A 144,179-nucleotide genomic window follows, 5' to 3' on the forward strand; every position below is an offset into this window, starting at 1 on the left:
GGCAGAGGGCGACGAAGGGAGAAGAATAACCAGGCTGCGAGAAGAGAGGGAACACAGGAGCAGCCGGCTTCCGAGTCAGCATTAAGGGTGCTCGTCTGACCTGCACCTTACAGACCACTAAACTTCCCCCTGCCAAAGCCACCCCAAGCCCAGCATTTGAACACAACGGAGCTGCAGCCACAGCTCTGGTCAAGCAGAGCCCTGGCTCCCGCTTCCCTTGAGAGCAGGGATTTGAAACGCAGGACAAGCGCCCCAGTGGGTTTGCTCAGTGGCCAACGGAAAGCTGGCGTGATCCTGGCAGCATGGAGGGAAGGGATGAGGCCCAAATAGGCCAGAGGCCGAGTGACTCCCTGCCGCCAGAGATGGTCCCTCCAGAGCCGGGTTTGGGCTGCTGCTGGGCAGTAAACGAAAGACTTCCCTCCAGGGCTTTCGGGAGTAAAGGTCTCTTCAATCCCAGAGCACGTCTCAGCCATGGGGGGAGCTGGGCAAATAACCGATGTCTGTTGACTGGAAATTAAAAAAAATAATTAAAATAATTCACTGTAGGTCAAACTGAAAACAAATCTTAGAATTTTTCAGCAAATGGAAAAGAAAAAAAGTTTCAGGTGGAACAAAAATGTTTCATTTGACTCAAAATGACACGTGTGTTTGATTTCCAGCATTGAACAATTTTTGATTTTTTAAAATGAAAGGAAGTTGTGAAACCAAAAGTCAAAATGTTTCATTTCAGAACTGTCGGAACAAAAACTTTCCAGCTGTTGGGATTTTATTTTAACCAAAACAATCCAGCAAAACCAACACAAATTAGCAAAAAAACCTTTCAGCGTCATGGGACCTGGATTTTTGCCAAAAATAGGAGGAAGCCAGGCTGGGATTTCCTAAAGTCCATGACATCCGTTGTATTTAAACTGGCCCTACATGTGTTACATCCTCCCACTTAGTACAGGGTGCTGACTTACGTCCCTCTTTTGAGGTTTTTACTTTTTTTTTTTTTTTTTTTAAAGCCCTTTGTATTTGGGATTCAAAAGCCCATGCAAAGCGTTTTGCAGAGGTAGACGAGAGCTACAATTCTGCTGTAGCTCCTGCCATGGAAGGAGGCAGCTGAATTGACACCGAACGTCTCCGTTTCCTTGCCCGGGAAGGTGGCGGGGGCTGCTGGTGTTTCTCTGGCAGTGTCCTCGTTGAAATGCCCTTGCAGCTGGCACAGAAGTGACTGGGGCGCGGCATGACGGATTCGCATCTTCCTTTCAGCTCCCCTTTCCCCACTGATTTTCTTCTAGTCCCTCGGCCACTCGCTCATGGCTGCTACGCAGCTCCCTGCCCCCAGCCAGGGCAGCCTGCTCCAGCCACTAGGACAGAGGTGTCCCTGAGCTGATTGACTCTCAGCCACTCAAAAATTCGAGCCCCGACTTGCACTCCCAGCCTTAGGGTTCAGGCCTTCCTCCATTTTCCATAGGCTCCCGGGCCTGCCACACAATCAGTGCTTTCCTGTGCCAATAATCCCGGGCATAACCAGACCCTTTCATAAACCTTCCTGGTGCTTTTCATTCGAGCTCCCGCCAGCACCCAGGCCGGCTGCAGGCAAGTGAGGAGGAAACTCACCCCGCTGAAGCTGCATCCCAGGCCCGCTATGGACCGAGCCCAGGAGACGTTGCCAACCCCCTGGCATCAGTGCCAAGGTGCTACAGCAAGACCGTGACGTCAGCTTGGCCAGCTGAGAGGCCTCGAACAAGGGACACAAACTAGCAGGGCTGAGGACCAGGTAGATTCTGAGGATCTTGCTGCCGGAGGGGGAGTCTCTGTAATGAGCCGCTTTCCCTCACCGCGTGGCACGGCTGTTGGGGGGAGAGGAACGTGGCGGAGGCGGCAGGAGAAGAGGGAGCCCCAGGCAGAAGCCGGCTCTTGCCAAGGGAAAGGGCAGCCGAGGAGATGACGTGGCTCCCGGCTACGCGCAGGAAATGCTGCTGCTGCATCAGCCACAGCCCCTGGACGGCTTCTCGTGGGCTTTTAGGGCTCGTCTGCACTAGACACGCTACAGCCGCCCAGCGCTGGCCCAAGGGGTCTCCCCGTCCGCCCCTGCAGAGGCAGCCGTGGGTCTATAGCGGGGTTCGGGCGGCATAACGCCGTCTCTCAGCCCCGGCTGACGTAGCTAGGGCAGCCCGGGCTCTGGGACAGGCCTCTTGGGCAGCCGGGGGTCGGCGGCAGCACGCGGCCCTGCCCCCAGGCACTCCTGTATTATTGTCTGGGTCGCTCCATCCCCCCCCCCCGCGGTGTTCAACAGATGGGAACCGCCCCCCCCCAGCGCTCCCCCCTTGGGGCCTTCAACAGATGGGAACCGCCCCCCCCCCCAACATTTCCCTCCCTCCCCGGGGTGTTCAACAGAGAGAAACCGGCCCCCCCCCAGCGCTTCCCTCCCCCCGGGGTGTTCGACAGATGGGAACCGCCCCCACCCCCAGCGCTCCCCCCCCGGGCATTCGACAGATGGGAACCGCCCCACCCCAGCGCTCCTCCCGGGTGTTCGACAGATGGGAACCGCCCCACCCCCAGCGCTCCCAGGGCATTCGACAGATGGGAACCGCCCCCACCCCCGCGCTCCCCCCCAGGGCATTCGACAGATGGGACTCGCTCCCCGAGGTGTTTGACATGAACCCCACCCTCCTCCCCAGGGCATTCAACAGTTGAGAACCAGGCCCCAGGCGCTTCCCACCCCAGTGAGTTTGACAGACAGAAACCGGGCCCTCCCCCAGGGCGTTCGACAGACAGAAACTGGGCCCCCATGGCGCTCCTCCCCCTCGGGGCATTCGACAGACGGGAATCACCCCCACCGGTGCTTCTCCCCCCTGGGGCGTTCGACAGTCAGGAACCGGACCCCACCCGGGGCATTCAGCAGACAGGAACCAGGCCCCCCTGGCACTTCCCCTCCCAGTTAGTCTGGTAGCAAATACGGCCACTAGAGCCCTGCGGGGAGGAGGGGAACGACGGGGCCAGGGGAGCTGCCTGCACGAGCTGGCCTGCTTTCCAGGCACTGCTGGCTCATTACGACGCCCTTCCTAGGGGCTTTTTAAACGTGAATTTAGTGTCCCGCGGGTTTAACAGGGCCTGGGGTTTAAAGCGCACTGGAGACTAGCGGAAGGACTGGAAGGCAGAGCTGCTGGGGCCCAAGGCACAGGGAGAAGGGAAACCAGCCTGCTACGCTGTGAGGACCACCAAAGGGCAGGCTGCCAAGCGCAGGACGGAGGTTTCCTATCAGTCACCGAGGGCAAGAAGCTGGGATTGAAATGGCCACAGTCTTGGCAAAGTTAGACGCCAAACCCGGGGGAGCAGATGTCAGCCCGGTGTTCAGAGTGCACAGCGACGGGGCACAGGGTGGGAACCTGAGTGGAACAGCAGCTGGCCTGCTCCGGGTGGGTCTTCTCCGTGGGAGGGGGGCCGTTCTCTGTCAGGGAGAGGAGAGAAGTCCTAGGAAAAGGACAATCCCCTTTGGCGCAGGAAGGCTGCTCTGTCCCTGCAGCCCATACAATGGGGTCAGTTACATAGGCAGATGGCTCAGGCCCAGGGAGGCCAATGATCGTTTCTGGCTGCTGGGTGCAGGCCCAGGGCAGATCAGGGTGTTCTTAAACTTGCCTCCTTTTAATGGTTTATTCCCCTCCCCCCAAACAATCCCCAAACTACGGCCCCACTGAGATTCAGTGGCACCTTCCCCGGAGAGCCAGGAGTCACACAGAGGAGCCTGCTTCTGGGCAGTAGCTTTAGCCTGAGCCTCCAAGCAGGGGCATGTTCAGCGGGCAGGAACGGCAGCCAGGGGACTGGCACAGTTTGAGCTGATTCCTGATCCCCTCTGGCTCTTGTTGGTTTTGAAATCCAGCTGCCCGTGCAGCGAGCTAGGGCAGGCAGACGCGCTGGTCTCAGAAAACGGACTCCCTGGAAGGTTAAGGTGGGATTGCTGACTGCATGGGCCTTGGTCCTTCGCTGCACTGCGAGCTGGATGTGCAGGTCTCACCTGCAGGAGACATTCCTGCACTAGCTTGCTCAGAGCTGTCATGCTAACAGCAGAGCGGAGCAGCAGGAGGGGCTGGGTGCCTGAGCTGCTACACACATGCTCAGGGCGGCTGGCCCCTCCTGCTGCCACGGCTACGCTCGTTTTAAGAAGCTGGCTCAACGATGGCCACCGTGGGGCTGGCTCCTGGAGCCAGGAAGAACACACCAAGCTCGAAGTCCAGAGGTACCTTTGGGCAGAGCCGAGGGCTTTGAGATGTGACTTGGCTGGTCGAAGGAAGCAGTTTCTGGGGGTTAGATGGATGAGCTGGCAAACGCTAGCACTTGAAGCGACAGTCATAAGGAAGCACTGGACACATCGTTCAGGTGCTAGGTGATCGTGGGTGGCCTTTGGGCTCATTGGAGACAGCTAGCTAGGGTGCCGGCCAGCACCCAATAGGAGACTTTCCTCCTAGTGGGACTGACTGGTACTAATGCACTTCTCTGACGAAGTGGGTATTCACCCACGAAAGCTCATGCTCCAGTACGTCTGTTAGTCTAGAAGGTGCCACAGGACTCTCTGCTGCTTTTTACTTCTCTCCTAGAGCGCTGAGCAGCAAAGGAAGCCTTGGGCCCAGCGGCTGGTCTGGCACTTGGGGGCCGTACAGGAATGCATGCCAGTGACCAGCGGTGCCGCTGGGGTGCATTCGCAGCCGTGAGTGGAAGCTGGCCCGTTGCACTGGCTGGCCCAGTTGCCTGAGGGTGGATGTCATGCCCATGAATTACAACCTTTGCTCTTTTAAGGAACTTCCATTTTAAACGCTGACATCAGCGCCGCCGGCAGATTCACCACGGCATGCAACAGCTGCCCACATTCACTGGGGGCACCTTGGCTGACTCCAGCTAATCCAGCACTAAGAGGGGCAGCCACCGCCAGCAAATAGGGTGAAAACCCACCGCTGCCAGGAGGCTACGTTGCTTTTCCAAGGTTGCCCAGCTGCCTCCATCCCGAGCTCTCGCCCACAAGGACAGCAGTGCAAGGCAAGGTTCTCACACTGTTCCATGCACCACGGGGGCTCTGCAGAGAGACTCTGCAATGCACAGAATGAGCTACGGAGGAAGGGGGTGGAGACGGGCTGCCCAGTGGGTTTTTTCTTTTACGATGTCATCTGCTGACAGAAAAAGCAGGAGCAGCAGGGCCACCGCCACTAACAGCACAGAGCATCACCTATTTCCTGCACACCTTGCACATCTTAAAACCCCTGAGGATCTCGGTGGCTTTTCTCCTCCCACCCCCCGACATCACCGCCAATGCCCCAGCCCTGCCTTGAGGAACTGACATTTGGAAAGTCCTGCTTACACTGTTGCAGTCTTCATAGCAAAGCCCTGTGAAAGTCATCTGTCCCCCGCCAGCTCTAGCTTCAGTGCATGTGAGCGCATAAAGGCTGGGAATACACTAATCCCGGAAAGGAGACGAGTCACAGCTGGTTAGTGTTTTGAACGACACAAATAAGGTTTAGTGCATTAAAGGACCAGTACACAGTATTAATATTTAATTCACTCTAAGCAGCTCATCTCCCAATTAAGCACACAGCAGCCGAAGCCGTACTCCCTAAACACGGACGAAAAAGGCAGTTTACCACCAGCTGCTTCTGCTGACATTTGATTGTTCAAACAAGCCACAGTAAAAACAAAACCGAAACAGTGGAATATGAGTATTTAATAAGATCCGACCTACCCAGGCTAGCACTTGGGATAAAGAAGGGATTTTAATAAGGCCTCTTTATGATCCAATTAATGGATTCATATTCCCCACCTAAGCGATGCCATTTGAACGTTGGCAGTAATGGGCTTTGCGGAAGCAAATCCTTTTAGATGCTTCATGTGCATTGGGCACAAACTGCTGAAAATGCCTCCCTTCATGCCCCGAGGTCCTGACTAATTTTGTACATTACAGGGCACCACGTAAATGTCATTTTGATTCCGGAGGCAGGAGGCAGCGAAAGGCATTTCAGCAGTTGGAGACGCTGCTGCTGAGTGTGAACATCTCGCTGCGCCTGACAGCACAATGGGGAACTGCAGGGGCACGGTCGGACATACAACCCTACAGTCTCGAAATTAGATACCACAAACTATTCATCACTGATCCTTCGTAGGCAAGAGGGGGCACCACTGAGCTATCCCCCCCCCCCCCCCGCCTGGTGGTATGTTCCTGCCGAGGGCTCAGTGCTTGGCCTTTGCACTAGCCCCAGGGACTCGGAAGCGGCATTGGTGAAGGTTCGTACAAGCATGGGCCGGATCCACAGCCCCGTCCTACTGACATCAATGGCGATACTCCAGGGGACAGCAGCTGAGGATCCAGTCTGTACAAGTTCAAGTTCGGGGGAATGGATGGCTCAAGGAGCCAGTCATGGGATGAGGAGACGACCCTCTCTAGTTCCCTGGTTCCATCCCAGAGCTCTCCAGTCCCTGCCCAAGGCCTTCAGCACCTTCCTGCCTCCTTTTGCAGCGGGCGACAGGATCATTTTGGCAGGGAAGTGACCAGCCTGCCACAGGTTCAGGTCGAGCCTCCAGCTCAGGCCTGGACTGTGTGGTGAAGAGGGGGAGCACGCACCATCGCCGCCCATTCGGGGTTCAGCGCATCACCCCAGGGCAGTCCGCAGCCTCTCAGACTGGCTAGGTGAGAGCACGGCCCGTTCCCACAAGGCCTGCAATGCCAAGTGGGGTTTGGAGAAACAGAGTAGCAGTTCCGTTTTAATTTACTGGAAACAAAAGCACTTATTGCTCTGGCTGGTTTCCAGCCATGCTAATCCTCTACAGTTGGGTGGCTCTGGCGCTTGGAAACAATGGCCCCAGGCTTCCTGTGCTGCCAACTCCTGACGTTCCGGCTGCTTCTCTAGGACAGCCTGGTGCGCGCTCTCAGGCCCCCTACGGTGCACAAAAAGTTCATTTTTTAAATTATTTTTTCTAAGTGCCTGTAATTGCCTTTGATGTTTAGAACCATGATTCAGGATTAGATGGAAGAACCAAAGTAGGGAGGAGTCACCCCTGGACAGAGCACAGTCCTGGGCCATCACACACACTAAGCCTCTCCCGTCCACTCTGCTCTGCTCCCCTTTAGAGCAGAGAAATTCTAACCGCAACATGGGAAATTCTTCCACCTCATCATTTAATTTTGTAAGATTACAGAAGTTGCCTCAATAGGAGCAAAGCCCAGATGCCAGCCAAAGGTGGGTTTTCTCCCCTCTGTGTGTTGATTATTCTCCCCGCTTCGGCTCCTACATGTAGGGGCAGCCAAGGGGCTCCGCAGGCTGCCCCCACCCCAAGCACCGGCTCTGCAGCTCCCATTGGCCGGGAACCATGGCCAATGGGAGCTGCCGGGGCAGCACGCGGAGCTGCCTGACTGGCGCTGCACCTCCACATAGGAGCCTGAGGGGGCACATGCTGAGTGCCACCCAGCGCCTGAACCCCTGACCTCCTCCCGTGCCCCAACCCACTGCCCCAGCCCTGATCCCCCTCCTGCCCTCCAAAACCCCTTGGTCCCAACCTGGAGCACCCTCCTGCACCCCAAACCTCTCATCCCCAGCCCCACCCTAGAGCCCCCTCCCAGACTCTGAACCCCTCATCCTCAGCCCAGAGCCCCTTCCCCCACACCGCAACCCCCTGCCCCAGCCTGGAGTCGCCTCCCATATTGTGAACCCCTCTGCTCCACCCCCACCCCCCCATCCCGGGCCCCACCCCAGAACTCGCACCTCCCGCTGGAGCCCTCATCCCCACCCCCTGCCCAGAGCCCCTTCCTGCACCCTGAACTCATTTCTGGCCCCACCCCAGAGCCCTCACCTCCTCCCCCAATTTCATGAGCATTCATGACCCGCCATACAATTTTCATACTCAGATGTGGCCCTTAGGCCAAAAAGTTTGCCCACCCCTGCTCTAGGTCAACCTGTATCACCACCACCCTGCCTTCCTGTAGTACATGGTTTTAAGCAAGATTGTAGCGTGACAAAAGGCAGGCTGTGGTCTTCACAGTGACCATTGTGAGTCACTTACTGCTAACTCCTCTCTAGGGTTACAGAATCCTAGGAAACGCAGGGCTGGAAGGGACCGTAAGAAGTCATCAAGTCCAGCCCCCCGAGCTGAGGCAGGACCAAGTTAACCTAGACCAGCCCTGACAGATGTTTGTTCAACCTGTTCTTAAACTCCAAGGATGGGAATTCCACAACCTCCCTTGGTAGCGTATTCCAGAGCTTAACTATCCTTACAGATAGAAAGCGTTTCTTAATATCAAACCTAAATCTCCCTGGCTGCAGATTACATTTTAAAGAATGCTATATTTAAAAAGCATTGTACTGTCCTAAAGACTCATTATTTGTAGCACCGTTCACGCTTCACCATAGCAAAAACTGACCTTGTTTAACACACTAAAATGCTGAGCACTTGTGTCATTTAAATAGCTTCTTCCATTTTTGGAAGAGGATTAGTAAGTGATAGACGAGAACTATTTAACATTCAGGAAATGTAATGCACACGTGCGAGTTATCAATCATTGTAGGCAGATGGTAAATGTATCTCCTTTCACCACAAATTGAGCAGCAAACATTCAAATTCATCACCAAGACAACATATTTAAATTCACTTCTATTTTCAGTTCAGACATTCTCAACAAATTGCTAAGTAATGAAAATCAATACTTTCGTCCAAATAGTTGAGGGAAGATGCTGGAAAGTCTGCATCATTGTAGCAGAGGCATGTTCTAGCTATTTGAATTGTATAAAGTTGTTAAAAAGATGCATTAACTCACAGTTTACATACTTATGTAGGTCAAAATGTTCTTTGCAGCTAAAAATCATCTAACTTTTCACCTCCAACGGTGCTAATAGTGACTGAGGCCACAGGAGTGACTAGCAAGGTATTTCCAAATTTGCTATCCCTGGGTGTTAAGCAGGAAGTTTCCCTTCAAGTCATGGAATCATAGAATATCAGGGTTGGAAGGGATCTCAGGAGGTATCTACTCCAACCCCCTGCTCACAGCAGGACCAATCTCCAGACAGATTTTTGCCCCAGATCCTTAAGTGGCCCCCTCAAGGATTGAACTCACAACCCTGGGTTTAGCAGGCCAATGCTCAAACCACTGAGCTACCCTCCCCAACAACAGAAAAAGCCTAGCAGAATAAAATTCAAGGGTCCCCCAATTCATTTTTTGTTGCAATTTCAATTGCAGTAAGTTAAACTTTAGTAGCCTAAACAAAAAAGCAGGTTTAACTTTTATACCTAAAAGTAAGGCAGACGTATTTACGCAAGACGTATTTAGCTAAAGCTATAGATAAAAATGAGACTGGGAACACTCTTGTATAGATTACTGCAAATGCAGACCATCCATTTGCTCCATTAGTTTATTGTCCAATGATTATCAGTTCAAATTTAGTATGAGAATTAAATATATTTAGGTTCTGGGGCCCTTTAGTGGAAATAACTGACAGTATCAAGCTTATTTGGGAGGCTGGGGATCAGAGGTCTGAGTGGAAGTCACCTCAAAGATTAAAAGAAGCCCCAACAAGCAAGCTAGGAAGAAGCAGAAAGAGCCTGCTCCACCTTCACCATAGAGGGTCGTTGCTTTGAGGACTATCCTGAAAGGGGACATTTATCAAACCATTAGGAAGATTGCTAACCAGATAATGGGTTTGTTTTTACTTATGTGCAATCAAGCGATTATTTTTTATCATGTAGGTGATTCATATGCCAATTAAAAGTTAACACCCAAAACCATGTCTTAAGATAAAAAATTTTATTTTACAATTTTATAAAGCAGCTTTACATTAAGCACAAATGTTGATCCATTTACTTTGTATATAAACATAATAGTACCTCTTTCCCTCTGCAAAAATCATGTCTTGCTGTATATAAAACTAACATGTGCACATTGTGCTTAAACTGCAAAGTCTATACAAGCTTTACAAAGGACTACCCTTTAGAAGGGCATCCTGTAAACAATTTATTGCATATTTAACACATGGTGTGTACCCCCCATGTCAAATGTAGAAAAGAATAAAGTACAATTACAAAGTGAGTGAAAATAGCAGCTTTCAGTGAATGTCTCACACAATGGCCAAGAAAAACAGCACTGCCACACTTCTATAGTTGTGCTTGTGTCACTGGTTTGCATATACCCACGTGCACTGTGTTTCTGATGATATATGTACAATAATCCTAGCGAATGGGTTAAATAGACCTTAGCATCTAAGATCTTCTGTCAGTTTAAAAACAGAGGTACAAAAGGGATTATTATACAGTGAAAACAAATACATGAAATTACCGGCACTGGTGTCAATTAATGCTCTCCCAGAGCCCACTTCTTTTTTAAAACGAAGAGGAATCCATGCTTTAGGTTCCATAAACACTCCTGGCTGATTGCTTAATTTACATGCATATGCACTCCAACAACAAAAATGCAATGGAGATTGCTTTAAAAATAGAATGGTACATCAGTTTCTCAGCTGAAATGACTAACCTATGTTTCTTAACAAATCTGTCTGCTGCTGGATGGACTCCAATGTGAGGTATGAAACATGGAAAGATCAATGCCACTATTTGTTTTTAAACACTTTTCCTAATCACTAGGAAAAGGTGTTCACATTGTTAAGGCACTGATATTTGTCACAGAAGCAGTACCCAAACCTTCTCATTTGATTCTCCAAATCAAAATCAGTATAATGTTGAGGAAACACACCAGAAAGATGTCTCTTTCACTCTCAGATAGTGATCAGCTATCGGAGAAGTAGTTTGTTTTTTTTCTTTTTTGTAATTTGAGGAAAATCTCCTCTCTGAACACTTTGGTATTGATAAAGATTTTAGGGTTCAAAATAGTTCTGCTGTGACATCTACTTTTTGTTGGAATCAATACGATCATGTTATGTGTTTGCAAAGATCAAAAGAACTACAAACCTGTTTTGTACATTGGTGAGCAAAATAGAAAAGGCTTTTAAAGTCTTACTGTGATCTGCCACATCTCTCCTTTCAGTGGTTTGAATTTTTTTTGTCCCTAATACAAACATCTCTCCCCACTCACACTCTCCTTGGTATTTTTTTTAAACCACACAAACATTAGGAACGTACAACAGGACCAACAGAAAAAAAAAATCTGTTAACTAGCGGGTGTACTTTACCATGCTGGAATGTGTCTACAACTTAAAAGGTTTGGGATTCATAATCTGTACTGACCAAAATATTAGCAGATATTAGTGATGCACTACCATAAAAACACTGTTGGTCCAATGACATGAGTTGGTTTGTTTACTCTCTCCGAAGTACAAGGAGGCAAAACACGTTTAGAGGCCTACCAAATTCACAGATCATTTTAGTTAGTTTGACGGTCATAGGATTTTAAAAATAGTCAATTTCACATTTTCATACAATTACATCTGAAATTTTACAGTGTTGTAAGTGTGGGGGTCCTGACCCAAAAGAGGGCAGCAGGATTGCCACCCTCACTTCTGCGCTGCTGCTGGCTGGATGCCAAGCTCTAAAGCCAGCACCACTGCCACCAGCAGTGCAGAAGCAAAGGTTGCAAGGCATGGGTAGGTGGATTAACACATGTCCAGGTTTTTCCAGCAGCCTCGCCACCAGGATTGGGGGCGCTGACAGCTGGGGCCACAGCCTCTCTGCTTGGGTCAGGGGGCTGTCACAGCCAGCAGCTGCAGCACTTCCTGCAGGTGGGGAAGGTCACGGAGGTGGGTCTGACCCAGGATTGAGAGCGGCCCCTGCAGGTGAAGAGGAAGTCCTGTCCCTCCACACTCTGGGCTGGGACTAGCAGCTGGAGCCTCGCCCATGGTAGGAGGCTCCAGCTGGGGTGCCCCCAGCCCTGCCCTTCTCCTACAATAGCCAGATTTCATGGGGGAGATCAGATTTCACAGGCCACGATGCATTTTTCATGGCCATGAATCTGATAGGGCCCTACACATGTTGAAATGAAAGACTAATGGCTAGTGAAAAGACTTTATAGATATAAAAAGGACATTTCAGGTTAATTCTGAACAATAATGTATGTCACTGAATGCACGGGTTCAACACATTCAGTTATTGCACAAGTACTCTTCCTCACTTGTCAGAGCAACTGACAATATAAAAAATTAAGCCAATATTGTGGGTATAACTAAGTGTAGAGACCTAGATCTTAATTTTAACATTTAAAATGCTTGATCCACTTTTTAAAAAACAGTTTAAAAATTAAATCACTAGAAAAAAATCATATTGATACAGAAACCTCTCAAGTGTGGGTGAAAATACAGTACAAAACATCAGATTTCACAACAAGAGATTCCAACTACATGGGGGGGAATGTTGATTAGCAAGCCTCAAATATGATTGTAAATTCAAATGTCAATGGTATGCTTGCAGTTTTTGTGCAGTCAACTAATCCCACCTTGAGTTGTGCTTACATAACTTAACAAGCCTGAATGCTGGCTGTGTGTGTTTTCCACTTACACATCTTTTTAAAGAAACCATATGTTCAACATATTTCTCAATATATAGAATTTAAAACAAATTTTGTGTATTTCCCCCCCCCAAGAAAAAAATTTGTATTAGAGAAACACTTTTAAAGAGATACACTGTCGACTACCCAGGTTACAAGTAAATACACATTTACTGCATTACATCACATGATCTGTAATTCTGTTTCCAACATATATACAGATAATTCCATTTTAAAAGAGGCCACATACTAACTTTTCAGGCAAGTGCTGGACTTTAGAGACCTATATGGCTTCTGTAAATTATCTTTTTCCTACAAAAAGGAAAAAATAAGAAATCCCCCCCCCCCCAACTCAGGAGTACAAATGGATTTTGTTCAGTGCGAATAATTTCGCTATGGAACACTATGGGCAGGTAAACAATATAAAGTACCAGCTTTTATTCAGTCCTTTGACTGGACCCCTGCTTCAAACTCCACCTCCCAGACCAAAGTATTCTCACACTGGAATGCAATTACTTTCTGAAGATCAGTTTTGAGGACCACTTTGAAATAGTTCACAAAAAACTTAGTATGCAACCTTTTAAAATGTACCTTTGTTTAGCTTTAAGGAGTCCAATAATTCCTGTCAACAGCAGACAGCTGAAACGGGGTTTTGGTTGTGAGCTCTAGTTGTGCTTTGCCCTGCCACCTTTAAGGTAGCTCTTCCATCGCTTGACGAATTCTTTGAAAATTGGGGACTCGTCAATCGTGCTTAATAGCTGGAGTTGGTTTATGTGGGTGGTGTGGTAGTCCCACCGGGCCAAGTTGGGAGCAGAGCCTAGCATGAAATGACGGAGGTCGTAGATCGTTCCTGAGCCAGTATCATAGAGCGGCAGCATGGCTTTGAGGGACTCCATTCCTCGATCATAGAGAGACTTTGCCTCTTTCCCTAGCTTCTCACCTGCAGTTTCTTTTAAGTCATACAGTCCAATCAGAGAGTACATGAAACCGTTCAAAACAAATGAGCTAGGGGAGGTTGGGTACTCTTCATACCAGTCATGTTTGTTCATAAAGACAGCTTTCACTCCATGCTGCTCTGATGGGAGCCTGTAAGGTGCTGTTGCCTGTAAAGCTGAGTTGAGGAATGTGTGGTCTTTTGTTAACAGATAAGCCCTGACTAACGTTGAAATGGCCTGCCCTTGTGCCATGGCAGAGTACCAGCCAGGCTCTAAAGATTTAAACCCTTCCCCTAACTTCCGTGTCACCATAATTGGCCAGCCACCTTTTTCATCCTGGTTCCTCACTAGCCAATCACTCGCGGCAAAAAAAGCCGCCATGTGGGCAGTTGTCGATATAGTGATGTTATCAATGAAGCCTTTTCCCTTCGTGATCAACCGAATCACTTTCTTAGGCATTATTTTTGTCTGCTTCACAGCTTTTGTGTTGGAGAGACCAACTCCTTTCCTTAAGTCAGTCACCAGATCTCTAGTGACTGTGCTCCAACTGGTCCTAGGTCCAAGGCCATAGTAAATATCTCGGTCTTTAAAAGCGATCAGCTGAGTGTTCGAGACGTAGTGTATGGTGAAGAGCTGGTTCTTCTCAGTTGTTTCTAGAACCACAGATATGCTCCCATTTGTGATGAATTTGAGGTCAAAAGAAATAATAAAATCTCTTGAGTTCCCAACCTGCAGAGACGCCCCTTCAGAATTTTCTGGAAAAAACACAAAGCATAAACAAAAGAAAGCAGTTAGAGGTAAAAAATGATCTGACAGGATGTATATTAATAAAACATTTAAAAGGAAGTTACACCATACAATTAGGTTTGCCAGATAAAATCTGAAATAATTCAATGGCACTTAACCTAAAAATCTGTATTTCCATTGTGCGTGTCAGTTCATTACTGCTTATTACTAAATTAAGAACACAGCATCAATTAATGGGTCAAGGATGACTCTCTGTACCATAAGTGAAAATTTCCCTCCTCTAGCCTACATTAACACATCACTGGATTCTGTCTAGGAGAAGTGCCAAGGTATTGGCCAAATTGCTTCTTCAGGATCCTATGCTAGCTGACCGACACCCCGGATGTAATGCAGATGCCAAAATTGACTCTTCAGGCAAAGGACAACTGGCATAAGAGGAGACTAAGAGAGGGAGAGTTGAAAAGAGGTAGATGTGCTGCATCACTGAGAACCTGAAATATGTTTGGTAGTATTAAGCTATCCATAGTAGACAGCAATATGAGCTAACCAAGCAACACAATTCAAAAAATATAAACCCCTCTAGCTACAATAAATCTTATCCTAATCAGGTCTGGCATTCTAGTAACACAGTATGGGCAATTTGTTCCAGCTGGTTATGATTCAAAGAAAGAAAAGCAGAACAAAAAGTCACTTTATATTGTATGTCATATTTCAATAAAAATCCGATTTTGTATGTGCAAATTGGGTGGCTGGCACTAATTTGGCATTACATATTCTGGAACTTGTCACATAAAGCAGTTGACATGATTTGTGCCAACAGATTATTAACTGCCCACTTCTCTTCAATTCCCCAGTCAGAAAATTGTATACATAGTTACTGGAACTAGGTGCTGCTGCACCCCGGCTTGAAGTGGTTTCCATCGTATACAGGGTTTACAGTTTGGTTCAATGGCTCTCAGCCCCCCCACTATACAAACTGTTCCAGTACCCCTGCCTGTGTAACTAAAGTAAAAGGCAAAACATCCCACGGCAGATTCTACTGTCATCAGCTTAGATGTTTGCCAAGTTCCACCACAGGGCCCACCAGCTACCTGTGCAAATCTACTGAAGGCAATGGGTGTTGCGCAAGCATAACTGAGGCCCTCATTGGGCCTGCAGGACATCTGTTACTGGTGATGCACCAGAAGGAAAGCACCCAGCTTGATTTACAGAGATTCTACTGAGCTTATTAGGAAAGAACTCTTTCTAGCTGCAAACTGAAAATATTTGAAACGGAAATTGAGAGGAAAAAAACATGGAGCCCCAGCTATGCCATTTTTAGTCACACTTCAGACTAGAGCCACATTAAGCAAAACAGCTGGGAGAACTAAGAAAGAAACAGGTAGTTAGAGATCCATTGGGACTAAAATTAAAATCTATTAGCTGAGGTTTTGCCTGCTTGACTGTTGCAAGAGCAGGGAACTGATCAATTTAGTGGAAAAATGAACACAAAGAAACTTTACATTTTAATTTATTAACCTCTACAAGGGCAAAACTCAGTGCTGTCTTCTTTTTAAAAAACAAAACAATACGTCAACAATTAAATAAGGTTCCAAAGCAATACACCATAAGGAAACCTTGTTTCTTCACACATTAGCTTTTAAGTATAAGACCAAATCCCCCCAAAACTGTAGTAGATGATCAAACAGCTAATTAGTTTGTAAGACTGTACAGATCTTGTAGTTTTGAAAGCACAGAGGTATGATAAATGTTTAAAGACAGTCATTTTAAATTAATGTTTTTAATGGAATAAAATTCTCATGGGTGAAAGGTGATTGTTTCTTTGCTTGTGCTCCTTGATGTGTAAAATACCCCTTCAATATTTCTAGGAGCAACAACCGAGTTATGGCCCACATTCCCTCAAGAATACAAGGCTTTCCCCATCTACCAAACTAATCCATTATGCTTTGCATCAAGACTATCGTTTCACATGCTGCACTGTACGATCTCAGTGTTACCGTATCTCCTTTATGATTGAATTTTATGTTTTGGTTTGTTTTTGTTTTTTAAATAAAGCTTTATTTCCTTTGAGCTCTGAAGTTCAGCATCTGCCTTTGGAGTAGAGAAATAGCAGTGCCTTGTTACACTAGTGTTGTTCTTTGTGAATGACTAACTCAACCACCAAAATTCTGTAAAATAAATTAGTTCTTTAAAAAAAATGTTAAAATGTTGACTGTCCCCATCTATCATTTCTACTTATCCCTTTTGCTTTCTATCATACAAAACGCTATAGGAAGAGAGGCAAAAAGTTAAGAACTAAATAAAAACCCAAAAAACTAAAGGTTGCCCATAACTTGTACTGCATTAAGCACCTATAAATCTTTTACTTAAGGCCATCTAAGATGAGTGGATTCATACTGTGGCCTTCAAGGTCTGAAGATTACTCTGCCATCAATAAAGGATGAGAGGAGAATACATAAAAGATCTTATAACCTTTCCTCTCCTTATATTTATCTACTACAAAGACACAAGAGTGTTCTGACAACTTTTTCCTTAGAGACCCAGGCCTAAGGTGCTGACTAAAATTACTTCATTGTCTTTTTAAGTAATGGACTCATTAATTCTAATGGGTATTGATTAGGGAGAAAAATACATTCAGTCCTTACTAATGAGGCTGTCTTAGTACAAGGAGAAAATGTTGCATAAAATAATGCATTTTGTTGTACCGATGATTTGTTTTGTTAAGTATGAAACAGAATATGACAACTCAAGAGGAAGTAAAGGTATATTTTAGAACACTGAGTGGAGATACATAGTGACTGGGAAAACTCAGAGGAGCTGGGTACGAACAAAGGCTATAGCCGCCAAGCAAACAGTGCAGCTGGGAAGGTAACCTTTCGCTCCCCACCTAGGCTAGTTGTAGCTGCGTGTCACTCAGAGCAGCCTGAAGGCTATTTGACGTTACCTCGGCCACCCATGACCCCCAAGGGACTGACATGTAGCTGAGGCTCTCAGAGCACAGGGAAACCCTTATTCTAGCTTTTTCCCTTTCATATTCCCTTACACTAGCAGCAGGAAGCCACTACACCACTGGAGGGTCCTCCTATGCTGAGATGACCCTCCAATTATCAGCTACTTTGGAGTTCTAGGGTCAGATTCTACCAGCTTTATGTGCTTTATGGCACATAAAGCAATTGTGCTAGATCCCTTAGGATCTGGGCCAAGGTAAGAATACCTGAACACCTTGGGCCCGATTCCAGAGCCATCCTGGGCACGAAAGCTCATGCACAATGAAACAGAGGGTAGGTTACAGAATTAGACGTTCTTGATTTCCTCCATTAAACAGTAGTACATCTTTCAGTTCAGGAGGGTTTTGAACATGTTGGTTATCTTAATGTACAAGATATGCTAAACTCACCTCATGGATTAACCCTTGCTGCATGAATCTGCAGTACTGTTACCGAGCAATTTAAAAAAACCTGAAGCCACATGTAGTCCAACTTTCCCTCTTTCCTTAGGCTTAGGACAGCCTGAATTGACAAATATTGTGACATTTGTATGCCAAGTTTCAGCACAACACAAACATTTACATTCTAATGAAAAATCTTTGAATACAGGGATTGATAATGGAAACACTGATGGGGTCCATGCAGTTATGCCTGTAAAGAGGATATTGCAGGAGCACCCTATCTGTAATTCGTTAGCACTAAGATTTTGGAATTTATTTTACTCTCATTTCCTATTCTACAGACTGGTTCCAAGGTTATTTGCTTCCTCCTATTCCTGTGATAGACATGGCAACTAAAGGCTACAGGATTTCATCTGGAGCTTTTCTGTTCTTTATCTGTGTGGTAAAATCTCTTCTATAATACAGCTTCTGTTCACTTTACAGTTAGTTACAAAGTCGAGAGATAAGATAGAAGGAAAATAAAAGACACACAAAGGAGAAGACAGGTTTTCAGGTGAGATTTCAAAGATGAAAAGTCAACAAGGTTATATACATATGTATTTAATAAAGGACTCCCGTGATAACATCTGCACAAAATTAACACAAATGGCTTATCTGTGATGTAGTTACAACAACACACCTGGAGCGACAAACTGTTTAACATTAGTGAACCTGGATTTATCAGTTACTGTCGAAACAGAACAGCCTTTTGGTACAGTCCAATCAACAGGTCTGCTGCTTTTGTCCTTGTCTTCAGCTGTTTCGTACACCTCTATGTGAGGTGGTTTCTCAGTCAGATTTTTACTATAATGACTTAGCCCATATTGTGCAATCTGGATTGGGTAGAAATAGCCTTGAGGTCCCCACTGTGTGGACATTGGCACACCTGTAATATAGGAAAAACATGAATATTTGTTAGAACATTTAAAATACAGTTTAGAATTCTGTCTCCCCTTCTCCCCCGCACAGTTTTACATAAATAAATACCATTTACCAGAAGTAACTTTCACCATTAGTTCTCAGGCACAGACAAAGAAACCCTGTTGAAAAAAGGTGAATTACTCTCCTTTTTACCAAGATCTGCAAATACTAAAAACTGATATCAAAACCAACCAGACGCAGAAGGCAAAGTGAAGTTCTCACCACGTTCTACAATACCTGGGCATTTACTTGCTTATTGCAATACCATACTTTAATACATAAACATTTTTATGGATTTTTCCTTCCACTCTGGAGACCATTAAATCCCTCTAATACCACATAAATCTCTGCAAATTAAATGTAAAATAACATTAGTATAATTTTACTAGCATTGTTTCATGGTGAACTTGCAATTTTACTCAATACACCTCTACCCCGAGATAACGCTGTCCTCGGGAGCCAAAAAATCTTACCGTGTTATAGGTGAAAACACGTTATATCGAACTTGCTTTGATCCGCTGGAGTGCGCAGTCCTGCCCACCCCCAGAGCACTGCTTTACCATGTTATATCCGAATTTGTGTTATATCGGGTTGCATTATACCAGGGTAGAGGTGTACTTGCAAATTTAAACTGTTACAGCTCCTGAACTATAAGGCTATTACAACAAATGGATATAAACTGGACATTAGGAAGTTTAGACTTGAAATTAGACGAAGGTTTCTAACCATTAGAGGAGTGAAATTCTGGAACAGCCTTCCAAGGGGAGAAGTGGGGGCAAAAGACATATCTGGCTTCAAAACTAAGCTTGATAAGTTTATGGAGGGGATGGTATGATGGAATAGCCTAATTTTGGCAACTAATTGATCTTTATTAGCAGGTAAATATGCCCAATGGTCTGTGATGAGATGTTAGATGGGGTGGGAGCTGCGTTACTACAGAGAATGATTTCCTGGGTGCTGGCTGGTGAGTCTTGCTCACATGCTCAGGCCATATTTGGGGTCGGGAAGGAATTTTCCTCCAGGGCAGATTGGCAGAGGCCCTGGAGGTTTTTCGCCTTCCTCTGCAGCATGGGGCATGGGTCACTTGCTGGAGGAGTCTCTGCACCTTGAGGTCTTTAAACCACGATTTGAGGACTTCAATAACTCAGACATAGATTAGGGGTTTGTTACAGGAGTGGGTGGATGAGATTCTGTGGCCTGCGTTGTGCAGGAAGTCAGACTAGATGATCATTAAGGTCAGAAGGGACCATTAAGTCTATGAGTCCATAAATACATCTTGAAATAATGTCTGTGTAATCAGATTTCCCCCACCCTGCTCTTTACAGAATTTACACATACTTTCTGGTCTAAACTTCTCTCCTTCAGGTTTAGCTCAACATATAAATAAAAAACATGGCAACCTAAACCTCTGACCCCTAAGTTAGGGTTTCTCTGCAAGGGCATCCTTGTCCCAGACCCTAGTTGCCTTTGAGGAGAAAGCCACTCTGCCCCCCCCCATATTTGAAGTGGAATTAAAAAGTCACATCTACCAAAATCAGTCAATAAGAATTAACTGGCACATCTGTGCAGGGCTCCAACATCTGTTAACAGCTGGACCCCCAGAGACCTGCTACAACCTGGTAATTTGTATAACTGAAGCTCACTGAGTGATGTAATGCTCTTGAAACCTCACTCATCAATACACATTTTCTAACATTCTCAGTCATGACCAGCCTCCATGATATGCTTAAAAACAGCCGCTGCCCCCCACCGCCTAACCCCCCCGTCATCTTCCTTCTGCCCAACGTACTCATTCATGTTCATTCAGTGAGGACACCCTCATTATCATAGCCATAACTGATGACAGACAACATGTCACATCACTGACTGAACAGGGGAGGCAAGAAGAGCCTTAGTATATGGAAAGAGGTTCTAATTTATATGCCAATAGCTGGATAAATGGTAATATGAAAGGAAATGCACACAGAGCATGAAGCACGGATAAAAAAAATTCAAAACTTGCTGGAGTTTAACAAACATGATTTACTGGTCTTCAAACTTAGTCTCAAAGCTGAATCTTAAAATGGAAAGCGTCTTAAAGCCCCTGCAGGAAACAAAAGATCCCAGCCCTTCAAACCTCTGAATGGCACAGAGTGAAGAAAATTCAAAGTGAAAATAAATCCGGTGGCATTTGCACCATTTTTGTCCCTTGGAAATGTTCAGCTTGGAAGCAAGCTATCCCTGGAACCTGGTGTAATGAAAAGATTAAACTAAATTAAAGAAGATACATGTTTCGAATAATAAGTGTTCCTGAAAGTAACTTGATGGACTACTTCTGCCTGAAGAGTAAAAGCATCAAGGGAAATATTTAAGTACTATGTATTATCTCAACTGCTGGAAGCTAGCTCGCTTATTAATACTGAGTGTTCTCAGTTAAGGGCGCATGTATTGGGATCATAAGATGAAATCTGCTGTAAAAGCTTTACTTGTAGCTGTTAATTTAAGAAGATGACATGATTAAATTTTCCAGGTCACAGGACACAAGGCAACATATTACCTTGTACAAAAGAGACAAGGTAAAATATAACACAAGCTCTCCTTCATCCCATCTGGTGACAATATAAGAACTACTCAATATAGACTGTCATCTCACATCATTCTATTAGTTTGCCTTTGAAACCTAAAACCTTTTCAAACGGTTTTACTTTGACATCCATCCTCTCCCCCACAGTCGTTATTTCTCCTCAAAAACTTGTCTGCCAGATGCTAGCAAGTCTATTTCCCTAACCACATTAGGGATCTTGGCACCGCATTGCACAACGACAGCTCTAAATGGCATAATGCAGAAAGCCAAATTTATAGGTAAATGACACTTGACACTTTGATTAAATTCATTCACAGAAATGTGTGGCTGAAATATACAGCAGCTAAACATATTCCAGATCGGCGTGGAGCCTACATATTTTGCAAGTTGAGATGCTGCAGAACTTGTCCTGCCTGGTTTTGTATTGCGGTTCACGTCGCTTTTCAGCCTAAAAGTCAGCAGTACTGCAAAGTGACCATCTGCAGTGATCTTCCAGATCCATTCTACATTTAACATCCAAGACTGACAGCACATCGAGCACCACGTATGCACAAAGAGGGGACTTTTTAATGAAAAAGACTATCGATTAGAAAGTCTGATGTAGATAACCAGACTTTCTAAATGATATTCTACATCAGACTTTCTAATCAATAGCATGTTTCATTAAAAAGTCCCCTCTTTGCGCATATGTGCTGCTTACGGGGTCTCTAATTTATTTGTAATTTTGGGAGAGTCAAGACTCAGCACATGCACTCTCAATTTTCACTCCAATCAGAGACGAATTAGAGTCAGGCATCTTAGGGCTGGCCTATGCTCAGAACTTACATCGGCATAGCTACGTCTCTCAGGGGTGCGCTACGCCATGGAGCTATGCCAGCCTAACCCCAGTGTAGACAGTGTGTGGTGAATGGAAGAATTCTTTCATTGACCTAGCCACCGCCTCTTGAGGAGGTGGATTACCTATGCCAATGGGAGAATCTCTCCTGTCAGCATAGGTGGTGTCTACACTGAAGCACCACAGCAGTACAGCTGCAACACTACAGCTGTGCCGCGATAGTGTTTGAAATATAGTCCTTAGGGGGAAAAAGTCGACATTCAGAGCTAGGCCACCTTGCAACCTAATTGAATCGGCATGTGTAGAATTAATAAAATACCTTTCTTGTAGGGCACAAGAACAGCTCCAGATGTCCCCCCTCTCTTTCCATCTCATTCCAAAGCAAGGTGGCAGTTTAAAAAACAGGAGGAGAGTACCACTGCATTGTGAGGTATTAGAGCTAAGATGTCATCTGGCAAATGCCCATCATTAAGATAAGGTGAATTTTTTAAAAGCAGCTACAGTGAATCCAAAATGGCAGTTATGGGACACAGGAAAAGAACACTAATTTAAAGAATTGAATTTAATAGTCTTGAAGGGATATTTTAACACCATGTCCACTAAAAATAATAGTTTTTAGAAATGTGTTTTGATAGGGCATCTTATATTTTTTTCAAAATATATTCCAGAGACTAAAATAATTTAATATATTGACCTAAAGATACAATAGTATTTGCTTGGTTGATACCTAAATTAGTGGGAATGTGATAATATAACCTGGAAGGATCATAATACATGGTATCATGATTAATTCGGACATGGTTCATTCATTCCTGTGCATCTTTTAAAACAAACGAATCTACTGATGTGCAGGGGTTTAGAAGTGACTTACGCTGGAATTTAGAGTGGATACTAGCATACAGTGAAACATCACAAATGACATTACAAATTACTGAATTTTTCAAACTAGTAAGTTAATTATTGTTAGGAAAAACTCAGGAATACATCACCACATTAATGCATTTGTCCATTTATTTCACAAGTGCAGTTTTAGTTATTTATAGTATGTGACAGTATGCCAGTAAGTTTTCTACAGTACGTTTTGTAAAAAGTAATTAATTCTTAGTTATGAGATCTCGCTGGAGTTTTCTGCTATTAAATCTTTCCTATGAAGTGGAATAAGAGCTGTTTGTGTACGAATTATCGATTGAGTGGCTCAGCAAATTAGAAAAGTTCTACTGTACTGTAATTTTATTCAGTCTTATGAGATAAAGCTTTAATGGCTTAAATGCCTTCCCATTCAACTCACCCCATTCTTCAAAATCTCTCCTGTAATTACACAGAAAAGCATGAACTCTCATAGTACAAATCTGAAAAAATACTCTTATCCTGTCTTCAGAAATCGCAGTGACTCTTACCTTATTGCATACAACCTGTGCAGGGCCAACCTAGATCTGGCGGAATCTAATCCTGCACTGTTTTCTGCTTGTACCCATTTATTGTTTTGCTCTAAAAATGTTCCAAAGCAGAAGCTTACATTATTGTGCTAGCTCAGAAATTTATAAACCCAAACACATGAAATTCATAATCTTGTTAAATACAACATAAAAAAGACAAAGTACAATAGACAGTTTAGCCATATGGTATTGCATGGCAGAGCTCTGCTGTATGGTTTGTCATCTCTCTCCATGGGTGCTAGTAAAGCCTAAGAGTACTTTCTAGCACTGCAGGTGTCTGCTGTAAACCAAAATTAGAGATGTCAGGACGACACTGGAGGAATAGTAAGGGACAGACTAGAATAAACTTGGATGTCACTCATGACTCACATCCCCATTCTTTCTTAGGGAGGCTGAGAAAATGAAAACAAACATCTTGAATATCAAATTAGGAGAGCCAATTTTCAGATGCATTTCATTCAACTGTCAAATACATTCCCCACCTACCTTCAACACCACTTATGCACTTCACTCTATCGCGAACTTCTACATTGTAGCCCTCAAAGGACATGAAGACTCCATCGGGATGGTAAGGTGCTCTCTGTGCATATACTTTGGAGTAGCTATGAGAGAACTCAAATCTGTCATAGCCATCATACTGAGCAATTTTCCCATAAACCTCAAAGTATTTCTCCACCCAACTGAAGGGCAGAAAGACCTCGTTGCCCTCTCTCCTCCCTTTAATTGTATGCTCATCATTGATCAGACAGTCAATTTCTTCATATTTAAGTCCCAAAACTTTGTTTCCATTGCTATTGAACCCTCCAACCACAGGGGGTGCTTTCTGTTGCTCTTGGGGGGATGCCTCCTCGCTCTGCTGTTTGGCTAGGTTGTTTACATAGTTGTTACTTTCAGATGCAGCTGTTCGTTTTTCCAATCCATCTACTCGGAAGCCATTGTTCAGGTTTCGGGGAAACTGAGTCGTTTTATCACTGGAGCATCTATTCCACAGCAGAACTGTGACCAGAGTGAAGAGAGCGCAGATGATGATCAAAGTCTTATAGTTGACCCGAGCTGCCAAGCAACGCATATTCACACCATACCTACAAAATAAAAGGAGATGTTCTCAAGTATAAACGTGGAACAGATTAAAACAGGGGAACTGACAGCTTTTGCTTTTACTTCATTCGACAGTGATAGAGCTGGTGACAGGGGAGTGCACCACCATGTGGAGGGGAGAGGGTGGAAGGGTGCCAGTCTGGATTCAACCTCACCCTGGCTCCGGTGGGAGGGGTGCAAGGAGGTGGGCAGTAACACCTTCTGTGATTCACTAGCAAGCTCTCTGTCCGACACATGGATTCTTTAACAACAGTATCCGGAGGGAGATGCGAGAAGCGCTCAGACAGAGGGAAGCGTGACCGAGGGCTTTCATGCAGCGGGGTTGTGCGCAGACATGACTGAATTAGGAGCACCATACAGTGGGGTATCCCCCAGGATCCCTCTAGGTCACCTCCATCCCAACAAACCAACTAGTAGCCCACATCACCAACTTTGGACTATAACAACAAAAAGGCATTTATCAACACAATTTTGTTGTGCAGCATGAGCAGGACATACCACAACTGGCAGTAAGCTTTAGAGCCACAGTATATTTTTTCAAGTAAAAAGTCATAAATCTAGCAATGAAATGTTCAGGAGCAGGCGACCAGAGCTGCAAAAGTGCACTAATCACAGTAATCCACTCCGCAGCACACACAGACAAGTCAAACCAAGTACAGCCACTACCCAGTGTGACATGATGAATCATTTCTGCTCCAACTCCAGAAAGAAGAGGGAGTCGGGATGGAAAGCTCAGACAGGCAACAGAAACAGTAATTGGTTAAACTCTATCTATAAACCATACATTTCTGACAAATGAAAAGACTGAGCTCTAAACTTGGATGTGCTTTGCTTTTGTTGAACTGAGATGCCACGGAAAGATTTTTTTTTAAATTGGTGTTTTTAAAGAACTCTTTGCGGTTTGGAGTTCTGTGACAGGCTGGCACATCTGTATTTGGAGAACAGTGAGTAAAATATTTAACTCAAGTCATTGCTGATCATTTTAAACTGCCTCATTTCAAAGATGAAATCTCAATCATTGCTCTCTTCAAACAGACACTTTTGAGATGTTAAAAAAGCACTTTAAGCGCTTAGACACCGATAAAAAATAGTGAGCTGATTTAAAAGAACAACTGGAAATATACAAAATTTGTTCTGGTGTGGACCTTGACATTCAAACCTAGATCAATTCTTTAAGCTTCAACTCTTCAAATACACTTTTTAAAGTTACAGTTTATTGCTGGAGCACGCAGGCAACTGGACTATGTAGTGCTAACTACTGCCCTGTTCAAAGCAGATCTCAGGCTGGGAAAGACGCCAGGGAGTTAGAGGCCTCTCTAAAGTAGGAACAGAACTGGGAAAATGCGAGAACATCCCAGGAGACTACGAACTCCAAACAGAAGTGTTTTGCACGAAGTTTCCACAGGGTTAATAAGAACATAAAAAATAAGTTGGAGAGGGCTTCTCTCATAGCAAAGGTCCCACTCCCCCTTACCAGTTTTCTTGCCAAAAATCCCCCGTCTCCTCTTCCTCACCCTACATTACAGTAGGTGAAAGATCATGTTGAAAGAACACAAAAGACAGACTGGGAAATATAGGAATAATGATAATAAATTTAAATTATAAAGCATACTGGCATGAAAAGCTAGTTTTACTCAAGGATGAAGCAAAAAACCTGAAAACACAGGAGCATTTAAAAAAAAAAAAATGCCACTGAATTACACAATGTGTTGCAGACTACTATGTTTTTAATGTTTGATACTTGGATTTCTCTTGACCAAGAAGCTTAATCAACAGCTTAATTCACATATATCCTTCAGGCCAACATCTTTTCTCTTTGAAACATCTCCTGAGTTGATGGCAAAGAGTGCCCAAAGGTTAAACATGTAACTACCTGATCTGATTTGTGAAGCACAGAGCTGAGCTTTTATTTAGCACTGTGCTTCAGGAGCGGCCCTTGTCTTGCCAAGACGCTTGGAAGAAATGCTTTTATAAAAATCTTAGGGCTACTTGCACACAGAATTCAATATGGAAGTGACACATCACTCCATAACTGAGAAGCATTCAGAAGTGATGGGGCAGAGGTGAGGACTGAAAAAGAGACAGCAGATCTGATCTGTGCCATTACACAAACCACCCACGGTAATAAATAATTATTATAATACAGGCTGAAGTACTACAGATTAAGATGAAGAAGTCAGGCCAAGAACAGTTACCACTGCAAGCATCTCACTGTATGCAACCATCTGCAACAGACTTTCCCCCCTTAGCTGATTGGTGTTCTAACGAAGTATCCACTCCCACCCAGAGATCAGCCTTCAGAAGGTGTCAGGATGACAACGTTAAGATTTCTTGTATCTAGTGGCACAAACAAATTAATGGTTTAATTGCAATTGAGGAATATGAAAAATGGCTTGTGGGTTCTTAAATTTATTTCTCAATTCAGAAAATGTTTGGCCCACAACATTTTAACAAATGCTGTAACTGTGCAAAGTTGTAGCACTATGTACTGCCTTTGGGCAGCTACAGAAAGAATCAAAAGGAATACCCAGCGAAACAAGTATGTTAGCTCTTAATATTCTTTGAGAAACAACTGAATAGGCAGAGCTGGTGGTTAAATTTCACATTGAAAATAACGGTCTCACACATACTCCGCTAAGGACTATTCACACAACTCTCTGAATCGACCTCAGATGACTACATGAAATGTTGCAGCAATGGCTGTAGTTTCTGCAGGCAGACAAATATGCATGAATGATACTGAACACCACGGAAGGTTCTTACCTCAGGTTGCCTTTTGAATCACCTCACTAATTTTATACTTCCATATTGTAAGCACCATCTGGCCATTTGAAACTGGACTTTAAAAGATAAGTGTCCTATTTTCCTGAAAGCCTAGTTTACTACAAGCTTTTAGAGAATATAAATTTGTATATAATTATATTTTTATGGAAATGCTAACATAAGAATAAATCTAATTTTCTGCATCAGCAGATAATTTTCAGTGATGATGCTTTCAGGATGACCTCAACAAGTATGCTTTGCTTCTTTTATACAGAGAGATAATTCACTTTTAAATGGAGAACAGTATTTCCTATACTTCACCCCTAGCCATAAAGCACACTTTACATTTAGTTAAGCCATCTGTATTGGGGGGGAGGAGAGGGGGGGGGAACAGCTCAATACATTTTTACGTGCTTATTACTGCAGATTTTAAACACACTATTAGATGTCATTTTATGGCAGTGAATAGAGCCCAGCTATCCCCCAGTTACAGAATATATTTCTTTTAATCTGTGTGTGTCCAGTGCATTGGGAGGCAGCATGTGTCTGCTGGTTGGAGCAGAGGATTTGGACTAAGCACAGCAAATTTCTGCTCAACTTTTTCCACCAACTTGAAGTGCGATCCTAGGCGAGCTCTGAGATCCTCAGATCCTCACTCTGCTTAATGGAGAAGATTCTTACTATTGTGACAGCACTGAGATCCTCCAGTGAAAAACAGAAGTGGGAAGTATTTAATTAAACCCAACATTTTTGTAAGATGACCAACAGCAAGCTGCAAGTAAACTCTGGGATGAGAGCAGACAAAAGCCAACCTCCAAACTTCAAAATACCTATCATTAAGAAGGAAATCATCTTCAGCCTGCTTTCTGGTTAGAATTCTCTGTGTATGCCAGAGTTAGTGTCATGAGCAAGACCTGTCATCCTATACCACCAATACTCTGAGTTGTTGCCTATGCAATATGGCCTCCCTTGACTTGGGTCACACAGATTGATGCCTACCATTCTTCTAAAATGACAGCTCAGACTGGCAGCAATGGCATGGCTAACCATCTTCTAGGTACCACTTGGAGATGAGATCCAAGTTGCGTTTGGCTCACACAGGGAAGAGAATGGTGTTTGCAGTCCAGGATTGTGAGCATATTTGATCACAGTGACAACTGTTCACCTCCATTCAGAAGCCTGTAAGTGGAGGATTAGGCGTTGCTGCAGTGTGGGGTTAAAAAGCACATGAAGCTTTGTGGGAAAGGATGCCTGGTGCCAGTATATTTTACTTTCACAATAAGCAATGTATTTTAACTAGAATAATTCAGAAAAAAAAGTGAAACATTTTGGAAGAACCATCATATTCAATTTCATTGTGCAATGAAGAGGGTCTGATCCAAAGCCCAATGAAACAAATGGAAGTCTTTCCATTAATATCAGTGGGCTTTGCAACACATACTAAGGAGAAAAGCATTCCTGATGCACTCAAGAAAGCCAGGAAAACGTTGGAACATTAATGTTGGAATTCAGCATTTTCTGTTTTGCTGTAGCCTAAGTTTAATACTACAAAAATATTTGTAATTAGCCCCCCAAACACCATGTTAAATAGGACGCCAAAAGAGCATTTAAAAACACATGCAATCTTTATGAACATTAGCTGAAGACACCACAAAACCAGAGGCATCCAGCACTCATGTTAAGAAACGGATCAAATATCTGCAACCAACAAGTCCCTTTCCTCCCTTGCTTTTCGCATTTCTGAATGCTCAGTCCTGACACACATTGCTAGCTCTCACTGTTAGGCCTGAATAAAGATGGCCCTGGGAAAAGTGTGATACGAAAGGGGAGTGCATTCTCAAGTTTACCAGCTGTTTTAACTCTGTCTTCCAGTGTCTGGTGCTTGGCAACTATGCTGATAAGAAAGTTGCTGGGGCATCACAACTTGCTTACATTATAAAAAGAAGACAGATGTTTGTTATTTTAGGTTTGTTACTAACCAAAGGGGTGGGATATGGGTTGTGTGAAGTGAATAATTTATAAGCTAAAGCTAAGCTGGGGGCTTTTTTTTTTTCGGATACGAGCTGTTCTTTACTGATACGTGCACTTGTCAATAAAGAACTTTTTATCGGACCTTGCTGGTGTTGCCTGTCTCACTGCGGTCAGACAACGAACTTCGCTGTTGGGGTTCGAGTCCCTGACATCACTTGGTGCAATCTATCCAGCAGCTTGTGCAGCCGAGTAAGGTCTGTTCACTAAGTCAAGTTTAAAACAGCCAGGTTTTTAAAAGAGCTACCAGCAAATTCTTATGGATAGGTCTACACATTTTTCTAGCAGTCAGTATATTTTCTGTATGTCATCCTTTTTCTCTATTATGAAAAATATTTAACATGTAAAGATAACTGTTTTTGAACTACTCATCAGCTCCTCCCCTAAAGTCACAATTCCGGTTTATGACAATTTCACAGCAACCACCTGTGAAACCAGAGATAGGATTTTGGGTACAGGACAAGCAAAAGGCGGAGAAATGTAGTTGTCAGACAAATGGCCAGAGTTACCAAGCACAAGAACACAAACATTCTCTGAACTTGTATAGTCATCTACACTTTGAGACATTCCTTAATCTTTAAAGCAACTGTACACACAAGATGTAAATGGATGCACCAATAACTGTACAAGTCTCAATGTAAAGCAGACCTACAAAGGATTGTTTTAAATTGACATTGTGCCTTTTGTTCTTCATTATGCTATATAAAGGAATACATTTTATTTCAGGATTTTTAAAAAAAAATAAGGTAGCAGATATGGGAGGGTTTGCTCTCTCTGTATATCAGGGAAATATCAGGGATATTATGTCTGGTCTTCCTGGATTTTGCTGGAGTATACTAGGAGAATCTCTGGATGTGTACTGAGAGTTCTCACACCATAATTGAAGGTACAGATTAGATGGTCTCTTTCATAAAGATTCAGCATCTCTTTCTCCGAAGTTTCCATTAGTATTAGAGTTCTAGGTATTAGCAAAATACAAGTATCTCTAAACAGCTTGACAAACACTCAACTGCTCAGCTTTTAAAAGTGTTACTACCTATGACTATTGAGACCTACAACTAATCTATGCACACATCTGATGTTATTGTGACTAATTCCCCCTCTCATTTGTCTTCGGATTAACAAGTACAATGGGGACTCTGATCCCCATCTTGAGGTCCTTAGGTGTTATCACAAGAGGAACAAAGTTACCTCTAAAGAATAAATTTCTAAAAATATAGTGAATCCAATTTACCTCTGCAAATTCAGTATATTCTTGTTGAAGCAAAAATGACTTCACAGAATCCTAATTAATATGCAAGGAAATACACAATATTTTATTGAGAAAATAACTAGTCAATTTCAAACACATTAATGGATATAACTTAGAACTTATTTTGACCACACAAATGAAGTGTCAACATTCTTTGTTTTGAATACAAAGAATAAAAAACTAGGCTAAAGAAAAACTAAAACTTCAACTATTCCTGCTACTACTGTTATATTAATTAAGTCTGCAAGCAAAGAAGTCTTGGTACTCTGTGCTATGAATTATAAATGAGGAGTCACTTTATACCTTGGGCTGAGAATGCTAGAATTTAATGCAGTGTTATTGTAACCGTGTTGGTCCCTGGAACTAGAGAGACAAGGTGGGTGAGGTAATATCTTATTCTTTAAGAGCTCTGTGTAAGCTTGAAAGCTTGTCTTTCCCCAACAGAAGTTGGTCCAATAAGAGACATTACCTCACCCTCCTTGTCTCTAATATCCTGGGATGAGCATGGCTACAACACTGCAAACAACTAATATGCAAGGACACCTTGCCCTGGAATCCCCTAAAGGGAAGCAGCTCATGGGTCCAGGCTGCTGTCAGGTCTCCCTGCACACTGGACACAAAAGACCTATTTATAAAGAGATCATGGCAAAGGAGGACGTAAAATGTTTCACAGCCTCTAACCATCAACTCCTCTGACTTTATCTACAGCAGTAAGCAAATCCAAAGCAAGCTTGATGGATGAAAAGGGCTCCAGCAGGAATCCTACACATATCTATAACAGCTTGTTTTGCAGATGCTCCTTTGTTCAAGCCTCTTCATCTCATTACCTGCAGATTAACATACAGGAACTAAGAGACATGTTTACTGGCTAAATCTTTTCTTGACTAGGTTACCCCAGGCCAGACCGGCACACCCCAGAACAGCAAACAGGCAACAATCAGAAGCAGCTAAACATGTGAGCCTCTAGTAAGTCTAGCTATCTGCTCTTCAAATCAGTTGAGAAACTGGAGGATTAAACATATTTCTAGATCAACCTTCGCAGAGCAATTTATTGACTAGCGATCAATCAAACGGACAGGTTAGCATCTCAACTAGGGAACAGTAGCGGAAGAAAGCAGGTAAGAAGATCTTTTCTGAAGTGGACGACACTAGTACAGATGGATTGGATTGCAGTAGCAATAACTAAACATTATCCAAAGGAAGGGAAAGCCAACAAGCGAGAGCAGAGTAAGCAGGAATAGATGTTTCCTGGAGAAAGGATCCACACAAAGAAAGGGAAAGCTCAAAACCAACTCCACAAGCTATGGACAATGGTCTTCTGGGTTAGCGGGCACCTAGGACAGGGCCCCAAAAGAGAATATTTTGCTGCAGAATGTGTGTAGGGAAGGGCAGGTGCCTGCCTTATACAGCTCCACTTGCGTGTGTGCAGCCGTGTCTCAGCCAAACAAGGGAGATTTGTAATCCAAATGTATTGATTCTAGCAAATGAAAAAGCACAGGATGTTTTGCTGACCAGCCATGAGAATATGGAAATGGTCCAGCAATAAGTGGACATCTGTGAGGAAGTCCCTTTGCATGTAGCTACAAGCATAGAATAAAAAAAAGTTACCTATCCTCCAGGAAAAAGCGACAGTGTGTCCTGTAGCACTTTACAGACTAACAGAAGTATTGGAGCATGAGCAGTCTGACAAAGTGGGTATTCACCCACGAAAGCTCATGCTCCAACACTTCTGTTGGTCTATAAGGTGCCACAGGGGACACTGTCGCTTTTTACAGATCCAGACAAACACGGCTACCCCTCTGATACTATCCTCCAGGGCGTTTTGGTACTTGGCAAATTTTTTCTGAACAATTTAAAGACCTGCCCTAGCTGGTCTCCCTGGGGAATGACATTAGGGAAGAACAAAAACCAATAGTGCTAGTTTGCAGTGACAACGGCCCAAAGGAAAATGGATGTCTGTGTATGGCTATCACAAACCTTCCCATAGAGGATGGGCCACCACAATGGTCTATTTGTCAGCACTGCTTGTCAGGTGACCCATCTTTGAATGCTGGAGTGAAATCCTGGCTCTGCTGAAGTCAGCATCAAAATGCCCATCAATTTCAATAGAGCCAGGATTTCACCTCCGTCTCTTGCTCTGAAGGTCAGCAGAGGCTGGGAGTGAGGGAATGTGCAAAGCTGCAAAGAAAAGGAGGGGTACCTTGTATAGCTAAATGGTAAGACCTCCAGATGATTAAGCAGGAGCAGCAGATAGGCTCAGAAAGGAGTCCTCAACTTGGATGGGCATATAGTATATCCAAGCAAAGGCCTTGAAGACAGGTGGAAAATAATTGTGGATCTGTATGTATTTCTCAGGACTTCAAGGGCACAGAAATCCTATGCTCTGGGAGCAGGAGAGAGATCTTTTACAAAACAGACTACTGGTGAAAGAATTAAAGACAGGATTCAGGGAGGAAACACTGGCACTCAGAAGAGAGTGACCCAAGTGAATCAATATTGGGGATTTATGATGGATCACCAAGATAGCGGTAATGAGGAAAAACAATCAGACTTCAAGCGGTTACTGCAGCTTGTAAATTTCAGAAGTCTGGAATGACCTGAGGGTAGGTATTGTCACAGCTTTGGCAAGCCGAGTTCTGATTTGGCACACAACTAACAATCCCATGAAAGAATGAGCAGTGCACAAAAACACTGACCCAGCTTTTGAACAGGCTGACCCAAATTGTTAGCATTTAAAAACTGAGATTGTGGATGGACTTTTTAGGGAACTATTGTTGCTCTGAATTAAAACAAAGAATCTTTTAAGCTCCAGTTTACAAAGGCAATTTTAACACTAATGAAGCATTAGGATGGGGAAAAAAGGTGTCAGGATAACTAATTAAGGTATAAACGTCATCAGAATGATGGATTTAGTTGAAAACTGAAAACTAACCTTTGGTTCCATTTTCAGGGAGCCAGGCCCAAGCCAATTATTGGCAAGGATTTTTAAATATATCATGTAAACCCCTCACCTCCTATTAGACTGTCTATTCATCATTCTGTCTCCTGGACTAAAGACAGGCTCCTGACAGCATGAGTCTATGTCAAAGGGTGTCTTTGTTCCAAGGCCTGACAGGATGTAACTGGGGAAAAGCTTGATATGGAGGAATTAGGCCATGTCTACATGACAGACTTCTGATAGCACACCTATGTCGGTCAGGATGTGAACAGGAGTGAGCCCTAACCCACATAATGTACTGGCAAAGTCCCTAATATAGACACAGTTATACCTGAAAAATTGTGCTTCTATGGGTAGAGTTTTTTTCTCAGGGGGGGGGGGGGAAGCAGAGGGGAGAGAGAGAAAAAAAAAGCTCTACCAGTAAAAGCATTACTTTGCTGGTATACATTTGTGTCCACACTAGGGCCAGGTCTACACTACAAAATTGTACTGGCATATCCATCAGGCATGTGAAAAAAAATCTCACCCTTAAGCAACATAGCTACGCCTGCAAAAATACCAAGGTAGATACAGCTTATCCTGGCAAGAGTTTGTTTGCTAGTATAGGTGGCTTACATATACAGGCCAAAGACGACCTTCTGCCAGAATAAGCGGTGCCTCCACAAGGAGGTTTTGCCAGCAGAGCTATACTGGCAAAGCTTTTATAGCATAGGCTAGCCCGAGGAGCTCTTTGTGGTACACTATACCAGTAAAGTGCCCCCTAGTGTAGACAGGGCCTTAAACTGGAGCCTTCAGATAGAGGAGAGGTGTTAGTACCAAGGAATTCCACAGAAGTGCCTAACCATGCTCACCTTATGCAAGCAAGCCGCTCAGCTGATTCCAAATCAGGCTACTTGCATGAACAGTGTCAGCAGGATGTGCCTGAGGATCAGTAAGTCAGAACAGACTAACCCAGAGGTCGGCAACCTTTCAGAAGTGCTGTGCCGAGTCTTCATTTATTCACTCTGATTTAAGGTTTCGCGTGCCAGTGATACATTTGAACGTTTTTAGAAGGTCTCTTTCTATAAGTCTATAATCTATAACTAAACTATTGTCATATGTAAAGTAAATAAGGTTTTTAAAATATTTAAGACGCTTCATTTAAAATTAAATTAAAATGCAGAGCCCCCCGGACCGGTGGCCAGGACCCAGGCAGCGTGAGTGCCGCTGAAAATCAGCTCAAGTGCCGCCTTCGGCACTCGTGCCATAGGTTGCCTACCCCTGGACTAACCCATTGTGCAGAAGGAAAAGAACTTTCAGGTAAGAAATTAGTCTATTTATGATAAAGGTCAGGGCTATAGTTATTGCCCATTCACTAAAGACAAATTATAATGCAACCATAACAAGCTCTCGTAGAGTAATGTTAGATGGCAGGAAAAGCATCCCAGAAAAGGGCTGTGTTACCATGTTAGACCTAGACTACTTATTGCCATGACTTTTCTCCAGAAGGTGTTTTAAACGCATGATATCAACAAGCTAGATGATGAGTTGCTTTTGACTGTTGAATAGAACAAAAAGGCTGCTTGGGCCCTTTCAGAAGTTCGGGGGAGGAGGGGGAGAGTAAGATGATGAATCCAGGTCCCCTCAGCACTAAAAAAATAAAATAAAAATGAAGCTGTCCATTATCAACCTTCACTATGCTACCTACAAACTATCAAACAGTTTGTAGGCAGGGCAACACACTCCTGTTTCATTAGTTCACACAAAACTGATAATTAGTCTTAGAAAGAGAAATAGAACAATAAAACTTACAAATTGATTTGGTAAATAGTCAGGACCAAACAGTTCAGGTCTACAGAAAAATCTTGCAATGCTACTCAGAGACAATTTTCTTCTACCTTCCTTACAAAACTTCACTATCCAGTAAATGCAGCAAAATAGGTCCTGCAATTTGCTGGCCAAAACCCTTAGTTTGCAATTCTGACATGCCTTCAAAACACAGAACCTGGTTATTTTGTAAATTCAGTGTGCCTTGAAATATGCTAAGAAGGGCAAGTTGTTTTTTCCCCCCTCAAGCTACTGTACTAGCTAGTTTGAAGTGCTAATGTAATTCTGACAACTTCACCTTACAAGCTGTTCCCAGTCATATTTGCCATTAAAGATGCAGGGTTCCTCGTTATCTGAAGAATTCTCACTTGAGAGGAGGATGCAGAGATGTAGAATTGAGGGGGAAGGCTTCACTGGTGGATAAAGAGCAGTGTCAGAACTTGCACTACTCTCCTTCATGGATTGTAGCGATAGCGAACAGTCTGCAGTTAAGAAAGTAAGGTATATTGTATAAGAAAAGGGAAATTAGAGAGACCAAGCTTATTAAACCCTACAAGAAAATGAATCAGCCAAAGGAGCTATATCTATTTTTTATTTAGCAAATATCCTTTTCACATTCTAGATAGCTGCTTTGCAAGATTTTGTACTGGGGGATTCTCTCTTCATCCAAACATGTGCCACTCCTACACAGAGCTACTGTAGCAGGTCTGTGTATAGTTACCCTGAGGAAGCCATCACCATAATGTTTACATAGCTACATAACTGGTCATTGACCTTCTGTAGGTCACTCCTGGGCAAGCATGGTCTAAATTAGGCAGCAATGGGGGGGGGCTAGATTTCACAGCATTCCAGTGCGGCATACTGGAGATTCCAGGGCAGCTTTCCGATAAAATACCTCCATTAAAAAAAAACGGACATGAAAATGAATACAGTCAGTACATAGTTCCTTGTGCTACTGAACACAATATTTAATTAATTGTATACTGACTTTACATTTTAAATGGGATGCAGACCTGTCAGCTGAAAATGCACAGTGACACTATAGAAAGCAGGGGTAAGCTGGAGGTTTTGGGAGCTGGGGAGAAGACAGCTGTGGCTTTGGATGCCTGGGAAAGGGTGGGAAGCAGTGTGCCATTGTGGGGTAAAGCACATTAACTGAATGTTTTAGGAGAAACACTCAGCAATGAAATGGTCAACAATGTTAATCTTTAAATCATCACTGGTGGTTTCCCAGTCAGCACCCCACTGAGATGAACATGGCAGTTCACACCTCTCTTATAGCTATCATTACTGCAGACAACATGCCATTCCCTGCCATGCAGTGAGTGTTTTTGAAGGTCTTCTTCAATGATATAGGCTAGATTTTTTTTTTTTAAATGAAAACTCAGGTTCTGGAGCACCCAACTCCCCAGCCGCAGAAAAGCAACACACACAGGATCCCAGCTATAAATCGCCTATTTTCCAAGAGCCGTATGCCACAAGCATCCAAATACAGGCTCATTCTTGCTTGCTCAGTCACAGCCAGGTGGTTTGTGGAAGAAGGAACTCATCATAGCAAGTTGAGTAGGAGATCTGATTTCCAGTAATCCCTTCATTTGGCTTTTTGATCCCAATTCCCCACCATCTCGTTTCAGAAGCTACGATTTTCTCCTAATGTTCTAAATAAATGGAAATATTAATACTGTTGCCCCTTCTTCCAATACTAATGTCCCACTTTGAACTCAATGCGTCTCATCCTCTGCCAAGAGGCAACAGATGTCTGGGGCTATGGTGGTCAGCTTTCCAGTGGAGGAAAAACCAGTGACAGGGAGTCTGGGTATACTGTAAATAAAGCACACACACTCTTACAAGTACACAACAGTCCGGGAACAGAGGCGGTCACAACAGTGTCCAGGCAAACCCTTCTTCCAGAAATCTCTGCCCACACACCAAAGCCTGGTTTCTCAGGAAGCAACTCTGCACTAAGACTGAGGCAGAGCACAAGCTCCCCCACTCACCGTATCTTCTCTCAAAGGATCCTTGCATAACCAAACTAATGATTACATAAGCATTTCTACCGAGAATAAAAACTTGTTTGTATGCCAAGAAATAGCTCTTAGAAGACGTGTAGCCTTGTTATGGCAGCTGTCACCAAGAAGCACTATTTTGTACCACTGTAGTCTGAACAGATATGAAACCTTCTCCCAGATCTGGCGTCCATCACATCTGCAATGATTGCATTGCCTACTTGATCTAAAAATCACCTCCTGCCTCACCCACCAAAGATTTCTTTGGCTGTATCCAGGCTAGGAAGTTTATCGGAAAAAATCCCACCAGTGCTGCCACAAATTCACCTGCAAGAGCAGGAGCCATAGTGTAGATAAGGTGATGGCAGCTTCCAGCATTTTACAATCACTTCATTTGCCCCTGCTTAGCATAGACATGTACTGCACTCCCAGGCCATCTGCTAACTACAGGCAATGGGCTATGTAGTGCTACAGTTCTTTTTCCTAACATTGTATAGATCAGTCTTGAATGGACTAAATTCAATGATTACATAAAGCAGGGATGGCCAACCTGTGGCTCTGGAGCCACATGCAGCTTTTCAGAAGTTAATATGCGGCTCCTTGTACGGCACCAACTCGGGGGCTGGAGCTACAGGTGCCAACTTTCTAATGCTCACTGTTCAATCTCTGCCTCTGCCACAGGCCCCCACTTCGTCCCTTCCCCCAAGGCTCTGTCCCTTCCCACCCCTTTCCCCGAGCCTGCCACACCCTTGCTCTTCTCTTCACCCCCCAGAGCCTCCTGCATTCTGCGTGAGGCACAGGGAGGGAGGGGAGGCGCTGATTGGTGGGGCGGCTGGCAGGTGGGGCCGGGGAGCTGCTGACATAATACTGTGGCTCTTTGGCAACGTACAATGGTAAATTCTGGCTCCTTCTCAGGTGTAGGTTGGCCACCCCCTGACAACCCTTTTTCAAATTATTAAATTCTAGCAGTCTTTCTGTATAGAAAGCAGAGAAACATTAGCAAGCATGAAGCACAAACTACATCTTCCAAACAGGCTGCATCAGTTGGTAATGCATTAGAGTATTCAGTTTAAAAAGTAATGTGTTTAAAACAGTCACAAATAAGTTGCCCACCGAGATTTTAAATTTCTCGGAATAGTTCAGTACACTGACCTTCTGTTTACTATGTATGAAGAAAGACTGTATTTTAACTTAAGACCGGGGATTTCTGCTGAGTAGTGATAAGCTACCTATTTACTTTGAAGCTTCTATACCAGGCTAAACTATTTAGTCAAGGGGAGGAAAAAAAAACCTGAATAGTAACAGCCAATCTTAGATATGCTAAATATGATAAAGAAAAACAAAAACCACATTCCAACAACAATTTAGCAACCAAATAAATCTGACAGACTAGAATTCCAACTGATATCCTGATCACAATAATGGAAAAAATAAAATATTGCTATAGGTACATAAGAGTGAAGAAAAAAGTTTGAAGCAGAAAGTGTATATTTAAGCTGTCATGCTCAATACTATAGAAACAGGTCAGTTTGTCTCAATTGTGGTCATTTTCCTTCATAGGAAAACAATTTAATAAAAACTCCATTGTACTTCTGTACCACTGATGTTTACTTACGCCTTGAAAGCCAGATTTTTTTCAGTATTTATAAAGCCTCGCTGACAGAAATTCTGCAATGCTCTCAAACATTAAGTCTGCCCTTCGAAAGCTAATTAAAGATAATTTGTTACTAGAATTGGTTTCATGAGTGTTTGCCAAATTCTGCTTCACAACATATTTATTCCCACAGCAGCAGATGATGCAACAAAACTAGAACTACAATTCTGAAATAGGCAGAACTGAGAAGTAGATGAGAATATGGCTGCATTTTAGTAAATATACACATTGGCAGGGACATTAAAATATCTAGTAGGAAGTAGGTATTAGTTGAACATTAATCTGTGAAAACTGGTTAGAGTACAAGCGCCTAATTTAATACATTAATTAAAATTAATCTCCATTTAATCTATATGCAGTAAGCATTTTAATATGTTTTGATCAAATAAAATCAGAAGAGAATTTGAACAATACATATGGTTTCCTTTTCTGCCGAGAAATTATAATACTGTACAAATACAAATGAATAGGCCTAATATAATTGAATCTAAATCACTATTCTACACTGGCTGACTCCAAGATAGATTTACTATTTAATTATGGCAGTTAGCAATATTCCATCTGTATACTATGTGAAAGGAAGATCTAAATTGTAAAGTAAAATGACAGCGTCCAGTAATATACCTTATCATTCTCTAACGTGACTACAGCCTAATATAATTTCCTTTATTGTTCAACAAATTCCATCTACTGCTTAGATTTAGAACAGAAGTCTATTTACATTACATTGCTGTGATGAGGAGTTGTTTTAAAAAAAGCATACTATAATTTTATATCACTGCATTTGTAATCATTACCCTAATTAAAACAGCGGCTTCCTTATTTAGTTTCAATGCCAGCCACACTCAGTATATTCATATTTTTATAAGATTTTGAGCACCATTCCTTTGGTGTAAAACTGCACAACTGATACCATTTTCATCTACACTTAGCTCCTGGCTAGACACAGATTTGGTGAGAACTGAAGGTTAGATCACCTTAGAAAAAACATTCACTCATTCCCTTGTGACCCTGTCCTCCTTCAGGGCCAAGCTCCCTTGTGTTTTTTCCAGTTCTGACAAAAAGCACATCTGTGCGCACATAAGCGCAGACAGCTAACATAGGCTGGCCTATCAAAAAGGCAATATATGCAAACTACCTTCCAAGTCAAATTGCAACATTTGTGCACTATGCCTATACATATATACTACAAATAAAGAGCAGCATACAGTACAGATATCTGTCTAGCCTTAGTCTGTAAAGGTAATCAGGAATGGTTTATCAATAATAAAGTTGATTCTGCCTTGATGCAGGGGAATGGACAAAGTAACAATTTTGTCAAATGAGGGTAGGGGGTTTCATTTTGTTTGGGTTTTTTGCATTTTTCCTTTCACATCAGATTATTCTTCAAATCACTGAAGTTTCATGGTAGATAACCAGTCTTTATAATTGCAAGAAAGCATTAGTTTTACATTACAGAATTTCATAAAACCTATCCAGATTTAATATATCACAAGTAATTCTGAATATTATTTTAAACCCTTTTGTAATAGAATTTTAGACATCTAAACCACAGTCTTTGCTAGACTGTTTTTATCTTTCTACACTTGACAAATGATAATATTACTGGGTTTCTCATGCAGCAGAAGCCAACTTATCTGTGCAGCAGTAATGTCACAGCAAGATACACAACCTCAGGAAGGCTTTTTAACAATAAAGAGCTAACACAGCAAACATAAGACCTTTTCAAGTGTTAGCTGTAGGGCGTTTGTCTCCCTCTCTCCTTTCTCAACCCCACTCATGTTGCACAGACTCTTGAAAGCATTCCCCACGAGATTATATTCATTTAAAAAAACTGCTCTAGGTCAAAGTTCAGTGGTGTCCTCCTAAATCTACACTGCCACTGAAACATTTAGGTTAGATGACAGAGCCTGAGACACCTACAGGAGTTCCATGGCCAACAGCCAGAATTCAGCTTATGTGCACAATTACCCCACTTGTGGGTGCATTTGTGCTAAATGGATGTACAAATCAGACATCCAGTTACATGCCTATTTTTAAAAGTCAGGCCTTCAGTTATCAAAGTAAGAATGCACAAGATGTCTTTGCTGCAGACAACAAGGTAGCTGTGATGGTCCCAGGATATTAGACAAACAAGGTGGGTGAGGTGATGTCTTTTATTGGACCAACTTCTGTTGGTGAGCGACAAGCTTTTGAGCTACACAGAGCTCTTCCTCATGTCTACAAAGCTCACCCACCTTGTTGTTAACTACTTACGCTAAACAACCAGTTCCAACTTGTATATAGCAGCGACACACTGTTTCCCAGACCTGAAAAAGAGCTCTGCGTAAGAGCGAAAGCTTGTCTCTCTCACCAACAGTATTTGGTCCAATAAAAGATATTACCTCACCTACCCTGTCTCTCCGATGCCTTAGTCATTCTACTGAATTAGAATTTAACATAAAGCTTTGTGACAACTCATTTAATTTTTTTTAAAAATTTGTACCATATTTATATGCCATACTGGGAAACACAGAGTTAGTAGAAATTGCTGACATGATTATGAGCTCATTTAGCATACAGTAATAAATCTACTTGCTCTCCAGATGGATTAGGCTATTAAAACACTTGTTAACGGCACACTTCAAAATCTAGCAACTTCTTACAAATGTATTACTATGCTTTTTAAGTATCAGAGGGGTCGCCGTGTTAGTCTGGATCTATAAAAGCAGCAAAGAATCCTGTGGCACCTTATAGACTAACAGACTTTTTGGAGCATGAGCATTCCACTTGAATCGGATGCAAGAGGGTATTCACTTGCATCCGACGAAGTGGGTATTCACCCACGAAAGCTCATGCTCCAAAACGTCTGTTATGCTTTTTAAGCTACTAAGTATTCATTGTTAACGTAAGAATGGCCATACTGGGTCAGACCAAAGATCCATCCAGCCCAGTATCCTGTCTTCTGACAGTGGCCAATGCCAGGTGCCCCAGAGGGACTGAAACTGGGGGGGGGCTCAGTGGTTTTTTTTTTTGGCTGGCTAAACCAACAGTGTGAGAGTTCAAATCTGGGGGCCACACTTAGGGATCTGGGGCAAAAATTGGTCCTGCTAGTGAAGGCAGGGGGCTGGACTAGATGACCTTTCAGGGTCCCTTCCAGCTCTAGGAGATTGGTATATCTCCAATTATTATAAACTAATAGGCAATGATCAAGTGATCTCTCTCCTGCCATCCATCTCCACCCTCCGACAAACAGAAGCTAGGGACACCATTCCTTACCCATCCTGGCTAATAGCCATTAATGGACTTAACCTCCATGAATTTATCTAGTTCTCTTTTAAACGCTGTTATAGTCCTAGCCTTCACAACCTCCTCAGGCAAGGAGTTCCACAGGTTGACTGTGCACTGTGTGAAGAACAACTTCCTTTCGTTTTAAACCTGCTGCCCATTAATTTCATTTGGTGGCCCCTAGTTCTTATATTATGGGAACAAGTAAATAACTTTTCCTTATCCACTTTCTCCACTTCACTCATGATTTTATAGACCTCCATCATATCCCCCCCTTAGTCTCCTCTTTTCCAAGCTGAAAAGTCTTAGCCTCTTTTAATCACTCCTCATATGGGACCCATTCCAAACCCCTAATCATTTTAGTTGCCCTTCTCTGAACTTTTTCTAATGCCAGTATCTCTTTTGAGATGAGACCACATCTGTATGCAGTATTCAAGATGTGGGCGTACCATGAATTTATATAAGGGCAATAAAATATTCCCCATCTTATTCTCTATCCCTTTTTTAATGATTCCTAGCACCCTGTTTCCTTTTTTGACTGCCTCTGCACACTGCGTGGACGTCTCCAGAGAACTATCCACGATGACTCCAAGATCTCTTTCCTGATTAGTTGTAGCTAAATTAGCCCCCATCATATTGTATGTATAGTGGGGATTATTTTTTCCAGTGTGCATTACTTTACATTTATCCACATTAAATTTCATTTGCCATTTTGTTGCCCAATCACTTAGTTTTGGGAGATCTTTTTGAAGTTCTTCACAGTCTGCTTTGGTCTTAACTATCTTGTGCAGTTTAGTATCATCTGTAAACTTTGCTATCTCACTGTTTACCCCATTCTCCAGATCATTTATGAATACGTTGAATAGGATTGGTCCTAGGACTGACCCTTGGGGAACATCACTAGTTACCCCTCTCCATTCTGAAAATTTACCATTTATTTCCTACCTTTTGTTCCCTGTCTTTTAACCAGTTCTCAATCTATAAAAGGATCTTCCCTCTTATCCCATGACAACTTAATTTACATAAGAGCCTTTGGTGAGGGACCTTGTAAAAGGCTTTCTGGAAATCTAAGTACACTATGTCCACTGGATCCCCCTTGTCCACATGTTTGTTGACCCCTTCAAAAGAACTCTATTAGATTAGTGAAACATGATTTCCCTTTACAGAAACCATGTTGACTTGCCCACCAAGTTATGTTCTTCTATGTGTCTGACAATTTTATTCTTTACTATTGTTTCAACTAATTTGCCCGGTACTGACGTTAGACTTACTGGTCTGTAATTGCCGGGATCATCTCTAGAGCCCTTTTTAAATATTGGCATTACATTAGCTATCTTCCAGGTAGAAGCTGATTTAAAGGACAGGTTACAAACCATAGTTAATAGTTCTGCAATTTCACATTTGAGTTCTTTCAGAACTCTTGGGTGAATGCCATCTGGTCCCAGTGACTTGTTACTGTTAAGTTTATCAATTAATTCCAAAACCTCCTCTAGTGACACTTCAATCTGTGACAATTCCTCAGATTTGTCACCTACAAAGGACAGCTCAGGTTTGGGAATCTCCCCAACATCCTCAGCCGTGAAGACTGAAGCAAAGAATTCATTTAGTTTCTCCGCAATGACTTTATCGCCTTTAAGCGCTCCTTTTGTATCTTGATCGTCCAGGGGCCCCACTGGTTGTTTAGCAGGCTTCCTGCTTCTGATGTAATTAAAAAACATTTTATTACCACCTTTGGAGTTTTTGGCTAGCTGTTCTTCAAACTCCTTTTTGGCTTTTCTTATTACATTTTTACACTTAGTTTGGCAGTGTTCATGCTCCTTTCTATTTACCTCACTAGGATTTGACTTCCACTTTTTAAAGTATGCTGTTTTATCTCGCACTGCTTCTTTTACATGGTTAAGCCAAGCCAAGCCACGGTGGCTCTTTTTTAGTTCTTTTACTGTGTTTTTTTTAATTTGGGGTATACATTTAAGTTGGGCCTCTATTCTGGTGTCTTTGAAAAGTGTCCATGCAGCTTGCAGGGATTTCACTCTAGTCACTGTACCTTTGTTATCACACAAATAGACGAAGCAGAAGCCTAAGCAAAGATGAAACAGTTTCATCACCCTCTTATTTTTATGCTTTAAAACTGTAATACACTAAATGCCAAAAGTCTTAAGCTAGCAATGTCTAATCATTGTAACTAGCCTCTCAGGGAAACAAAATCGTCCACCATATCTTGTAATATACTATTTCAGGTGTCAGGGTCCTTTCATTAGACAGGTAAAATTGCAAACAAATTCACATTCTTGTTTTTAAGAAGGGTTTTAATTTCTTTTGGTGTTGGTTGGCACATCATCTGTGTCACTGTACAGTAGTTATCTGCTCTGGACTTCCCTGGCTACTGCAGAGCTCTACTACACTCATCTGCTTGTGCATTCTGCTCAGAAGTCACTTTTTAAATAGCTCAAGCAGATACTTCTACCTTCTTAGCAGCACCCTCTGGACACTTATTCTAGCCCCATGAGGAAATGCCAGTCCATGGGGCCCAGAAGCCAGTTCTCAAAATAGACTGACTAGATGTATAGTGCCAAAACTTCCAGATGCAAACTTGGAAAAAGCAGGTTTTGCAGGACTATGTCCAACCATCCCTACAATATGTTTAGGAAATCAAATGGTACGTTCTAACATTCTCTCTCTGCTAGCAACTGAATTACTGAATTTAGTTTTCAGGATCTAGGAAGGATTTAAAATTATTTTCTAGTTTACTACTTCATCAATTACTTGTTAATTTAAAATCTGCTTTGTAGCAGAACTGGTGCCATGCCATTAAGCAAGAAGGCAGGGTTTGATGTGGGGTTCTATGCAGAGTATGGACCCCAGCATGGCACGGGGACCTGCTTTGCATGAGCCTCTTGCAGGACAGCACAGAGAAGAGGGAGGTATAGGTATCAAGGGATCCATCACACTGGATCATCCTGTCCCGTTCCAGGAGAACGAGAACAGCCCTGAGTCTACAGGAGGCATGAGAATGGAGTAGCCTCTCCAGAGCAACTTCTTCCAACAGACACCATTCCCCAGCACCCAGCCCACTTACTCAAGGCAGAGGAGTGGGTTTGCTGCTTTCTGCATTCAACAGCATGGCAAGTTCGAGATTTATATATTTTCCATTTCAAGAAAAGTTAAGACAGGAGCCCCATATTTGCACCGTCTCCTCTGTGCTACTGTTTCATAAGAACATACGGCTTCCTAGCTTCCCCAGGGTGAGACAAGCATGGATAAGAACCAATTTTAAAAAATCAGATTTATTTTAAGCTAAATGTTAAATTTGCTGTTGTGACCCAGAGATCACCCATTGAAATCAATAGGCAGCAGGTTTCAAACAGAACAAAATACTTCGTACAACACACAGCCAACCTGTGAGAACTCAATGCCACACTAGTGAAGCACCTGGCACTAAAGTTTGTTGAAGTGCTAACCCACCTTTTGACAGCAGTAACCTCTTCTGCAGGCACAAGAAAGAATATTTCCTTTATTTGGACTAATTAATTCAAAGTAAAAGAGTTGATTGGGAGTTGAAAAAAGCAGGAAATAATGAATACAAATAAGGAGGGAGAGGATAAGATCTAATAGTTTTAAAAGTTTGAAGGACAGCTTTAGTAACTGAGGAGACTCTCTCATTTTCAAGAGACGTAGGCAGGCAGGCAGGCACTTAAACTCCAGTCACTTTCACTACGGCATATTTGAAAATTTTTCCAGGCTGACTTGACATCAGTTTAATTCACTGACTACAGTTAATCCCTTTGTTCCTTTAATAAATCATTTGTAAATGTGAAACATGTCTTGATAATTTTATGTATCCAAAACATTTAAGGTTTTGTTTAATAAAAATAAATTGTATATGCTGCTTTGTCTAAATTCCAGCTACCATCCTAACGCAGCTTGATACAAATCATGAGCAAAAAAAGTTTATCTAGTAAATAAGCACGATATCATTCACCACTTGTTAACATACTAAACATGTACAATTAATAAGAACCTGAAAATATTAAGCTATGTAATTGCTTAAATAAATGTTTATAGTTACAATGTACCCTCTTAGGTAGCAAAGAGATCACTAAATGTGGTGTAAAGGCGCTATTTAATTTTAAATCAACATGCTTTAATGGTTATACCAACCAATGAGAACGCATCTTTCTTTAAAAAAAAATATGAAAGTACAAATGGAAAAGATTAAAATAGTTTATTTAAAATTGCCTTGATTTAAATCAATCCACCCTGGGTGAAACAAATTGCACCATCTCCTTTGGTAGCTAGGAAAAGACAAGATACACAACTACATAAGACTACTGGAAGTTTCAGAGATGCAAGAAAGGAGAAATAGCTTATCTGTAGATCTATAGGTAGCAGCCACTCTGCATTCCTCAAAACAAGACTGGGAGCTGACTGCAAACAATGACCAGTTTCACAATCGTCTCTCGTTATGTAAGGAAGTTACTAAAGATAGATGAGCACCTGATCCATGGACTCATAAGGAAGTGCAGGAGAGTCAGGGGTCTTGCCTTAGGTCAAATCCAGCAAGCATATCCTCCTCCAGCGACATGTACCCTGGCCCAAGCCCTGTAGTTATTCATTCTTGCTCCTTTCAGATGAAAAATCAGATGCACTGGCAGATGCATTCTTTACATTAAGATAGCACAACCGTTGCGTACTGGTGGTCAAATTGGTTGTCAGCTCACATCCCAAGTAAGTCTACAGGAAATTAGCAGCAGCAACTGAAGAAGAGCACTGAATAAGCTTGAAAGCTTGTCTCAACACCAACAGAAGTTGGTTCAATAGCAGGTATTACCTCACCCATCTTGTCTCTCTAATATCATGGAACAAACATGATTACAACCACACTGAAAACAGCAAAGTCTTTCAAGGCTAGTTACCAGGAGACTTCGGATGTTTGAATTATCATTAGATACGAAGGTCAAGTGTCTAAACCACCTCCTTCAGCCATTCCAAAGGATTTTAATGGTCTGCTGAGAATACTGCTGATTAGTTTGAAATTAAATTTCAGAAAGAATCAAATCACATGCTGCTATGAATGGTTAGTTACTTTAGGAAGCAAAAAGCTTTTACTTCGGTAAAAATGGCTTGCAATATTTGTTAGTTTGAGTGGTCTCACCTTTTATCCTTACAAACGTTGAGTCTTCATTGTGTCTACGCTGTGCCCTATGATTCTGCCACTTATTATGCAGTCTTTGCACAGGTCACATTTAATCATACATGCTGGCAACGGTTACAGATTATGTCAAGACCTATTTGTGAACTCCCTTTAACAGTGTGGGTAGAGGCTAGAGAAATCTGAAGTTGGTATAACTCCCTACCTTTCCCCCTTGTACAGGAAGGATGGAGTACGAGGGGAGGGATAGCTCAGTGGCTTGAGCATTGGCCTGCTAAACGCAGGGTTTTGAGTTCAATCCTTGAGGGGGCCATTTAGGGAACTGGGGTAAAAATCTGTCGGGGGACGGGTCCTGCTTTGAGCAGGGGGTTGGACTAGATCTCCTGAGGTCCCTTCCAACTCTGATATTCTATGATTCTTGAATTAATTCCTGCAAGTATACTATGGTAGGAGTGCTAGCAACGGACAGTTCAGCAGGGCACTATGGTTTCCATTTCTGGTTGCCCATAACGTCCCCTAATTTTAGCTTTTTGAGCTCAATGTTTCAAGAGTGATCTATGTCCACAGATTTATTTATTTATTTTAAGTTTGAGCAATCATCCATTTGGGAGCTCTATAATACAGTAATAACCAAGTCACCTGCCATTTCTCATACAATACAATTTATTCTACAACCATAGATACGTAACATCTCCTAGTGCTGCCCAGAGCTCTGCACATTGAGCTCAAATATTTATGTGACAGGTATACCATAAAACATCCTTACACAACGTACTGTTTATTAAACATAATACAATAATGGTGACAAGGTGTGGGCATATATAGGCCACTAACATTTTCAGCTATGTTACCCTTTGTAGCTGAATGACTCAGCCACAGATTTGGATCTAAAAGGCTGTGCTGGTGGCTGAAAAGCAAGTGTATCATATGTGGCTGCTCCTTAAATTACTAAAATATACACACCCTAGAGAGAAGTTACTGGTTAAGCCAAAGTCAAAGATACACTGGACCATTAGGACAAGGAAAATAGTGCACGTATATAAAAATGGAAAAACGTTATAAGTTATCAGATTATGGGCAAGATTGTACATATTCTATTATATTGGAGAAATAGTATGTGGTCATGTAATTAAATAACACATTGATGTCATAATGCATACGCACATGTGGCCAGAGTAGACTGGAGCATTCAACTTTGTCTTGGCAACGTCCATGTGCTCTTAGCAAAGCTATTGATAGAATGGAAACTTATTACCTTAGCCTGAACTTTTTGCTTGAGATCAAAAGTTTTGCAATGAGGATACCTTCCAAGCACTGATCCAACAAGTCCTGCTGCCACTTCACCAGCATCAGGGGGTTACATTCATCTGATGCAAGAAGTGTGTCCAATACACCAGGGATAAATTTAATTTTGATCACTCTACTGAAGAAGGCATAAACAGGACAATGCTGGTATAAAAAGGAAATTGCTTTGGCCAACACCCATTAGACATAAGGGTCTCACACTGTAAAAATATGAGATACATGACACCTTTGAAACACAGGGGGAGTTTTTATACACATGCTTCAATATATTGTCAGTTTAGTCTATTTGTTGGAGGTAATCCCCCTCAGTTTTACTTTCACCATTTCTGGATTATTAATTTAGCTCGCTATTTCTTGCAGTAAATCCAGGATACAGAGATACCATGGGCTACAATATCACAAAAACACAGATTTTTATCAATCAGCATTCATGGTGGAAAAGAAGTTTCCATTTTCCTTATTCTGTATCCATCTATCTCTGGGCTCAGGCTTCTCATTTCCCCAAGATAATAAAAAGAGTGCCAAGATGTGTGTTGATGAATACAGATCTTGTAGTATACACACAGAGTGCAACATTGCACACGGCTGTGTTACACTTCCACTGAAAGTTACCTTATTTGCAGCCTAAGTAATTTGAGACCTATATTTTCAAATTATACAAGTATATGTTTTCCTTCTTTTATTCTCTCATACAATACATAAAATAAGTCAAAGAAATATTGGAGTGTTTGTCTTAAGTCAATTTAAAATATCTAAAATAACTGGTTGATTATGCCTTTTTTATTGCTTAGCAAATTTTGGAGTTCTGTACAGATGGTGCTGCATGAAAGACCTATGGCTGACACTTAATCAGCAGCAGAATTATTAAACATTTCAGTGAATTTTTGCTGCTTCCAATTACATATCTTCAAAGAGAATGGTCTGCAGAACACTGAGAATATAAAATAGGAAAAGTTTATAAAAACTATTTTCCACTGAAGGATTTGCTCCTTTGATTGCTGCTACTTACCCCAATGTATGTATTTTTCCCCATAGCTCTCAATTATGAGATAAATCAACAATTGTCAATATTCCCTCTCTTCTCAGAGTACATAATACAAGATATGGGCAGTGACTGTGAACCTTATCACTGATAAATGTGAATTAAGCATGAACCTATGATTTCCCAGTAGGACTATTTTCAAAAGCAAACAGGAAGGTTACAAAACCAAATTAACTTGAGCTCAGCAGCAGACTTTATTCACCTCCCACTTTGACCTGGTGGCATGCTCAGCAAAGGGTAAAGATTCCTTTTTCTTGGCTTTAATATTCACACTGAACACATGTAACTGCAATTTGCTAGCGTCCTAGAGGACCAGCACAAATATTTTACTGAGTTAACAGTTAGCTCAAAGTGAAAAGTGTGCGTCACTTTGTGAAATCTTGCTTGCTAAGGCCTAGACTGGTATGTAAAAAAAGCATACACACCAGTAAACAGTGGCCAAGGTCTAGATAGTTGAACAGAGACAAAGTCCAAGAGCTAGAATGATAAGCATTTAACAATGGAATCTCCCACCTATGTTGTATCGGTCTATTTTGGGGAGGGATGCTGCATTTTTTCTCCCTTTAATTCCTGAAAACAAGCTCTGACTGGTACTCCATACTCGGTTTAACTTCACGGACAGATGCGTTTAGGACACATTCTCTTTTTATAGTTTTTCATATCCTGCAAGCTAGGGGATGCACCAAGCATTGGGTAGGAAACAGACTAAGATAACATTCAAATCCTCTTTTCTATTGAAAACTCACCACAAAGGCAGATCTTTTACACAAAAACAGAACAGAAACAGTTTATATACCATAGTTCACAATATGCCCCATGAAAGTGCATATGTAATACGGTACAAGATTGCACAGTATCCTCTTAGAGTTACTGCTTTTGTTCTTCAGAAAAAACTAATGAAAAGCTAGAAGACAGAACAAATTATAGATTATATAAAAATCTGCTGAAAGTCAGTTGATAGCAAAACAGTTTCAGACGCAGAGGGACGAAACTAGCTTCCTTACAATGAATTGGTTATAAAGGAAGCAGCTACTTAATGTCCAATAGACAGAGAACAGAATTATGACTTTAAGAAGCAGTCCAAAGAAAGGTCAAAAGGATTTCAACCTCTCTTCTTTATGACAATAGGAGCTATGGAATAAAGACAATTCCCCCATTATATGTGCTTTGAGCTCATTGTATCCTAAGTCTTAAGACTTTTGCAGTAAAGCTTTTTGACTTCGGGAGGAGAGACATAATTAACAATGAAAGGAATTTTGTGGGGGAAATATTCTGACCACTGTTAATGCTACATTCTTGTTATTTGCAAGATTACTTTCAGCTTTCAGCCAGCTGATCTGAGTTTAGAATTGCTGGGTTGGGATGTAACAGGCATTTGAATGTGGAACATATTACAGGGACGCTAGTTTTTAAATTCATTTTGGCTGCCAGGAATTTGAGTTGGTTGGCTAACATAAAACTTTTATATTATGCCAAACCATTCTGAGAAGGCTGTCTGCTTGAGGGTCAAGGATGTTAGCTCAAAATAAGAGGCAGGTCCTATGTAGGATATACATTGGGGTTACACATCTCCCATGAGCTGTCTGGAAGGACATTTTCTTTAGTGTCCAGATTCAGGCTTTAATAATTTGCTAATTAGATCAACCAGTAGTCTTCCCTGATCTTCGAGACTTTCTGCTACGCTGGTTTTGCTATTAAACTCTTTGTACAGTAGTTTTACATTTTTCTAATTTGAGTCTTTGCCATATCCATTTGCAGCTCTGTCGGGCACAGCCAAATGTTTCATATTTTACAAACCTTATATTATGACCCTATGAGAGGACTAAAATTGTCTTAGTTATGCAAATATTTGTGGGCTGCACTGTTTTCACCTATGCTTTACTGCAGTGGTTCTCAACCTTTCCAGACTACTGTACCCACTTTCAGGAGTCGGATTTGTCTTGTGTACCCCAAGTTTCACCTCACTTCAAAACTAATTGCTTACAAAAATCAGACAAAATACAAAAGTGTCACAGCACACTAGTACCGAAAAATTGCTTACATTCTCATTTTGTCTGTATGACATTTTAGTTTGTACTGACTTCACTAGTGCTTTTTATGTAGCCTGTTGTAAAACTAGGCAAATGTCTAGTGGAGTTGATGTACCCCTGGAAGACCTCTATGTACCCCCAGGGGTGGGTACATGTACCCCTGGCTGAGAACCACTGCTTTTACTGTATACACGTTCTACAGAACACAACCCATAATTTATGGAAAAATGGACAACCTCCCACCAAATCTAGATCTAAGCACGCACTTGCAGTAGTTGTATACAAGTCATTCATTCAGGAAGAGTGGTCTTGAATTGTACCAGCAACAAACATGCCAAGGAATTTGGAATGAGAGCACAGGCAAGTGGAAAAAACAAACAAAAAAAAATTGTACAGCCTCATGCCCATCCAGTCCTTCCCCACAAAACACTGGGCTCAATAAACACCAGCTATGCTGATTCTCGAGAACACATTCAAATGTGATATTCTAAAGGGAACTACAGGCAAATACCCATTCTGTCAGGTCGCTAATTATTAATATTTGCATTGTGGTAATGCCCAGCAGCCCCAGACAGGATTAGGGACCCTTCCAGCAAAGGTCTGTACGGACAGACAGGCAGGCAGGCAGACAACCCCAGCCATGCAGAGCTTAATATCCAAGATTAACTGCTATCACCAAATACTCCCTCAGACAAAGTTTTATTAGTCTCATATCCCTGCAGCCTTAGCAATTACTTAATGCCCAATGTCATTCCTTGGTCAACTATTAGGAGATTAGCATGTTTAAACCGTTTGTCCTTAGGAAACCTAAAATAATGGCATTACGGACTGCAGGTAAGGCACACCCTACTACAGGACTGACATTCCAGTCTAATGTGTCATCCACCAGAAAGACAGAAGGCTATTTTATTGGATACTCTCCATTATCTCTGCCTTATGGATCCTTCTATGGATGGAATTATGGAGTGTGTGGGAGGAGAGACCTATAAGGTGTTGGACTAATAGCTGCAAAGAATCCTGCGGCACCTTATAGACTAACAGACGTTTTGCAGCATGAGCTTTCGTGGGTGAATGCCCACTTCGTCGGATGCAAGACTAATAGCTATAATGCAGTAGCCTGGAAGGCTCTGCTCTTACGACTTACAAGCAGAAGGTATTTTACACACAGACATATAGCCACGTCTTTTAGTAGCCTGCATTGTTAAGGTTTAGGATTGCCTATTTCTTGACTCAGGAAAAAGGTATGAGTGATGGATTATATCTGTGTGTTTCATAATGATGCACTAAAGAAAAAAATAAAGACTTAAAAGTGAGCTGCCTCACTGGTGAAGCTAAGCTTATCTGCTTTAGACTTTTCAAATTATTACGAAGTGTTCCTATGACTAGGAAATAGTGATTACACCATAGTTAAAGGGGAGATGTTTTCTAGGTGGAATCTACTCAGTAGCGGAGATGATTTGAGGAAATAGTCTAATAGACAAAGCAAGATTTTCACAGTCAGCACTGTTGCACAGCTGAATTATTTTCAGCCTTTACAGAAGGGAAGTGCACTAGAGGGATCTGACACAGCTGTAATGTCATATGAGAAAACCTAGCTGCAATCACTGGTTATTTAGGACTGGCAGTGCAGTAAAAAGCCATCCTGTACCCTGCATTATCCTCTATTAAATTATAACCAATAGCCAGACTCTCTCTAGTAATGGCTGGAATGCTCCCATCCACGAATGGCCCAGTTCAAAGTATAAACACTGTAGAGACTGTTACAACCAGAAGGGTAAGGAGGATAGATCAGGGAGTGAACTCCTGAAGCTATTATGTTGCATTGATTTCTTAATGCAACTGTTTCTCTTACACAGACCTCATCCTACTGCAATCAGCTCCAGACTGTGAAACTTTACAGGGGCAAGTGTTAATTACTCAATAGTCTCAAATGTTGTTGCCACACAGAGCAGACAATAAAATAAAGCATGGCTGTAAAGCAGTCACTTCCATGAAATTCTACATTCTCTTCTCCAGATCACCTTTAACACAGTAGTTCTGTCTTTAAAATGGTGATGAGGTCTTGATCCCTTACACAGGTGACACCCCAACTCACTCAAAAAAGACAGAGGGGGAGGAACTGACTTTCTCAGTATACTCAGATTAAACAGCTTCCTTTGCAAAAAAACACACACACTCACTCAAGAGAAGGATAGCCTTAGTTTGTTCCCCAAACCCTTTTGAGGACCATCTCTCATTCTTCCCACCACCCTTTGTTTTCGCTTGTCTCTTGCCCCGATTTTTCCTGCAGGTTTCCGTATTCCCCCCCTTTGTTTCAATCCTCCATTAGATGCAAGGTCCTTATTTTCCGCTTCAGTGGGGCCATATTAGTGAAGTGCTTTAGTATAGCAGACATGATCTTCTGCTAACACAGAAGTAAAATAGGGCTTTTGCTGCACATAACTGCCTTGATCAGGATCACGTCCATTTTACTCGGTTGATAGGGAAGCACTAAAGAGAGAAGCAGCAGCACCAACAGGATCCTCCTACAGGGGAATTTCTTAAGTGCAGAGAATAGGAACCACATCCTCCATGCCAACACAGGATTTAGATCCCTCCGTGGTGAGCGTGGCGGACAGCTGTACTAACTTGAGTCTCACACAATCAAATTAAAATGCACGGTGAAACTGCCTCTATCTCTTTGGATCCTCAAGGAAAACACAAAGCCTAAAGCATGGCTCTGTTCAAAACACTCTTTGCTATTCTCCCAATGCAAACAGGTCCTAAAATCTAGTTTAGTCGGCTCCTGGAGAATCATCCCTGTGTAGAGGAATCCTTGGGCAGTGCAGCCGTATGCCTCTCCACTCCTGGTCAGCAGCACAGGGGGCATTGCTTGTGCTTCAGCATTGGCCCAGATGACATAATAGCATCTTGGTGCCTTTAGCCTGCTCCAGCTTAACTCAGGAGATCTGACTAGCTCACAGCCAGCCTCAGACTAGGGGAGCACAAAGCTAGCTCAATGCACCATTAGTATGTGTACGTTAGTATCCTCTAATCCTCACATGAAGCTCAGGGTCTGAGCCATAGAGTTGCCTCCAATTCCAGGATCCTGTAGCCATTTGGTGTTTTGAGAAAACCAGGACAATATTTATAAATCTGGAGACTAAAAATAGATAGACCACAGCAGACTGGAGAGAAATCTGTTGTGATCACGTATCTTTTTCACAGGGAAGACAAAATAGCCATTCTAAGCATGTTGCAAATTATTTTACACTCTGCTCCAAGAAAAAGGAATGAGCTAAAGTTATAGAACAGCAGAAGTAATGGAAGGAACAAAATATGAAGGAAGGAAATGCTTCACTATTAGTTCAGTACTCGTGATTAGCAAAAATATTTTTATTTTCTGGGATTAAAAGGGTTACAGGGACAACTGCCAGAATCTCTCTCTCATCTCTATCTAAATAGATACATAAAAGGTCTTATGATGTTCCTGTTATTTTTTTCTTTCTATCCAGTAGCCTCTATGACTAAAGGCTCCAAATATTTAGGGGAGTCAGGACACAGATAAGAATTAGCAGACAAGGTTCACAATCTACCTTAATCCAGAGGCTCCCTCTAAAATTTTTTGGTTTAGCTTCTCAAAAGAGATTAAGTGTTCTTATTGCTGAATTATACAAGGAAATATTTTAAAGCCCACTATAAAGAATTATATGTAGCATCCCCCCAAAAAGTGATAATTAAGCTTCATCCCCTATATGTCATATAGCCCACAAAGAAGAAAACTCTGACCCAGGTCTTTTTACTATCATTCAGGGAATAGCTCCCCCTCTGCTTTTCTGCATGGCATCAATCTTTGATAAAAAGTCAGATAGAGAAACCTTGTTTGTCCATCAATAAATTAACTAGAGCAAAGGAACAGCAGCAACCTTTTACTCAGTTTCATGAGAAAGAAATTGCAACAGAACAATCTTTGTACTGGCATGAGCAGTCTGATTTGTCTGGGTTTGCAACACTGTTTTTATTTCCTGCATGAAATGATTAGCTCCCATCCTGCAGTCTTTAAGGTGCAAATTCCAACAAGACTCACAATGGGATTTTTGTCTGAGGGACTGCAGGATTGAGCTTTGTGAGCTTGTGTTCAGTTGGGATCTGGGATTTTAGTAGCTTTCTTCAGTCCTAGTAACAGTCTAGATAAACATTCCTCAGCTACACAGTCAACAAACACAGGTCTGCACAGCTCAGAGGATGCTGTAGTCTGAGTACAACAATGGAATCTTTAGACTATTTTGCTACTCAAGCAGCTGCTATCAGTAAAGTCTCTTAATTTACTCCCCTACCAAAAGGTTTCTGAACCGCTAAACTCATGAATTTTTTGACAGACAAACTTGCACCTAAAGCCCACCAGGATTTTGCTTAGGCTTATCACAACCCTAACATCTGGTGCTCAAAGAACTGCAGAACTCAGCTTTACCCAATTTTGAAGCTTCCAGTGCTTTTTAATATGCTGTATCATTCCACTACATCATACTAAAAAAATAAGGAAAGAGAAATAATTACTGTTTCTCTCTTTGTGCCTTTCCAAACGGCTGAAAACCCTGTAGAACAGGAGGCTTCAGACAGACACTAAGCCTGATCCCATTCTCACTGAAGTTTAAGGGAGTTCTGACTTCACTGGAAACAGGATTAGGCCTCTGTCTGGGAGCTTCGTCCCCTTCCCAGGAGCTTCGTCCCCCGTCCGACATATTGGTTGCCTCCTTCACACAGCTACATATGACATAACTATCATCCAAGTTTCCAACTGATTCCAGGTCCTCCTCGCATCCCACTGGTCCAAGGGAATTGAGAGATTTATGGGACACACGTGTGGAAGGCAGCTAAGCCCAACTACAAGAAAATAAAGCTTGCCCAAAGAGTTCTCCAATTGTCTAAGGAAGATAAACGATCCTTATTGGGATCAGAAGGAACAAAAAGAACATTCTGCAAGGAACAGGTGGACAAGAGGACTGTGTTGCCTTCCTGGAGTCAAGAGACAAGACATCACTTAGATTGGATAAGCTTCTGAAGTCAGTGGGCAAGGATCCACTGGTGATGGTTCACATCAGCACTAATGCCAATGCATAACAGAGGACTTCAAGGAACTTGGAAGCATGCAGAAGAAGAGCGTTCAAATGAAACTGTCAGATCCTTCTTGTCCCACGAGTGATGGAAGTAGAGCCTGGAAGTGGCGAGGTAAGTGGCAGAGGGTTTTGGTTTTGTGGAACATTGGTTCATCTTCTATGGTTAGAGGAGGCTGTATAGTTGGGATGGCCTCCCACCTCTGTAGAAGGGGCAGTCTATCATAGTCAGTAGAGTGTTCAACTAATAAACGGGGAGAGTAAGAACAGGGAAGATAGGAGTATTCCTTTAGCACAAAATCAAGATTTTGATAATATATGCTGGAAGTCTCATGCTGCCAGTACTAAAACATCCTTGGAATTTCTGAACATTATACATGACAGTTCCTTAAATCAAAAAGTGTTGCATCCGACGCTGAGGAATTCTATATTAGACTTCATTTTGATGGATAAACAGGAACTGATCACAGAACAAATGGTACTTAGGTACAAGTGGTCATGACTAGATCACATTTATAATGCACAAACAGCATAAAAGTCCAAACCATTTATTTTTTGTGTGTGTAATTTATGTATGTATACACTTAATGTCAATCAATGCGAGATTACACGTTTGGTTGATAAAGTTAATAGTGCTGATGTAATATACTGAGATTTCTACAAGGTGTTTGACTTGGTACCATATGACATTTTGACTAAACACTAGGACAGAAAATTAACATGGCATATATTAAATGGATAAAAAACTGGCTAATTGATAGGTCTCAAAATGTAAATTGTAAATGAGGAATCATCGAATGGGAGCGTTTCTAGTGGGATCCCACAAGGAACGGTTCTTGGCCCTATGCTATTTAACATTTTTACTGGAAGAAAACAAAAGAGAGTCACTTGATCAAGTCAGCAGATGACAGACTGGAGGAGTGGTGAATAATGAAAATGACAGGTCACTGATACAAAGCAATCTGGACTGCTTGGTAAAATGGGTGCAAGCAAATGACATGCATCTTGAATTGTATGGAGGGCCAGTTAGGGGAGGCTATGCCTCCCCAAACAACCAGGCGTCGCCCAGTCCCCGCCCCCTATCCAATCCCCCCTGCTTTTCTCCCCCAACAGCACCCCACCCCTGGACTCCTGCCCTATCCAACCCCCCCATTCCCTGATGGCCCCCTCAGAACCCCTGCCCCATCAACCCCCTCCTCCCTGTCCCCTGACCATCCCCGGAACCTCCACCCAACTGCCCCCCACCATCCCATCCAAACCCCCTCTCTTTCCTGCCCCCCCAGGACCCCTGCCCCATGCAACCACCCCTTCTTCCTGTCTCATTACTGCCCCCACCACCCTATCCAATCACCCCTCTCCTTCCTGACTGCCCCCCAGGACCCCTACCCTCATTTAACTCCCGTTCCCTGCCCTCTGACTGCCCTGACCCCTATCCACACCCTGACCACCCACCCAAACTCCCCTGCCCTCTATCCAACTTCCCTGCTCCCTGCCCCCTTACCGCACTGCCTGGAGCACCAGTGGCTGGTGGCGCTACAGCCGCACTGCCCAGCTGAAGCCAGCCACGTCACCACACAGCTCATAGCACCAGGTCAGGCCACAGCTCTGCAGCTGCGCTGCCCCAGGAGCTCGCAGCCCCACCACCCAGAGCACTGCACCAGCAGCAGAGCGAGCTGAGGCTGCGGGGAGGGGGAACAGCAGGGGAGGGGCCGGGGGCTAGCCTCCCGGGCCAGGAGCTCAGGGGTCGGGCAGGAGGGTCCCACGGGCCATAGTTTGCCCACCTCTGATCTGGCATATACACATGTTCTTCAATCACACATTTTAAGATAGGTTGCCCACCCCTGGTTTAGACTCTATGGCACGCATGCTGATTTTCAGTGGCACTCACACTGCCTGGGTCCTGGCCACTGGTCCAGGGGGCTCTGCATTTTAATTTAATTTTAAATGAAGTTTCTTAAACATTTTAAAACCTTTATTTACTTTACATAAAACAATAGTTTAGTTATATATTATAGACTTATAGAAAGAGACCTTCTAAAAACATTAAAATGTATTACGGGCATGCAAAACCTTAAATTAGAGTGAATAAATGAAGACTCGGCACAACACTTCTGAAAGGTTGCTGGCCCCTGTTCTAAACTGATGAGTTCCCCTAGTTAGCACTAAGGTAATTCAATACATAGAAGAACGTTTAAGGGCCTATTCATTCAGCATATGCACTCATTACAATATCCTGAGACACCTGGTCAGGTAATGTTTTCTCCCAATCCCAGGTTATTTCTCCCCCAAAGTTAGTTTTACCATCACTGTTTTATGGGTTAGTTCTTGCAGCTATTCTGAATACAAAGATGGTACCAATTATTCATTTTTACTTATTTCCCCAGTATGTGTGCAGTCAGGCTCCATTTTGTGGAAGAAGGAATTCTCATCAACCTAACAAACAGTATCATCTTTACTTGCCTTCTGTTTTTGTGAACTGCTATGAAATGTCGATAGCAGCCTAGATCTTTTCATCAAATGCTCACAAGCTCATTAAAAAAGTAGCTTACTACTGCTCTCGTAATTGCAAGGAATTTTTTACCAAGGTACAATCTTATCCTTATGGCACACTCAAAATAGTGAGGAAAAAATGGCTTCTTTCCTATTTTTCCCCTCCACTTTTAAAAAGAAATTAATCTATCTTTATTGGGATACAGGAAAAAATAGCTTTAGTAAACTTTATGTAATTTTTTAGCCTTATGAATTTGTCCAACTGTGATATGAAAGTTACTTTATATTAAACATTTCTCCTGATCTACAAATGAAATTTTCATTTTTGCCAGAGAAAAGGCAAGCTTTAACAGACAAGGAAAATGTTAAGCTAAATAAAGTTATGAAATTTAACACATTGAAAATCAAATGTGTAACTATCATATCAATGTGAACATTTTCTAAAAAGAGACTGATTTTCACCAGAACAGACGACACATCCTCCAAAAATAGAAACAGCCTTTTGCTGCTTCAGATACTGCTATAAAAACTAACCCAAAACTCAAGAGGTTCTGTGTAACCTCTTAGGGATCCAAGCATACCTTTCCCAATAGCATAAGACCCCATAAATATTTAACTGAACTGAAATAATTACTGAAGATCACTAACCAAATTCACTTTACAGTAAAAATTCAATTTACGTTTTTTGGGGTTTTTTTGAAAGGCATTATTTACAACGGTTTCAGTATCATTTCTCCTCTACACAATTTGCATTCCTAAGTAGAGTCATCCTGGTGATAGTCTCTTTGAAAAAAAATGAATCAATTAAAATTATATTTTTTTAATCTGAAGTCTTTGATTTGGATTTATTAGAAAACCTGCTGCTGCTAAATCAAGAAAGAACACTTTTTGCATTAACAATTCCTAAAGCACTTGACTAGATACAAATTGCATTATTTTTATTGATTTTACATTAGGATAAAGATTTGCTTTTGCAGTAATTGTGTAGGTTTCGGGAATAATTAAAAGCATTCCCAATTATAAACCGACAACAGAATGCTTACTTTTTCGTGACTGGAAGCTTTGTTTTAATAAAAGGGTTGCAATATTCACAGTACAGTGATTAAACATGCCTAGACTAGCACGGTAGAGATCCCAGATCTCTCTACCAGGAGATATTCTGCAGAACTTAATGCCTTAGAGTTTGATTGTTTTTCTTCATCCAAAGAGACGCTTACCACAACAGATGAGTTTTTACCAAGAAACTATTGCAAGAGAAAATGCATTATCCTCAGCATCAAGATTTTCACTGAGCTGAGGTAAAGACAAACCTTGCACTATACCATGTCAAAAAATTGAAAAACAGCCCATTTTTTAAGGCAGCAAACATATGCTGAAGATCAGATATAGAGTTGCAGTTGTTGCACATCTGTAAACTGTACTTACTCTTTCTCCCATTGGGATTGTTTAAGCTCTGAAGACATACAAAACACATTCCAACCAAAGTTCACTGCTGGATACATAAGTTGTGGTGTGGTTTTGTTTTTATTAAGTTATTCTCCAGGAAAAACACCTTTGCCCGGACCATTTAAGTTAGGGTTGAGTACACTTATTTGTCAACAGCTTTATTTGTGCCTCATAGTTAAGTTCGGAAGTTAGGAAGTTTAGATTTAAGTTTCTTGAAATGAGATCAACTCGGACAAACACACACCTCCCTCCCCAAATGTATAAAAGGGCATATAAGGCATCACCACAACATGAAAATAATTGCATTCTAGCTACCTGCCTAAGGTAGCTGTGTTTATCAGCTACTGTGGTCACTGCTATCTGTGATATATTTTAATGGCCTGGGAAATGGACAGCCCAAAGGATACTTATGATACCTGTTTCTGAAGGAGTCTTTTAGCCACATTGGGAAGATGTGCATCTGATGAAGTGGGTATTCACCCAGGAAAGCTCATGCTCCAATACGTTTGTTAATCTATAAGGTGCCACAGAACTCTTTGCCGCTTTTTATGGGGAAGATGGATTATTACATAGCTATAATGTGCATCTTCTAGCCGATATGTGATAGAGTGGATAAAGTACATTGATTTCTCTGGAGATGGTGAAATGGTAGAATATACTCAATCCCGTGCAATTTCTGTACTGCCTATAGATAATATATTAGATGTTCACTGTGAACCGGAGAATGGCGTAAACAGGATGGTTCTCATATCTGTAAGCACAATACAGGGAAGTATATTGGGTTGTCACTACAGGTATATTAGATGAGGTACAGTCATTATGGTTGTTGACAGAGTTGCTTTAAAAAAAAGTGCTTCAGAAGAATCTAGAGCTCTGGAGAGGTGTCCTTATTGTAGTAGAAATCCAAATTTCAACCACAAAACAAAGAACAGCTGGATCACCCACAGCGGGGGGGGGGGGAGAGTGGGTGCTGAGCACCCACCAGCAGTCCCCCAATCAGTGCCTCTCCCTCCCATCCACTGGCAACCCCACCAATCAGTGCCTCCCCCTTGCTCGCAGCACCTCCCACCCGCCATGGATTAGCTGCTCCGTGGCATGCAGGAGGCACTGGGAAGAGGGCGGAGGAGTGAGGGCAGGGCACGCTCAGGGGAGGAGGTGAAATGGGGGCAGGAAGAGGCAGGATGGAGGTGTGGCCTTGGGGGAAGGTGTGGAGTGGGGGTGGGGCCTGGGACAGAACAATCCTCGGCACATTAGGAAGTTAGCACCTATGGCTGCAGACCATTAAAATAGCTGTCTCTGTGTCTATGGATAACTTACTTCTAAACATACATGGTAGAGAGTAGTGCCTCTGTCAGGTTAATGAGATTTCATTCAGGCAAAGGCTGAAATTTAGTTAACTTTTACAGTTTAATTGAATTAAAAAACCTGACCACTTGAATCTCAGTTTCCATTGTAAGTGAAGTGTACTTTTTGTATCAATATTTACTGATTTGCAAGCTTCTAACAGAACATAAATACATTGGAAACAAATTCATAATGATTGCTCTATAGACAAATTTACATCCATCCTACAATAGCGTCATTAATCTAATGAGAGTACATAAAGAAAAATGTGTTGAAACTGACAAGGATACTATACCTACACATTAATCTTGACCATATAACATTACTTCAGGCAAAAGAGCTATTAAGCTAAAGACTGTTAAACCACTCTACAAATGGAACCTATTGATCTACTATAAAATTAGTTTATTGGCAAAACAGTTTACAGCATTCTGTGAAATTTTATAACAGTTTATTTAGCATTTACTATGCCCACTACCATTTTCAGGAACTTCAGATTCAACAATAAGAGTTACTTTAAAAAAAACTGCAAGTGAATCTCTTTGTTGGATCTACACAGACTGCTCCTTGGTCCTGCTTTACGCTCAAGACTCTTCATGCAGTTCCCTCGTAGCGCAGCGTAAAAGACAACGCCATTGTTTCTCCACTCTTCTTCATGTGGGTGAAAAGAGCTAATAGAGTCTAGACTTGCCATGGTTTCTTTTCAAGATCTATCCCCGCTCAGCCAATTCTTTAGGTAACAATAGACACCAAAAACCACCCTCTCTCCTTAGGTGCACTAATGTCCAAATAAAAATAAATGGGTAAACTAACCAGAAAAAGAGTGAATAATTGCTCACAAAATAATTAAGGACAAATGCCGAAGTGGGTTGGGCAGTGAGGGTTCCATCCTGCTGCCATGGATGCTAAAAGGAAACTAAGCGAGAGTCAGGGCCACTCCACCCTTTACGCCTCACACAGGAGCACAGGGTACAAGGTCAGCCCCATTGGACACAGCTATTCAAAACATTCCACTTTCATGTGCACAAGGCATATATATACCCACAGTGGGGAATCACACTGATGCATATTCAAAGAAGAAATACACCTTGCACTTGGAGCAGAAGGTGGAGAGGTTTGTGATGGTCCTTAGTTCCCTGGGAGTTTATTCACTAGTGGAACCCAATTCCAATAATTTTGCCCATCCCATCTCAGCACACTTAAGCACTTGGCCCCGGGACCAGCAGGCAAACCCTCCCAAGTCAGTGGGAGGGCTGGCATCAGGGGCTGAAAGGATCCCCAAGCTTGTTGGGAGTGGAGACTTAGAGAGTGCAGCAGTAGAAATCACCAAGCAATTGGGCTGGGTGTAAATAATTTATAAGAATACAAAAGTATGAAGTAGACAGACTCTGCTGATGCCACTGCTGTTCACTCATTTCTTCAGAATGGTTTAAAACGCACCTATCCCACCACTCGACCACCTCCTCAACAAGATCTAAGTATTTACTGAAACCTCTGAATAGCCACTGGCTTCAACTTGTGTCAACGAGAGTATTAGTGCAGCGATCACTTGAATTAGCGGTATGATATTAGTACGTGAGGTGAGGGGCTTAATTTCTGGTAACAGCCTCCATTTCTGGGGGCATGATTATGGTAAGCATAGTAGTGCCCACAAATCTAGATGCTAGGTAAAGGCCCAGCTGATAATCAGGACCATTAACCACAACTATCAGGATGGGTAGGCCAAGTGTCTTCGTTAGCATAAAAGTTTATATATAAAAACCCAAGCAGACAGATTAATTTGATCTGAAAGAATTTCAATTTCAATTTTAGCTGAAGTTAGCAAATAAGAAATGTGTTTTAAAGGTTCAGCATCCATTTAACATTGTTAGACAAGTCAAGTATTTGTCTATACAAAAAAAATGCAATTAGCAAAACTGCCAGAAAGGATGCTGATACCATATTCATCTTCTAAGGAAGATGTCAGGGGCTGCATCTTCCTATTTACACTAACATTTAACTTTACAGATTTTCATTTACAGAAGGGGAAAACCAATTATAAAGAACCGCAACATTTTCAGACATCTCTCAGCAATTAAATCTCCTCTACATGTGACATATTGTACTAGTCTTGGTACATTTTATCAGTCAAAATAATTGCATCCCAAACCAAAAGCTATCCATACGATTAGGCAGTATGAAGATATTTAAAGTGCAACAAATAAATTGCATCAAATACTTTCTCGCAATACTTGAGTACAGTTATTCTCTTGACTCATTTAAGGACGCATTTGGCCAAAAAGAAAATGGATCAACTTTGTTTTCCTAACATGAACATAAGTTTTCAAAATTCATGTATGACTTAATTTAGGTATTTTTCATCTCTAAGTAAACAGACTAGCCTTCCTGTGCAAGAAATACATACAATGTTGTATGTGACTTCACGGGGCTCTTTAGCAGGAAAGAAAAACCAAATAAAAAGATCTTTTAAAAAAAAAAAAAGGAAATTCAAGCAACAAGATCTAAGTAGTTATATTACTGACTCCATTATTAGTTACTAAGCTTATACAAAAATTCAGTTTAGTCCAGGGGTTCTCAAACTGGGGGTTGGGACCCCTCAGGGGGTCACGAGGTTATTAACTGGGGGGGGGTCCACAAGCTGTTATCCTCCACCCCAAACCCTGCTTTGCCTCCAGCATTTATAATGGTGTTAAATATATAAAAAAGTGTTTTTAATTTATTACAGGGATTGCACTCAGAGGCTTGCTATGTGAAAGGGGTCACCAGTAAAAAAAAAAGTTTAAGAACCACTGGTTTAGTCTAAATTATGTTTTGTTTTTCAGCACTAGCTTGATCTGCAAGAGCAAGTGATAAGGATTTCACATTATAATTAAAGCAACTCACTGAAGAAATATATTCAACAAGAAAAATACACCAGAATCGAAATGCTTATTTAATAAGAAATGCTAGATTTTGTTTTGAATTGAGTCAATTTTTAAAAAATCTCTAGCCTTCCATCTCAGGAAGGCTACGCCTCCCTGACAACAGATCAGGGAAGGGAATACATTCTGGATGTATTCAACACAAGACTGCTTCCAAGAGTACTACCTGGGGAGAGGGATAGCTCAGTGGTTTGAGCACTAGCCTGCTAAACCCAGGGTTGTGAGTTCAATCCTTAAGGGGGCCATGTAGGGATCTGGGGCAAAAACTGGTCCTGCTAGTGAAGGCAGGGGGCTGGACTCGATGGTCCCTTCCGGTTCTAAGAGATTGGTATATTTCCAATTATTATTTATTAGGTTCTCAAGATGATTGTTACATATCTTCAGATAAAACTAAGACTTAAACCCACTGTGATCCAAAGACCTAGATGTAGATGTAAACAAAATCCACTCAGACATTAGAGCATTAATGTGAAAGACTGAAAGGATTAGACACACTGCAGGTTACAAGAAATCTCTTAAAATATTTGCGTTCTTCTGGGCACAACACTAGTTTAAAAATCTCAAACCTCTAGAAGCAGTGAAGGGACATATCCAATACGTCACTCTGAACTTAACAAATAGGCAAAAGAGGAGGAAAAATTATTGCTCTAGGGCTGAGCTGCAGCTTAAAAGGAAGCTTCATCCACAGGCTGCTTCAGAGGCAGACCCTGATCCCATAATGTCACATGAAAGCATGCAGCGGGAACCAGATTGCGCCATTATAAATTTCCACGGAATCTTGGCTCCTTCCTCAGCTGGAGTATATTTATAAACTGTACACCCTTCCAGACAATAGTTTTCTTACAAGGTGTAACAGACTATTAACTCATGGGATAAATGGGGACAGAACCAGTAGCAATAAAAACATAGCTGCTGCAGCAATGTTAGCTCTGACTTTGTGCTGTATCTCAAGCTGACCATTGCAACAGTGTTTTGAGTTGAAAATAGGCCTAATACTTTTAAAGCAGCAAGAAAATTTTTTGCTTTTTTGTTTGGTTCTTGGGGGAGGGTAGCTCAGTGGTTTGAGCATTGGCCTGCTAAACCCAGGGTTGTGAGTTCAATCCTTGAGGGGGCGACTCAGGGATCTGGGCAAAATCAGTACTTGGTCCTGCTAGTGAAGGCAGGAGGCGGGACTCAATGACCTTTCACCATCCCTTCCAGTTCTAGGAGACAGGATATCTCCATTAAAAAAAAAAAAAAAAAAAGAAGAATTTTTCCCATGCCTGTTTTTATATTAAAAATATCAGGTCTTGTCAACAGTGTCTTCCAGCAACAACAGGGTACACAACTACAGTAGGTTACTAGCATCACAGGAAATTTTGGGGTGCTATTAAAAACCAACATGCTAGGCACTTCATGTAGGATACAGAAGAGACTGCCCTTGCCTGAAAAGATCTAAGCTATAAGATAAGTGCACAAGAAGAGAGACTTTTAGTCAGTGTTTAAAATTGTCCACTTTTGTTGATACCTGAGTCACAATCTCCTGATGATCACTTAGGAGAAAAAAAACTCTTTGTTAAAGACTCATACATGCCATTCCATCAACTGGTATCAGAGAAAGCTCCCATTCCAGTTCCTGAGTTAAAACAGAGAAAGGCGACTTGATACAGCCAAGAAAAAATAGTCTTCTACACCTTTACATCTACACATCATTAACCAAAAATAGGAAGTAATTTTTCCTTCTTTATGTCTCCACTACACTATTTTAATCTCAGGTGTTCTTCTGTTTTGTTTCATAAGATATTCATAAGACTTGCCATTGAAAAAGCTGTTAGTTGAGCCTACAGCTCAAGGCAAGAGAGGACAGAAACTGCTTTGTTATTCTGCCTTCATTTGACTTGTGTTTTTACTCATTGATTTGGACAGCTCTGATACTTCCCCAGAAAGTCTGCAGAACTGAGGATAGTAGAAAGATTTATTGAAAGATTTGCAATTGGTAGCAAGTATTGTCTTACTGGAGCTCCAGCTTTAACGATACATACACCATGCCTCCGTTTGTCCTTAACATTAGAGGAGCAAATAGCTTGAAATAAACAAGGCAATGTTTGTGCTTTAGCCATTTTCAGAAACTTGAGCTTCTGTGCAGACTGACCTTTATTTGGTATACATTTCCATGTAATTATCAGCTGGGAAGCTGAAATAGCAGTTACTGCTTTTACCCCCTTCTCAGGCTATGTTCTACACTTATGGCATGTACAGTACATACACTGCACATCACTCAGCACAGGTACAAATTGTGTAGACAGCGAGGCACGACTCAGGTGAGTAAAGACATGATAGAACCTTAGGGTAAGTACCCTACATGCCCAAGCAACGTCTCCCACATTTACTCCCACATGGTATTTTTAGCAATGTCGCGTCGTGCAAGAGCCTTGCTCCACTGCCTCCGCCTGGCATTGGCTTTCACTGCCACATTGCAGTGTGGATGCAGCCTGCTTTTCACTGTGGCATGTACATACACGTACCCTACACGCTGCTGCCAGTGTACACAAGGCCCAATAGACAGGTGTGCTTCTTTACACAGAAGAGCTGAAAGAATTTGAAGACCAAATTTTCTAATTTGAGCACACAAAAGCGAGTGGAGGGTGCACATAACCCCACACATCTGACGGCAGGTATACAAATTCTGTAAGTCACACATCAGGGCATGTGCATGCACACCTGCAATGTGTTCAAACGCCTCAACCTGAGCATGCACCTTAGGGTAACACACCAGAAAGACACTAAAAATTCATGCACCTTTTGCACATGTGGCCCCTACTGTCTTATCAGGGGATTTTAAAGAAGAAATGTTAATGTTTACTAGATAAAGCTACTGCCTCACAAACCAACTTTGTAATAAAGTAAGTAGTGATCTCTTTCTTGGATCTAAATGTTTATTTTCTTTTTTACCTTCTATCTTTAACATTCAAAAACCTGCCAATATCCTTTGACTGCTGTAAAAGCCCAAGGAAAGTTTACACATTACTCCTTTTGGTTTGAATTCCAGATATCCTACTAGTGCCTGTGCTGTCGTAGGTTTAAATCCTAACAATACTGTCCTACTGTCACAAATATTTGAGTTTATTAGGCCCAGATTTTTATTTTTATTTATATATATATATATATATATATATATATATACACACACACACACACACACACACACACACACACACACACACACACACACACAAGTATAAAACATTTAGTTACTTGAAGTAAAGTAGGTACACATTAGCCATACCACACTCTTTAAAATTGCTTGTGCGCTGCCTATTTTGAGAACATCTCACTACCGCATTAAAGTACTAAAACATGGTGATGTGGCACTTTCACCATAACTGCAAGAACGCATACTCGGACACTGCCCCTGGAATTCAGCCGGGCTCATCTCCACAAAGTGAACAGTTGAACAACATACAAAATAAAATGAATTTGTTTTTGTGGAAATTTCCAAACAGAAGTTGCCCCTTCTGAATACACCCTGCTGTAGTCCCGCTCAGTTAAAGCAACTTTGATTGGTTTATTCAAGACTGCTCATGGACACAACTATAACATTACGGGGGGGGGGGGGGGGGGTGAATAAAAGCCCACTTGGGATGTCCCAGCAAAATCCTAACTTACAGGGTGAAGGAGACCAGTGAGATTCCATGAAGGATAAGAAAGGAAAATAGTAGTAGTTGCCAGTGGTTTGTGGGAGGAAGTCTCAGCTCAAAAATGGTAGCTTGCAGTCAAGTGAGTTTGAACCTCAGTATCTGAGACAGTCTGTCTCAAATGAAAGAACCAGGCCGGATGGGAACCAAATACTGGATTTCCTGAACTGTTCTCATCCTGCCCAGCTGAGCGATAGTGGACTTCACATAATCAAGAGTTGGCAACTGGGCTGCACAAAGGGCCCAGCATCATGCCATTCACAAGAGTGGTGAGGCGCCTTTCCCCATCTAAAGTGGGCAAGACTTTCCTGAAAAGTTAAGTTTCACAGGTTGCTGGTTAAAGTGAGACTTGGGAGCTGTAACAAAGCGGGTGTTTTCCCTTGTTATGTTGTATGTGAGCCTATGTGAGTCTTACTGTTTTGCATGAACACTGTGTGCCTCAGTTTCCCTGTGTATTGCACCAATGCCTAGGTGGTGGGAATAAGGGTGTGAGACTTCTGCTGAGACCCTTGGGGCCAGGTGCAGAGGCTCCAGCTGCCTGCACGTAAGTGATAGCCAATGCCCTTCGTAACCTGAGACCCAGGAGGGGGATGCGACCACGTGACACTTCACCCAGGAAGCAAGACAAAGACCAGGAGAAGGAGCATTAGGCGTATCAGGGGTCAGGCTGCTGGAAGCTGGGCAGTCTCCAGTTTGGGACTCAGAGAGGGGAATCTAGGGCATCAACCCAAGGCTGAAAGTCACTGATTTCTGTGCTAACAAGCTCTGTTCTATGCTGTACTGTTTTACAACACTGGCTGAGAGTCACGGCTCACTGTGGAGTTGGGGAGCAGGACACTCTGGCTTCCCCAGAAGTCCCATCCAGGTGGACCCGCCAAGGAGAAGTGTAGGGTGTGAACAGGGGTGCTGAATGCTCTGAGGTCAGACCAGGAAGGCCATAGCCAAAGAGGCTTTTTTCCCCTGGACAGTGTGCCCAGAGTCCTGTCTGGCTTCATACAGAGCAGTTCCAGAGCATCGGACCTGTGACTCCATCACAGGAACTAAAGACTATTGGATGTTGTCTAATGGCTACCCATTTGCAATACAATAAGTGTCCAACACACACTTCAGGCCCCTAGTTTGATTGTGTGTGATACGTACAAGTTCCGATATGTACTATTGGGGGGGGGAGAGGGGGGCTGGGTAAAACTGCTTAGATTGTGGCCTGGTTAACACAGACTGCTACGACAGAGATGTATCAGGCATCATCAAGCAGAACAGCCCAAAATGTTTATGGAAGTGCTCTTAGCTAGCTCTGAAAGTTCCCATAGAGACTATCAAAGGGGGAGAGGACTCATTGTTTATACATATTGAGGAACACAAGTTGCCCTCAAGCACATTTGGGTAGGTGGTGATTAGGGCATTCCACTAGGAGTGGACTGGCGGCCTCAGAAAACAATAAAAGGACCAACCCACAGAACCTGAGATGTGATCTGGTCCAACTAAGAACCTCTGCTCCAGCCTGGTGGAAGCGACACAGTTATGAGGGTTCACACTACAGTCGGCTTTCCCAAGCTGTGTGCTACACTGTAGGTATTACTGCCATACTCTCATTTCTAGCCAAGTTAGCAATATAAAGAGAATCAAGCTGTCAGAATCAGGCTCCAATATCATTCAGAAAAAAAATAAAGCTACTTTAAAGCATTTGCTTGCACACACACAAATTATGTTTTAAGACCGACATCTCTATGCTGCCTGCACTGATCTGTCAGAGCACACCATATAGTCGTGCTTTAAAATTATGACATAGGACCAGACAGAATGACATGGGTCCACCATGTCATGGAAGTGGAGCCCCTCCACTCCATCATGTATATTTGTAAACTTTTTTTTAAATGTTGTACAAGACAAGGGCAGACTTACTTCCCTGCAAAGGACAGCATCCCCTTCTTAGCCCCTTTGACTGACCCTTCTGGGCAGCAGGTCAGTTATTCAAATAATTTTAAAACCACTTTAATGACAGATAGCAATCTAATTTCTTATTAATTCATGTCCAGTCTCCTTAGAGTCGGATATATATAGTAATGAACCCAAAACCTCCAATCAGGGTTAGAGCCTCATTCTGCTGGGCACTGTACTAAAAGCATAGTGGTCCCTTGTCCCGAAGAGCTTAACTGTGGTCTCCCAGTTCTGATCTGCCCAACCATCTTAAATATGGGATAACACCAAGTGCAAAGGTATATTGGTATGTTGTGGTCATAAAATATACTTTTCAGTTCAAGTCAGCAAGCCATTCTTCACTGTTGCTGCACAACTGACAGATAATTTTTCAATAAACCTAGATCTTTTCCCTTTACCATATTAACTGATTCAGTGTCATTTAAAGTATATTAAATACTGCAATACAGCAGACTCAAAAAACTGAATAATTCATGAAGAGAAAAAAGGTCTCTACACAAAACTAAGACATTTTACAAACACCAGTCGCTCCCCCACTCCCTCCAAGTTTTATTTTTTACTGAACTTGAGGGAATTAGCGTCTCTGACATAGTTATAGCAACAGCAAAATAATCATTAGGCGCTCCTTCATACTACTGTTCTACACCATCCATCACTTCAGAAACATGCTTAAGACAGGAGTCTTAATTTCTCCAGGATTTAATCTAAAATGCTTCTAAATATGGATAATGCCTAGACTACATTAACACATTAAAGCTTTGTAGATTGCCATCAGTACTTCCACAGCTTAATTTCATCTATCCCTCACAATTCAGATCTGCAAGCACTTTCATCCTAAAAAAAATCATTCCAATTTAAATATAAAACTCATGATGCCTGCATAAGCAGATTGCAAAGCATGTTTAAGAGGATATATATTTAAAACCCGACAGCAAAACTTTATTTACTCCCAAAATAGTCAAATTCTATTGCCTAAAAGTTAATAAAAAAAAGCATATTCTACATTCAGTTAAGTATGGTAAGGTTTGAGGAGTATGATTACTTTGACAAATCAAACTAATTTTTCTGAAAGTCAGAGGCTGACTTAGTAGAGAATACACTAAAGTGATGGGATGTTGTACATTTGAAGTGATTGATACAAAACTCAAATGGATCTGCTGCATTCTTTTACATTTAGTAACTGCACAGAAGGAACAATTCACAATACTCATAACACAAAATGGATGCTTTGTACACACAGCACTTGTGTAACTCTGGAAGAAATTTGTTTCTCTGGTTATGTAACATTCTGCTACCACCTGAAATGAGGCTCCATGTTAGCAGTTCAACTCCTACTTCCTGCTACCATTTACAAATTTAAAAAATAAGACATTTTAAACTCCCTCTCATCTGACAGTCCTACATCTCATAACAGATCACGTACACCAATACAGGTTACAAACATGGGAAATTATGGTCAGGTTAGTTTGAGATTCACAAGAAGTACCTTACATAAGCAGAATAAACTCATCACATGGAGTTAAATTTTAAAGAAAAAAAATACTAACAAATAATCTGCTATTTTCTTAGACATAAAAAGGGTTCTGTATATTAGTTTTTAGACATACAATAAGTATTCCTTTAATATAAAACACTGACATTTTTTTGGGATAGCAGTTCAATCTCTACTTTTATCTGTAAGCCAGAGCATGTCAGAGGAACACCAGAAGTTCAAGGCACGTTTTGCTGGTCTCTAATTTTGGTTTTCCTCCTTTGTAATTTGGTTTTCTAAAATTATGTGCGGCTAACTATACCACACACAAGTAAGGGAACAGTTTAAATACAGCTCCACCAAAAGGAATATCAGGAGGCTTCATTCATATATATATATAAAAGAGCATTTTTTCAAAAACTAAGTTGTTAGTACAAATATGCAATGTTCCATTCTCATTCTTAAGAAAAAAGGCAGTATATCACTACTCATTTTTTATCTAACATGACAATAGTAATTAACATACGTTTATAAAAGAAAAAAAGGCTGTTTGGCAAAAAAATTAGAGATAAATATGCACTTAGCACTCGAGTAATTTTATGTTGCCATGATACCCATAACAGCTGCTTACCTGATCTCCGCTTTCATTGGTTTATCGTATAGAACTACAGCATGTCTAAGGTAAAAAATTTTAAACATTTCCTCTGCCCTGTAACCCCCTCGTAATTACTGAGTTTGCTTACAAAACAAATGAAAAAAATTTCATGAAACCTAATTTGCATGATTGTTTTTATTTTATAGTAGATCTACCAGCCAGCTCCTCCTCTGAGTAAATGCACTATAATCACACAGTTTTATCCCTCATGATAAATAGCCTGCTTTAATTTCTCTGGCCAAACAGAACCCAGTTATCAACACACCACCTTCTGTAAACAGAGACCCATATGCCCTTTGCAGCCGAAAGTTATTAAATTGAATGAACATTAACCATTTAAATGCCAAGGGTGCAATGTACATTTTGAATGCATTACACTACAGAATCTCAGATTAGACAGAAAAGTCAAATAAAAAAACACACAGTAAGCAGAAAGATGAAAGGGGAAGGTACACTTTTCTTAAAATACTCTTACCTTAATCAAACGAAGGTCTCTAAACTCTAGTGCATCTCAGATTTCAAATGTCTAAAATACATTAGTTTCAAATAATCACCTACAATTTTCTTTCCAATCTCCTAGGAAAAAAAGAAAAAAATAATGTATTTAAGCACCTGCTGTTTTGCCATTTGTACTTAAATTTTCTGTCTGTAAAAATCCTCTTACTCAGCTCTGTCTGCTCTTAAGACAGCACTGCTGACGAATTTCAAGGCTCAGTTCTTGACATGCAGAATCACTGAAGGATCAAGAGCATAAATGTCACTTCCTCTAGACAGTGCATCAGCTGCAAAAGGAGTCTAATCTGTTATTCCCACCACAATCCTACCTAATTGAAGAGTAAATCCTGACATCTGCCTTGTGGTGTCATAAAATGCATGGCTTTCATGAAACATTTCTGAAGAATTCAGATTTAAATCCCATATTTAAAGAATTCCATTTTTAAATAAGCCATTGTGGTGTTCCACCTGAGAAACTGCATAAAAGGAATAGATAAAAAATGAAAAAGCTAACAAAAATTGGAGCCCAGTTTGCAACCTTGAACAAATTATGCTGTCTGCACTTGGACTGCAGAGGTAATCAAACCCCTGAAATTACAAAGTAAATTTTAGAAAAAAATATCCTAAATTAAACATTCTTATGAAGTGCTTTGTTTACAGTGTCTTGCTGGTCCCACAATATTTGTGATGATTTTCCATCTACTTTGTTAGTTTTGCATATTTCTTACACAGTCCAGCTGAGAACAGGAATAAGAAAAAGTATTTCACAATGCAGTTGTCTCACTTTCCTGAAAACAGCAATTTATCTTCTATGTGCATAAAGTTACAAATATATGCTATACTTGAATCGAATAGGTGTAAAAACATTTTTTCCCACAACTAAAATGTTTTAAATGATCTAATTTAATTTACTTTAAACCCCATGTAGTTAATTTTTCCAAAAAGTAGCATTTTAATCATCTCATCCCCAAACACACACCTTGGCTCTCATCTCTTTCCCTTGCATTCCTGATTTAAAATTAACAAAGACTCCTCTGTTGAACTGCTCTGCCTTCAAGTCTCTTGGTTTTAAAAGGATTATCCTTCACCAACAAACTGGTCTCCTTAAACAGAGGTGTGTTTATCTGCTCCAGAAACAGACTTAAAAGACACAGTCTACTTTACACCTGAAACTAGAATTTTCATTTTCTAAAGCACTTGAATGTACTCACTGTTCTAGTCCAACAAGGTAAATTTACTTTTAATACCCATTACAAATTATGCCCAATTCAACTCAAGTCTGCATGACATTTCTTCATACAATCCTCTCACTGGAGGCCCAATTTAATAAACAAAGACAGCTTTAATAATTCAAATCTTACTTTCAAAGATGCGATGCGCCTGTCAGAAGCTTTCTGCAATATAGTCAGTAAATTTCTTCAGTCTCTCCAAGGCTTTGCATATATTTAAGCCTGTGTCGTGCCTTTTGAATGCTGATAACTACAGTGTTTCTTTTCTCTCCTTTAAAGGATTAAACATAACCACACAGGCATTTTTATTACTGCATCATGCACCATTAAATTGTCAGTTTTTCTTCTAGGAGTCTTTTTTTTTTTTTTTTTTTAAATGTGGCCTTCAAAACATCTTTACAACAAAATGCTCATTTTCCAGCATTTCTTATTTATAAATTGAAGCAACAAAACCAAAAACCAGCTTACAAAGCACTTCATGTTTTCTTACAATCATCAAAAGTTAAAGGCTGGGAAGAACAGTTTAAAAAAAATAATCAAACTCTAGTTACTTATATAGTGGAATGTGGACTTTTAAAGATTATAGCACACTAGGGTAACATCTCCTCAAAAGCCCCACAGAGTCTAAAAAGCATCCGTATTTAGTTTTTAATAACAGCCTTGCTTTACTTTCCAGGAATAATTTTTACTGGCTTCCTCTACCACCTTCAAGTTTCAATGGCCAAAGTTCCCAGGTTCAGCAAAGCCTTTGAGTGACCATTCAGGAGACTGACTACTAAAACTAAAAATCAGTTTTATAGCAGAAATGGTCTGGTCTTTAATGTTTGTCTAAAAGGTATGTGAAACTGGAGATACTTTATAGCGATAGCTTAAACCAGGCAGTCGTCTGCTAGATTGGGATTCAGGAGACCTAGGTTCAATTCTCAGCTCTACCACTGCTTTGCTGGGTGACTTCGAAAGAGACACACACACACACACGTGCCTCAGTTTCCCCATCAGTAAAATGGGGGAAATGAACCTGATCTCCTTTGTAAAGCATTTTGAGACCTATGGATGAAGAATTCTATACAAGAGCTAGGCATTATTATTATTATTGGAGGTGGCCTTCTTTAGTTTTGATTGTGTTTAAATATAGGCTCTACCTTAGTATACCCAGAGAGAGCCAGGTGTTGCGACACTAAGTCTAAATGAGTCTTGATTTTTATTCACATCTCCATCTCAAACTATCTTTTAATCCCAAATTATAGCCCCAGCATTCCCCTACATTCCAGCTGTGCACTGTATTAGGTCTCACAACCAAATAATATAAAATTGTTTCAGAACACTAACCTACATCTCCCCGGAGACACAAAACACTCAAATCCAACAAGCAAGCATCCAAACTAACACACAGGACTGTGGAGCATTATGCTTACATGGATCTTTAGGATCTTGAAGAGTTTAGCGAATACGGAGAACGGGTTCTTTGGGAACATACTCAGAAGGTATAAAACCCAGTATCAAGAGGCTGAACTGGGTACCACCACATCTCATGCTGCGAATGGAAACAAAAGCAACTGATCACTGTTCATTGTGAAAGAGACTAACAAGTAATCAGTTATTTTAACAGCCGCACTATCACAATTCCATTAATCTAATTCTGTCACGGTCTTCAGATGGGCAATCTGAAATGCACAAGTGGGCTACTCACTACCTTCTTCACATTCCTGACAACTGGTTGCTACTGCAATTTGCACGCTTTCCACACTGATAATTCCACTGACAAAAAACACAAGCCAAGAGAGAACTGCCAATGATGGCACGCCAATTCCCTATCAGAATGGAGGAATTACTGTTAGTACTGTTCAGCTTCAAGATGGCAACAGCAACCACTTTAATAAGTGAGTTTTATACAGTAGTTCCTCATAGCAACAGTCAGTGGGCTTGTGGATCTCCTGGTAAGGGAAGACAAGTGGCGATCAATGCATAGGCAATCGATTTAGCGGGTCTAGTGAAGACCCGCTGAATCGACCGCAGATTGCTCCTCTGTCAACTCCTGTACTCCACCGGATCGAGGGAGTCGACAGGAGAGCGTCTCCAGGCACAACTGCAAGTGCGGACTCTGTAGTAAGTAGATGTAAGCTACGTCAATTTGAGTTACACTATTCATGTAACACAAATTGTGTAGATTAGATTGAACTTCCCCTGTAGTGTAGACAAGGCCAGTGAATCCCAGATATCCCTGTAACCTTCTGCAGGGACAGCAAACTAGAGGAATTATTTGTCCAGCAGTAGAAAGTTACCACCAAAGCCACTTCTTGCTGACTCAACTGAAAAAAACAAACTCTTTTGCCTGTCAAGATATGCCCCATTGAAGCCTAACATTTGGGGTACCAGACCTTTCCCTAGTGATATCAATAGGTCAGGCACTTAAACATGGATTATTTTAGATCTCCTCTTTATTCTTAACATAACACCCATGGAAGTATATGGAATTTTACAAGAACTCAGTTAAAATGGCAGTAAGTCCCTGCATTACAGACTTTGCGCTTCAGAAGTGTACAAGTGAGGACTGAACTAACAAGGAGCATTCAGTGGAGTTGTGTGGGGATGCTATTTCCCTTTTCAAGGGGATAAAATAATACTTCAATCAGTGAACAAAAATGAGGGAGAGGGGCAAGGACTGGATTTCAGATTCCGGAACTAAAGTTTCACCCATGAGAGGTACCAAGCACTTTCTTGAACAGGACCGTGCTCTGGCATGATTTCAAAAGGTACCATTTATTTCTTTTCAAGAAACTTCATGACATGGTTCTGCCCTCAGCCAGCAGTGTGTGTCATTAAAACACTAATCAAAGGACTTAGCAAGTTATACAACAGTCACATGCTATCTACAAAATATGAAGAAAAAAATCAAATACAAAGGAAACTGTTTTTATATTTCACTTAGGCCACCCTAGGAGCTCGTTTAATTCGAAATTAATCCTTACCCCCACTTAGCCCAACTGGAATTTCGAACTGGGGCTTCCTATTCTACTTTACCCCGCCTCCTACAATGAGTGGATGCAAATCGAACAGCTGCAGCATTCGCTGAGCCGCAGTGCACCACTCGAATAACGCGGGGGAGCTCTCTCTTTTCCCACAAATTCTGTTGACGTTGAACACAGCTTTTCCAGTTGGGCTTGACTAGCTGCATGACCTGGGCAGATGCAGGAAAAGCAGAATCTTGAGCCTGTCTGGAGAGAAGAATCTGATTTCTGAGAATCCATCCACCGAGCCCCAGGATCTGAGGAAGAATGCACCAGCATGGGGGCAGAGGCAGACAGGGCTCCAGAAAGAAAGAATCCCCAGATGCAAGAAGAGAGAAGTCCCTCGCTAGAAAGACCAGGCATGCAGGGAGCTGCCGGAAGGTGATGAAAACAAGCGAAGCCAAGGGGGACCTGCAAGGCGGCAAGCAAAAAGACAGAGAGGGAAAGCAGCCATCAAGGCAGCCAAAAAAGACATGCCAGCGCTACGAGGCAAGGCTATCAAAAGTCAGGGCGCAAAAGGACGCCCGGAGCACAGCACCAGACATGGCCGCTCCGCCAGCACTGCATGCCATTCGAGTGGGTCTGGATGGCACTGTGGGCCAGGCAGATCTGGACTCGGTGTGTGGCATAGTGAACCGGACAGCGAACACAATTGGAGATTCCCAGGGAAGGGGAGTTCGGCCTTCTGCGGAGGAAGGCCAGCTTACCGCGAAGGACATGCCGGGACCCTCCACAGAGAGGCCTGTTCCTCACACTCGTACTCAGAAAAAAGAAGATCCCTGTTTGTTAATCAGGAAACAGTCAGGGAAAGGAGAAAAATACTAGTCTATAAAAAAAAAAATATAAAAAAAAAGAAAACAAACTAAAAAAAATAAAATATTTTTCTAAAAATATAATGGAAAAAAAATTTTTAAAGGGAAACTAAATAAATACTATATATAAACAGATTGATACCCTCTAAAAGAGTCCTCCAACAACACCCTCCCCTTTGGAAAAAGTCTCTCTCCATGGACAATCGACAGCTCCAGGAAAAGAGGAACTCCACCCTCCCTCCTCCAGTTTCTTCCTTCCACGCCCTTATGACATCCTTAGATACAGCTTCTTCCACGCCACCTACACATCCTTAGATACAGGCCCCCATGAAGTGACCCATAGGCACGGAGGGTTTTTGCATTGGTGAGAGTTCTCCATGCTTAACTTACTTCTGCATAGTGTTTTTACGCCTTTTAGCAACATGCTGATACTTTAGCTCTAATTAGTAGCATATATCCTGCATCCCTAGCCTTCAGCCACCTGCCTTGTCTTTTTAGGCATAAAAGGAAATAGCAGCCAGCACTGCGGCACAGAGTGTGAAAACGATACATGCATCTGCTACTGTAAGGCTTAACTATCCCGTAAGGCGGCACAGCGATTCTGCCTCTCCGACTCACTGCTCATCTCAGCTGTTATCTCTCCTCTCTTCTCCCTCTGCTATGCTGATGTAGTCTCTCTCTGTCACGCTTCTGGAATGCTCCTCTTTGGTGTCTTCTTCTTCAAAAAGTTGTGCTTCAATGTGAGTCTTCTTCATAGAAATTGAACAAAGGATCTCACCAACTTCACTGAAAGCACACTGTATCTCAAAGCAACGAACTAGAGGTCTTTCCACAACCACTTGGGCAAACTGACACATCCCCCATCCTCGACTAGACTGGATATGTTCGCTGAAAGAGATCCTGAGACTGGGAGGCCTCAGACAGAGCAGACACAGCAGCCCTGAAGAGAGACTGACATGCAGGACATGGGAACGCAGACAGAAAGCAGAGCATGGAGACCAGCAGCGTGACCAAACACAGCATGGGTCTCCAAGGAGGAACGGGAGGGACAGGCAGCGCAGCCTTCATGATGTCCTGCAGCTTGCAGCGCTCAAGGAGGACGCCTGCAGGTGTCTGAAGGACGCGCTCCCAGCCCCCAAAGGTCCTGGCCCCCCCACCCCCTGCACAACTCTCAAGTGGTAGCCCCTGCAGAGAACCTGTCACTGCCTCCCAGCACCCAAAAAGAGCCCCTCACACAACTTGGCGTCAGGCCAGAGAACTGAAGTGCTTCTTCCTTAGAGGCTCAGCCAGAACCCACACCTTATCACGTTAGAAATTGTTTATTAGATTAATAATCCCCCACTGTTTATAATCATTCCAAAAGATGTCTTTCCTGTCAGATTTTTTTTTTGATAGGGTTTTCTGTTAAATTAATTTTTCGTGTTGTCTTTCCTGTCAGACAGTGTCTGGGCTTGGGGAAAGGATCAAGTGCGGGCCACACACACAGGGCATCACCTGCAGCACCAGGTCACCACTGTGGGGATCATTCAGGGTCAGTCATGTGGCAATGTGGTGCTTGTCAGGGCCCCCCATGCTGCCCCGCGTCATGCTGTGATGGCAGGCTCCTAGCGCCTGCTTGCCCTGCTCTGACGCCTGATCCAGCCCGCCCTAGGCAGGCCGATGAGCCCAGGCCCACGGACAGATCGACCAGCCTATCCCACCCCCCACCCCCCCACCCCACCCTCGCCCACGCCCCCATCACCACCCTCCTCCACCACCCCCACCACTCCCCTCCGCCCATCCAACCCCCTTCCTGGCCCGCCTCAGCCCCCCGCCCAGAACAAGCCCACCCCTTCCTGCACCCTAGACCCTGTCCTCACCCCAGAAGGAGCACCCCCCCCCACCACAGAGACCTGTCAGCCACAGAGTGGCCACCAGTCAACAGTCCCCAGACAAGAAAATGCAAAGTAAAAGAAAAGAACAAAGTAACAACCATGTCTCAATTAATTAAAAGAAATGCAAAGTAAGTGGGGAAACTTATAATAATGAGTGTATAAAATAGAGATCGAAAAAAATAAAAAAAGGACACAGGCCCAGGGTCCGTTGGAAGCGCAAAAAGTCTCAAAAGAAGGGTTATCCCAGGCCCAGGGTCGAAACTTGCTCTCAAGAGAGTGGAAGGTTAGCCTTTCCCGCTGATTCTCTCTGCTTCCGGTGCCTCTGCTGGAGTGAGCTTGCAGCCAGGCTCAGCTCAACGTCCATCCGGACAAAAGCGTCTCGCCCTTGCTCTCACACTGATTGTTGCTCAGCACACAGCATGCGACAAAAACTCGCACATTTCACCTTTCGCTGATGCACGCAGCAGTAAGCAGCGCCATCTCGCTCGGGCGAGCTTTCCACATCAAGGCCACCACTGCACTCCGACAGCACCATAAGCACAGAGATCCGTCTCTCTCTCAGGCTGTCCAGGGCGCCTCACCCAGCTTCGGAGCATTAGCATGAGGGGGCCTGCCCTAGGGCCTCACTCCAGGCATCTGCAAGGATCACTGGCCATATTTTGTAGTCCCCAAAGATCATCTGCAGCTCCTGAACGAGCCCAACCCAGAGCTCCAGACTCCCTGACGAGAAGACCGTCATGAACCCACCCGACCCCACATTGTTGGTGCCCGCCCACCCGCACACCGGTTCCCCAGCCGATGCTGGAAAATGTAAAGCCATGTTAATGTACTCCTGTGCATGGTGGTCCTGGGCTGCTGGTGGGGTTAACAGCCAGGATGTGGATGTGATCTATAGCCCCCCATCCCCCCCCGCCCAAAGCAGCCCCGTGGATGTTTCATCAATCACAACCCCGGGTTCTCTTTGAGAGCAGTTGTTTCCAGCAGTTGCTTGGCTTTTGTGAATCTCAACGATACACACAAGCCACACACGCTGACCACCCCGCGTCTACCGTGCCCTGTCTGGGCGTGGCGTGGTTGGCCTGCTATGGCTCTGGGCTGGCCACACTCGGCTGCACTCCTCAGGCCGCCTCAGGGGGTGTCCTGGGCGTCAGGGCTTCAGGGCAGGGGTCACACAAGTCTCACACAGCACAAGCAAAAGATCCTGAAGTTTTCAAGTCACTCCTGTGTCACCCCAGCACTCAGTGTCCCACCGGTCGGTCCGTGCTTGTTTCCGGCCCAGAATCCTGCCACACCATCCACCCCCACCCATCCCCCACCACCATGCCACCCACCGGCGCACCGGCTGCTTTCTGCTTTCTCGCACTCTGCGCTTCCCCTCTCCTGGATCTCCTCGCCCGATTTCTCAGCCACTGACTGCTGCAGAGGGAGAGAGTTGGTGCAGGAGTTGACAACAGCGATGATCGCAGCGGCAATCGCAGCGCGGATCGCATGCAGTCCTGTGGGCGCAGCGCTGTGTACGACCAGCGCGAACAGACGAAGAATTGCGCGCGAGGCGCGAGGAGGGAGGGGAGAGGGAGAGCGGTTGTGATGATTGAATGAATGATGACACACACCCAAAACCATTTCCATTTTTTTGGCTATGCAGCTCTACAGCATTCCAATGGGCAGCGGGGGGGAGGAACTGTGGGATAGCTTCTCCACAGTGCACCGCTCCCAAGTCGGCCAGCTGCGGCGTGAATGTGGACTGGAATTAATGAATAAATGTATTTAGTATGGATACACAAAAATTCATAGATCGAATCATCCACAAATTCAAACTAAGTTGATTCGAAATAGTCTTGTAGTGTAGACAAGGCCTTAGAAAATAGCTTTGAGTTTTAAAAAAGACAAAGCTTAAGAAAGTTACCATTCCACCACACACAAAAAAACCCAGCCTACTTTTACTTAAAAATTCCTATAGTACACCATAAAAGCAATCTCAATATGTAGCTCATTTCAGTTCTTTAGTACAGAACTCTAATACTATCATCAATTAGTTTGAGAATTTGGTAATAATTTTTACCTAGAACACGTAAGACCCATTAACAAAAGTACCTTTTATTTAAAATGCTCACTTCTTTTCCCCCTGCCCCAATAAGACAACAGAAAGTAATGAAGTGAAGCTGACCAATGATTCAGTAAGTCGAATGGCTTTAGAATAATATTGATTTAAAAACCTGTCATAAGCTCTACGTTAAAACAGGACCATTGATAAGAAAGGATATTTCCCATGTGCCATCCTGACTCCACTTAGGCAGAGTTGTGTCTATTCATTAAAAGGGACCAGTGGAGACTGGACAGGAGGACCCGTGTAGCAATCTGGAGTCCATATGTGAGAAAGATTTATGTGGAGAGGTCTAGCAATAAGAATGATCAACTTCTGTTTCTATCTTGTCCCGACTTGTAGAAAACAGCTACAGGACCTGAAACTAAGCCCAGGGGACTGCCTCAAGGCTGGATACAGGAAAGCGATGCATAGGCATTCCCTGACTTTTCTCATTATCCTTACTGCAGGCAGGGAAGTCTTCATGCTGAAGTGGATCCTGAGGAGGATGAGATCCAGGAGGGGGCCATGGAGCTTTTCCATCAATTAATGAGACACGGATGACAAAAAGAGGACCAGAAATTCAGCACACTGCCAATTGCATCTCCTGGAAGGAATTTACTGTAACTCCCTACTTTCTGAGGTGAGCAGCTAGTACCACCACCATGTGGCTGGGAGCCAACGAGAGACCAAAGGTGGGAAACTGTCCTGGGAAGTGCATTTGACCATGCAGATTCACAGGTATTGTTGGTGCAGACATCTATGGCAGTTAAAGAAATAAAACTGACCAGACCATCTAAGGAGATTAAATATTTAAACAGGTGTGTGTGGACAACTGATCTCCAGAATGCTTTGTTTAATTTTTAGAGCAAATAGGACGCTAAGGATGGCTCACATGGGGGTAACTTCACCCACTGCTTTTACATCAGTGAGATGGATGAACTCTAGCTCTCTTCTCTGCGTGACAGAAGAAGATAATCTGCACGGTGGGGTTGGAGGGTGGGAATCCACCATAACAGTGGATCTGACCCAGCAACCTAAGGCAACGAGGCTCCAGTCTAAAAGGCAGCTCCCTGTTGCTAAGAAATAAGAGTGATGGAAGATTAAGGAAGAATAATTCTCTGTGGAGTCTGCACTTCATGGCTCCTGCAGGCTGAACCGTCACCTTGTAAGTGCTAGAAATGCCCTTGCTACCTCATTAGTAGCAGGAAGATGATACTGGAAGTTAGGCAAGAGGTAGAAATAGCTATGCCAATGGCTCTGACCTGGAGCTAGATAGAGGTATTATGAGTAACTTAAGGGGAGAGATTGGGCCTTTATGCAACAAAAAATCAAATTCAGACAATTCCACAAGGGCTCTGGTAACAAAGCTGGCAGACAAAGAGGCAACGGTTACAAAAAGAATGTATAGGCACTCTTCAAAAATCCAGTCATCTGGTATCTGAGAATGGCTTTTATCTATTTCTGAATGTGGGGAAGTAAGGGGATTTTCTGGCCCACACAATTCCTGAATCTATTTTGGGTGCAGCAGCCCAACATATCTGCCTTCTCAGTAAGAAGATTGTTAAGGGCTTGGCTACACTTACAAATTTGCAGCGCTGCAGCAGGGTGTGAAAACACACCCTCTCCAGCGCTGCAAATTGCGGCGCTGCAAAGCGCCAGTGCCAGCAGCCAGCCCCAGCGCGCCCGCCGCGCCCAGCGCTGTCCGCTTATTCCCACAGGAGAGGGAGGGTGAGCGCGGACAGCGCTGGAGAGCGCTCCCAGCGCTTACACACACTACTTAGCAAGCGCTGCCGCTGGCGCAGGCTGCGCAGTGCTTTGAAGTGCTAAGTGTAGCCACAGCCTAAGTTTAACAAGTAGGTTGGGAGGACAAATGTAAAGATAGCTGTAGCATTTTTATTCTTAACCCATTTGTAAAGCATCTCAATACCTACATGTGAACAAACAAGCTCTTACTGTCAAGAATTAAAAAAAAAAAAATTATGATTCTTCTGCTATCTAGTGTGAAGAGAGAGAGAGAGAGAGAGAGAGAGTGTGTGTGAGAGTGTGTGTGTGAGAGAGTGCCCCTTTCCCTTACCCCTTCATTTTTCTAACTTAGATTGTGAACTCTTCAGGCCATGAACCATGGCTAATCTCAACAATATGCAGAGGGTATGGCACGAGATAAAATGTTTTATAATTGGGACTGACCTGGCTACTCAGAAATAACTGACATAACTGCATATACAAGTTCTTCTAACGTCCTTGATCAGATAATCCAGTTCACTGACTGCCTTTTGTGTCACTGACAGCTGTGAGGGGGAGAAAAGTGCATCTAATGATAGCATTACTTCATTCAACAAAACTATAGTTGAAATGATACTACAGCCAACTGAACTCATGTGTCAAGATGGACAAGAGCTCCATTTGTATTCAAAGACAAATTTAGACAAGGTATGGGAGCTAAAATTGGAGACAGCCTTCTGCATTTCTCATTTCAAAGCATTCTACAGAAAAATGCAATGCACAGCTGTGAAGTTAAATTTTGGTATTTGTTTACAGTTCTGAAGCTAGCTTATACAGTTATTGCACTATAGTATTATGACACTAAGGGGCATGTATTAGTAAGCCATTACTACATGCCTTCTGTGATTAGAGGACTTGCAGCCTTAAATTTCAGTATTTCCAAAGCAGTATTAACATATTACCAAGTTATACCCTATTTCTATTGTATCTTATATAGTTATTGCAACAACAGAACATTATGCTAATTTCTGAATTATAACTGAATATCCAAATACGAAAGTTTTAGACAGTCAGCCTCAATGTCTTTTTATTGAAGTCTGTGTTAAACACGAAAAACCCAGAATTTTAGCACAGAATAAGCCTTGCTAGAATACTATGGAAACAGAATACTGGATATGATTTTTAACCCTCAACACCGCCAGCATTTATGCTCATTGCAACTAAACACCCAATTCTGGCACATCCCTAATTCCAGACAGTCTGCCCCATGACATGCAGCTTTACCCAGACTGTATCTCATCCAATCAGCTCCACATTCTTACAGAAAGAAGTTGAAGATGCTCACTCAAGAGAGAATTTTTTCCTCGTACAGACTTATACCAGGATAAAGAAACAATTTTGGACACTAGGCAGAGTTTATTAGGGGAAAGACAAGCTGTCTGATTACTCATGAAGCTTCTCTTTTTAATAATAACTAAACACTGAAGGACAACATACGGATTCACAGATTCTAAGGCCAGAAGGGACCATTGTGATTGTCTACACTGACCTCCTACATAACACAGACCACAGAACTTCCCCAAAATAATTCCTAGAGCAGATCTTTTAGAAAAACATCAAATCTTGATTTAAAAAGTGGTCAGTGATGGAGAATCCATCGTGATCCTTGGTAAGTTGTTCCAATGGTGAATTACTCACTTAAAAATGTACGCCTCATGTTCAGTCTGAATTCGTCTAGCTTCAACTTCCAGCCACTGGATCATGTTCTCTCTCTCTCTCCTAGACTGAAGAACTATATAAGAGTCAGAGCAAGTTAATGTAGCCAGTAAGGTGTCAGCAAGTTGCCCAGCTCTAATATCTTATGTCAAAGGGTTAACTAGGTCAATGAAGAATTTTTATGCTGCTCCCTAGAACTGACATGACCTACAGACATCTGATTTATATATAAACAAAAAAATCTGGAAGAGTCCTTCATAAGCTCAAGGGAAAAAGGGGCAGAAAGGTTCAGTTTAAAGGGACACCACCCCATACTTTAACCAAAAAAAAAAACAACCCTGCAATTGTTTGCTGCACCCTCATTCAAGTCTGCAAACCAAGCTTTTCCTTGGCTGTATTCATCCTCATACTGGGAACTTTATCATCTGTTTTTAAATGGAGCAAAAGTTAATGTGGCTTCCTGTTGCACCTTCTTGTTAATTTTAGCGATATTCAAATAGCATTTGACTGATAGCACTGGGCCTTGCCTAAAATTAGGAAAATCAGTATTCCCTTTTTTCCTCTCAACATCTCTACAGTGCTAGCATAAGCAAGGTTCAGCGTTCATTGCTCCATCATATGGATTTTATGGTCTATCCATTTTCAGTGCTAAGGAATGGCCAACTTCTAGTGTCGTATCGAAATAGTGACTATATTTTAAGTTAGGTATTTGATATATAACTATCAAAACCAACACTTGCGTTTATTCTTCCCAAATTTCTCCCTGTTATCCCCCAATTTCTGCATTATTGACTCCTCCTCCAGCTCCATTTTTGCCCAACCACTGAAACACAGCACACAGATTACTTTTCAATAACTTCAAAACTCTACTGGTTCCCAGATTAACAGGATGGTATTTTGGTCCCCTGCGTTATCAATGTGAAGGCAGCAATGCTGTAATGAAAAACATTTCATCTAAAAGGCTATCCAAATAGCACAAAAGACTTAAAGGTTAAAGAGTACTTATCAGGTAATGAATAGTGGGGCAGATGAAGCTGGAAGGCTGATGCCTTTAGAGTTACATTGAGAACACATGGAATTTTATATTGACATTTGTCATTTATTAAAAGCACTTTTCAGTTTAAATATGGTATTTAAAGTAGGGATGACACCCAATTAACTGCTCAGTATCAAGATTACATTAATATTAATGAAAAATATCAAAGAAGAAAGGGATTTCTTAATTGTCTGAAGCCACATGTAGCAAAGCTGAAGAAATGGCATCCCATCCAAAAAGAAATTAAGCATCCGTTTTAGCCAACTTAGCTTCCATTCTGACTTTCAGTCATTTTAAATGCTCAGTGATTTGTGCTGAGTCCAACTCTCCCTTTCTGGAGGGGGGCGCACAGAACCCAGCTGCAAAGATGCTTTGTGTACTGCAGATCCCACTGCTGCATCTGCAGAGGCCTGAACTAGCAGGTAATGTCTAGCGAACGTGTGAATGGAGCTCCAGGAGGCAGTCCTGTATTACGACTTCCTGCAGGGACGCTGTAGAGGTGGCCTGTACTCTCATGGAGTGAGCTGTGCCACTGTCAGGATGAGCGATGTTTGCTAATCTGTAGCACTCAACAATGCACCCAGAAGCTCACTTAGATTCTCTGAAAGGCTACAGCTTCACCTCACACTCTTTCTGCTATGGCAACGCTGGTTCTTTACAGGTAGAATGCCAGGGCATTGATGATGATGGAGTGAAGTCTCTCCTCTTCAGCAAAAGTGTGGGGTTTTGGAAAAAAGACAGGTAAGTGGATACTTTGGTTGATGTTGAATTCAGAAGAAACCTTGGGGGGGAATTTAAGATGGAGGCAAAGGGATTCCTTTTCCTTGTGGAAAAACCATAAGGAGGGTCTGCCATGATGGCTCCCAACTCACTGACCATCCCAGCCAAAATAGCAGCCACTTTATAATTTAAAAAAAAAAAAAAAGAAATTTTCAGGTGGGGGCATGGCACATATCTTGTTAACACAAGATCATCATCTGAACCCTTGGTGTCAAGATTGAGGGACCACTGAGGTGTAGATCTGACCACTGGCTGAAAGGTCCTGATCAGGCCCCCCAGGAATAATACTGTAGTTGAGTTGGTGAAAACAGAATGTCCATCTACTGGTGGGAGGAAGGCACTAATCACTGCAGGGGGGGGGCTCATAACGAGCTAGTAGAAAGTCCTGGGGGGGGTTTTAGGGACAAGAGATAATCTAAAATGACTGGAGTATCTGCAGTTATTGGAGAATGTTGACAGTGCTGCACCCAGGCAGAGAAATGCTTCTATTTAGCTAGATAGCAGGTCCTAGGTGAATCTTTCCTACTCTGAGTAAGGATAGCCTTTAACAGGTGCTGAGCAGGAGCATTCTATTTCAGACACCCATCTCAACACCAGATATTGAGGTGGAGTGAACTCAGTGAACTCAGATTGGGGTGTCTGATTCTGTCCCCCACCCCCTTCTAGAGTTCAGAGATCTGGGAAGGGGTGAATCTTGATTAGAGGCAGGCTGACATTGTCAGGAGCTCTGGGAATCAACACTGCCTAGGCCAACTGGATGAGAGGAGAATGATGATGTCTCTGTTGTGGTATATCTTTTGTAGGACATGTGAAAGCTGGGGAATGAGAGAAAAGGCATATTTGAGAAAGTTTTCCATGACAACAAGAGTGCATCACCCTGGGAGTTCTGGCCCATGGTTCCTCTGGAGTACTACTAAGGAATTTCTGTTTGTTTTAGATGCAAAGAGGTTGCACTGAGGTGTTCCCCACGGTGTGACTATTCCGCTCAGGAGAGAGTGGTGGATTTCCCACTCATGGTCTGCAGAGAAATGCCTGCTCAGGAGTTCTGAATACCTGGGAGGTATGATGCAGTTTCTGATGCACCAGTTCCAAAGCCTGACTGTTTCTAGGCAAAGGGAAAAGAGATCTTGTTCCACCCTGTTTATGTAAAAGACCATAGTGACACTGACATCACTTGGATATGGAATGACTGTATACGCGGGAGGAAAGTCCTGCAAGTGAGGTGAAGTCAGTACTGACTGCAAATCCCAACCCATGCTCATAGATTAAACCGGTGGGTGACTGTCCTTATGCTTCAGTGCTGGAGTCACCGACAGATGCTTCTTCCTGCACACTTTACCCTCCAGTCTGGGGGTTTTCAGTGGTGCCAGTCCTTTAGGGTCCATGTGCAAAAGCTCACCCACCTTGATAGGCTTGAGGACGGATTACATCTCTTGCGGACAATCCTTGACAGGGAGCTGTCCTTGCAACCATGAGAGAGCCCCCATTCTCATGGGAAGCCCTGGAGGAAGAGTCCTTGGGTTTAGGTATTGACGACTTCTCGTTCAAGTACATGCTTGGAGGGGTGCGGCATGTCTGTTGAGGCTAATGCACTGAGAGCGCGAGTCTCCCTGGCCTGGATCAGAGCAGCCTCAGAGCCTTCTCCATCAGGTATTTCCTTAGGTGAAGCTCATGAGTTTCACGATTTCTTGGTGGAAATGAATGACAGATATTATGCCTTGCAGAAATATGTCTCTCACCCAAGAAGTAGAGACAGCGCTGTTGACTGCTGCTAATGGAGAAGAAGAAAGGGCAAGAGATGCAGTTCTTGAACCCCTGGACTCTGGGCATAGTCCCAGACCCTGGGGACAGCATAGGTTCTGGAACTAGGGGTGCTACCACACCCCCTGGCTCAAAGTGGACTCCATTATATACACGTTTTACAATTTGGTTCAATGGCTCAGCATACCCCTGTAAAAATTGTTTGAGGACCCCTGGAGGAGGGAGTCTCCAGCTGGTGACGACAAGCTACATTAACTATGCTATAAAACTCTAGCTATACTAACAGGCTAAGTAGCATAAAAACCATTTGCAAAACTATTTATAGGTTTTATCAAAAAAGCTGGAGAAAACTGAGAACACAGGATTCCAACTCAGACCACGTGGCAGTAAGAAGGAACTGGAGAGACGCTAGCCTGCATTGCCTCTTACGCTCTGGAGCATGAGGAGATCCACTACACATATGCAGTCCAATGGACACTGTTAGAATTTCCAGACTTGGGAGCATGGCAAATGCACACCGATGTGTGGAACACACATAGCGACCAGCACTTGAAGAGGAAATAAGGGTTATGGGACTCTCTCTGTGATACTCAAACATATTAGCGATATCTGGAAAGTATAACTCAGTCTTCCTTGCTTTTGAGGGCTTGAGCTTCATGCAGTGAATTAACATCAATCCTTACATGTTTACTCTTAAACTGGAGCGTACTGCATGGTTTTGAACATTAGGTTAGAAAGTAGAAATGCCTGTCATATGCCAAGCCTCCTTTCCTTCAAGCTGCATATTCATATCCTCTGAGGAACAAGATCACAAGGAAGAATATTCCAGAGACTGTTTCAGTCAGTTTCCATACAAAACCAACCTGAAACTGGTTGACTCTAACCCAAGCATTCCATGGAACATCATTAGTCAGGCTCCTTCAGCTTTAGAGGTGGAGATAGGGCTTGACTCCAACAAGGGCAGCACTGTACAGTTTTTGGACTTTGCAGCTGGGCTAGTTTTTATTGGCATCTAGTTATCAGGTTCTCTTCAAATTCAGAAGGGCTTTTTTGGTGTACAGATCAAAATTTATGAAAGACAGAATGACCACCCATTTTGCCTCTATGGGCTGTCAGGAGATGCTATTTGGAGTGTGTTTTTAATTTGCATGCAAATAAAGATGTTAAAAATATTAGAACTGGAATGCACCATTTTAAAATAAAATTGAGAATACATGATTAAGAGTAAAGACACAGATCAAACTGCACTCACATATGCTTGGATATTTCTTCATGATACATGAAGACAACGTAAACGCAATGTCAATTGTTTCACTGCGGTAGTTTATGTTTTATCCTCTGGCTGCAGTCACTAGAAAGGGAAATGATCACACTTGAGCAGCTTTGACATTCATTCCAGTAGAGGGCACTAGTACACAATGAGAGGACAGAGTAGATTATATACATTTTGCTTTAACTGAAGGAAAAAAAAAATCAAACCTTGTGTTGGAGAAAGACAAAAAATACACTGAGGTGTGTTAAGAGCCAACTTGATTAGTAAATGGTCTAAAAGTCAGTTTTAAGAAGCTAAATGCAGGCTACTGAGGAAAAAACTTATTTAAAGGCATTCTTTTAATCTAGCGTTTAGAAATAAGTCAGCATCTTTACATGGTCTATACACAGCAGAAAGAGCTTTGTATATTACAGGGACAACACTGGCATGAAGTGCTGTAGCATGAATGAGTAGTGTAAAAAATGTTTCAGTATGTTTAAACGGAACTCTGGTATCCAACTTTACAGTTCCTCAACCAGGTGTTGCATTTGGACAGGACAGGACTGACATCTAAGAAGTTACTGACCTCAAAGCAGCATTTCTAAAACTGTTGAAAGTGAAGCCCCTTTTAGGGAAACGGAACCAACTGCACACATTGGAAGATGTATCCATTAATAGGTGTAGGCCTCCCCCATGCTTCCTTTCCTCAAGCATATCCTTCATGCCCACTCAAAACACCCCATTCCCAACCTTCCCCTGCCCCCCAACCACACTCACTTCAGGAAAAGCCTGTGCTGAACTTCAAATATGTTCTTACATACCTTGTCAAATCTACTGCTGCTCATCAACTTTGACATTTAAAGCATTACTGGCATTCACGATATCACCCACTGAAATGAATAGGGTATTCACACCTTCAGGTGCTGTCCAAAGAGGGCTTCCATCATTCAGGGAGTTGGTGTTCTTACACCAACAGAAAACAGCCTTCTGTCAGTGTAGGCCACATCTACAGGGCTATGCCGGCATAGGTACACCAACATAGCTACACCAGTATAGTCCCTCTAGCACAGATATGCCCTTATAAATATCAATTTAAGGCCCATGCTGGAAGCACTCCACCCGACAAGGTTTTGTGAGAGCAGAATTGAAAGCTCAAGCCGTAAAGAACAGATTGAAATTTGAAATTTGGTTTAACAGACAATTTTAAATGTCAGATAAGGCTTCTATTAGCGAGTCAAGCATGTGGGAAAACTAGTTAATCGTTGTTTAGTGGACTGCATTCCCACTGAGAGTCAAATGACCTCACATCTGAGCAAGATGGCACTTATTAAATTACCATTTCAGCACCTAGAAATGTCTTTTGCAGGTTTTTGTGGTAAAAAATGCATGATACCTTATTAACTCTGTCTATTGGCTCACACAGTACAAATTCAGTCGTCTTTTAAAGAAAGGATGAGCTACTGCTGAATTGTTTTATTCATCATGAAGACTAATAATGCATTTAAAATGTTAGTTTGTAGTTGAGTCAGCTGAAGTGACTGGACTAAAATAAGTTACTTAGTTTCCACAGTAATGCAAATCACTGCATTTTTTAACATGTGGGGAAGTCAGCTGAGAAATATAGTTAATATATGTTACTACTGAACAGCCACACACTTCTTAAGGGCTCAAGTCAACATCCATTAAATTTCAGACTTTAAACAAGTTAGCTTGGGACTTGAACATTTACACTTTTCCGGAAAAGCGTATGTCCTTTAGAAAGCATGTGGAGACAGCAAGCAAGTGCTAAGTTAGCCTGCTAGTATAATTGCCTTCCACTGCCTTCTATCTGAGAAATGGAGAAGAAGGATAGTCTAATGGTGCGGTATATTCATACTGGATATATACTGCAGCTATGTACGAAAATCCACATGGCTAGAATGTAGGACATCAACTTCACCCTTCTGCTTTTAAAAACACCATAATTGATGCTTAAGACTACAGCCACCTGAAGTTAATTATTGATCTACAATTACCCTTTACAACAGACACAACAATATGGACCACTTGCACAGCAGACTGTTTCAAAACACATTTGAAGATTGAAGATAAAACTAGGGAAGGAGGCTGCTCACTATTGTAAAGAGTCTCCCACCACTCGTGAACAAGCACAATTCACTCAGAGTTCAAAGGGTACCTGCCTCACTTTCAGTGAATAGACAGACCACCTAATAAAAAGAAACACCCAAAAAAGTCAGCTGAACTTCAGGAACTACACCTTTACCCCGAGATAACGCTGTCCTCGGGAGCCAAAAAAAATCTTACTGCATTATAGGTGAAACATCGTTATATCGAACTTGCTTTGATCCGCCAGAGTGGGCAGTCCCTCCCCCCCACACACACACACCCTGGAGCGCTGCTTTACCACATTATATCCGAATTCGTGTTATATCGGGTCTCCTTATATCAGGGTACAGGTGTACTGCAATTCCCAAATATGCTGCAAGAGATTCCTGAAATGGATTATCTCATGAATTGAAGCACAGTATTCTCAGAGAACCATCTCAAAAGCCATGCCAGAAAAAGTCTGTTTTCTTATCTAAATAACCTCCGCAGAAAAAACAAAGATGTTAGACAACAAGACCTAAGCCCCCTACCTGCCAGAGACAGGGGAACCTCAGTGTGAGCTAGTATAACAAAGCTCCTCAGCCTGCTAATGGGAGGAACTAAAACCACTTGTGAGCGCTGGTACAACACATTCCAGCCTGGGTAGAAAAACAATTTGCCCTCACTCTTAGCTATATTTCACTCCTCTGCTGGATGAAATATAATAGCTCATCTGTGTCAGAGGCCCTATAATGCTCATAGCTCTCATGTAAGGTATGGGGTTTTGGAACAGAAAAGTCTTATTCTACTCCTGCAGCCACCATGAAGTTCCACATGAACACCTGTTAAATCCCATGTTGTCTGATTTGTTAAGTATAGCACTTAGATGCCAATGTTCCAGAACTAAAGGTAACCTTAAAAAAAAAAAGGGGGGAGGGGTACCAGTTACTGCAATTTGGATTCAAGAACTTGGAGAGTCCAATAAGAGGCAAATAATTGATTAAAAAAAGCTGAAAGGTTTGTAAACACAAGTGTTTAAAAGTGATTTACAAATCCAAGCTTAATCCTACACTGAGACTATCAAATTTGTTCATTTCCTGACAAGGGCCATACTAAACTGGCCCCATTCCTATAACAAGGGGAGCAATAACTGAAGTTCTTCAGGAGTATTACAATATGAATTCCCTTTAGTTATTGATCTGTGGAAATCCTTTTTTTTTTTTAAATCTAGTTCTGGAGCAGATATGCTATGAACACACTGAAAATGATGTAAATACTTTAAAAATGCTATGCCATGAAACAGCTAAAGCATTCCATATTCAGATATAAAATTCTGCAGCTGCCAAAGGTTTTGGAAGCATTACACAGCAGGAAAGATTTTCTGCTCTAAAACACATTAAAGAAAAATATTTAGGTACTTAAATCTGTAAGCTTTTGGATAGTAAGTACTTTCTACTTATTCTAGATCTCCCTCACAAAAGTGCAATGTGGTTAGCATGTCTACTTTTTTCATTTTGATGCACCAATTTTCGGTTATAAAAATGTGACCTACTTTACATGACTACGTAGGATTCAGGTACATGGAGGCATTAGATTGTGTTTTAATCGTTATGCCAACAGGAAGTGCTCCATGTCAAGTTGGAATTTCGCTGCTAGTTATAAAAGCAGCACCAAAACGCCAATAAAAGCTAGGAGCCATCCTGGCAATCCACTATGGACACGTATACTACTTAATCCATTAAGCATAGTGTTCAGTTATGCAGTAATTGGAGCTCCACACTTCAAAAACCAGATGTTCAAATTCTCAAGAACAAGCACTACATTTAAATTAACCTAGAAACAAGAACTAAGTGTTTACACAATACAAGTTCTCACACCTTTGCAGAGTACTGAAATATAAATTAATTTCCCAGACCTGTGAAGAATTTTCTAAATTTAAACCTTAATAGGTTTTAAAGCTTTCCCACAAGTTAGTTGAGACACACTAAAAACATGACCACCTGAGATACAGCTCCATATAACACAAAATCCATGTTTAAAGGTGTACTAGACACCTACTAACCAGCAACCTACATCAGAGGGCAATCAAGAGGTGGGTCTGACCGGGAAGGTGAAGTGGTAATGAAAGTAGTCCAGCCTCTCACTGGGACCTCCAGCTGCTGTAGAAGATGACTGAATTCTCACCAGAGTGCTGTTTCCAGATCTAATCCTGAGAATCCTTCTGGAATCAGCTTGTGGCTAATAAGCATTTGATAAAGTTAGAAGCCCCTTCGGCAAGTTGCTGAAAGAGACCCCTCCTCTTGATTGGTGGGCTGACCTCTGCTCCTGTAGTCTTCCCCAAACCTCCATTTTTGGGGTCCAATCTCACCTCCTAGAAATCTGAGATTTTCCAAACAGAGTAAAACTGACATGATTTGCCAGTTTTGCCACAGCCCTCCGAGTTCTGAACTGCAGCAATGAAACTCACCAGAGCCTTGACAGTTTCGCTTTGATGCTTAATAAGGATGTGAGCAGCAACACTGGAGAGGGCTATGGAGTCAAAAGGAGCACCATCAGTTTACTTTCCGCTCACATTCAGAGGGCCAGCAATTTTTCTTTTAAATTAAGGCTTCAATCCACAGAACCTTATATTAAGACTTGCACTCACCAGGGGCTAGTGGATTTTTCAATCCTTTCATGCACACAATAAGATTCACATGAAAAAAATGCTAAACAGCACAAGATTGAAGTTTACGACTCCTACAGTCCAGGTTTGGTCTATACTGGGAGCTTACCCCAAAGCCATCTATCCATGAGGTAGCAACACCAGCACAAACAGGCAAAGCCACTAAGCTCCACAGTTGCAAGCAAGTAGTACTCACCGTCATTAGCCGTTTGGGTGAGTACAGTACAGCAGAGGTTGGAAAAAGGGCAAAACCCCCTGTGTAGACAAAGCTTATTCTCTGCTCTTCCACTGACTTTCTGGTTCTCCATTTCCATCATTGTTAAAACAAACTATACACTATTAACCTACCTCAAAAGGTTTAGAGGTTTGTAAGTCTCCAAGACCCATGAAAGAAAGGAACAACAGAACTAGAAGAATTGCAAGGAACAGAAAAGTGCTAGACTGTATACCATGTAACTTTTGGTACTTGCTAGCAGCCACTGGCACCATGGCAAATCCCAGTAGAAAAGTACATGGGGAGACTGAAGATCATATCTCCAAACTTACAGTCAGCACTGTATGCAAACAGAGAAATACACTTTATATTTTTTTAAACTGCAACCTTATTCTGCCCCTTACAGCAGACTAAGGGATCTCACAGAAACCATGACCTTCATTGCTGTAAAAGTTGTGCGACACAGTTTACTTTGTTGCTATCTGTAAAGCAGAACTTACCAAAGACTGAAAACTATACTTTTCCCTTGCTGTTGTCAAAGATACCCTGATGTAATTTGTTGACATTTATCATTAAGGAGAGAGACTTCTGAAAGCCTTACAAAGGAATAAAGCTTCTTAGGATTTAGAAAAGCCTACATTAACCAGCAGGGATGGCAAGAATGGATTAGTCCTACAGATTGAGACATTACAGTGAAACACAAAGTTCTGAAATAACTAAGCAAAGATGATGTATTGAGTGACCTTCAGCACTGGTAACAAACTGTCCTCAAATATTTATTTACCAAGTACAGAATATGAGAGTTAGGTTGACTGTAATAAGTTATTTCAGCATAAGCTTTCGTGGGCTACAGCTCACATTCTATGCATCCGAAGAAGTGAGCTGTAGCCCACGAAAGCTTATGCTGAAATAAAGTTGTTAGTCCCTACGGTGCCACAAGTACTCCTGTTCTTTTTGCAGATACAGACTAAACACGGCTGCTACTCTGAAACCTGTAATAAGTTAGTCACTCAAATGTTAGCTGCATTTTTCTTTTGACTACACTAGGTCAGACATGCTTTTTTAAAAATAAATTTATTCATTTGCTACATACACAATACAAGAACAGATGCACCATGAAATTCTTTAGCTTTCTGGGAAGCTCTTTTCCACATCTATTAATAACATCTTTTCTACCTCTGCAGACAATTACACAACTGTCCATATTTTCTAATAAATCTCATGATGCTTTGAGTAAGCAGAGGATAGAATATTTGCAGAAACAGCAAGATGATGTGATACAAGTTCCATTTAAATTTATAAGCTCTGATCAAAATTCTCCAATTCAGTTTTTTTCCTGGGTTTGCGGCATTGAAATTTCAATGCATCTAGCGTATCTGAACCTCCACCTCAAAATTAATGCACCCCTTGTGGCAAAGTAAGAACACATAATGAAAACAAGGTAGAAACACTAACATTTTGGAACAGGAGCATTTGGTGTTTGTGAGAAAAGTCTGAAAGCTACATTTAAATTATCTGCAGAACGGTTGCTTCAAGGCCATGTTGAATTGGCTTAATATATATTTGTAACATGGGAATGCATACCTATTTATACAAGCAATCAGAGCACCTGTAAAACCATGACCAATGATCTAATCCAAGACGCACTGAAGTCAAAGGAAATCTTTCCATTAATGGTAGTTCAGTGCCTAAAGCCCAATTTTTCAAGAGAGCTCAGCTGCCATTTTGGTACTCAAAAGAAGTGACCGGCACCCAGCTGCTTCCCAATGGGAACTGCTTTGTGCTGAGCACATGACAATCTGACTGCTCCCATTTACGCAGCCAAATGAAACAGAGCTTTTTGAAAAGTCTGACCCTAAGTGTGGGGGAGCTGCACAACACCATACTGTCTCCTAACAAGACAAAAAACATGCTTCTACCCACCCTGGCATCAGAGGCCTTCAAGCCTTGTTCTCCCCTCAAAGTAATGTTTACTATAGAGACCCCCTTAATTTGCTTTTGCTATATCCCATCCCTTGTATCCACAGACTATTTTGCCTACTCTACACTTAAAATTCGCTGCTATAGCTATTCAGACAAGAAAGTGTTTTTGCTGGAACAGCTTATACTGGTTCCCAAGCAAAATAAGCTATACAGACAAAAGTACTTTTAAGCCAGTATACTGCATCTACACTAGTGCTTTTGCCAGCATAGAAAGTCCAAAACCACACACCTCTAACCAACAGTTAGGCCAGCAAAAGTTTTAGTACAGATCTGACTGAAGTCTTTTAGAGTAAGTACCGTGACTTCATGCCAGTGTGTACGGTACCTATATTGCATACGAATTCTAAAGCAGTCCATTATCCTATTCTTGTACTTTTCACAATTTCAGAGGTGAAATAAAGAAAAAGATTAAAGCTGTCCCAAATTCTGCCTGGAATTTAATTTAAGTTGTAGAATTGGTATAAGCACACAATTCCAATTCCCGAGTTTTCTGATCACAACTATTAGTTAAATTTTAGAAGTATATCACTTAAACGACCTGCAAGAACTGGTGTTATAACTTATCTGATTTTTAAAATCATCACTTTGTCCCAATTATCTTTTAAAGCAGCCACGTTATAGAAATTAGTTCTCACCATTCTAAAGGTGTGTAAAGTTCAGTTTACATGGGTCTATGTTTAGATTGATATATTTTCCTTCACTTTATTCACTTCTTTACAAGCTTTTGCAAAGCTCAATCTAAAATCCATTGTCCTGGCAAAACCCTTTGCTGTACTCAACAACTGAACTTCTAATCTGCCTACAGATTCTTAACATGAAATTCAGTTTTCAAATATAACTGTTACATTATAGTGTCTTATAAAGATTATTTTAGATTGACAAAAGAAGCTGGAACCTGAACAGCAAGCGATTCCTCCGTTGCACTTTACTTCCACCCACACATCCCCTTTTGGATATTCTAGCACAGAAATTGTACCAATTGATGTTATACTGGCACTGCCATTCAGCTGAGGAAAACTTGCAAATAAAGCATATCAACCGCAAAAAGCAACCGTCACTTGGATAGTAGCTTTTTTTAAGCCTGTGCTTCTGGCCTTGAGTTGACAGATTTCTTTAATACTCAGAGAAGCTATCTAAGAAAGTAGACAGGATCCCTGAACTGGCCTTGCTCAACTGCTGAAGCACTGGGGTAGGCTGCGGGTCTACTGTTAAGCCAAACAAGGCTGGAGACTCCTTTGAAATGTTCCCATAATACAGGGCTTTTTGGAGCTGTGCTCCGGCTCGCTCCAGGCAAAAACCTGCAGCTCCACTGCTCTGGACCTGCTCCACGCTCTGCTCCAAAGCCCTGCCCATAAAGACCCCATCCTTGCCAGAAGAAGAGAGAGAGGGGAGGAAAGAGACTTCTAGAGAGCTGCTGAGAAAGTACCTGGCTTTGGGGTCTCTGCATGTACACCAGCTGTGCCTGTAGAGGGTACCTATAGGATACCACATGAAAGGTGGGAAAGTACCTTTTGCTTGCCTCCAAGCCTTTAAAAAGGTGGGTGAAACAGCAGCTCCACGTCTGATGCAGCAGTAGATTCTCATGAGAGGGACCTTGATATTTTCTGACAAGATGGTTCTGCATTTTAGCGTACGCAGCCATTTAAGACATGCAGAGAAACCTCTAACCCAGTAAAAAAGCACATTCTCTAAATCACCATAGTTTTTAAACAGAAAATTAGATAAAGAAATAAGACTAATGGCTTTCCAACAAAATTCACTGAAAGAACACTGTCCAAACTCAAATACCCAACATATTCTACTATTTAAACCTAATAGCATCTTACGAGCATATAAAATGGTGTCTTAGGGAAAGAGTCAATTGCCTGTACTGTATGTTAATTTTATGAGCAAAAGGTAGGCTAAATGTGACACCTGAGTTTTAAAGTCATAGAGATATAAAATTAAGTTTTTAAAGCCAACGTAGAAATTAAACAGACCTTCAGACTGACTCTCCCTGCAGTTTTATAACATGTAAATTAAGATGCTTACACACTCCCTCGTACAATACTTACTGTTCTTATACATGAGCAAATCAAGTTTATTTGAGCTCCAGGGATCTGAACAGAGGCTGTGCGCCCAATTCATCAGCACTATATTTTGATTAATACTGTTCTCCACATCTTTGCACTCATTTCACCTTGGGCAGTGCAGGGCAATGGGGAAATTAGGTTTTACATATTCAGACATGTCAAAGTATATAAATGTACTACAGTTTAGTAAATGCCAGTGTGCAGGTCTCAGGTTTGTAGCTTTCCATTCCATACAAAGAATGCACCCTTATAATCCACAGTCAACTCCAGAACTATCTCAAGCCCTCCCATTTCACCAGTTTTCAAACCACATTAACAAGATACAAGAAGGTGAAGCGGTGAATGGCAACTCTTTTAGGAGAGGCCACTGGTGACATGGTCACAATGCCAATCAGATATTAGAAGAAAGTTTGCCAAAAGCCCCAGGGTATCTCTACACTGCAATCAGGAGGTCTGACTACAGCACATGTAGTTCACTTGAGCTAGCTAGCTAAAAATAGCAGTGATGCCATGACATCAAGGGCTAGGCAGGGTCCCACCTCCTGACTGCAGGGGATATGCCTTTCCCTACTGTGGAGACAGGACTCAACCTACCTGCTTTTTGCAGTTTCCCCACTGCAAGCCAATTTGCACTTCCACTGAACTTAATGAGAGTTTCGGCATTGACGTCAATGGAATGAGGATTAGTCTAGAAAGTTTTGAATTGAATCAACTAAAATAAGTGATAGGATTGGTATGTAAACGTTTCTACTGTGACAATAAGGGTGGGATTGCTGGTATATATTGCTAGTTTATTTTTAAGTATTTTCTCATAAAGTAGGTTTCAGAGTAGCAGTCATGTTAGTCTGTATCCGCAAAAAGAACAGGAGTACTTGTGGCATCTTAGAGACTAACACATTTATTTGAGCATAAGCTTTCGTGGGTTACAGCCCACTTCATCGGATGCATAGAGTGGAACACACAGACAGAAGATATTTATATTTACAGAGAACATGAAAAAGTGGAAGTACCCATACCAACTGTAAGAGTCCAATCAACTGAGATGAGCTATCATCAGCAGGAGGAAAAAAAACCTTTGAAGTGATAATCGAGATGACCCATAGAAGGTGTGAGGAGAACTTAACATGGGGAAATAGATTCAATTAGATCCAACCATTCCCAGTCTGTTTAAACCTAAGTTAATTGTATCTAATTTGCATATTAATTAGAGTTCAGCAGTTCCTCTTTGGAGTCTGTTTTTGAAGTTTTTTTGTTGCAAAATTGCCACCTTCAAGTCTGCCACTGAGTGGTTAGAGAGGTTGAAGTGTTCTCCCACTGGTTTTTGAATGTTATGATTCCTGATGTCAGATTTGTGTCCATTTATTCTTTTGCGTAGAGACTGCCCAGTTTGGCCAATGTACATGGCAGAGGGGCATTGCTGGCACATGATGGCATATATCACTGTCATAAACAGTTAGTTAAGGGTTAAGGTTTTTTTCTACCTGTAAAGGGTTAACAAGCAGTACCTGTGAACACCTGACCAGAGGACCAATCAGGGACAAGAGATTTTCAAATCTCTGTGGAGGGAAGTTTTTTTTTCTGTTCTTTGTGTTAGAGAGTCTCTCTTTGGATCTAAGAGAGGCCAGACATGTCTCCAAGTTCTCCTGGAGTAGTTCCTACTATCCAATAGTGAGTATTAATTAGAAAGGCGGATTAGTCTTATCATTTGATTTCTACATTTGCAATTGTGTGTTTTGCTATAGAATTTCTTTAATTCTGTACTGTTATTGCTTTTACTGAGAAAGAAAGGAGGGGGGATTCTCTCCAGAGATTGATAAGTTTAGACCCTGTGTATTGTTCCATCTTGGTATTACAGAGACAGTTACTTTCTTTTTATTCTTTGATAAATCTTTTCTGTTAAGGACTTGGTTGATCTTTCCTTGGGTGAATTCTCAGGGAAAGGGGAGGAGGGAGGAGGAAGGCATCCCTCTGTAGTTGAATCCCAGTATCTCTCCTAGGAGAAGGGAGGGGAGAGGAAGCAGGGGAGAATGGTTTACTTCTCCTAGATGTAAGAACTCCATGGATTTGGGGCTCTTGGGATCCCCAAGGATTTTGGGGAAGGACTGTGTCCCAATACACGTACATTATTGGGTGGTGGCAGCTTTTACCAGATCTAAACTAGGATTTTAGTTTAGAGGAGTCCATGCAGGTCCCCATTTTGGAACCCAACAGCTCTAAGTTGGGGTGAGACCTATGACATGTGCAGGTGAACGAGCCCGATGGTGTGGCTGATGTGATTAGGTCCTATGATGGTGTCACTTGAATAGATATGTGGACAGAGCTGGCATCGGGCTTTGTTGCAAGGATAGGTTCCTGGGTTAGTGTTTATGTTGTATGGTGTGCGGTTGCTGGTGAGTATTTGCTTCAGGTTGGGAGGCTGTCTGTAAGCGAGGACTGGCCTGTCTCCCAAGATCTGTGAGAGTGAGGGATCATCTTTCAGGAAAGGTTGTAGATCTTTGATGATGTGCTGGAGAGGTTTTAGTTGGGGGCTGAAGGTGACGGCTAGTGGTGTTCTGTTATTTTCTTTGTTGGGCCTGTCTTGTAGTAGGTGACTTCTGGGTACTCTTCCAGCTCTGTTGATGTTTTTTCACTTCAGCAGGTAGGTACTGTAGTTTTAAGAATGCTTGATAGAAATCTTGTAGGTGTTTATCTCCGAGGGATTGGAGCAAATGTGGTTGTATCTTAAGGTACATCTTCACTACCCGCCATATCGGCGGGTAGCAATCGATTTCTCGGGGATCGATATATCGCGTCTCATCTAGACGCGATATATCGATCCCCGAACACGCTCCTGTCGACTCCGTAACTCCATCAACCCGAACGGCGGTAGCGGAGTCGACATGGAGAGCCTCAGACATCGATCCCGCACTGTGAGGACAGTAGGTAATTCGATATAAGATACTTCGACTTCAGCTACGTTATTCACGTAGCTGAAGTTGCGTATCTTATATCGATTTTCCCCCGTAGTGTAGACCTGCCCTTAGAGCTTGGCTCTAGACAATGGACCGTGTGGAGTGTCCTGGATGGAAGCTGGAGGCATGTAGGTAAGTATAGCGGTCAGTGGGTTTCCGGTATAGGGTGGTATTTATATGACCATCGCTTATTAGCACAGTAGTGTCTAGGAAATGGACTGCTTGCGTGGACTGGTCTAAGCTGAGGTTGATGGTGGGATGGAAATTGTTAAAATCATGGTGGAATTCCTCGGGGGCTTCTTTTCCATGGGTCCAGATGATGAAGATGTCATCAATGTAGCACAAGTAGAGTAGGAGTGTTAGGGGACGAGAGCTAAGGAAGCATTGTTCTAAGTCAGCCATAAAGATATTGGCATACTGTGGGGCCATACGGGTACCCATAGCAGTGCCGCTGACTTGAAGGCATATATTGTCCCCAAATGTGAAACAGTTGTGGGTGAGACAAAGTCACAAAGTAGTAGTCCACCCCTAGTGGAAATAGTCTTTAGCTTTTGGGCAATCATACATTAACCTAAACACTTCTGGCTCAAACAAAAGAACTCTTAATTTTATGAAACTAGGGAGGGAAAGGTAACATTTGATCCAGAAAAGCCAGAAGAAACACCTGACTGACAGTACAATGGAACCTCAAAGATAACCGGTCAACCAGACACCTAGTACATCCAGAAGTAACCAATCAGGCAGCAGCAGAGACCAAAAAAAGCAAATACTGTACTGCACCTGTATTGCATCTTAAAGGTAGGCACATCTGGGCTGCTTGTCCCCACCACTCACCCCCACCCACGGGGCAGCCACTTACAGCAAGACACTGGGGCTGTCAGCCCAAGGCAGCTGGAGGCAGCCAGAAGCAGCCAGCAGAGCAGGAGCAGCTCTTGGGTCTGCACCACTTTCAACCCTCCTCCTCCATCCTGGTCGAGAGGGGGACAGGTTGTTTTTACTACCGCCCCTCTCCCGTAGGAGGGGGACACACTGTTTTCTCATACACACACAAACCTCTCTGCCTGGAGGAGGACAAGCTTGCAAACTCATGCTGGGGCAGACTAGGGAGCTCAGCTGCTGCTGAAGCCCAGCCCGGAGCGTCAGCTGCTGCATCTGGAGTCCAAACTGTCCTATGTTCAGAGCTACAAACGTTTCAGAGTTACAGACAACCTCCATTCCTGAGGTGTCCATAACTCTGAGGTTCTATTATATACACTTTTCTTAGGACTTCAAAAGAAATCCATTGCACAGAAATAAACTGTATTTCCCTGAGATTTCATTGTCCACTTGGGTTCAAAGAGCATCTGTTGCAGTCAGCCTTACATTATGCCTCATTATGGAATGCATGTTAGTAATACAAAAGATTTTCTTCAGGGTATGTGACTTGACATTTTAACAATTGTTGTGCTAATATTTTACTTCAAAGCCAAATTTACCCATAACACAAGTGAATTTCAAGATGTCACAGAAATTGCCTGCTTTCATAATGCCGTGAAAATGACCTGACAAATTCTCTCCTCAATAGGCTCTTACAGAAAAAGTTATTTCCTTCTGAGGTTGGGGGTTTATTAGATTATGAAAAACTATCTTCAGACAAACCTGTGAGGTACAGACAAGTTTTCAACATTAAGCAACTAAGTCTGCAGGATTCTGTGCTACTTTTCTCTGTTTCTAATATCAGAAGGCATGTGTGTACATCTGTACCAAGGTCTAATTAAACCAAATCTGCATACAATTTCAGATTGCATGGCTAATTCTCAAAAATCAAATCTGAGAATTGTATGTAGTAGAAAATGGTTATGAACGCTTCATTTGAATGGCAACTAACACGAAATGTCTTACCTTAATCCTAGTGAGGTATAGAACCAAGGTATTCCATTTATTTAATCAAGTGTGTTGAGACAGAAGATAGCTATCTACTATAGCACCCAACTTATTGGTATTTACATTCAATTTTTATTTTAATATAGTAGTTTATGGGCTGAAGCTTTTTTTTTTTTTTTAACAGAGTGAATATACTGCTCTTAAAAGGTGCCAGATTTAGAGCCCTGAAGGCTTCATCCACAGAACAGGTACACAGAAGTGTAGTGACAATTCAAGTACTCCCCATATGGCCTCCACTATAAATCTTAATTATGACTAGACTGCCTGATTTTAGATTACACTAAACTCTAACCCCCCAAAAAATATAGCTGAGTAAATTAAATTTGTAACCAACATATCATATTTAATCAAGCAGCCTATAAGTCAGATTTTAATCACCAGTGACACCAGCCAAGTTGTCAACTCTCAAATCAAGAAATACCAGCTCATTTTTAACTCTAATGGCGCTAGCAGTGCCGGCACAATTCAGAAGATCTGCTCATAAGGTGGTGTACTCAAGATAAAGACAGTAATTAAAACCTCATTTTCTCATTTCCTCTGAAATTAACAATGAGCATTCTTTTAGAGAATCTAGTTACCATGGTTTTCGTCTCCATGACACTTCCAATATTTCAACTGGCATTCAACAGTTATTAAAAATCTAGCCTAAAAATTATGCGAAGTTAATTCTGAAGAAATATTTTATAGTGAATGAATAATCTATTACAAAAGGTATATCATGCCATAACTTTGCATAGCATTTTACACAGATTAACATATACCCAATACCTTCCTCCTCCCAAAAATCACATTTAAATATAGGACATGAAAATAGAGAAGTCAAGGTGATTGGGGAAAAAAAGGACAAGGCTTAAAGTAAAGAGTGAGCCATTATGTAAAGTGCCAGTTACATATTTTAATATTTTTACACAAAGAGTGCAAGGTGAGAGAAGTAAACAGTACAGGAGGGGACATCGGAGTGAAAATAAAGACCAAAGAAAGCAGATTTTGGAGAAAGGAGGACACTTGGTGGATGGGAAAACAGACATCATTCCAAGTACAGAAAGCAGTTTGCAAATAGGCAAAGACAAGAGGAGAAAAGTAATGAGAGTGAGTAGTGTGCAAGAGAGAGATGGAGCAGGGAATGAGATTCCATGTAAGCAGAAGTTATGCAACATCTAAAATGAGCATGGGACGTTTGAACTGTTGGTGGAAAGAGACCAGGAGCCAGTCAAGTGAGTTGAGAAAGGGGGATGACATGAAGATGAAGCCAAATTCTGCTCGATTCAGAAATTAGATCTATTGTGTGACTTCACAGAAGTAAATGGAGTTACTCTAGACTTACAGCTGTGTAAACAGTATCTATCAAGTGCTGTCAATTTCCCAGGAAAACACAGTTTAGGACAGGGCACTGGTAAATATTAGCTTTAACCAGAGATCCCCAAAGTGTGGGGCATGCCCCCCTAGGGGGGCATGGAGGAACATTCTGGGGCGGGCACAGCAGGGGAAGGGCCCAGGCCAGCCCTCCCTAACCCCATCTCTGCTCAGGTCCCACCTCCCCCAGCCACATCCCCAGCTCCTGGCCCCATGTGTGGCCCTGTCCCCAGCCTCAGCACGGCCCCACATCAGCCCCCAGCCTCGGCTGCTGGCCATGACTCTGTTCCTAGTCTGGGGCCACAGCTGGGGGAAAGACCGGGAGTGGAGCTGAACCTGGCCCCGGGCCCAAATGCTGGCCCCCACCGCAGCCCAGCTGTGGCTCCTGCCCCAGCCTTGGCCCTCTTACCCCATCTGCATCAGCCCCCATCTCTGCATGCTTCTGGCTGCTTAATGCTGCAAGCCAACAACCCTGCATTACTGGTGTTTTCATATAGCTGAATGTTTTTATTTCATCTTGTTTACACTATTCAAAACTGAAGTGTCACAACACGTATAACTTCCTTGAGAAAATACTGAACCAAAATGTATACAGACATTCCAATATTCAATTTTATTACATATTAGTATTATGCCAACTGCAGTTTTACTTTATTTGTACAAACTTTAATTAATCTACAGATCCACTGTCTTATGTAACCACACTTTGAATATGCAACTAAAACTAAGTAATGTGATGTGAGCTAGTATTAAGGGGGCATTTTAACTTCCCTGATATCTACTGAAAGACTAATACAGCAAAACATAATATGTCCTTCAAGTTCTTAGCATGTATAGGGGACAACTTTCTGATTCAGATAACTGAGGAAACAATTAGGGGGTCCATCCATTTTGGATCTGGTGTTGACCAACAGGAATGGAATTAGTTACAAATGCAAAGGTGGTCAGGACCTTGGGAGGAAGTGATCATGAGATGGATGAATTTCAAGATCCTAGGAAAGGAAGACATGAGAACAGCAAAACAAGGACACTGGACTTCAGAAAGGCAGATTTCAACCAACCCAGAAATAGTAGGCAAAGTCCCATGGAAAGACCAATTAGGAAGAAAAGGAGTGGAAGGGGCTGGCAGTTCCTAAAATGATGTAATACCTGATGCTCAATATCAAGTTATTCCGATGCAGAGGAAAGGTAAGAGTCATAGGAGGCCAATGTGGCCACACACAGAGCTTTTTAGCTATCTAAATACCAAAAAGGATACATATAGGAAATGGAAGGCGGGGCATGTCACCAAGGACGTATACATGGAAATAGCGCAAGTATGCAGGGACAAAAATCAGGAAAGTTAAGGCTTGAGTTATAGCTGGCAACAAATGTTAGAGACAACAAGAAGGGGTTCTACAAATACGTCAGACAAAAAAAGAGAGATCGAGGATAAGGTAATAAAAAAAAGGGTAATAACTGGAGATATACCAATCTCCTAGAACTGGAAGGGACCTTGAAAGGTCATCAAGTCCAGCCCCCTGCCTTCAATAGCAGGACCAATTTTTGCCCCAGATCCCTAAGTGATCTCCTCAAGGATTGAACTCACAACCCTGGGTTTAGCAGGCCAATGCTCAAACCACTGAGCTATCCCTCCCCCCATAGGATGGTGGGTCCACTGCTCAGTGGAGAAGGTGAGCTAAGTAACAGAAAATGCTAGGAAGGCAGAGCTGCTCAATGTCAACTTCGCTTCAGTCTTCACACAAAAAACATGTGACCAGATGACTAGCAAAGTTACCATAGACAATAAAGGGGAAGTGAGACAGATCGGTATAAGTAAAAGATCTTCTGACTAATTTGAATGAATTCAAGTCAGCAGGGCCTGATGCTATTTACCCAGGGTGCTGACGGAATTAGCTGAAGAAATCTCAGAGCCCCTGACAATAATATTTACAAACTCATGGATGACAGGAGATGGGCTAGGTAGTGCCCATCTTTAAAAAGGGGGAAAAGGAGGAACTGGGGAACTATAGACCAGTCAGCCTGACCTCGATAGCTACTAGAGCAATGTATAAAACATTCAATTTGTGATTACCTGGAACTTGGAAAATGAAGGAGTTATTGCTAGCAGCCAGCATGGATTTACTAGGAACAAATAATGCCAAATCAACTTGATTTCCTTCTTTGACAAAAACTACGAGGAGTCCGGTAGCACCTTAAAGATTAACAGATTTATTGGGGATAAGCTTTCGTGGGTAAAAAACTCACTTCTTCAGATTTGCCCCAATAAATCTGTTAGTCTTTAAGGTGCCACCGGACTCCTTGCTGTTTTTGTGGATACAGACTAACACAGCTACCCCTCTGATTCCTTGACAAGGTAACATACCTGAACTTTAGCAAGGCTCTTGACATAGTCCCATATGACATTCTCATAAGTAAGGTGGAGAAATGCAGGCTTAGTGGAACTACTGTTAAGTGACTACATAATTGTTAAACAGCCATAAACAAAGAGTAACTATTAATGGAATCAAGTATCAGAGGGGTAGCCGTGTTAGTCTGGATCTGTAAAAGCAGCAAAGAATCTTGCATCCGACGAAGTGGGAATTCACCCACGAAAGCTCATACTCCACAATGTCTGTTAGTCTATAAGGTGCCACAGGATTCTTTGCTGCTTTTATTAATGGAATGATGTCAGGTTGGAAGAAGGTCTCAAGTGAGGTTCCACAGGAATCTATTCTGAGTCCAGTCTTATTTAACATCTTTATTCCTACATCCAGGTAATTAATAGAGAGCATACTGATCAAATGTGGAGATGACATAAAGCTAGGGGGATTCGTTAACACTTTAGAGGATAGAGCTAAAATTCAGAGGGATCTTGATAAATTGGAGAACTGGGCTACAGACAACAAAATGAAATTCAAAGATGTAAGGTGCTACACTTAAGGAAGAAAAACCAAATTTACAAATACAGAATGGGAGAATTGGCTTGACAGCATCACTGCTGAGAAGTATCTGGGAGCTGTGGTAGATCACAACCTCAACATGAGTCAACAACATGATGCTGGTGCAAAAAGGAAATGCAATTTTGGGATGCATTAACAGAGGCATAGCATGCAGGTCATGGGAAGTGATACTACTGCTTTACTCTATGTTGGTTAGTCATCAGCTGGAGTACTGTGTCCAATTTTGGTCACCAGTTTATAGAAAGGATGTAGAGAAACTGGAAAGGATCCAGAGGCAAGCAACAAAGACTATCAAAGGGATAGAACGCAAGCTTCATGTGCAAAGACTGAAAGAATGGGTCTGTTTAGTTTGGAAAATAGGAGATGGGGGGGGAGGGGAAACATGATAGAGATCTTCAAATACTTGAAAGGCTGCCATAAAAAGACGGAGAAAAGTTGTTCTCTTTTGCTACAGTGGGCAGGACAAGAGGCAATGTGTTCAAACTACAGCACAGCAGATTTAAATTAAATCTCAGAAAAAACTTCCTAACTGTAAGAACAGCAGGACAGTGGAACAGACTGCCTAAGGAAGACACAGAAGCTTCTTCATTGGAGGTTTTCAGAAAGAGGCTGGGTAGCCATCTAGCTTGGGTGAGTTCAATCCTTGAGGGGGCCATCTATGGATTTGGGACAAAAATCTGTCTGGGGATTGGCCCTGCTTTGAGCACGGGGTTGGACTAGATGACCTCCTGAAGTCCCTTCCAACCCTGGTGTTCTAAATCCTGCATATTGGTGGGGGTTAGATTAGATGATGCTTGCTTACCCTTCTAGCCCTATGGTTCTACGAAACAGTTTTTCAAATAGAAAATGCCTTCAACTGGGCCTAGCCAGCTTTCCCCATAGCAGTAAAAGCCATTATTTTACCTGGTAAAAACCACCCTGCCATCCCTGTATCTATCCTCTGAACTTTGTTTAGGTGCATAAAATCTTTAGTGTAATAATTTTGCTAATTTGTAATATAGTGAAAGATAAGTCAAAACAGTACAGAACATCTCTGTACACATTCACTCTGCCCAAGCAAAATATCAGATTTCCCTCACTTGAGAGTCTGCTGAAATGGTCAATCTGTTCTGAAGGCCTTTGGCAGTAAAAATATTAAATGCTTTAGAATGCCAGTAAGACTTGAATACCACCCTAGCCATGTTAGGCTGTATCAACAAAAAGAATGAGGCGTACTTGTGGTGCCACAAGTACTCCTCATTCTTTTTACATTATTTTATGTAATTCATCAAGCTTTAAAAAAAAAAAACAAATGGTAAAGTAACCATTTTGAGAAATCCCATAGTTGCATAAGAAATCTACCTTTTAATCTTATGGCTCAATCAATTGTTTGGAGAAAGACCCACTTAAATTAACCTTACTGAAGCTCAGCTTTTCATGTCACTGTTACCAGTGAGGGAACAGAAAGTCTCCCAAAACAGCGAGACGCTATTAGGCAAAGAAAGCCACAAAATAATGATATGTATGTAGGCTAAAGACAGTGCTCTGATTATTACCACCACCTATTTATATTACAGCGGTACCCTGACATGTCAGTCAAGATAAATGCCCCATTATGTGGAGGGTTGTATAAATTTAGAATAATGTCCCTTATTTTATTTTTCAGGTCTAAAAATCAGTACCGCAAACTAGTTAGTGTAATTCTATAATAAAGACAGGAAATGCTGGTGACTAGATCATCTCCAAAAGAATTCCTTTTCCAGTTGAGGTAGCACTTTAAAAAAAAACCAGCATTATATTATAGACTCATAGACTTTAAGGTCAGAAGGGACCATTATGATCATCTAGTCTGACCTCCTGCACAATGCAGGCCACAGAATCTTCCAGAACCATCCACTTCTATAACAAACCCCTAACCTATGTCCGAGTTATTGAAGTCCTCAAATTGTGGGTTTGAAGACCTCAAGCTGCAGAGAATCCTCCAGCAAGTGACCCGTGCCCCATGCTGCAGAGAAAGGCGAAAAACCTCCAGGGCCTCTGCCAATCTGCCCTGGAGGAAAATTCCTTCCCGACCCCAAATATGGCGACCAGTTAAACCCTGAGCATGTGGGCAAGACTCACTAGCCAGCACCCAGGAAAGAATTCTCTGTAGTAACTCAGACCCCAACTCATCTAACATCCCATCACAGACCACTGGGCATACTTACCTGCTGATAATCAAAGATCAATTGCCAAATTAATTGCCAAAATTAGGCTATCCCATAATACCATCCCCTCCATAAACTTATCAAGCTTAGTCTTAAAGCCAGATATGTCTTTTGCCCCCACTACTCCCCTTGGAAGGCTGTTCCAGAATTTCACTCCTCTAATGGTTAGAAACCTTTGTCTAATTTCAAGTCTAAACTTCCTAGTGTCCAGTTTATATCCATTTATTCTTGTGTCCACATTGGTACTAAGCTTAAATAATTCCTCTCCCTCACTGATATTAAACCCTCTGATATATTTATAAAGAGCAATCATAACCCCCCTCAACCTTCTTTTGGTTAGGCTAAACAAGCCAAGCTCTTTGAGTCTCCTTTCATAAGACAGGTTTTCCATTCCTTGGATCATCCTAGTAGCCCATCTCTGAACCTGTTCCAGTTTGAATTCACCCTTCTTAAACATGGGAGACCAGAACTGCACACAGTATTCTAGATGAGGTTGTCAAAGAATCTGTCAGACAGTAAAAAGAGCTCAGGACACTTGCTTTGCAGAAAATTACTGCCAAATGCTGCCAGACCCAGCTTTTCTTCTGTCTGGGCCACTGGCCAGACACTAATATTTTAGGCACCTGCTAATTTTTAGCAGTATCATATATTGCATAATACCACCAATGCAGCCTTCCCACGACTATCTGAGGATGCTTTACTGAACTTTATCTCATGCTTTAACATTTTGCTATTGTTTCCATACTGAAGGTAATGTTTTCACCCCTCAGCCATGAGGCCGAGAAGTGCCTACTAAGACAAAGGAGATATGGTGGTTCACAGTCCATCACTTCAAAGGCGAATGCCCATATTTCCTTTCCCAATATGAATGTTTTCACTTTACTTTTAAGTTGCTTCTCATATTTGAGAACATGATGGCAGAAACCATCACATACTGGGTACAAAAAACGGCATTTAAAAAAATTTTAGTAAGTGTCACGCTGGTTAAACTCACTGAACTAGTCTGGCATGTCACTAGAATCACTGTCTTGAGCCAACAAGTTGTAACAGCCAATACATGTCTTCAGAAGCATCTTCAGAATCATATTACAGTGTGCAAGTTTTGACAATACTGTATGCATATTTTAAATCTGTAAAACAGTTTAAGTTGCAACTTGTCAAGTTGCTCCCTCCCCCATCCCTACAACTGAACAGGATTCAGTTACCTTCATAAGGAGCAATTGTTGTAGAATTACACTTCAACTTAATACAGACATTTATATATTACCACCACTGTGGCATCTGATAACTTTACAAATTCACTGAAGTGAAAACAAGGACGCTAGACAGACATCAACTGAAATATTTGACCCAGAAAAAGTTTGTTAATAGTGCCAAAGAATATATTTGCAGGGCAAGATACTTTTACAGAACGTGCTTTGATAGTGTCATTTCACTTGTTACAACTCGCCAAATTCAGAAGTGCATAGCGTCCTTACAGTCTTTCCTGTTTAGCTAGTGCTGACTGAAGATTTATTAATAAAACTGGGAATCCCTACATCTACAGGCTGTATTGTTCAAGTTCATACGATCTTTAAAAAGGCTACTCCCAAATCTGATTCTGCTGGCCTTGGTTTGCAAAACTTCCATCAAAGTCAGCAAGTGTTGTTTAGGAGGGCTGCAGGATTGGGTTCATGTATACATAATTCTTCAAGCTATTTGCAGGGCATGGAGTGTTTGCTTAAGCCAACATTAAGATTTTGCAGTATTATTTAAATTCATGCATGATGCTACCAAGGGAAAAAAACCAATCTTATTTGTGTATATACACACGCAACTGCGCAACTGTTATTAACAGACCTTCCCCTTACTAGATTCTTACTGCTAATTGTATACACAAATGCATTTTTCCATAAATAAATTTCATGCAAAATCCTCATGAAAAGGGTTATTTTCATATTGCATTTTTGAAGGGACACATGCTATGCAGAAAAAAAAATGTAGGTGTAACCCCCATGCCTGCTTGGTGTGGTTCCATCCCTCTCTAGTGGCACCTAGACCATCTAGAGCTTGGTGAGTCTACTACAGCCATGGCTAAGAGCCAAACAGCTTTTAGCTCATGCGGTAGAGACTCATACATCTAGTTCCAGAAGGTCCCAGGTTCAGTCCTGCACGCTGATGACAGGGGTCTGTTCATATTACACAGGAAGGCATTGTAGTTCTGATTATCTAACCTTAAATTTGCCTACACAAGACCTTCCAATTGCTAGGGTGCTGAACCAGTGGCTTGAATTGTTTTAATTTGCCCTCCCACAGAAAACTATGTTTTGATCATGTATTCATTACTTTTTTTGCTATATCCTCTCCACACTGTTCAATGGTCACTATCTGAATGCACAATAAGGTGCCCACGCAGACTTTGACCAATTGAATGAAATTCAAACTTAAGAGGCTAGATATTCTAGCAGTAACATCTCTAGCATAAAAATGCTTAGCTACTGATTATTAATGTATCCATAACATACCAAAGCTTCAGTTTATGAGATCTACTACATGCTAATAGGGTACTGACAATACTTTACATAAACATCAGATACAAGTAGACCTGTTCAATAGCTCGAGTGCGGCTTAGGATAGAACACCAGGAGGAAGATGTCCTGGTTGATGCGAAACTGGGAGACAGCGTTCAGGAGGAAAGCTAGATGAGACCTGAGTGAACTTTTTCCTTATAGAACACAATGTAAGGGAGCTCTGACGGTAAGGCCTTGAGCTCGGACACCCTCCTCCTGGCTGAGGTTATCGCTACCAGAAACACCACCTTGTACGACAGGAAGAGCAGGAAACAAGTCGCCAGCCATTCAAAGGGTGGATCCATCAATTTGGAAAGGACTAGATTGAGTCCCAGGTCAGGGCCAGCTGCCGGCTGTGCAGATATAGCCTGTCGAGACCTTTCAGGACCACAGGATTGGCAAAGACCAACCGTCCCTCAGTGCCCAGATGGAAGGCGGAAATGGCTGCCAAGTGAACCCTTACTGACGACATGGACAACCCTGCTGCTTGAAATGGAGAAGATAGTCCAGGATAAGTGGTATGGGGCGAGCTTCAGGGACGAGTGATACTGCGCCAACCAAACTGAAAACCTCTTCCACTTGGCAAAGTAGATAGCCCTGGTGCAGGATTTCCTACTGCCAAGGAGGACTTGTCCGAGTCAGAGCAGGAGAGCTCCATCAGGTTTAGTCATGGAGCTTCCACGCCGTGAGGTGCAGCAACTCGAGGTTTGGTTGCTGGAGACAGCCATGATCCTGAGTTATTAAGTCTGGGAGGAGCGGTAAGGTGACTGGGGCTTCCACGGACATTTCCAAGATTGATATGTACCAGAATTGGCTGGGCCAGGCTGGAGCTATCAATATCACTGAAGCTTGATCCCTCTGTATCTTGAGCACCTTGTGAACAAGAAGGATAGATGGAAACGCATATAGAAGATGGCCTCCCCATGGGAGGAGGCACGTGTCCGCAATGGAGCCTGGGCTGTGATTCAGGAAGGAGCAAAACTGCTGGCACTTCCTGTTGCATCACGCCCTTACCCTTCAGCTCCTGAGGAACCTCTTCCACTGCCCCCAGCAATAGCAGCGAGTGCACCTCCTCTATGAGAAGTCGCTCATGAGAAAGGTCCCTGAAGAGGGAGGGGAAGGGCGGGAAGGCTGGGAATTGTTCATACTAACTACACTAAGAGGTAAGCAACTATGCACAATGGACAGTGCTAACGGCGCTTGCCAAGTCAAGAGCTATGGGAGGTTCCAGATAACCGTCACAGATGGCAACATGGAACTGAAGGGGTGGCGGGGTCAGCAGGGCTCTATATTTTGTGCCATGAAGATGCGACTCCAGTGGGGTTCCAGGTCGACCTGACGGATGCTGCTGCTAGGGGGAAAATCTTCTGGCTGCCATGCACGCATGCACACACCTGATTGGAATCGACATGAACAAGCACTCAAAGAACTTAATCTATTCTTTCAAAATGAAAAGTAGTTCTGGGATTAAAGAAAATAGTGGAAAGACGACACCGGGCTTTTCTTTTCTATGTAGTATATGCACATTAATTTTAACCTTGACATAATTTACAGGTCCCACGAACTAACACATACTTATTCTTATACAGCACTTCTCAACCATAGCGCTGAAACAACTCAAAGGTGGGCAAGTAGTAGTATCCTCATTTTTTAAGTTAAGATGATTTGCCCAAGGAGCTGATACTAGAATCCAATTTTTCCCTAACTATCTGGATCCTTTTCCGCATCCCTCAGAAGCCCAGCTGCCCTTCCAGCAGTTTGTGGTCCATCAGTCACTTTGAACTAACTATCTATACTAAAAACCTACATTTGTAATATTGAACCTATATAGTTTTTATGACAGAAAGTGCCTAGAGATCCACAAACTACTGTTAGCAGCAGCAACCTTTTCAAGGGAGAGGAGGAAGGGGAAGTGCACTGAATGGGGAGAAAGAAGCAGAGGGCACAGTTTAAAACAACTGCATTCTTCTCTATCCCCATCTCTGCTCAACACATGCCCAGCTGCCTTTACTCTATAGTCTTCTCCCAGCGATGAAGGTCCCACCTGCACAAATATGTAACAAAAGTTCAGCCAGCCATTTAGAATATGGCTTTAGACAAGCATTATGCCCAGCAACTAAGCATTAAAGTGCTGTCTTTGCACAAAGTTTTAATATGCTTACCATAACCTCTTAATGGTTAAACAGCTCCATATCTTTTTAAATAGATGCCCTAGTAACATTGGTCATGTCATGACATACCAGATACATATAAACACAAACACTCATCTCTTGGATGTTCCACAATATCCAAAAGACGTAGAAATCCATCCTCCCCACCATATTTCAAAGAACCGTCTGGCACCACTTATTACATACTTGGGGGGAGGGAGGGAAGGTGTAAGAAATATTCATTTGTTTAAAGAACATTCCTGAGCAATGCATGCAGTTTCATAGATGACAGTGAAATCTAAGTTTCTCCTGTTGTATATACTTAAAAATAAAAATTCAATCTCCTGAATATTTGTAGATTTTCCTTATATTTCCTGCCAGACTGCATCAATTGAGTAACAGACTCCTTACTGATTCAGACTGATTTTACCTGTTTATCTAGATATCCTATATATTTTACTCTGCTACTCCACAAATCAGTTAATTTTCAATGTATGGAAGATCACATCTGGAAGAAGCTATTTTTGCTTTATCCCTTAAGAACGATCAAGCTTTATTTTAGTCCAAAATAAAATAAGTGGGTTTTTTAAAACGTAGTTGGTAGTGCTTACTAGACTCACTATAGCTTGGGCCCTTAATCAGCATCATGCCATGGTTCAGCATATTCAGAACTAAAAAAAAAAGTTACCTAAATTGGTCTGCCTATTTTATAAATGAAGCATCAAGGGGCCAGGGGGGGGGGGGGTGAGAAGAGAGAGACAGACATTTTCATGGTTTCAGATGATCTGACAAAAAAGCTAATCAACCGCACAACTATCTTCGAAGAGCATTAGCATTTTTATGAAGTTTCTACATCAAAACCATCAGATCAAACTGGAGTGGTTCCCTGGATGAAGCCAGAGAATACAGGTATATTTAAGGAAAAGGCACTCCCCACTGAAACGGTTGTTAGAATCACAGAACTGTTGCAACGAATATTGTAACAGCTATAATGTCAAAGATGAAGTACTCCTCAGTTTTGTATTTCTTAACATATCCTAAGTCTAACAAATCAAAATTATTTCTGTCCCACATAAGCAGCTAATATTCTGCCCAACTTCTATGGAACCAACACCACTGTCAAGAGGGAAATCCATGCCTTTTGAGAGGCCAGAATAATGAGTCAAGATCCACTGTTACAGATCAGAGGAAGATATGTCCCTTAACAAAAGGGTTAGAATATTCAACTTTGTGTTTCTCTGTTTAATTCATGTTGTCTTTTGACAGCACGAGTAGCTGGTAACAAGACACTGGCAATAGCTAAACCAGGGTCAGATGCATAGCCTGAGCTTTAAATATTTCTGCTTTAGTCAGTCCACATCACACCTTTAAGGAGGTAGTAAAACTACCTCAGTTCCACATGAACAGGTGCTGGCATAACACAAAGAGCTATTCACAAGCTCTCGTCTATGCCAGACTGCACCTGCAGTAATGAAGCACACAAAGAAAAGGCTGCTCTTGACCAAGTATGTGGAAAACAGCTAGCATAAAAATTCTCAAAGAATGTCTAGTTACCATGGAACATTTCAGATCCGTTTATGTTAGTCTTGTAAAATTCTGCACACCCACTCAATTGGGATGAGTAAATTTACTCACCCATCCAAATTATCCATTTTTTTACAGGATCATCCTAAGGGTGGCAAATTTTTATCAGAATTTGTTCAAGATTGGGTTACTCATACAATGCTCTGGCAACAAAACCCAGTACTTTACCCACTCTGATGAACAAAACAAATATCAACCTGCAATCAGTGCCTTTAGCCCTTCCTCCAGAAAGAAATGTATTGCTCTCCCTTCTCCTCCTGGACCTGGAATTTCAAAATCTCCATCCTGAAATGTGAAGTCCCTTCTACTAAGCAACTTGAGAAGGAGAATGGAACGAAGCAGTTTTATTTGCTTTGCACAGAAGCCAAAGTGAACATGAAAGCAAGAGGGTAAAACTCTGATGCAGCCACAGAAGAGCATGGAGCTGAAGAAGTGGTGGCCGGGTTTGACTGAAAACAGCTACAACCACGGCTGTCAGCGCAAAGCAAATATGTCTCCTTTCTGCAACTGTCTCGGAGTATCCGACTTCCCAGTTGGCTGTTTCTTCTGTTGTCTCTCAAGGGAGTTTGGACACAGTCTTGCCTATAACCCTTGCCCACCGCTCCCAGGTACCATCATCCTCAGCTCCTACTCTGTGCACCAGGGCAGGCGCTTGCTGCTGCTGCTGCCAGACCCGAACCCATCGGTCTCGGTACTAGCGGGGCAGCCTGACAATTGCTAGACAGAGCCAGAGGAACAGGGTGGAGGAAAGAGACCAGGAGGCTGCACGGACCTGGCGCTGCCCCCCACCCAACCCAGCAGCGATCTTCCAGGAACCCACGTGGCCCCCAAACAAGGCAGGGGTCAACCAGAGCCCCCCGCCACGGAAGCGTGATGCCGCCACCGGGGGAGTTTAACCGCCACAGACCCAGACTGTAACCCGTGTGAGTGAGGGAACCACTTCAAGCCGGGGCGGGGGGGGGGGCTGCAGCCGCTCCCCCCGCACCTAGGGACGCCACAGGCACCCCCGCCCCACCTGTCAGGCGGCACCCGGGCCCGCAGCCCCGAGCGGGGGCAGCCGAGCCCCCGCAGCCGGCCCCGGCCACCCCGCGGGACGCGAGCCAGCCCGCACGCACGCCGGGGACGGCCCCACGCCGGGTCCCGGCTGGCAGGCGGCCCCGCCCGCAGGCCCCAGCAGCGCGGCCCCCGGCAGCTCCCACCTGTGCAGGGCGGGCGGGCGCGGGCCTCCCTCGGCGCGGCGGCTCCTGCCTGTCCCCGGCCCGGGCGGAACCACAGTGCGCGGGGCTCCGGGAGGCGGCGACGTGGGGCCGCGCCGAGCCCCGCCCCCGCGGCCCACGCGCCCCCCGCGCCAGCGGGGCGGGGACACGCGCGGCCCAATCCCAGCGCTCCGCCCCCAGGCCGCCGTCCAATCCCCGCGCGCCGCCCGCCGGGCTCCGGGGCGAGAGAGCCGCGCTGAGGCAGGAGCCGGCAACGGCCGCCCCAGGTTACCCGGGGCCCGCAGCCCCTTCGCCTCAGGCCCGCGGGCGGGGTAACCCCCGGAGCCCCCCCCCCCCTTCCCGGAAGCTCCTACCTGGGTGGGGGCGGCAGAACCACAGCGCCGGGGAAGGGGGACGGGACCCGCCCCCACTTCCCGCGAGAACCCGGCGGGGGGCGGGGACACAGCGCCCAATCACAGCGCTCCGCCCGCGATGGGGGCGGGCCCGGTGGGGACCCCGCGTCCAATCCCAGCGCGCCGGAGGGGGAGGGGCTGCGCTCGGCTCGGGGGGACACGCGCCTCACGCGGGCCGGGGCCGGGAGCCCCCTGCAGGGCGGAGCGGGGCTGTCCCCAGGGGGGGGGGCAGCCTGCCCCTCCCCCCCGCTGGAGCCCGGGGCCAGGCCGGAGCTCACGGGGACCCCGCAAGTCACCCGGGTGGGGGGGGCTCCCCAGGGCGCCTGGCCCTGCCCACGGTCCGCAGCCAGGCCACGGGGCTGGAGGCACCTTTGCTCTGCCCCTGACGCGACCCTGCGCTGGTAGCGGCGGCAGCCTCCCGCCACAGGGCTCGGGACTGGCCCCCAGGGCTCCGCGGGGCTGTGGCTGCACCGGCGCGTCTGTCAGTGACACGCTGGTCGGTCAGGGGTGTGAAAACCACACGCGCGCGCGCCGACCGACGTTCGCTTCACGGACAAAAGTGCTGGTGTGGACAGAGCGAGGTAGGACGTAGCGACCGCCGCTCTGTGGGAGGGGGTTAGTTCTACATACAGCGGCTACACAGGGGACCCTACAGCCGCCCAGTCTGTGGTGCACTCCTCGCCGCAGGGAGTGAGAAGGGGGAAATGAGCTTCAGGGGAGGGAGCTCTGGGCTCCTGTCTTTAAGGAAGTCCCCTCTGAGCTGCCATAGACCTGGTGTCCTCCATGGCCTTTGTGCTCTGTTTCCCACCAGCAACCCTGGGACACCTGCTCTACCCACCAGTCTCTTAGCAGAGGACTCAGATACTGGTATCCACCTCCTATTTCCAAGACCCTGGGTTGTTGCTCCCACCCAGCCTCTGCACCCACATCACTAGAAGTGGGGAAGGTCCAACCATGTTACGGACTCCCCAGCCAAGCCCCCCAACAGCATGAAGCCTGAGCTGCAGCCTCTGTTCTCTTTTCATCAGCAAGGACATCGAAGTGGTTACAGAATCCTCCAGCCTCAGTTGCAGCCTCACCGTACACCAATCTAACTGCCCCATAGAACCTAGTCATGATGTGATGACCACATCCTGGTGCAGCTTCATGAAAATTGTTAGGGTAAGGCCCCTTAGGGTGGCTAATACATAAGGGATGAAAACTATCCTAAGAGCATCTAGTCCTGCATTCATAATGCAGCCTTGGGGAGACACTGATCACAGTATATGGGCACATTCAGAATGTGTCTGTTTTAAAATTCAGATATCATGGAAGGGAAAATCTGAACCTCTGCCCCATTAACACAAACAGGTTGAGTGTGATCTCCATTGAACACTTGCCTTTTCTCTTTTAAAATCAGCATAAAGACCAATATTGTGGATGTGCTTGTTTAAACACCAAGTGACTGCTTGGGGACCACACACTCCTATGGTGACTCCACCATTACAGGCTGGCTTGAATGCTTCTTTTAGCAGCGGCATGAGGCGTGGGAGTTCAAAACATGTAGCCTGACATTTCTCCCCACTGCATCCACCAATGAATTTGGGACTCGGGTAGCTAGGCGTTAGTGGGTAACCACTACAGCCAACAACAAATTAATGTAGTTTCCTATCTTCATGTCTTAAGTCGTGCATTTTGCATAAATACTCCTGCCAACAGGACTCTCAGAGAGCCACCCTCAGCTGAGTGAGTAGGCACTGTGCTAAATTTGTCTCATCTAACAGTTAATGAATGAATATTTCACACTGAATCTCAAATTTTGTAAGTACGAAAATTAAACCAATTTATCTTTTTAAAGAAATCTTTTTATAGCCATGTTCTTGGTGCTCCAGATTTCTCTGCCCCACAGTTTTAGGAAGAATACCGATTTTTTTGGAAAACCTACTCAGTCCACTCCGCACATTTAAAATCCTAAGAATTAAAGATACTATATGATTCTCCTACAATGTAGTGCTTTAAAAACACTGGGCCAGCTCCTTCATTGGTGTAGTCTGTGTAGCTCTATTGAAGTTAGCCGCCCAGTCAACACCCTGTAAGGATCTGGCCCCATGTAATCTTCAGCAGTATTGCTGTTCTGAAGTCAAGCCTAACACCCCTTTCAGAAAGCAGGTATCTTTTCAGTTCATTAGAGCTGCAGCAGGGCTTCTGCTTACAGCCATAGGAACCTTCTGTCTACTCAAACATCAGCATTCTATGCTTCCATTTACTTTGTACATGTGCTAATTATTTTGTCAAGAGGAATTATAGGAAAAATAAAGAGATTCATAACTACGTATGCTGGGGTTTAACAGCCACATTTTCCTTCCCTCTCTTAATAGCCTTAAAAAAAAAGAGAGAGAAGAAAAATAAATTGAAACAAAATTGGAGATACTTTCAATAAGTTTAATTCATGTTCCTCTCAATTTGATTAGTATAGAGATATTCTTGGCTAGTGCTGTGTGAAAATTGCAAAAAAATCTTGGCAAATTTTCTCAGCACAAATCTCAATTTAGTTCTGCTGCTTCATGGCTCACAACTTTAGGTTTTCACACACTTATTGCATTGAAACATGCACAGTTCCACCACACTTCTACAGCTGCCCTTCTGCAAACCTTTACTACCTGGCTAACAGTGCTCACTACTGAGAAAACCCTATTCCTTTATGTAGGACCTATTTGTAACAGCAAGCACTTCATCCGTTAGATAGTAAGGCATTTGCAGGATTGGTTTCTTTGTCCCAATCCATGGATAAATTCTTAGGGTCAGATCACTGGCTCTGGCCAAGGACAATGTCCTAATAGGGGCCAATCCACTGCCCAGGATAGAGTGTAGCAGGCTCCAGCCATGCCCTGGTATGTTCTTCCATGCTACTGGGTGCTGGGAGAAGGTAGAGGAGAGCCAGCTTTACACTATCTGGCGATTTCCCTATGCAAGGGGAATACCCACCTGCCCAATTAGGACAGCTTTCTGACCAGTGCAAAGTAGTCAGAAGGGAGGAAATCTGACCATATGGCCTTTACATTCTCACTGGCTTATTGTTTGGTCAGGCCTTCTCTGCCAGTCAGTTCCAAAACCAAACCCTGGGCTTGATTTTCTTCTCATACCATTTTTCTGCTAGTGTTACACCAGTGGTAACTCAGGATTTACACTGATGGGATAAGGGGGAAATTATGCCCTCAACCTTTAATCCAGCCCTACTTGGATATTTCAGGTCCAGGATTCTTTCAGTTTTAGTATAAACTTCCATTTCTAAATTACAAGTGTTGCCTGAGTCACTTAGGGCTAGATCCACAATGGGGACTTCGACTCAGCTTTGCGATGCCTAACTTTAGGCACCCTCCCACCTACTGGAATCCACAGCACTAACGTACCTGCCCAAGCTCCCTACACCAAGGGAAGAGTTCGGCACCTAAGAAGGGGAACTGCAAAAGCCAGCAAGCTGAGGCCTGGTCTACACTACAGTTAGGTCAATGTAAGGTAGTTTACATTGACTTAATTATGTCAGTACCTACACTGAAGCCTTGTCCCGCCAATGTAAATGCCCTGTTACACTGACATCGGAACGCCACAAGAGGTAGAGGGCTTACGTCAGTGTAGTTAGGGTGACGGAGTGTCCCTCTAAACATTGCGTTACTTCCATTGGCTGGTGGCTTTCTTGTCATACTGGAGCTGTGAAATTGAGAAGAAAGCTGGGCAGCTACAGCCCAGCTGCCCCCTGGCTCTCCACTTCCAGCTGGGCTGCTGCCCAGAGGCTCCCCATTCTCCACTTAAGGAGCCAAGAAGCCCAAGCAGCTGCCCCCCGCTCCTGCCCTGGCTTTCAGCCCCTCTTCAGTCGGTGGAAGCGCTCCTGGTGAGGATGCACACCATCGACAGAAGGGGGGCAGTGTGGACATCAGCCATCCCAGTAATTATTGTGCTGGCTGTAAATTGACCTAACCTAGATTGACTTAGGGCTGCAGTGTGGCGCTAGCTTATGTGAGTGCCCTAACCGCTGGGTGAGGGGGATTCTGGCCTGGGTCTCTCAGTGTCTCCTGTTGAAGCTGTTCCACTTTGTATAAATAATTAAATAGTAATTGGAACAGGGACTTGACTCTCCCTAATTCCCAGTGCGTGCCCTAACCATTGCCTAGAAAGCCATTCTTGTACTCTCGCTGGCTACGTAAGTATTTCAGACACAGTGGAACATCTTCAACGGGGGAGACTTACCCCACAATAGCCCCACCCAATTACATGGGAGAAGAGAGAGCTGGGTTCCAATTCCTACTCCATAGCCGGTAGAGTGGGGACAAGCGCTCTAACACCTGGGCTGATGGTTACAAAGGTGATGCAGTGCTTTCTACTCATTGCCTGTGATCTGAGCACACCTGTTGGATCCAGTCCCATAGGCAAGCCAGGTGGGCAACAGCTAGTGTAAGGATTCCAGGAGGGATTAGGCACCTGGGACATAGGGTATGTCTACATTGCAGCTGGACAATGCGATTCCCAGCTCAAGTAGACATACCCATACTTACGCTGATCACGCTAGTGCACTAAAGACAGAAGCATATCCACTTCCACCCATATACACTGAGGGTCTTGGACAGGATCGTACTCAGGGCCCCTATCCCATCCTGCTGTCTGTTCAGCAAACAACTGTGCTGCTATTTTTAACTGTCTAGCACAATCAAAGCTAGTGCCGTATGTCTACCCAAGCTGGAAGTTACTCCTTTCAGCTGTGTTGCAGACATACCCTTAGGTGGCTGTGTGCATATACAGCAGCAGAAGTGAAAGCACCTAGGAGACTTTAGCAACAGAAATGAAGGTGCCCTCAGGGTTAGGCAGCAGCTAAGGAGTGGGATTTGAGGATCTAAATTTTGGACTGAGGCACCTAAATCCCTTTGTGTGTCTAGCACTTCATGAACTCAGGAGGATAATGGTAGATTGACCTTTCACTGATTTTAAATTAACCAAGTGAAAAAGCACTCAGTAAGGGCCTTAATTAAAGCATTATCTTAATTAATCACCATTGAACAAATTGTAGAAGAGGGGAAAGTATCTTATGGTGCTTCATTGTTATGTTACTTCAAATGATGTCGAAGGTCACATGCAACTGAAGAATCTTAACATTAAATTGTGATTCGGATGACTTTTCAAAATGTGAACAGAATTATTTTTAAAGTTGCTCCCAAAGATTGCTTCCATCATTGCATACACACAACACTCCCATCTAAATTATTCATTTTTTAAGTTACATTGGGAAGACAGAATTGTAAAGTAAAATGCAAAGAGATGTGAGGATTCTGAAAGGTTATTGCTTTTTCTTTCCTTTTTTTTTTAAAGAACACAATAGGTACTTATAACCTTAGTCATCACAGCAAGTCACTTTCAGAAATTCACAATTGCAAATGAATTCAAAACCCTAATGATGCTTTTACATTCTTATGCCAGAAGTAATAGGTCACACACAATACATTTTTTATATTTAGCACCTTTTGTATTAGAACTTCTCACAGTGCTGTACAGAGAATATATTCAATATAAATTGTCAGTTTCCCCACATTAAAATACAACAATAAAAAAGAAAATTTCCGATGTAAAGGCCCCGTTCTTTTACCTTTTGGCACATTGGAGTACTTAACGCCACAATTACTTCTTAAAGTAAGGATAGCAGAACAGGCCAAATGGGGCTAATGGAATATTACTCCCAAGCAGAACGTTTCAAAAATTCAGCACATAGAAGGCAAATGTCCTTGCTTTAAAGAACTTCAACCTATTTGGTTAGACGATCAAAAGCCCAGTGTCAGTTCAATACAACATGCAGAAGGGGAATGAAGCATAGAAGTGTGCAAAATGCAACATGTAGCTTGACAAACTATTGGTCAATTAAATAGATCATAAAGGTTTGAAAAGTTTACAAGAACCAAGGCAATGTCACAACCTGTTTCAACCCTTTCCTTAAGAAAAAAACCCACTAGACCGACATCCAAATACGAAGTAGAAATACATTTCTTGGAGATGCCTTGGCTCCTCTTAAATTGGCATTCTTCTGCTATAGTCCAGCCATCCCTGTTTAGCACACAATCCACAGCCCAACCATGCCTCGTGCCCCATGGTATCCTCCTAGAGGGTCTGCCTGGGCCTGATCTCTAGCATACCCTTTTCACAGTAGCTACCAATGTTAAATGTTCTTTGTCCAGTTGTTTCTTTTGTGTACAGTTAACACTTCAGCATCTACTGAGACCAAACGATGAGGTTATCCTTGGCACTAGCTACAGAAGTCCTCAAGGAAATAGATATTGTAGAGCCTTGATTTTACAAACATTTTAATCTTATAAATGACCAGTTATACAAACCAGTTTTCCCAACTTAAAAAAACCCCACATAATAAAAGTGATGTTGATGAAAAAACAAGTCAACAGCTCTTCACAACCCAATGCCTTCAGTGGTTTGGAAATCACTTTGCAGTGAGGTTTGAAAGACCAGAAGGAGGCAATACAATGCACCAAACTGCAATCTATGCACTGTACACTACTCTGGTTTTGAGATGTTCAATTTTATGAACCTCTCAATCCTCAATTAGATTAATAAAATAGAGGTTCTACTATTAAACCCTAGTTTAAATGGCCACACAACTTTTGAAGGTCCTCTGCCATCATTGTTGGATCCTTCCATGCTCTTATCTTTAGAAACAGCACCCCAAATCCAAATAACTCTAATGTTGAGGCAGGTTCAAAAACCTGGATCCAAGTGATGTGGCCTGGGCCACCCTCGAGTTTAAAGGCATATTGCCAAGGCTGCAGGCAACGCCAAGGACTGCTGTTCATTGCAGTGCTTTGTCACCAACTTCATCACTGGAAAACTACTGGATTCCTGAGCAGGAACAGCATAAATGAATCCCTACTCTCACACCCTGCTATGTGTATTGGGGCTTTGGTATTCAGTCACAATTGTGCCTTTGGGGATATACTTTTTTATTCTGGCAATATCAAAAATACCATGAAGAATAAGCAGAACAAGAGGAAAGTCAGATTTTTTTACCTTCCATAAACGGAAGAGTCAATTTAGAATGGAAATATTTTATTTGGCTTTGTTAAGCTTCTTTTAGGAGACTATCTTCCACTGTGGCTATTTCACTTTAAAATACTGAATGCGAATTCTATGTCAGAAGGTGATTAGGTAACACTTAAAAGTGAGAGTTTTAACAGATTTTCTTTGCTCAGGTTTCAGCAAAGCACAGAGGGTTTTCAAGTAGAGCCCTAAGTATTATACTGCATTTAAACAGCATTTAAAGGATGTGTGTGATCCCAAAGCTAAAGTGAAAATTTACACTGCAATTATTATCACGTTTTTACAGATTTTCTGCTGTGCGTTATTTGTAAAATCCTTTACTTCAGACAGCCAAAATAGCAAGTGCAGTTATCTTCCTTTCAGTCTTTTACTGAGTTGGGTTCCCAGGTGATGATTCATGTATTAATATGTGCTTATTAGAGGACTCCTCTACCTCTACTGCTGCTATCTGTCTTTGGCAATGGAAAAAAGGAAATTCATTCTTAAAATCTCAGCAACAAATGGAACATGCATAGAAATCAATCCTGCTCTCATTGACGTCAAAGGAAAAAATTCCATTGACTTCCATAGAAATAGAATTAGGCCCATATATCACTTATTAGTTTGATTTATAGTGCTGAGAAAAATCCATATATCTGAAAGGGGGGGGAAATGTATCTGTTAAAAATAAGTCATAGGAATTAGGTGACTGTCGATGATATTTATCTCAAATAGGGAAAAACAAATATTACAGCTGTCAATTACAAATATTGGGTAGGTTACCTCTTACCTAGAGCAGGGTTCTCAACCTTTTTCTTTCTGAGCCCCCGCCTCCCCCCCCACCACCACATGCTATAAAACCTCCACAGCCCACCTGTGCCGCAACAACTGTTTTTATGCATATAAAATCAGGGCCAGTGTTAGGGGTAGCAAGCCGGGCAACTGCTCAGTGTCCCACGCCACAGGGAGCTTTGCAAAGTTAACTTGCTCTGGTTTCAGCTTCATCCCCAGGTGATGGGGCTTTGGCTTTCTGCGGGTCACCTCTAGGTCAGCGGTGCTCGACCAGACGGCCAGGGCCCTGCTTAGTGTCCCCCCCCCGAAACCTGCTCACGGCCCCCCAGTGGGCCCTGGCCATCTGGTCGAGCACCGCTGACCTAGAGGTCCAACCAAAATTAGGGGCCATGCTACTATGAATTGTGCATATATGTACACATACTAAGTGCCAGTCCCCAGTCCAGAGCGATTACAATCAAAGGCCCCAGTTCAGGATAACACTTAAGCACATGCTTAAGGTTAGGCGCACACTTAAGTGCTGCCCTGAACAGGGACGCTTTACAGAACCAGGGCCAAGACAGACAAAGGAAGTACTATTATCACTACTCTATAAAGGGAAAGTGAGGCAGAGAGTGAGATAAAGGGCCCGATTTTCCAAGCACCCACAGGGCTCATTGACTTCATTGGAGTTGTGGGCATGTCTCACCTGTAAATAACCAGCCCACAAGTGCCTTGGCCCAGGTCACACAGGAAGTCTGGGAAGGGAACCTAGATCTCCTGAGTCCTAGTCTAGTGCCTTTAGCACGTATCTGTCCTGCCTCTTACTCCCAGAAAGCCTAGTATCTGCAGGTCTCAGTCTTGTAAACTTCCTTAAACACAAAAGGGTAAACCACTGAAAATATCCAAGAAGGCACAAAACTCTCCTTTGCCATGATACTGCCAAAAAGCTTGATGATAGGCTGGTGGTATGCGGTGATCACGGCCTGTCACGCCCACCAATACTGTCTCATTGTTTCCTCGTACTCCCCTTTCTATATGTCTGTAGCCATCTGTTGTCTCTTGTCTCATATTTAGATTGTAAGCTCTTGGGGGCAGGAACAGTCTTTTTATTCTGTATTTGTACAGCTCCTAGCACAATGGGCCCTGGTCCATTACTAGGGATCCTACATCCTATGGTCATAAATAAAGAAGAATAATAATAATACACTTTGCTTTGCAAGCTGGTTCCCATATTACACCTGAAAGGTTACAGAGCACTTAGTGAGGTTACATGTTGACATTGACTTACACGTTCAGTCAAGCGTTTTGTGAATATTACGGCCTACAAAGTCGAAGTTCAAGTAGTCCAACAAGTAGGAGACTGAATTATAATGGTAGTTTTAAGCCTTTGACAATCTATTGTTACGTGTACACTCATAAAGGAGTTTTTACAGGCAGCGAGATTTACATCCTGCTGCAGATATGGGGGTGGCCTGCTAAGTGTGAATGATAATATGATGGAAGCTGCTGATTGTGGTGCATCATACGCTGTATGTAGACAGAAGGTGAGGTGCATCACAACACAAGGAATAATTAAGAACACAGATAGCTAGAAACATCAAATTACTAAGAATAATAACTCTTGATAGTCATCCTAATTAAATAAATGTTGAGTGCCTAATGGCTTGCCATTCATTTGTTTCGGAAGTAGCTAGTGCTCAAAATGAGACTTAAAGAGTTATTACTCTTTAATTAACTTATCTGCCACATACATTTCATGGTGAGTTTCCATCTGTTTTCCACTCCCGTTGCTTTCGGTGCAGGCTACAGCATGTAACTGTGGACACACACATAGCATGGGCGGCAGGATCTAGAGTCCAGTACATTCTGCCAAGAAAGCGGGGGGCCCTGGAAGCCAAGTGCACCATTATGATTTCTGTTAGCAGAGAGAGAAAAGTGAAACTCACTCTCAGGGTGACTAGACAGCAAGTGTGAAAAATCAGGATGGCGGGGGGGGAGGGTAATAGAAGACCATACCAAAAAAGCCCCAAATATCGGGACTGTCCCTATAAAATTGGGACATCTGGTCACCCTACTCTAAGTTCATGCTGTTCACAGAAGACAGTCATCTTACGTAGTTCAGTGAGGTTACAGATACCAATTTAAAAAACCCCTCAGTCATAATACCAGTTCCTTATAAACACATTACAAGTTGGGGGGGGGGGGTCCCAAGTCCCCACCAAACCACGATTCAAGTTATTTACAATGCCCTGCCCCTGATTGTGGCACCTAAGGATTTCTCCAGGCAAACCAAACAACCATCAAAAGGTCCTTTTCTCTCTCTTTCCTTTGAGAGAGAGGGGAATCTGAAGAAAAGGAAAGCAAAGGTGGTCTGTCTCTTTGGGGCTTGGCTTATCAGCTGATACCTGTAATTCAGGTCTGCCTCCAGCCCCTCCTCTTAGAGCACCGTGCTTTATACCTGGTCCATGCAGTCTCAGGGACAGTGAGGCCTGAGACGGGCACCTTCATGGCTGATCTGTTTCTCTGCTCAGCTGTCTTCTTTATATTCACCACTCCTTCCTGTGGCAGGCTCTCTCTTTTTAAGCTTGCCCTCCCCACCCCTCCAGACAGAGAAAGCCTCACAGGTGTGCCTGGTTAGTGCCGGCTGAGCCCAGAAGAACTCAGCAGCCTCCTCTCTGCTAGAGTGAGGGGGGGGGGGTTTGCAAAGTTGTTGACAAAGCTCACTGAAGTAAAGCCGATTTCATTCTCCCTCCCACCCCACCTTGCCCTCATCTTATATGGTAGATCATTTGTGTGGTAAAACAGAAAGAGCGACCCTAACGCTCAATATAAGCTTTGTACCCTGTCAAATAAATGATGAATGAAGAACAGGGATAATGTGATATCTACTGGTTTTGCTGAAGTCTCTTTGATCACCGGCTATTGGTATTCCGCAGGAGTTTCTAATTGTCACTTTGTGATGTGTAGCAGTACTGTGGTTAAATGCGCTGGGTCCTGTATCTGTTATTAACCTTTATGTTGTGCCTCAAGCAACTAGGGCAAAGTAAGATAGGAATTCTGATCAAGTTATATTTAATGCACTGTTTCTCTCGCTTGACTAACAACCTAGTATTTTAGGTTAAACACTGAAAAACAAGATTACAGGGGGAAATATAGATATTGATGATTTGGCTACGGTAATGTCTTCTATTTACGTACCTCATGCTCGTTTTCCATAGGATGGTCTCCAGATCATTACATAAACACTGCGATCTTGCAGGTAACATCTCAGTAAATCACTGTCTTTCAAAGCATTTTTACTACACCATTGCTTGAAAATAAGGATTTTATTTCATTTTGAATTTATTACTCTGACTATGCTACTATTTATCTCAATGGCTCCGGTGTACATTATTAATGGGTTATTTTATTGTTCTTCTATCCAATGGGAATCATATACCCAAGCAATTTTTGTATTAATCACAGAATCTCTTCTAAATTAGGGTCTTAAAGTTCCGCTATCAGAAGGTTGGGGATGTTTTTGTTAAAATGGTACCTAGAAAACAGCTACTGTTGAAAGAGTAGCAGAAATATAGATTGTCCTGTTCAAAGACAACCAGTGTTGTTTATCCCAGTACTCAGGTGAGTTTTCCAGCAGTGAGTCAGATCCTGAGCCGATGTAAATCTGCATCACTCCATGTGAATCACAGATTCACACCAGCTGAGGATCTGGCCCAGCCCAATGTTTTCACTTATCAGGGTCATTTAATGCCTAGGTGTAGGCAGGCATATGCGTTTTCTGTTGCTGTTCTCCATTGAGCCTTTCATTACACACGTTAGCATCTGAAGCTGCAGTGATGGATTAGCGATCATACAAGTGCAGCGGCAGATCTACCATAGGAGATTAAGGGTTTACTGCCGGCAGGGGAGCAACAGATTGACCAGCGCTTGCACATGTTACAAACTGCTAGACATTTTTCAGGCACAGGTATCTACTTCTCCATCCCATTATGCCAGTCTTATGCTGGCATGTCTCCACTGAAGTCAGCAGAGGCACACTGATGCAGAATGGAGATTCAAGCCCTGCGTAAGAACCTGTGGGTTAAATTCCCCTTGTGCTGGCCTTCTGACCGGGGAGGATTTCACCTGTGGGAGAGAAACGCTTCTCTCTAGAGCGGCAGCCATGTGACTGAGGCCTTCCTTTGGTCTGAGCACATCTCTCTGGCGCTGCTGAAGCCACAAGCAAGTTGTTTTTGCATCAGACCATAAAAAAGCACAAATCCTCTGTTTTGTAATTACTGTAGCACTTAAAGACACACAATCCCCCCTTCCCTCCCCAACGGATTCTCTGCTCTGCCTTTTTCTGCGGATAGCACTTGCTGGAAATAGCAGCGAGTAAAACACGGAGGGCGACATATGATGTCACAGGACTTTTAAGCCCCACAGTAAGAGAAATACCAGTACTAGATTGTAATGAGCAATTTGTATCCTAGATAAATAATTCAGATTTATTATTATTTAGCCCTCTGTGGTTATTCCTGGCTGCCAGCCAGGGAAAGATTGAGTCAATGTGGCACTAGAGATTTTTCTGTTCCTCAGCTAATCCAGCCGTCTTTGGTTTCCATTACTTCAGGAGGACGTTGAAAGTAGATGTTCAGTAGAAGTTCCTGACTGTTCTGCACCAGGACTCAGAGGGAAGGATGATGATGTTCTGTTAATTATTATCAACTAATTAATAATGGCAATTGACTCTATTTATATTAATTTACTCACAGATTGTTTTAAATGTATATTTTACAGTTTAAAAATGATCCCCCAGCATGTTCTCCCCTTGTGTGTTTGAACCAGATTCAACTGAGGGCTCAATCTGATTGCTCTTCCTCAGGTGAAATCCCCACTGAAATCAGAAGATGTTTCCCCAGGCAAGGATTGCAGAATCCAGACCTGTAAGGCTAGACTGTGTCCACCCCTCGGGAAGTACCCAAGAATGGGAGGGGATGCAAGGTGCCTAGTCCCCATCCTGGGCACAGGCCCAGTCTTTGCACTTCGGGGCTAGCCTGGGGCAGTCTTTGCACTTGCCTCTCCATATGGGAAAAGAAGAACTTGGCTCCACAAAGGCCAGCGGAGCAGGGGCCAGCGGAGCACAATGCAAGCCGGATCTGTGCAGAGGGATGAGCCAGATGCCTCATGCATTCCCAGGGTGTTGCACCAGCCTACGTCTCAATAGCTCCAGGAGCTCTTGCTGCGGCAGAGCCATAAGGTAACAGTTCGTTTGGAAAAAAAAGTCCCTTCCTGAGAAGCCTGTGAAGCAGCCCTGCAGGGGTAGAAGCAGATATTATGATGCATCTGGTTAGCATAAGTGGTGAAATTCACTAAGCTGAGTAGCGAAGAACAACATACAGCGGGTGTGTTGTGGGGGAGGTTTTCAATATATTTTAGGGTGGGTTTTAATTTACCATTCACGTTAGTCTTCTAGTGCAAAGGATTGGGTGTTCGATCTAACAAAGACCATCCTTCCAGCTCCTGGGCATACCCCTGTTACAGGACTCAGCTTCTCTACACTACCTGCACAGCCAGACACACTGGAGAGGGCTGCACATTCATGCAGCCACAGGCACCATCCCGGTTCACCTAATCTACAGTGTTGTCCAACAGCTGCAGTTTGGCCAACAGGCCAGAGATTGAACTGGAGACCTCCAGGCTTGGAAGGAGGAGTCTCCACAGCTTAAGCTAAAGCCCCAGGCTCGGTCGTTGGGGCTGTCACAGACTCACGGCCTCTATAAAAAGAACAGGACTTGTGGCACCTTAGAGACTAACACATGTATTTCAGCATAAGCTTTCCTGGGCTACAGCCCACTTCATCGGATACTTCATAGACTGGAACATATAGTGAGGAGATCTATATACACACACAGAGAACATGAAAAGGTGGGAGTTCCCCTACCAACTCTAAGAGGCTAATAACTAAGATGAGCTATTGTCAGCAGGAGAGAAAAAACTTTTGTAGTAATAATCAAGATGGCCCATTTCAGACACTTTGACAAGAGGTGTGAGGATACTTAACATGGGGAAATAGATTCAATGTGTGTAATGGCTCAGCCATTCCCAGTCTCTATTTAAGCCTAAATTGATGGTATCTAGTTTGCATATTAATTCAAGTTCAGCAGTTTCTCGTTGGAGTCTGTTTTTGAAGCTTTTCTGTTGCAAAATTGCCACCTTTAAATCTGTCACTGAGTGGCCAGAGAGGTTGAAGTGTTCTCCCACTGGTTTTTGAATGTTATGATTCCTGATGTCAGATTTGTGTCCATTTATTCTTCTGCGTAGAGACTGCCCTGTTTGGCCAATGTACAGGGCAGAGGGGCATTGCTGGCACATGATAGCATATATCACACTGGTGGATGTGCAGGTGAACGAGCCCCTGGTGGCGGGGCTGATGTCATTAGGTCTTATGATGATGTCACTTGCCTCTGTGAATCAGACACAACACACGCTGGCCAGCGGGTTACAGTGGCACATCGGCTTTTGCACATTAGTACTGGCCTGGCAAACTGCTCGGGCGCTGTACGTGGGCTCCCAATCCCACATGCATTGGGCAGGCTGCAAGGAAGCGCGTGAAGCACAGTATGCAGAATGCAAGAAGGCACTGCCAGGCAGAACTGTCACACGGTCGTGTTTACTCTGAGCAGGCAGGGGCAGGGTGGATAACTGAGCTTTGCTGAGCTGTAAAGGGAGAGCTGGGTGCCAACATCTTGCTCAGAGTGACTCTGTCAAGTAGTTTAAAGCCTGCCCCAGCTGTTATCTGGGGGTCGGGGGGGGAGGTGAGGGGGCTGGGAAGGGGATCTGGCCTGAGGTGGAACATTTTCAATCCTCTACCCTGTGACAGAGAAAGGAGGGGTGGTGGCCTCAAGAGACATGCTTCATAAATGACCCAAAGAATTGGCTTTACTCGGCTGCTGCAGAAACAGGCTTTCCACACGCAGAAGGAGCACAAGTTAATGACCTACGATCTAGATTAATCCCAACCTCTGCGACGCCTCGCTCAGCGTAGACCCCGTTGCAGACCTCCATCGGATCTAGGGGTGGAGGTTGAAAGGCCCCTCTACCAGCAGCCTAAAAAGTGGTAGGGAGCTGACTGGCCACATCCCCCTGGCTGCCTCCACCATATGGGGTTATAAAGAACCCTAATCACAGCCCTGATGGGAGGCAACCTCGCCTGGTTTCTCTTGCCATGAATCCTCCTTGGGCACCTGGAGATGCAAGTCACAAGGAGTCTGGCCCAAATCTATCTCTGGAGCTATTCTGGGGTATGAAGGAATCCATGTGAAAACAGCAAACGTATTTACCTGAGGTCGCTACACCCCGTTAGTGGGTCCCTATGAAATATATATTGTATTTTCCCCTAAGCCCCCTGCCATTTCTGTTACTGGCAATGATGGCAAAATCTGCATAGACCAAAAAAAAAGATGGGGGTGAATTTCACAAGAGAAAACAAAGGAATCTGGATCACCTCGTTTCAGTCAGAGAGGCTCAGGGTCCTGGACCAGAACTAGGTGTTGCTATTAGGCAGTCTTAGAAGTTTTCCCAGCATTCAGTGCTTTGGCAAAAACAGCGGTGACTCCTCTCTTTGCAAAGTTGCAATGAATTAAACTGAAAGCTGTATCAGCAGCAAAAGGAGATAATGGCAGAAAATGCAACAAGAGGAGTAAACACCCTGATAAAGAGCAGAGGCAAGTTGGTTGAGTGGCAGGCATCCAGGCCACTGCGCTGCCAATGGAGAAAGCCGGCCATGCAAGTCGAGGCTGAGAGCAGAATCAGCTTTCCAGGCAATGCAATGGCAGAAGCAGGACACGCCATCTGGGCCGCAGCTTTGCTTTCTGTCACAACTGAGCCATGAATAGGCATTTTGTGTCAAGTCTCAGAGGGAGCCAATTCCCTCTTCTCCCAGCCAAAGGTGAGATGCAGCGACAACAGCTGCTCAGTGAGGAGTGGTAGATTGTTCCCAAATTTGTGAATAACCTAGAGACTTGTTCTTGCTTCAGGGCCCTGACGGGAGCAGTCGAGGTTCCCAATACACAATGCCAGACATCATGGCTCCTTGGAGAACAATAATACATGTGTACTGCAAAGAGGCATGTTTTCCTGCCCCTAACACTGTGCTATAAATCTATTGCAGGGAGAGGTTCATGCAACACATTCTCCCCCACCTGTCAAACATCACACTGATAAGCTACAAAGCAGCAGTTTGGCAGGCACAAAAATTGACTATGGCTGCACAGCTGGGCTGATCTTTCATGGTGGAAAGTCACTAATTGATTATGTTGCCATAAAGGACTCCTGCCTTCCATCTGATTGTATTGACAGGAACTCCTGCCATCAGCGCCAGACAATAAAGAAATAATACGGCTCTTAATATTATATTCCTGCAATGAATACCAAAACAGGCCACGACAATCTTCCTATTCACGTGCCCATCCCCTTGCCCTAAGCAATTTCCCTGTCCTATCTGACTCTAATGAGAAAGAATTAGACAGAGCTAATGCTGCTTTCAGATCTCTAGGGGAATGACAGCATCCTGAACCCAGGGCATTTTCCCAATATGCCAGCATAAAACTGTATGTGAATGTAACCAGGTCGTGCTCGGAGGAACTACCCAGGGCTCTCTAGCCATCCTGACGGCATAGAAATGTTAATCTCTCACTACTACCTTCAGATGATGGACACAACCCAGGAACCTTTGCATAATACAACGCTGGGCTTTCTTTTCCTGTTTTGGCTGGAGGTGAACACAGCAATTCTAGAAGCTGGGCCTAGAGTTCTCACCTAGGTTTGTATGTTAGGCAAGGCAAGATCTTCAGCTAGTGTAAACAGGTGTCACTCCACAGAAGAACCAGAGCAGATTCACACCAGCTGAGGATCCAGGGAATACACTTTCACACTAATGAAAGCTTCCAATAGTTCCATGTCTCTAACATGTGATCGTGTTTTGTTTTACATCTGGCATCTAGTGTGTTGGCGCCAGGGCCGGGAGTCAGGCTCCTGGATTCTATTCCTGGCCATGCCACCATCTTGCTCTGTGACCTTGGACAAGTCATTTAGACCAAAATTTTCAAACCTGGGTGCCCAAAGCAGTACATATATTGGCACCAAAAATAAACACAACCTGATTTTTGAGTGCCTCTGAAAGTCAGGCCACATTTATTAAGGTCCCTGTTTATGACTTTAAGTGCTTAGCTTTGAGTGCCTGGTTTGGAATATGTTGGGTTTAACTCTCTCAGTGCCTCAATTTACCCATCTGTGAAATGCATATAATAATACTTAGCTGCATCGCAGGAATTTGATGCTGCTTAATTAATATTTGCAGAGTGCTTTGAGATTCTCAGATGAAAGACACCACAGAGCTTCAGAGAACTCTTATCCTGCTCTCTTGAAACAGCACACCAAAGAACTAGAGACAGTATTTACTCCCAGCTCATTGAATTCAGGCAGACCTGGAGCCTTTAAATGGCCTGTGTTATGTTTGATGCTCTCTGTCACAATCTGATAGAGATCTTTGGCAGCAAAGTGACATATAAGCAAAGCAGACAGGCTCTGAATTATTGATATTCCAGGAAGCAGTAGCCGGGCTGCCATGTATTATCAGGACAGGAGAGTTAATGACTATTTTAATCAAAAACTTGAAGACAATGTAATTACTACGCTCAACTCTGTTCCGAATACTCCAGCATTGTTGTTTGTAACCATATGCAAAAGAGCCGGTAGGAAAGTTTGTTTCAAAACAACGTAGTAATGTACCATGTAAGACAATTGATCTCTCGGACACACTTCCAAAGAGGCTTGACACTCTAGGAAATGATTGTAAGAGACACTGTGCCATTACAACTGCTCTTTCTGCAAAGTCAAATACGCCTTAACGAATTCATTGTTCATCTTAAAGACTTCTTAGCCAGCCAGCCCAAACGATCTGGGCATAAAAAATTAAGTTACTTCCTTGCAAATAATTCCTATGAATAACTGTTTCAAATGAACCTTTGGATCCAGCATTATGCACCTACTGTGCTGGTTATTGCTGACAGGAGTGGAGGTTTACAGTGGAAAATTACTGCCCCATGCTGGGAAGCCCTGAGTGACAGCGCAGCAACACATCTGACACCAAGCTGGAGAAACACAGCAGAAAAGTTTACCTCATTATTCCTGCCAGCTGGTTCTGCTTGTGTGCACAACCGCTGACACTCGCTCACTCGAGCAAGCCCGGTTTGGTCTGCAAGTGTACCCACAGAAGGCTGAAATGTCACAAATACTCTTGCAAACAACTCTCAGGGAGGTTATGCACTCTGGAAGCATCCCTGCAGACAACCCAAAAGCTGCTTGTGACGGGGGAACGTGGGGGGAGGCGGGAGGGTGGGGATCACAGCAATCAAATAAGCAGCAGCAGCAGCAAAGAGGTGATACTAGCGTGGGTTCTGTCATCAGCACCACCATGCCAGATGGAAGAGAGGTCCTCAAACTGGTGTTTCTTCAGGGGCATGGGAGCGTAGAACCCTGCGTGGATACAAAATTTGTATCTGTAGCCGTGGCCCACGGATATAAAGCGGCTCTCTGCAGCTTTGCAGCGCTCTCTGGTTATGCCTCAGCATCCAGCTGTGTTGCTGGAGTCTGGCCAGGTTTCTGCTGTGTCTGGGACCACCAGGCTGCATGAAGAGGTTTAAGCTGTGTGGCCCTGAAAGGTCACCCCCACTCAAGCCACCCAGTTTCACTCGAGTCCCCGAGCAACAGCGCACAGGGGGTGGGGTGGAGAGCAGCAGCAGCAGCCCCAGTGGAGGGGGCAAGCAAGCAGCTGCAGGCATAGCGTTAGTGGTGGAGGAGACCTGCCTGCTGCCTGCAATGCAGACACGGACCATGCGACCGCACCGGCCAGTAAGGGGCAGAGGGTCTGATTGGGAAGGAATGAGCCCTGCGGTCCCCAGACGAGCTGCTCCCTGCCTGCAAGCAGAAAGCACAGAAGGCAGTGGCTGGTGAAGGCTGTGATGGGTTTTGCCGTATATCTCTGGCGTATAGCGTGCTCTTGCAGTGTTCTGCTGCACCGGGCACCAGCTCCTGCTAGCGTTGCATGAATTAAGGCACTCAGGTCTGAGGGGTAGTTGGCTTCCTGCCCCTATAGAAATGGGAGAGGCAACGACTTGGTCATCAATATAAATAACTCTACAGCAACAACCCAGAACGGTTCAAACCATCCTCCTGCTAGGCCAGCGTCCTCCGCTGTACCTTAATGCTTGCACATGACTGTGATTTATGTTGCCACAGCAAGCGGCAGGCACTCCTGGTTGAAAATTGGTCAGTGTCAGTCCGTCAAATCCTAGTTTACTTCTGCGGCAGGTTCACAAATGAAAGTTGAGTGAGAAGTCGCTCTCCAGTCTAAGCACTTGAGGTCAGACCCTCCACTGGTGCAGAGTGCCACAGTCTCATGACGCCAGTGGGACTCCACTGATTTTCATCAGCTCCGTTTCAAAGAGGGGCGTAACATTCTGCATGTGCAGAGGTGTCTTTCGTTTGGGGCTTTAGCCTGCACTTAAGCAAGAGTAACTTTACTTACGCGAGCCGTCCCGGTCTTTTCTTTGGCAGAGTCCCTGAGCCACAGCCTCAGCTGGTGCCAATTAGCTACAATGGACCGAGCACGTCCCCACCAACCAAGGGTCTGGCTCGATGTACTGACAGGTTAGAACATCTCTCTCGTCTTATATTTTAACCTGCTGCTGAGACACAAACCCCTGAAGGGGATTTAATCGATGGATGCAGACGAATTTTGACCTGGGAAAGCCTGAATGTTGCTGGGGTGACAGAAATCCATCATTGGCAATGAGCAAAGTTACTCACATGCTTAAGTCTTTGGAGGGTCAGGACCTTCGTACCCATGACAGAAGCAAGAAATATGCCGAAAGACACAGTGGCGGGCAATGGAAAGGCCAGTGGTGAATGGCCAAAAGCGCCATGGTCTAGCTGCACAGCACCATACCTTCCTCTGCACGCCTCATCTGGTGCTGTCTTGTGCCCCTGGTATTCTCCCAGGACTGAAATGTGTGTCCGGTATAGAATGCCACCCACTCACTCACTCGCCACTCTTTGGTGTTATGTTTCATTCCCATCCTCCTACCACGTTGTGAGACAGATGGCGTCGGCCTCAATATTTCAGAAACACGTTAAGGATTGTTATTTCCTCCATCCCCTCCTTCAGCCTCCTGCCTGCCAGACGAGAGAGAGAGAGAGAGGGGAGCCTGTTTCCTGAAAGGGGCTAATCGTTATTGGCCTGCAGTGCCCAGAAACAAAGAACAGGAGGTTTAGGAGAAAGCAGAGGGCAACAGAGATGACATTTCTCTCTGGCTGATAAGGGAGCCTGTCTCCAGCCAGCAGCGGAAGAATGGCTGTTTTCTTTTAAAAACGGGTCAAACTGTGCTGCCTCCCTCTAATGTTCAGCGGGTGGCACTTGAGTGTCTGCATCTGCTCAGCATCTCCACTCTCGACACCTCTCTAGTTTATACGGCATGCAGATCAGCCCATGCGCAGACAGCCCGCGGCTGCCTAGGGCTGCGCTGTCGGCCAGCTTGGCACGCAGAGATTTCTGCAGGAAAGCAAGGTTTGTTTTTGTTGGCTGCTGCGGAGAAAGGACGGCCTTGTGTCCGAGGTACCGCGGTAGGACCTGGATTCACATTCCTGCCTCTCATCTTGGGCAAGTCAGTCTGGGCCTCTGTCCTGCATGAGGAAATTGGGACTAACCCTGTGAGGACAAATCCCTTTGTTCGGGAGGCACTCAGATCCCACAGTGATGGGAGCCAGATAAAGTGTGTTCGACAGCAGACACAGTGGAGAATTCAACCTGCCTTTCTTCTTGCACGGTGTGATGCAGTCACAGGAAAAGCGGTCTGAACTGCTGAGCTCGGCCTATGCTTTGCCCTGCGATTTCTGGTGGAATGGAACAACTGCAAGAGTTTTAATGTATCCACCTTCTGTGAAAAGAGAGGCGATAAGATAGAAATAACACTCCAATGCTGGCTGAGGTTAGAAATCGGTGCTTCAGACCCATTTTCACCCCTCTGCTGGCAGGCCCAGCGGGTGCTATCTATGGCCCAGGGAAGAGACCCATCATGGAGCACCACTCTGCATCGCACAGGGGTTCGTGCAGTTCCCCCCGCCCCAGGTTCTCTGCCGTTTGGCTACCCTGGTCCTACATAACAAAGACACTGCATTCCCCCTGCACTCCTGGTCTTCGCCTACTGCCTCCCCTTATGATGGGTGGTGGTTTTGAAATCCTTCCTGCTCCCACTAGCGTCAGGCAGGCTGAAGAGTCTCAGCATGGCCCACACACATCGGAACAGGGTTAATTTATCACCCGCTGGGCTCACAACGTGCCTCCATCCTCTGCCTGTATGCGCGTCTCTCCCAATGACACAGACGGGAAGAAGTGAGCGGACATGAAGCTCCACAGCTCAACCACCCGGGCAGGTTGACTGGAAAGGAAAGAATGCTCATCTCCAAGGAGAAGATATGCCACGGCAACGCTAGCTGAGCCCATTAAGGCCGAGAGCAACACAGAGTGGGGAAGATTTGTCGACTCTCCTTCTGTAGCACTTGGCCTCACCACTTTTCAGCACATAATTTTTCTCAGTGGCTCTCTCTGAATGCGAATTCCTCCCCCTCTGCTGCAGCACAACTGCAAACTCGGGCATTTGCACATTGGACACTGTCTGTAGCAAACAGTTGCACATATACAAAAGAGACTCCCGTTACCCCAAACCCTCCCTTAGCCCCCAGTGAATCCTGTCCTCGCTGGCAGGGGAGGGTGGCCTTGTGGCTAAAGCAAAGGCTTGGGAGATAGCAGCTCTGGATTCCCACAGACTCTGGGTATAACCCTGAGCAAGGCACTTCGACCCCAGGTTCACAAAGGTGTTTAGGTGCCTGACACCCATTGACGTTAGTGGTAGGCAGGTGCCCAAGTGCCTTTGTAATCTGGGCCTTGCCGTTATGGGGGCTCAGGTGTCCCATCTGCAGGGTGGGTGAATGATTCTGAACTGCCATTCTGCATGCACCCCGATCCCAAACACAAAGCAACAGGCATCGGGCTCATTAAAAGTGCCACCGAGAGAGCCTGGGACTTGGGACTGAAGAGAATCGACCAAATGCACATTCCTTCTAGTATATGTTTAAAGTGTCTGACACTGCACAAATACACACACCACACACATACTGGGTAGAATAAAATACCCAATTACTCAGCAGCAATGTGATTTTTCAATTAAGTGTTACCCCAACATTTTATCTATTAAACGAATCCCCCCAAGGCCGTGCTGGAGACCCCCTTCACCCCATGTCCTCGGTGCTCTTTCTTCTCTTTGGGTGACATTTACATGAGTCGAACACCAGGCTTTGGCAAGAGACCGCCTGCTGGCATACTCAACAGCATCTGGTCCTTGGCAGGCTCCTCTATCTGTTGTGCTGCCAGGATAAAACCGTCTGCGGCTCCTTTGTGTAGTTAGGCTGTTGACGGTGCTTTAACTTCCTGGGTGGCATCTGCCTCTTCTGCCATCTCTGATGAGTAAGTTCCTGTATGCTGGGAGGAGGGAGATGATTAATTCTAGGACCAGACTTGGAATCCTAGTCTGCAGCCTCTTTCTCTACTCAGAGCGAATGTGAATTTAGTGCTAGTGAAAGGTGACAGGCCTGGAAATGGAAGTTCCTTGTTTATCTGGAGACTGGCTCAGGCTGGGTGACCAGTAAGGGTGCCAAAGATGGTGAGATAGTGGCTTCAGGACACATGTTTGCTGGGAACTAGACGGGAGCCATTGAACCATTGTCAGAGAGGGTGCTGAGCAGCTGTCAGATGGGAATGGTTTTCCAGCCACAGCCATCCTGTGTCAGCTGTGAGCCACTGACATAGAGAGGCAGGACAGTATCAATTGCTGAGATCGTAAGGGCTGAGCCAAACCCACTGAAGTCAGTAGAGAGGCTCCCATTAACTTCAGGCTTTGGATATGGTTTCAGGTCACCACTATTATATTACCAAGAAACAACAACAAAACCCTTGTCTCGGTAGCCCGTAACCATTTCACCGCATGACCACATACAAAAATGCACCTACACGTTGGGCTCTGGTAGCTGACACCTGGGAACACTAATAATGGTTTTCCTGAAACAACCATCCTTCAAAGGCAGCTTCTAAAAATTCATTAGACTTTCCACCACGACTTAGCATGATTATTACGCACTTAGATCAGCAATCACCCAATGTGCCAAATTTCAACCTTTCCAACCTGTGTTCCACATACCTGGGTCAGATACCTGAAAATCTTACAGTCCAGCATCCAGCACTTTTACTAGCGGCCAAGTGGTACCTAGCCCATTTCTACAGCAGTGCTCTCCCGGCAGAGCCATTCCTACTGATCACGTCTGTGTGTAGCAGTATACTCACTCCTAGGACATATCTTGGGTGCCCTTAAGCCCCACAGAGGCTGAGTCTTTAAGATGTGTGATGACAAGGCCTTGAAACAAACAATCCCACCAGTGCACATCCAGTTCCTAATGGACTGGACTCAGGCGAGCTGCCACAGCATCCCATCTTCCACTAAGACTTCCCAGTTGAAAGTGAATTTATATTGTTGCAGAGGGTGAAGTCAGCTCACAGGTTACAAATTAATTCAAGGCAACATCTGGTGCATCCTAGACACAAAGCAGCTTTTAGAGATTAAAAGTGTCTGGTACGTGACTTTAGACTGCGAACTTCTAGGGGCAAAGATGAGTCTCTTCTGTTGGGAACCACCTGTCTCGTGGGCACAATCAGAAATGAACCATAAATAAGAGCAACCACCACCATGAGTAAAACTGATTGACAGTCGATAGTCACAGGCACCTGAGTATTTCCATGCCCCAAAGGGAAAATTACCCAGAACACCCTTTGCCTTTTTCTGCAGAAGCCCCAGGCCCTGAGGGGGATACTCACAGAGAGTAGCCCTTTGTTGCAGAAAAGGCATGTTCTTAACTCGTGTAAGCTAGTTAATTCTTTAACTCATGCTAAACTATCAGTGAAGACACAACAACTCAACTTTTAACTCAGGTCAGCAACTTGAGCTCAACCCCATGCTCTCCTATAGGCCTTCGCCAGAGCTGCTAATCCAAGTTAAAAGCAGAGTTGCCTGGTCTTCACTACTAGGTTAGCCTGAGTTAACAAACTAACCCAAATTAACACTTACTTTTGCAGTGAAGACAGACCCACATTTAGTGACAATAACAGTCTAGTCTTTTTTCTGGTCTAAAGAAAACCTAGCAAGTGTTGTTATCTCTTTTAGCTCAAGTTCCTTTTGGTTTACACTGGAGGAAGGGAATGGGGGGTGGGAAGGGACTACTATACCAATGAAGCACACACCCAACTGTTAGGCATTAGTCCTTACTCTGTAATATTATGCAGGTAGACCTCTATTCTTGATAAACGGACCAAATTTCATCACAATTATGAAATAACAAAGACATTCTTCTCAAAGTACAGTCACTTGATGGCAGATGGTAGGAGACTTCCAAAGTTACCTACAAATTCCTAGGAGATGGAGTCTGGCAGTGCTCAAGCTTCACGTAACTGAGGTAACAGTCCAGACTGATTACTTCATTTGTAGCAAAGAGGTCCATCAAGAGAGTGAGAGAGACATTCATCCTTCTTGGTGATCTTGAAATCCCAGGGATACATCTTTTCACTCGGCACACCCTCCTTGTGCCAGCATTGTTGTGGTTTTTCTTGAAATGCCTGTGGGGTCATGCACCTGCTTTGTAACTAATCTGGTTAAAGGTAGGGTATCCACAAACATGTGTGATTAGCATACACTCTGAATTAGAGTCCTAGACTATGGGGCAGGCACTGTATTTAGCTTAGTGTCTGTACAGCACCTAACGCAACAGGGCCCTGATCCTGACCGGCGCATCTGGGCCCTACCATAATATAAATCATAATTCTGAGAAGAGAAACTAGTAGTGGCAGGATGGACTGTTGATATAATCTATAACTTATCTTGTCAAGCTAAGGCTGTGATCCAAACCAAAAGCCCATCAGATAAGTTTGCAGAGTGGCCAGACAGAAGTAAAAGCTCTCCCAAGCATGGTGACTATCGTGGGCAATATGTCTCGAATTATCTAGCTACAGACCACATACTTGTCTTCTGTCAGTTGTAAGAAAACCAACTAACCCGACACATGAAGTGGTCTGCATGGTGAAGTGACACCTCGCAAGTCCACGTAACCCAGTGGTGGGTTAGCAGAGCCAACTCATACCTTTAAACGCTAGTCAGGACAAGACAAGCTATAGTTTAGCACATGTTCAGCTGATCAAGTAAAAGCCTGAGGCCAACCTAGGAAGCATTCATTAGATCAAACTAGCTAACCCAATCTAATATCACTCCTTTACATCCCGGTCTAGACAAAGCCCAAGGTCGTGTCCAGAATGTGGTGGTGTAGTAGATCAGGGTTGTAAAGGAGAGCAGGTGAAATAGATATTGTGGGTTTTCTTACAGGTGTGGGGCAACACCGTCTGACAGGGACACCTTCAATTCATTCAGCCACTGAGTTCAGTGGACTTGCAAGGTGTCACTTTCCTATGTATGGAGTGCACAGAGCCTTCATATGTCAAAATAGCTGGC

At 43.3% G+C, this 144,179-nt stretch overlaps 1 protein-coding gene across 12 annotated transcripts; it reads right to left on the reverse strand.

Moving 5' to 3' along the window:
- Nucleotides 1-9,743: 9,743 nt before the first annotated feature.
- Nucleotides 9,744-118,699, reverse strand: GLCE (glucuronic acid epimerase). 12 transcript variants are annotated; one of them, XM_039492143.1, is made up of 10 exons: nucleotides 90,451-90,606; nucleotides 85,604-85,697; nucleotides 75,819-75,937; nucleotides 74,536-74,674; nucleotides 73,344-73,413; nucleotides 73,155-73,255; nucleotides 35,493-35,676; nucleotides 23,796-24,391; nucleotides 18,195-18,440; nucleotides 9,744-14,135 (listed from the first exon to the last, which is right to left on the reverse strand). In XM_039492143.1, exons 7-10 carry the CDS (start codon nucleotides 35,651-35,653, stop codon nucleotides 13,111-13,113), a joined length of 2,028 nt encoding a protein of 675 aa, XP_039348077.1. In that variant the 5' UTR covers nucleotides 35,654-35,676; nucleotides 73,155-73,255; nucleotides 73,344-73,413; nucleotides 74,536-74,674; nucleotides 75,819-75,937; nucleotides 85,604-85,697; nucleotides 90,451-90,606; the 3' UTR covers nucleotides 9,744-13,110. The 12 variants fall into 12 exon arrangements, with proteins under 12 accessions (XP_039348077.1, XP_039348076.1, XP_039348075.1 ...); XM_039492142.1 differs by lacking the exon at nucleotides 73,344-73,413 and adding an exon at nucleotides 84,371-84,471; XM_039492141.1 differs by lacking the exon at nucleotides 73,344-73,413.
- Between the last annotated feature and the right edge of the window lie 25,480 nt (nucleotides 118,700-144,179).

This window comes from Mauremys reevesii, linkage group 10 (assembly GCF_016161935.1).
Source record: "Mauremys reevesii isolate NIE-2019 linkage group 10, ASM1616193v1, whole genome shotgun sequence".
NCBI classification, from domain to species: Eukaryota; Metazoa; Chordata; order Testudines; family Geoemydidae; genus Mauremys; species Mauremys reevesii.

Coding starts and splice junctions, on each gene's coding strand:
- GLCE (XM_039492146.1), bottom strand. CDS start 35,653: ATGAAGGAGAGTAGTGCAAGTTCTGACACTGCTCTTTATCCACCAGTG. Junction 24,392..35,492: donor GACTGGGAACAGCTTGTAAG/GTGAAGTTGTCA, acceptor TTTATTTTGTAG/GTATGGTGTGAATATGCGTT. Junction 14,136..18,194: donor TAAACAGTTTGTCGCTCCAG/GTGTGTTGTTGT, acceptor TGTTTTTTCCAG/AAAATTCTGAAGGGGCGTCT.